Below are 144,179 nucleotides of genomic sequence, written 5' to 3' on the forward strand. Positions count from 1 at the left end.
GTATGATTAGTCTCATGACTTTACACATTTTCTTGTTATTTATTAGGGTAGGTAACCATTTGGTACAAAGTATCATTTTGGTACCCTCTGTTTTCAATAATGCTCATATAGTACCCTGTATTTTAAAATCGAACATATTTGGTACCCTAAACTCAAATTTAATTAATAAAATTTTACTAATTTAATCAAAATGTTGTCAATTATGTAAATTCCGAATTTAAATTTAATTACTTAATTACATATATCTGATGACTATTTAATCATATTGACAAAATTTTATCTATCAAATATGACTCTAGGGTATCAAATATGTATAATTTTAAAATATAGGGTACCATATGAGCATTATTGAAAACAGAGGGTACCAAAATGAAACTTTGCAAAAACATAAGGTACCAAATGAGCAAATTCCCTATTTATTATTTAAGTTATAATTACTGTTAGAATGTGGAAAATAGTCTAGAAGTTGAATGAGGTGCATTGTAAGAAGTATAGAGTTTTATCTCGAAACTAACAGGTGATGAGTGAAGTTGTTGCACGCGTGACTAATTTTTTTTATGCGCGTGGAAAACAACATGTTTGAACCTAGTTTTCGGTATTGTAAACTATTCGAAATTTTCTGAAAATTTGCAGGATGCTCTAAATAGCTACAATATACATGGTCATAAAAAAAAGTCACGCCGAAAACTGTTCACGGGTCGAGAAACACTGGGAGCCCTACCGGTAAGGCTTAAAGTGAAGCCCCTATAAAAGAATTGTTCTAAAATTATATCTCTTCTATATAAAAATGTGTAAATAACGGAAATTTTTAGTTTTAACAGTTTATTTTGTTAATTTTAATACAATATTCTAAATATTTAATGGAATATACATTTATAACTAACTTAAAAATAGATATTTATCAATTATATTAATAAAAATTTAAATATTATAAAATATTATTATTATAATATTAATATAAGACTACTTATATATAATAATTATATTAATATAAATTTAAATTTAAATGTTATAAAATATTATTATTATAATAATATATAATAATATTGACGCCGTTTTTCGTCAACTTAATTTTGAAGAACACTAAACAATATTTCCGAAAGAAGAAAAGAACAGAAGAACTTTTACTTGGTTCAACAGTTAAAATCTACTGAACCAAGACTCGAAATTCGGTTGTAACAAATACAATACTAGATATTTAATAATTATATTAATATACATTTAAATGTTATAAAATATTATTATGATAATCATAATTTTTTACTAATTATATTAATATGAATTCAAATATTATAATTATAATAATATTTAATACAAGACTATAGATATTTAATACTCATATCAATATAAATTTAAATATTTTAAAATATTCTTATAATAATATATAACACATAATTTTAATTTTATTAAAAAAATTATCATTTATATTTAAAAAAGTTATCATATTATATATATTAAAAAAAATCATAAATAATATTTTGTTTAGTTTTTCATTTAATATATTTATGTCATTATTTTATATACAATATTATTTATTTATTTGAAATTTATATAAGAATGCTATAAATTTAATAAATATAATTAATATATTCTATAAATAAAATTAAGCAAACATGCATCGTATTGCTTATATCTAGTATTTAAAAAAATTAAACCTCACTAGTGTGACGCTAGGAATTAATGTTGTAACATGCTTAAGAAAAAAATCAACTCCATTTTGGGTGTTATTTTTGTTTAAAATAATGAATCTCAGTTTCAATAAATGTGATTGATTAGGTTAAACTGACACATTACCTAATATTTTTGTATATATTTTGAGGGGAATATACTCATTTGGTACCTTGTGTTTTTGCAAAGTATTATTTTGGTACCCTCTGTTTTCAATAATGCTCATATGGTACCCTGTATTTTAAAATCGTACATATTTGGTACCCTAAACTCAGATTTGATAGATAAAATTTTGTCAATATAATCAAACTGTCATAAGTTATATGTAATTATATATGTAATTAAATTTAAATTTGTAACTTACATAATTGACAGCAGTTTGATTAAATTGACAAAATTTTATCTATTAAATCTGAGTTTAGGGTACTAAATATGTACAATTTTAAAATACAGGGTACCATATGAGTATTATTGAAAACAGAGGGTACCAAAATGATACTTTGCAAAAACATAGAGTACAAAATAAGTATATTCCTTATTTTGAGCGAAGTTATGAATTGTTATTTATAAATATAAATATTAGTACTACTATCGAATAGAATAGAGTGCCACCGTTCCAAAAACTCGTAATATTATCGTTTTAAAAAGATCAGAAAAAAGAAAAAGAAAAATGGAGGCTTTACGACGTCGTTTGAGAACTACCGGAGCTCCTCCACTCCACAAGGAGGAGCTATCCCGTTTAACCATCCCTAACCGAATCTTCGCGGCGGTTTACGCCTCCGCAGTCGTCACACTACTCTATCACCACGCTGTAACCCTATCATCGCTTCTCCTCCAATCAAAAACTGATATTCCTCCCTTATTCATTTCCACTGCCTTACTCGTATCAGACGTCGTTTTGGCCGTCATGTGGACCACATCACAGTCGTTTCGAATGAGACCGATCTACCGGAAGGAGTTCCCGGAGAAAATCAATATCCTTCTGAATAACAAAGAGTGCGAGGAGGAGTTTCCGGCGATCGACGTGTTCGTGTGTACGGCGGATCCGTACAAGGAGCCGCCTATGAACGTGGTCAACACGGCGCTTTCGGTTATGGCTTACGATTATCCGGCGGGGAAGGTTTCGGTTTATGTTTCCGACGACGGTGGCTCCGCTTTGACTCTCTTTGCTTTCATGGAGGCTGCTAAGTTTGCTGCCCACTGGTTGCCGTTTTGTAGGGAAAACGACGTCGTTGATAGGTGTCCCGAGGCCTATTTTGCTTCTGCCAATCTTTCTTCTTCTTCTTCGGACATTGATAAGATTAAGGTATTATTATTATTATTATTATTATTTTCTTAATTTTCACAATACTATACCATTTTACTATCATATTAATTAAGTTATATTGTCTAGTTCGTTAGTTTTAATTTTAATAAGTAACAAATTTAATCTAAAAAACTACAAAACTATAATAATAATAGTAATAATAATAATAATTTAAAAAAAAAATCATATGATCAATCATGGTTGCAACTTGCATATATGTGTACAACAATTTTTTGTTTGGCAGTAACTCTACCAGAGGCTTTTGTAGATATATTTTTTTTTTTTTTTTTTGAGTAATGATATGTGCACCAAAAATATATACTTAAACATTACACACAGTGACATGTTAGTGTTTTTTAAAACATTGGATCCCAATTTTAATAAATATGATTGACTAGGTCAAACTGCCACATCACTGTGTGTAATGTTTGGGTGTATATTTTAGGTACACATATCATTACTCTTTTTTTAAACATTTTTGTGTTTTTAAAAGTTAAAATTCCACAGTAATATTTTCAGTGTAAATTTTGTATACTAATTAGTTAAAAAGAAAATAAAAATTATTTAAAAAAAATTACATATATATAACTACAAAATTAGATATAAATATATTTTGTATACATATATATATATATATTTTATAATGAAAAATACATAAGAGAGTACTGCATATATAGAAGACAAGTTTTCTTATCATCAATTATCATCTTGGGACATTCAAGTTTATCTGGATTTTTCTAAGTCACATATTTTGTATAGAGTATAGTTTTATTTTAAAATTTAATCTGGAATTATATATATATATATATTTATTCATATTCAATTTTCATTTCATCAAAAGATTATGTATAAGATTTTTCTTGTCCTTCTCAAATAAACTATATGGCTACTTTACTAGTCCATATCTCTCCCCAATAATTGAGTACTTAAATTTATTTTTCACACAAATCACGGGTGTTTTTATATGTTTGGGATCATAAATTAACCAAGTGTAATTAATTAACAAATATTATTATTGTAATAATTTAGTAGATTAATTAAGCAATAGTGGAGTACCAATAAATTGAATCACTAGTCCCTTTCATGTAAGAAAATCCACAATATATTTGAGTTGAATTGTCTTTAATAGTCATAAAATATCCACATATATATCTCATCTATTAGATACAAACAACGTGCAATATGCACGTTTGCTTAATTTTATTTATAGAATTTATTAATTATTTTTATTAAATTTATATTAATGTCATATAAATTTTGAAATAAAAATCTTATTGTAATTAAATAATTTCTTTATTTTTGTTTAAGTTTGTGTTTGTTCTAGATTTTGAATTTGAGAGTGACAACAAGAAATTATACACTATATGTTTAATGTAATATTAAATACAATACGTGTATTTTAAATTTAAGTTTCTTGCTAGTTTTAAAAAAAAAACAATTTGTTGCGAATTCATAGTAGATTTTAATAAGTGAGTTTAAGTTTAATTAAATTTTATTTAAGTTATAAAACATTTGATTTTATTATTTTTAAATAATTTTCATTGTAAAATATCTCAAAAAAATCATATTTTAATTATTTATTATTTTAAAATAATTATCATTGTAAAATATTTGAAAAATATCATATTTTAATTTTTTTTAATTATTTATTATTTTTAAATAATTATTGTTGAAAAATATCTCAAAAATATCATATTTTAATTTTTTTAATTATATATTTTATTTTATTTAAGTTTAAGTGTTTACAAACTATCGTTAAACATAAGAATATTCTGTTAAATATAAGAATATTCTGCTAAAGTTAAGATTAAAAAAATAAAAAACTATTAAAACCAATAATTTCCGTTATCTACACACTTATTATATAGAAGATATATAAAAAATGAAAAAAAATGTGTAGATTTTGTTTTGTTAACTTAAACGGAATATTCTAAATATTTAACGAAATATACTTTTAAAACCAACTGAAAATAGATATTTATTAATTATATTAATATTAATATAAATTCAAATTTAAATATTATAAAATATCGTTATTATAAATATAGTACAATATTAGATATTTAATATTATATAATAGTAATGTATATGCCTAATTTTTTATAAATATATTAATATCAATTTACATATTATAAAATATTATTATTATAATAATAATATATAATACATAATCTTAATTTTTATTACAAAAATTATCATTTATGTTTGAAAATGTTATCATATTATATATATATATATATTTAAATAGAATCATAAACAATGTTTTTGTTTAAAATGCACAATAAAACAAAATGAATTAATGCACAATGTTAATATGTTTATGTTATTCTTTTATATATAATATTTTTATTTATTTAAAATTTATACGAGCATGATACAAATTTAATAAATTTTATAAATAAAACTAAACAAATGTGCAGGTACGTTCTTTGTATCTAGTACATCATTATATATATACACATATACATTAAATTCTTATAACAAATTATAATATTATTACATTTTATATTACATGAATAATAATAAAAATTATTATTATAATTATAATATGGTGCAGACTTTGTATGAAAGCATGAAAGTGAGGGTAGAAAATGTGGTTGAGAAAGGGAAAATTGATGATGGGTACATCACCAAAGAAGATGAATGCCAAGCTTTCGACAAATGGACGGATGGATTCTCGCGCCAGGAGCATCCTACGGTCATTCAGGTCATATATAATTTTATAAATAATATTATTTAATTTTACTTTAAACATAAGTTATTTACTATTTGAGACCGAGGTAGGTTTGTGTAACACAAGTGGTCAAAAGATAAAATTTTCTTTTGAAAGGGACCAAACATACAATTTGTAGAAAGATTAAGAATAATTATATAGTATTTGGAGTGGCCAAGGCCCCTCTCCTATCGACTATGCTCATGTAATTAGAGAGCATAGTACAAAACTTAATCTAATTGTTTAATTAATTAATTTAGCACAAGATACTTGTGTCCCATAGTATAATACAAGGTATCGTTTGGATTAGATAATTTTTATAATGTAAATTTGTTATCAAATTAGATAAGATATTACAAAAATGAATCTAACACCCTAAATAATCTCCCTAAGTCCTCTAAAAAAAATTCCCCTAAGTCGAGACAGTTTAATCCTATTGAAACACTTAGAATAAATTATCTTATTTTATCTTATCCAATCTCCATCTCTATATATTTTCTCGATAAGAAAAAAGAATTGCTACTTTGCATTCAACCTATTTTCTTCAAATTTAGTGTTGACAAATAATGGTTAACTCATTTCTTCTTCTATATTTTTTTTCTTATATTTTTAATCCAATCCAATCCTATCCACTCCCACTATCCAAATGTGACCTAATATTATATAAACGAGAATAACATTAGGCCAATGAAAACACTAATCTGTTGACGCAGTTCTTCGCCAACAGGTAATTAAGAAAAGAAAGAGGAAGGGATTAGTGCTTATATTGAACCGAAATAGATGAATGATCTTGGAAATGGAATGGTGACACAAAACCCATGATCATCATTCATACTATCCGAGAGTAATTAGTAGTAAATTTTGTAAACATTTGTTCCAAAAATAATAAACACATAGATAATTAATTATGTGTGACCATTATTTTATTAATTGAGATACTTATGTATAATTACAGGTTATATTGGATAACAACAAAGACAAAGACATTACAAGTCATGTAATGCCAAACCTTGTTTACATCTCCAGAGAGAAAAGCAAGGCTTCGAACCACAATTTCAAAGCTGGTGCCCTTAATGTCCTTGTAAGTTTTGACCATTTCAAACACACATCATATTATCATATATGAAATTATAGTTCATCAAAATGACTTAAATCTCACAATTTTACCAATATTAAGAGATTGACATTAATTAATTTAATTTAATTTTACGTTATTTAAGATTCGAGTATCAGCCACCATGACCAATGCCCCAATAATCTTGACCTTGGATTGTGACACGTACTCAAATGATCCCCAAACACCGTTACGAGTTTTGTGCTACTTATTAGATCCTAAAGCAGAATCCCAAGTTGGGTATATTCAGATTCCTCAACGATTTCATGGGATCAACAAGAATGACACCTATGCTTGTGAGGTCAAACGATTGTTCTTCATCAATGCAATTGGAATGGATGGGCTTTCAGGCCCAAATTATGTGGGCACTGGATGCTTCTTTAGAAGACGAGTTTTCTTTGGAGGCCCATCCAAGTTGGTATTACCAGAAATGGTTGAACTAGGCCCAGATCATGTTGTGAACAAGCCCATCCAATCTAAACAAGTTCTGGATTTGGCTCACTGTGTTGCAGGTTGCAGTTACGAGAACCAGACCCAATGGGGACACAAGGTTAGTATTTTAATTTGGAAAAATTACACCTAGTGCTGTAAATTTAAAAAAAAAAATTGAAAAATACGGAACTTTACAAAAATCGAATTACAGTTTGTTATGATTCTGTAATCGCCTGTTACAATTTTCTATTTAGTCTGTAAAGTAATAGGTTAGTTACAAGTCACCCATTGTTTACAAATAGTGACTTATAACACTAAATATAAAATTGTAACAGGCGATGATAGAGAATCGTAATAAACTGTTATCTGTATTTTTGTAAGTTCCGTATTTTTAAAATTTACAGTGGTAGATGTAATTTTTAAAACAAATAGTGACCTATTACTAACCTAGAAATTATCATATTTTTCAATAAAGTTATTAAATTTCCATATATAATGAAAATTGTCAATTTTCTTCATCCCTTTTTAGTTTTATCACAAGTCTTACCATCAAACTCAACTCAAGTGAGACTATACATAATCTAACTTTTGATTAGTGATTATATGCATATAACATTACTCTTGATTAACACTATGACCTAAATTTGTAATGAAATGTATTATAGATTGGTGTGAGATATGGATCACTAGTGGAGGACTTTTTCACTGGTTATCGTCTTCAATGTGAGGGTTGGAAGTCCATTTTGTGCAATCCAGTTAAAGCAGCATTTTATGGTGATTCCCCAATAAGCCTTGTTGATGTGTTGAACCAGCAAAAACGATGGGCCATAGGTTTACTTGAAGTTACTTTCTCTAAATATAGCCCATTTACCTTTGGTACTCACAATATGGGCCTCATAATGGGCTTCACTTATGGTCATTATTCTTTGTGGCCCATTTGGTCCATTCCAGTTGCCATATATGCCTTTCTACCTCAACTGGCTCTTCTTAATGGAGTCACTATCTTCCCAAAGGTAATGTGCATAGATTATTCTTTAGATTTTTTTTTTATACTTATCATCAAACTCCCACTTGTTTAAGGTCAAAGAATTTCTGGCCAACACCTTTATCATAAAAGAAAAATTAATCATCATTATACTTATTCTTTATCTAATTGAAAAGTTGTCATGTAAAGTGGTATTTATCATGCAACTACTAAATTTATGATATTCCTTTTGTTCATTCTTCAATTTTGTGATTACTAATCCTAATATGAAAAGATGTGAAAGAATAAACAAAAAATTGAGTTATTCTTTAATATGATTAGAACCCATGATTGATGGTTTTTATTAACTTTCATTTGGATTAATGTCACTTGATTCATTTTGCAGATTTCAGAGCCATGGTTTATTTTGTACCTCTTTCTATTTGTTGGAGCTTATGGCCAAGACCTCTTGGAATTTGTCATAGAAGGAGGAACATTCCAAAGATGGTGGAACGATCAAAGAATGTGGATGATAAGGAGCCTCTCTTGTGGTTTGTTTGGTTCAATTGAGTACTCTTTAAAATCTTTAGGCATTTCCTCGGCGGGTTTCAATTTAACGAGTAAAGTAAACGAAGCCGAACAACGCAAAAGATACGAACAAGGAGTCTTTGAATTTGGTCTTCATTCGCCCATGTTCGTGACCTTAACTATGGTTGCAATAATCAACTTGGCTGCACTAGTCTGGGGGCTCAAACTTGCCCTTTTGGGGAGCAAATATGCTTTCGAACAACGCTTCATGCAAGTGATTTTAACAGTCTTTGTTGTGGTGAATTGTCGTCCTGTTTATGCTGCTATGTTTTTGAAGACTAATAAAGGAGGTATTCCCGCCAAAACTACTTTGATTTCGACATTTTGGGCCATTTCTCTCTTCGTAATTGGTTTTGTTGCATCGAGGAGTTGAAAAATAGCACTAAGGGAGAAATAGAATATTGTACCACACCATACCATAAAATGGTTATATATGAAAGTGTTTTTAATATAGTTATGTTTCTATGGTAGATTATTATTTTTTATTGATAGATGCATTTATATTTGGCCGTTTGGTAAAATTTTTGTTTTTGAATTTTTTAAACACAAAAATAGAAATATTATTTTATTTTTAAAAAATAAAAATATGTTTGGTAACTATTTTTGTTTTCTGTTTTTAAAAACAAAAAATAATAAACGTGTTTAATAATTTTTATTTTTATTTTTTATTTAATAATATAAGGTGTTGATTTGAAGAAGAGAAGAAAAAAAGAAATGAAAAATTGAAAACTGTTTAAAAAAAATTTGAAAGTGAAAAAATTCTATTTTCAGAATTTAATAAATTTTAATTAAAATTTAAAAAAATAATAAATAAAAATAAAGTTACTAAACATATTTTATATTTAATTTTTAAAATTTTAATTAATTAAATAAAAAATTAATTTTTTTAAGTGTTACCAAACATTACCATTATTATTAGCTCATTCAAATTAAAAAATTTGGAGTAAAATTGTACATGGAGGGTTGTAGGTTAATTTTTAGTGATTCGCAACAATATTTTCTCCAATGTTTTGGGCGCATTATCTTCATGTGTAGTTCTAGAAAGGAAAAAAAATGTGAAAATAGAGAAGAATGATAAAAATAAAGATACTTATAGAAAGAAAGATGGCTGAGAACAAAAATGTTTGTGGGCATACTATCTTCATAGGGACATCTTTTTGTGGTAGATCAAAGTTTCATGTCTCTGTTTATTTAATATGTTTATGTCATTCTTTTATATACAATATTATTTATTTATTTAAAATTTATATAAGAATAATGTAAATTTAATAAATATAATTAATATATTTTATAAATAAAATTAAGCAAATATGTATAGTATATTGCTTATATCTAGTATTTAAAAAAATAAAACCTCACCAGTGTAACGTTAGGAATTAATGTTGTAACATGCTTAAGAAAAAAATCAATTCCATTTTGAGTGTTATTGTTTTTTTAAATAATAAATCTCAATTTTAATAAATATAATTAATTAAGTTAAACTGACTTATTACGTAATATTTTATTTTTATATATTTTAAGCGAAAATACGATTATTTATTTATAAATATAAATATTAGTGCTACTATCGAATAGAATAGAGTGCCACCGTTCCAAAAACTCGTAATATTATCGTTTTAAAATGATTAGAAAAAAGAAAAAGAAAAATGGAGGCTTTACGACGTCGTTTGAGAGCTACCGGAGCTCCTCCACTCCACAAGGAGGAGCTCTCCCGTTTAACGATCCCTAACCGAATCTTCGCGGCGGTTTACGCCTCCGCAGTCGTCACACTACTCTATCACCACGCTGTAACCCTATCATCGCTTCTCCTCCAATCAAAAACTGATATTCCTCCCTTGTTCATTTCCACTGCCTTACTCGTATCCGACGTCGTTTTGGCCGTCATGTGGACCACATCAAAGTCGTTTCGAATGAGACCGATCTACCGGAAGGAGTTCCCGGAGAAAATTAATATCCTTCTGAACAACAAAGAGTGCGAGGAGGAGTTTCCGGCGATCGACGTGTTCGTGTGTACGGCGGATCCGTACAAGGAGCCGCCTATGAACGTGGTCAACACGGCGCTTTCGGTTATGGCTTACGATTATCCGGCGGGGAAGGTTTCGGTTTATGTTTCCGACGACGGTGGCTCCGCTTTGACTCTCTTTGCTTTCATGGAGGCTGCTAAGTTTGCTGCCCACTGGTTGCCGTTTTGTAGGGAAAACGACGTCGTTGATAGGTGTCCCGAGGCCTATTTTGCTTCTGCCAATCTTTCTTCTTCTTCTTCTTCGGACATTGATAAGATTAAGGTATTATTATTATTATTATTATTTTCTTAATTTTCACAATACTATACCATTTTGCTATCATATTAATTAAGTTATATTGTCTAGTTCGTTAGTTTTAATTTTAATAAGTAACAAATTCAATCTAAAAAACTACAAAACTATAATAATAATAATAATAATAATAATAATAATAATAATAATAATAATAATAATTTTATTAAAAAAAAAAAATCATATGATCAATCATGGTTGCAACTTGCATATATGTGTACAACAATTTTTTGTTTGGCAGTAACTCTACCAGAGGCTTTTGTAGATTTTTTTTTTTTTGTGAATGAACATAAAATTTAGAGTCACATTATATTATAGTCTGTATTTTTTTTAAAACATTTTTGTGTTTTTAAAAGTTAAAATTCCACAGTAATATTTTAGTGTAAATTTTGTATACTAATTAGTTAAAAACAAAAAACAACTAACAACATTAAAATTATTTTAAAAAAATTATATATATAACTACAAAATTAGATATAAATATATTTTGTATATATATATATATATTTTTTTTTTATAGTGAAAAATACATAAGAGAGTACTGCATATATAGAAGACAAGTTTTCTTATCATCAATTATCATCTTGGGACATTCAAGTTTATCTGGATTTTTCTAAGTTACATATTTTGTATATAGTATAGTTTTATTTTAAAATTTAATTTGGAATTATATATTTATATATATATATTTAGGACAATTATTCTATTGGTGCTTCACTTTAAACCCTACCGGTAGGGCTTTCAGTGTTTCTCGACCCGTGAATAGTTTTCGTCGCGATGTTTTTTATGACCGTGTATATGGTAGCTACTTAGAGCATTCTGCAAATTTTCAGAAAATTCATAATAATTTACAGTACCGAAAATTAGGTTCCAACATGTTGTTTTCCACGCACATAAAAAAAATTAGTCACGTGTGTAACAACATGTTTGAACCTAGTTTTCGGTACTATAAACTATTCGGAATTTTCTAAAAATTTACAGGATGCTCTAAATAACTACAATATACATAGTCATAAAAAAATCACACCGAAAACTATTTACGGATTAAGAACACTAAGAGTCATACCAATAAGACTTAAAGTAAAACCCTATAGAAGAATTCCCCCTTATATTTCTTCATATTCAATTTTCATTCCATCAAAAGATTTTTCTTGTCCTTCTCAAATAAACTATATGGCTACTTTACTAGTCCATATCTCTCTCCAATAATTGAGTACTTCAATTTATTTTTTACACAAATCACGGGTATCTTTATATGTTTGGGATCATAAAGTAACCAAGTGTAATTAATTAATAAATATTATTATTGTAATAATAAGGCTTCATTTAAGCCCTACCAATAGGGCCCTCAGTATTTCTCGACTCGTGAGCAATTTTCAGCACGACTTTTTTTATGACCGTGTATATTGTAGCTATTTAGAGCATCCTGCAAATTTTTAGAAAATTCAGAATAGTTTACTGTACCGAAAACTAAGTTCCAACATGTTGTTTTCCACGCGCATAAAAAAAATTAGTCACGCGTGCAACAATATGTTTGAACCTAGTTTTCGGTACTGTAAACTATTCTAAATTTTCTAAAAATTTGCAGGATGCTCTAAATAACTACAATATACATGATTATAAAAAAATCGCGCCAAAAACTGTTTACGGGTTAAGAACACTGAGAGTCATACCAATAAGACTTAAAGTGAAGAAGCCCTAAAAAAAAAATTCCCCCATATATTTCTTCATATTCAATTTTCATTATTTTTCTTGTCCTTCTCAAATAAACTATATGGCTACTTTACTAGTCCATATCTCTCTCCAATAATTGAGTACTTCAATTTATTTTTTACACAAATCACGGGTATCTTTATATGTTTGGGATCATAAAGTAACCAAGTGTAATTAATTAATAAATATTATTATTGTAATAATAAGGCTTCATTTAAGCCCTACCAATAGGGCCCTCAGTATTTCTCGACTCGTGAGCAATTTTCAGCACGACTTTTTTTATGACCGTGTATATTGTAGCTATTTAGAGCATCCTGCAAATTTTTAGAAAATTCAGAATAGTTTACTGTACCGAAAACTAAGTTCCAACATGTTGTTTTCCACGCGCATAAAAAAAATTAGTCACGCGTGCAACAATATGTTTGAACCTAGTTTTCGGTACTGTAAACTATTCTAAATTTTCTAAAAATTTGCAGGATGCTCTAAATAACTACAATATACATGATTATAAAAAAATCGCGCCGAAAACTGTTTACGGGTTAAGAACACTGAGAGTCATACCAATAAGACTTAAAGTGAAGAAGCCCTAAAAAAAAAATTCCCCCATATATTTCTTCATATTCAATTTTCATTATTTTTCTTGTCCTTCTCAAATAAACTATATGGCTACTTTACTAGTCCATATCTCTCTCCAATAATTGAGTACTTCAATTTATTTTTTACACAAATCACGGGTATCTTTATATGTTTGGGATCATAAAGTAACCAAGTGTAATTAATTAATAAATATTATTATTGTAATAATAAGGCTTCATTTAAGCCCTACCAATAGGGCCCTCAGTATTTCTCGACTCGTGAGCAATTTTCAGCACGACTTTTTTTATGACCGTGTATATTGTAGCTATTTAGAGCATCCTGCAAATTTTTAGAAAATTCAGAATAGTTTACTGTACCGAAAACTAAGTTCCAACATGTTGTTTTCCACGCGCATAAAAAAAATTAGTCACGCGTGCAACAATATGTTTGAACCTAGTTTTCGGTACTGTAAACTATTCTAAATTTTCTAAAAATTTGCAGGATGCTCTAAATAACTACAATATACATGATTATAAAAAAATCGCGCCGAAAACTGTTTACGGGTTAAGAACACTGAGAGTCATACCAATAAGACTTAAAGTGAAGAAGCCCTAAAAAAAAAATTCCCCCATATATTTCTTCATATTCAATTTTCATTATTTTTCTTGTCCTTCTCAAATAAACTATATGGCTACTTTACTAGTCCATATCTCTCTCCAATAATTGAGTACTTCAATTTATTTTTTACACAAATCACGGGTATCTTTATATGTTTGGGATCATAAAGTAACCAAGTGTAATTAATTAATAAATATTATTATTGTAATAATAAGGCTTCATTTAAGCCCTACCAATAGGGCCCTCAGTATTTCTCGACTCGTGAGCAATTTTCAGCACGACTTTTTTTATGACCGTGTATATTGTAGCTATTTAGAGCATCCTGCAAATTTTTAGAAAATTCAGAATAGTTTACTGTACCGAAAACTAAGTTCCAACATGTTGTTTTCCACGCGCATAAAAAAAATTAGTCACGCGTGCAACAATATGTTTGAACCTAGTTTTCGGTACTGTAAACTATTCTAAATTTTCTAAAAATTTGCAGGATGCTCTAAATAACTACAATATACATGATTATAAAAAAATCGCGCCGAAAACTGTTTACGGGTTAAGAACACTGAGAGTCATACCAATAAGACTTAAAGTGAAGAAGCCCTAAAAAAAAAATTCCCCCATATATTTCTTCATATTCAATTTTCATTATTTTTCTTGTCCTTCTCAAATAAACTATATGGCTACTTTACTAGTCCATATCTCTCTCCAATAATTGAGTACTTCAATTTATTTTTTACACAAATCACGGGTATCTTTATATGTTTGGGATCATAAAGTAACCAAGTGTAATTAATTAATAAATATTATTATTGTAATAATAAGGCTTCATTTAAGCCCTACCAATAGGGCCCTCAGTATTTCTCGACTCGTGAGCAATTTTCAGCACGACTTTTTTTATGACCGTGTATATTGTAGCTATTTAGAGCATCCTGCAAATTTTTAGAAAATTCAGAATAGTTTACTGTACCGAAAACTAAGTTCCAACATGTTGTTTTCCACGCGCATAAAAAAAATTAGTCACGCGTGCAACAATATGTTTGAACCTAGTTTTCGGTACTGTAAACTATTCTAAATTTTCTAAAAATTTGCAGGATGCTCTAAATAACTACAATATACATGATTATAAAAAAATCGCGCCGAAAACTGTTTACGGGTTAAGAACACTGAGAGTCATACCAATAAGACTTAAAGTGAAGAAGCCCTAAAAAAAAAATTCCCCCATATATTTCTTCATATTCAATTTTCATTATTTTTCTTGTCCTTCTCAAATAAACTATATGGCTACTTTACTAGTCCATATCTCTCTCCAATAATTGAGTACTTCAATTTATTTTTTACACAAATCACGGGTATCTTTATATGTTTGGGATCATAAAGTAACCAAGTGTAATTAATTAATAAATATTATTATTGTAATAATAAGGCTTCATTTAAGCCCTACCAATAGGGCCCTCAGTATTTCTCGACTCGTGAGCAATTTTCAGCACGACTTTTTTTATGACCGTGTATATTGTAGCTATTTAGAGCATCCTGCAAATTTTTAGAAAATTCAGAATAGTTTACTGTACCGAAAACTAAGTTCCAACATGTTGTTTTCCACGCGCATAAAAAAAATTAGTCACGCGTGCAACAATATGTTTGAACCTAGTTTTCGGTACTGTAAACTATTCTAAATTTTCTAAAAATTTGCAGGATGCTCTAAATAACTACAATATACATGATTATAAAAAAATCGCGCCGAAAACTGTTTACGGGTTAAGAACACTGAGAGTCATACCAATAAGACTTAAAGTGAAGAAGCCCTAAAAAAAAAATTCCCCCATATATTTCTTCATATTCAATTTTCATTATTTTTCTTGTCCTTCTCAAATAAACTATATGGCTACTTTACTAGTCCATATCTCTCTCCAATAATTGAGTACTTCAATTTATTTTTTACACAAATCACGGGTATCTTTATATGTTTGGGATCATAAAGTAACCAAGTGTAATTAATTAATAAATATTATTATTGTAATAATAAGGCTTCATTTAAGCCCTACCAATAGGGCCCTCAGTATTTCTCGACTCGTGAGCAATTTTCAGCACGACTTTTTTTATGACCGTGTATATTGTAGCTATTTAGAGCATCCTGCAAATTTTTAGAAAATTCAGAATAGTTTACTGTACCGAAAACTAAGTTCCAACATGTTGTTTTCCACGCGCATAAAAAAAATTAGTCACGCGTGCAACAATATGTTTGAACCTAGTTTTCGGTACTGTAAACTATTCTAAATTTTCTAAAAATTTGCAGGATGCTCTAAATAACTACAATATACATGATTATAAAAAAATCGCGCCGAAAACTGTTTACGGGTTAAGAACACTGAGAGTCATACCAATAAGACTTAAAGTGAAGAAGCCCTAAAAAAAAAATTCCCCCATATATTTCTTCATATTCAATTTTCATTATTTTTCTTGTCCTTCTCAAATAAACTATATGGCTACTTTACTAGTCCATATCTCTCTCCAATAATTGAGTACTTCAATTTATTTTTTACACAAATCACGGGTATCTTTATATGTTTGGGATCATAAAGTAACCAAGTGTAATTAATTAATAAATATTATTATTGTAATAATAAGGCTTCATTTAAGCCCTACCAATAGGGCCCTCAGTATTTCTCGACTCGTGAGCAATTTTCAGCACGACTTTTTTTATGACCGTGTATATTGTAGCTATTTAGAGCATCCTGCAAATTTTTAGAAAATTCAGAATAGTTTACTGTACCGAAAACTAAGTTCCAACATGTTGTTTTCCACGCGCATAAAAAAAATTAGTCACGCGTGCAACAATATGTTTGAACCTAGTTTTCGGTACTGTAAACTATTCTAAATTTTCTAAAAATTTGCAGGATGCTCTAAATAACTACAATATACATGATTATAAAAAAATCGCGCCGAAAACTGTTTACGGGTTAAGAACACTGAGAGTCATACCAATAAGACTTAAAGTGAAGCCCTAAAAAAAAAATTCCCCCATATATTTCTTCATATTCAATTTTCATTATTTTTCTTGTCCTTCTCAAATAAACTATATGGCTACTTTACTAGTCCATATCTCTCTCCAATAATTGAGTACTTCAATTTATTTTTTACACAAATCACGGGTATTTTTATATGTTTGGGATCATAAAGTAACCAAGTGTAATTAATTAATAAATATTATTATTGTAATAATAAAGTGGATTAATTAAGCAATAGTGGAGTACCAATAAATTGAATCACTTGTCCCTTTCATGTAAGAAAATCCACATTATATTTGAGTTGAATTGTCTTTTATAGTCATAACATATCCACGTATATATCACTTCCACATAAAAAATAAAAAAAATGTGTAAGATTTTATTATATTAACTTTAACAGAATATTTTAAATATTTAATAGAATATAATTTTAAAACTAACTGAAAATAAATATTTATTAATTATATTATTATAAATTTAAATTTAAATATTATAAAATATCATTATTATATATATAATATTGTACATCCTGGTTTTCCCCCGGGTTGATTAGCAGGTCGAGCCTCGGACTAATCATGATTAGTCCGTAAATTCCTCCAGGGCGGAGCTCCTGTTTTCGAGGTCGTACTCTATTAGCTCGAGGTATCCTCAAGGACTCACCAAGGTTGCCCAAGACTGGGGGAGTCTGAAGGTCGAAGGTCGGGTCAGGGGAGAAGCTCGTGATACGAGCTGTTCCTGGATCTCTGACCCTTTGTAAAGTCAACACACGCAAGATAAACGTGCATATATCTGACATCACGTGTCCGATATCTCCCTGACTTTTCGAACACACAGCAGGAACGTGCGCATTCAGACACCCACGGCTGGGTTGGGCCGTGCTGCCTAGGGCTGTACGCGGTGCGGGTTGTGCGGTTTTTGACCATTTTTTCAAACCAACCCGCGCATGCGGTTTTTCTAATTTTCCAAACCGCACCCGCACCGCGAAACTAAAAAATCGCAGAAACCGCACCACAAAAAAATGGTGCAGTGTGGTGCGGTTTGGGTGGTCTAGACTACCGCCAAATAATTAAACTATCATAAATAATCATATTAATATTTCAGCAACACCTAAAGCTTGAAAATAAAAAATAAGAAAACTTTCAACAATACAATAATCTTAATAATGGCTCAACAAAACACCTAAGAAAATACAACAAACTTGAGACTAATAAAGTTACAACAACAACAACTATAAGTCAATAATCTTAATAAAGTTTCAGCAACACAGCTAAAACAACATAGAACAAACTTGAGACTAATTAAATTCCAACATCAATATGAAAGATACAACTAAAATACTAATTGAAACATTTGGGAAGAATATTACTAATTGAAACATTATATATATATATATAGGAACAAATACCATACCTGGAGCGTTCATGGATGAGAGGTGAAATATAGAAGAGAGAAATGGAGAGAGAGAGATGTACAGAACTATGGTGAGAATGAGAGAGAGATGAACATGAACAATTTTTTTTTTTCACAGAGCAAAGAAGAAGAACGAGTGGCAAAGGAGGTCCCTACGGCTGAGTGAAAAAAAAGAGTGTTGCCCTAAAATTAGTGGGCTTTGGGTTGGGCTTTAACATATTAGACTTAAATAAATATAAAAAAAATAGTATTTTTATAATATGCGGTGCGGTTTGAACCGCATTTTAATAATTCAAAACCGCAAACCGCACCGCACCGCGCAGTTTAGTGAAAATTCAAACCGCGACCGCACTGCGAAGAATTTCAAACCACATTTTTTTTGCGGTGTGGTGCGGTGCGGGCGGTTTGGGCGGTTTGATGAACAGCCCTAGTGCGACCCATTATCTTTTTACCTATCGATTTGACCATACTTATGTGTCAGGTTTAGGAATTAATCATGAATGTCACATAGTTGATATGACAAATAAGAAGGTCACGGGATGACCTCCTTACCAACTTCCAGATGTCTTCTCCTATAAATATGGAGACCCTGGGAGTTGATAAGGGTTGGAACAAATAGTCTCTGGAGAGATATACTTTGTAACCAAATACTCAGAATATATCAATAATATTGATAAGTGGAGTAGAAGGATTTTAACCTTTGAACCACTTAAAAACGTGTCTTAAGTCACCAAGTTCATCCTCTAAGATTTCATATCTGTGACGGTTCTACTTTCAGCACTAATCTCTTTCTCTTCTTCTCTTAATTACCTGTTGGCGAAGAACCGCGTCAACAGTTTGGTGCTTTCGTTGAGAGCAAGTTCAATTAGTGCTGCCACAAACATCCAACTATGGTGACCACTCGATCCAGGCATGGCAACGAAACAGAGCAGCAGGAGGGGCAGGAGGCCCACCATATTGCCATCCCTGATGAACAAATTCCTGAAGTCCAACAGAGGCCAGGAAAGCAGCCGGCGGGCCAAGACGACACTGGTAGCTCAGCGCCCCGGCCACCTAATCCGAACCCGTGTTATTATACTGCGGTGGATATGGAGAATGCTCAACTGAGGAGCCAGTTAGCAGCAGCCGGTCGGCAAATCCAGGATATTCTGGCCCGACTACCCCCTCTCACAACCAACGTTAACGTCCAAGGCCTCACAGGAAGAGTGGCAGCACTCAACCGGTTCATTTCCAAGTCGACCGACAAGTGTTTGCCCTTCTACAACCTGCTCCGGGGAAGCAAGAAGTTTGAGTGGACAGTAGAGTGCGAAAGCTCATTCCTCGATCTGAAGACGCATCTGGCTGAACCGCCCGTGCTGTCCAAGCCCAGGGCAGGAGAGCTTCTTTTCCTCTACATGGCAGTCACTGAGGATGCAGCTAGCACCGTGCTGGTATGAGAAGAGGACCAAGTTCAAAAGCCAGTCTACTACATCAGCAAGAGACTCCTCGGAGCAGAATCACGGTACCCACTGATGGAAAAATTGGCGTTTTGCCTAATCACAGCCTCGCGAAAGCTCAGACCGTATTTCCAGTCCGACTTGGTGCACGTCATGACCGATCAGCCTCTAAGGCAGGTTTTGCAAAAGCCTGAAGCATCGGGACGTTTTTTAAAGTGGGCGGTCGAACTCAGTCAGTTCGAGATTTTCTATACGCCACGAACTGCCATAAAAAGTCAGGCATTGGCTGACTTCGTGGCGGAGTGCACGGGATTCCAGGAGGATCCATCAGAAGGCCTACTTCAAGTCGCCTTGCCGCATTCGTCGTGGAAGATCTTCGTTGATGGTTCATCTAACGAGAACGGCTACGGGGCCGGAATCATTCTAATATCCCCCAAGGGACATAGATTCCACTCGGCGCTAAGGTTCGGGTTCAAGGCGTCTAACAACGAGGCAGAGTACGAAGCTTTGTTAGCTGGGCTGAGGGTAGCTAAGGAGTTAAAGGAGAGCTCCGTCCAGTGCTTCAGTGACTCCCAGCTCGTGGTAAACCAGGTTCTGGGCGAATATCAGGCGCGGGGACCCAAGATGGCCGCCTATTTGGCAAAGGTAAAATCCGAGCTATCTGCATTCGAGCGAGGATCGATCGAGCAGATACCTCGAGAACAGAACGCCAACGCAGATGCTCTCGCCAAACTCGCCACCTCGGGAGAGACAGAAACCCTGGGGTTGGTGCCAATAGAATTCTTGAAAGAACCAAGTATAGAAGGAGATCGGGCAGAGGTCGAGATGATTGATGCTAGGCCGACCTGGATGACTACCGTCATTGAGTATCTCACGGAGGGCAAGTTGCCCGAGGGACGTAACGATGCGCGACAAATCTTGTATCAAGCTCCGAGGTATACGCTGGTCGATGGTGTGTTGTACCGACGTGGACATTCCCTCCCTCTCCTCCGGTGCGTTCATCCAGGTGAGGCACAGGCCATCCTGCAGGAAATTCACGAAGGATTCTGCGGAGACCATGCTGGGGGGCAAAGCCTGGCCTTAAAGGTTCTCAGGCAAGGTTATTACTGGCCAACTCTGTCCAAAGACTCGATTTCATATGTTAAAAAGTGCGACAAGTGCCAGCGATTCGCTGTGGTTGCCCGAGCTCCTCCAGTCGAACTGAAAATGTTCTCGGCCCCTTGGCCATTCGCCGTTTGGGGGATAGATTTAGTAGGCGCCCTGCCTACTGGAAAGGGTGGGGTCCGCTACGCCGTGGTGGCCATCGACTACTTTACTAAGTGGGCCGAGGCAGAGCCGTTGGCAACAATAACATCGAAGAAGGTACTCAACTTTGTGGTTAAAAGCATCATCTGTCGATTCGGCCTGCCGAAGAAAATTGTCTCCGACAATGGCACTCAGTTCGACAGCGACCTGTTCACCAAATTCTGTGAAAGACACGGAATTGTGAAAAGCTTCTCCTCTGTGGCCTATCCTCAGGCAAACGGCCAGGTCGAGGCTGTCAACAAGACTCTAAAGGCGAGCCTCAAGAAAAGATTAGATGAGGCAAAGGGGGTCTGGCCAGAGCAGCTCCCCAAGGTCCTTTGGGCATACCGGACCTCGCATCGGACTCCTACGGGTCATACCCCTTTCTCCCTAGCCTTCGGGAGTGAAGCAGTCCTCCCCGTGGAAGTTAAGGTTCTGTCGCATAGAGTTCAGTCCTACGATCAAGATCGGAACCACGAGCTCCTATGCCATTCCCTAGACCTCGTTGATGAAAGGCGAAAGGATTCACAACTCCAGCTCGCCCATTATCAGCAAAAGATCACTCGTTATTTCAACTCTAAAGCCAGAAAACGCGCCTTTAGCGTTGGCGATTTGGTCATAAGGCGAGTTTTCCTGGTCGGGAAAGATCCCAAAGATGGAGTCTTGGGACCGAACTGGGAAGGACCATACCAGGTCATTGAGGTCATCAAGGAAGGAACTTATAAGTTAGCTCGACTTGATGGAGGGGCAGTCCCGCGGGCTTGGAACGCCATCCACTTAAAGAAATATTATCAATGATCCACTTGTAAGGCCTGGAAGGCCACTTTTTATGTATTAATAAAAAATCAAGTTTTTCTTTTTATCTGCAAGTGTAATCTTAAAGTAGCCACGAAAGACCCTTTCCCAGTTACTTGGGGGGCATATGGTACCTGGATATAACCAGGTCTCCTTAACGACTTAGATGTTGATTTTTATCTATGGATCGTTGCTCTTCCTAAAGAGCTCGAGACACGGATAAGGGTTAACGCCAACTAAGTCCTATCCTGGTTTTAACTGGGTCATAAAACTTAGAAGTTAACTTAAATTTATTGATCGTGGTTCTTCTTAAAGAAGCTCGAGATATGGATAAAAGTTGACACGAACTAAGTTTTCAAAATAAGCTCCTGGTTTTAACCGGGTCATAAAACTTAGAAGTTAACTTAAATTTATTGATCGTGGTTCTTCTTAAAGAAGCTCGAGATATGGATAAAAGTTGACATGAACTAAGTTTTCAAAATAAGCTCCTGGTTTTAACCGGGTCATAAAACTTAGAAGTTAACTTAAATATATTGATCGTGGTTCTTCTTAAAGAAGCTCGAGATATGGATAAAAGTTGACACGAACTAAGTTTTCAAAATAAACTCCTGGTTTTAACCGGGTCATAAAACTTAGAAGTTAACTTAAATTTATTGATCGTGGTTCTTCTTAAAGATGCTCGAGATATGGATAAAAGTTGACACGAACTAAGTTTTCAAAATAAGCTCATGGTTTTAACCGGGTCATAAAACTTAGAAGTTAACTAAGTTTATCAAAAAAAAAATATATGTGTATTGTAGCCAAAAGCATGAAGAAATACATAAGTTAAAAGTGCAAGGCAAATTGTCTCGAGGTAAAGATACCTCGTGCTAAGGACTACACAAAATACTTCAAAATAAAAAAGAGAAGAAAAAGCGCCCTAAGCCCCGTCAGTCGGCCCCTTGGAGGTCGCGGTCTCACCCTGCTCCGTCGCGCCAGAGGCTTCCCCAGTCTCCGAGGGCGGCGCCTCTTTGTCAAGGCGGGCTTGGAACTTCACCAACAAGCGCGCCCAGAGACTCGGCGGCATGATAGAGAAGTCAGCCTCCGGGTTGTGGGCCAAGCAACGATAGAACAGTTCCTGCATGGATTGTTCCGAGGTGGTCCGTTCGGCTTCAAGAGCGGCCTGGGCCTCGGTCTTCGCTGCCTCGAGGTCTGTTCGCGAGGTGGCAAGGGATGCCTCAAGCTCTTGGACCTTCGAGCGGGTCCTCTCTAACTCGGCCTTCGAGGTCGCCAGCGCATTTTTCGCCGCCTGAGCCTCTTGAAGAGCGGCCTGGTGCTCAGCCCTCATCTCCTCGAGCTGAGCCCTGGTTCTGGTGATGCCTCGATGTACGGCAGCGATGCCCTGCGAGAAATGAAAGATATATTGGCTAAGTAGAAAAATAAGGCGGTGTGTGAGGGGTAAAGCCTTAAAAGAATGGGGCAGCTTACCGTTAGGGTCATGTCCATCGGAGACTCTATTACGTGGACCGGGCTCATTGTCTCAATAGCCCGGAGCTCCTTCTCTTTGAACTTGTAGAAATAGTTGACGGCGTAGCTCGCCGACTCATACACCGTCCCCCGGAAGGCTTCTGGGATCTTCTCCAGATCCTGGGGGTCGACCGGGATGCGTACGCCGGGGGCCACTACAGCCGGAGTCCCGACCTCCATTCCCACGTCTTGTGTAACGCCCTACTTCCTTAGAGCAATTACTAAGTGAGTTTTAAGACAAAACAGTGTGCAATTAACTCGCTAACCGAGGTTTTGAAACAAAAGTGTGACTAATTAAAAGTTAAGGCTGTAATCTTAGAAAAATGCGTTGTTTCAATAAAACTTCTAGTATTAAACATTTGGGATCCCGAAATAAGGTTTGAAAACTATATATATCTTGAAACAAGTTTACAGTTGATCAGTTATAAAAATCATAGATTATTACAGCCATTTTCGAATAAACCCCCAACCAAAGCAGTCGGGCAGGCCAAACATGTACGCATTGCATCACGCTCTCCGTACTCATGGTTGGTTGACCCAGACCTTGCCCTTACCTGCAACACGGAGCACCCGTGAGCCGAAGCCCAGCAAGAAAACTCATGCAGAACATAACATATGCAAATATACAGTTAATCATATCAGATAGTCCACAGATAAACAAGTCAACCATTAGACTAAGCAAACACGGCCATGCCGCCCCAGAAGCCTTACCGAAGCCTGGGGTATCGGTTCACACCGTAAGGATAACACATGTATCCACCGGGCCCCGCCCTGACTATAGCATAACACATGTATCCACCGGGCCCCGCCCTGACTATAGCATAACACATGTATCCACCGGGCCCCGCCCTGACTATAGCATCCCATGTGCTAGGTGTTACTTCCGGCCCCGCTGCCGTACCCGGCCTACGCCGCTCTCGGCCCTTGCCGTTCATTCCATTATAATCACACATATAATATAACACAACAACATGCAATCAAATATTAATTCATTTAAGTCTGCACCCTAACATGTGATGCAATATAGGGCCGTGCCCTGCAATCATCTCATCATGCAACATGCAACATAGGGCCGCGCCCCGCAATCATACTATGGGCCCATGCCCTATCCTACGGGTGTTATAGTTTTCTTACCTTTCCAATCAATAGCTTAGATCACCTGACTCCTTGAGCACGATCCCACTCGAGCCTTAGTGCACACCTAGGCACAAACATAGGTCAAAGTCAACACCGAACCCCAAGTCCGAATATCTAGACTCGGGACCAATCCCGAGCCCCCCGGGAAGTCCTAGATCCACAAAACAAGGTGACGGAGTCGAACCCCGAACCCTAGGTCAAAATCCCTCACAAATAGCCCAAAAACCCCATTCTGGGCGCAGGGTAGCGCTACAGCGCTCAAAAGAAAGCGCTATAGCGCTACAAGCAGAATCAGCACCACCCCAGAAAGAAGGCCTAGCGCTACAGCGCCCAAAGACTAGCGCTGTAGCGCTAGTTGCAGGCAGGCAACACCAGAAATCGTTTTCTGCGATTTATTTCAACCAAACTCAAACCAAACTTCCCCAAATCTTTACCACACTCAAAACCAAGCTTATACACACCTCACACTCATCCCAAGCATCCCAAGAACTCAAAACCCAATCACATTCAACCCAAATCTCAAAATTCACCATGAACAACCCTAAACCCAGAAATTCAATCAACAACAAAGTTAAAGGCTTAGAATCCTTACCAATGATGCAAATTTCAACCTTGATTCAACCCTAGACCTCCTTAGCTTGTTCATCATCAAAGCTTGGCCTGTTTTCCCCCAAAAGTCCCATCCATTTAGCTCAAAAACACAGCACAAAACCAGTAAAGCCCTAAAACTGAAAACTCTAAAAACTTACCTCCAAAAGTTGATGTGTTCTTGCTAATCCTTCAAGTCTAACCCAAGATCCTTGATGCTCAGCCTATCCTTGCTCTCCACTAAGCTTTGCCCCAAGAAATTTGAAGAGAAGAGGTGCTAGAACCCCAAACCGATCCCTTGGAAAACCCATCAGTTTTCTCTCTTTTCCTTCTTCCTTTTTTTTTTTCCTTTCTTTTTCAGCCTTCCCTCCATTCTACAAAATCCACTAAGTATAAAGCCTCATTTAATCTATCTTTTAAAAGCCAATTGACCAAAATGCCCTCCCTATTAATTCTAAACCCTTTTATCCAAGTAGGGCCATTTTAGTCATTTACCCAATTCCCGCTAATCCTCAAGTGTCTCTAATATTTTCCCGTTGCTTTCCAACACCTGATAAACCACCAAATAAATATTCCCCATCATCAAAATAAATCTCAATCTATTCTCTGAATTCCTGTTCATACCCCCAGGCTCGCCCCGAGCCGGGTATAAATTCCCGTCATGACTTTCCGCTAGCCTGCTCACTGGGATCGCCTCGAGTCACAAATCACAGATACACCCACATACCACTGTGGTCCCAACAATCAACACATATTAATACAATTATGCCCAACATGGCCAAATTACAATTATGCCCTTCTAACACGATCCAGGCCTACATGCATACTAATATACATAGTCATGCATCTCAGATAAACAACTAGTCATATAACATGCTTTAAATCATAATCATGCATTTAACTCATAAAAATCACACATAAATCTCATCATGCCCTCCTGGCACGCTAATCAAGGCCCTTAAGCCTTATTAGCGAAATTGGGTCGTTACATCTTGGGTGGCTGATGGAGATCGCTGGGGAGACGGGGGCATGTGTCCTGCTCCGGCAGCAGAAAGAATTGCCCCCTCGACCTGGGATGATGGGGCTTTTTCCTTCTCCTTTGCCGGAGATTTAGTGGAGCCCCCCGCCGTGCTCTTGGACCCTCGGAGCCTTTTCAATCTTGGCCCTGTTGGGGGATTCCCCCCGAAGTCTATGCCCCGCAGGCTATCCTCGGGCTGAGACATCTCTTCTGCCAAAAACAAAAAACAATGTTATTACAAGTTAGCAATCGGGCAGAAATAAAAGCAAAAGGTTAAAGGCAAAAAGTATGCGAATACTAAGGGAGCCCTACCCCCCGAGCTGGAAGAACCTAAAACGATTATTTCCCGAACAGGCGCAAGTTCTGGGTCCGGTTCTGACTCGGGGCTAGACTCTTCTACATACTGCCTAAGCCCCGGAGCATAGATACCTCTCTGGAGTGATGGCCATGTGCGTAAGTTGGTCCCATACTCCTCAAAATGATCGACCTAAAAGCTAGGGTGTTATCTACTACTACGGTACCCCTAGGCCGGCTCTCTTGGTGATCCAGCACGAGCCGGTCAACACAATGGAGCAGGAGTGTGTTCAGGTCCGGGTCCCTTCGGTGATGATGGACGATCTGCCTAGGATTGAACCTAACCAGTCGGGGGTCCGCAGTGGCCCTATCTACATTCTTAAGCAAATGAGGGTTACCTGGACCGGAAGGACCCGCGGCTGCTCCGGATTGGATCCTCTCCTCGTCCATCCCCTGGGCGACCTCCAAGGCCCTCTTCCTATTCCTCACGAGCGGAACTTCAGCCGCCTCGTCCTCCTCTTCCGCGACCTACTCCACGATGATAGGTCTGTTGGCGTGGGCTGGGGGCGGCCCCCGGGGCCTCTTCAGGTTCAGAGTCTGATTTGGGAAAATCAGTTTGCAGAACACCATCGTCTCGTCCGTCACGAGCACGCGATAGTCCTTTTCACTGGGGGGCAAGCCCGCCAGTGTCTCATATTGACCCCCGAGGGTCACAGACTTTTCGGTCCTCGCGTAGATGGCTGCAAGATTGGCTGGAATCAGAATGGAATACGGGATGAGCTAAAATAAAATAACACTTAAAAGGCGAGCTAAGGTCAGGGTTCACTTACGAGGACGGTTGAAGTAGTGGTGCTCGCAGTTCCGGAACCCAGTTGACATGAAGAACTGGTCCTTGAAGTCATTTGGATGGCTTGGCAGCTCGATGACCGCCGCCATATTAGGAAAACGGGTTAAATAGTAGAACCCGTTGCCACGCCCCCGCTGGTCCGGGCTGGCTTTTAGGCAAAAGAAGTATAAAATATCCGCAGGAGTGAGGACCTCCCACTCCTGCTTCTTGAATAAGTACCTCAACCCTGCCAGCAGACGGTAGGAGTTGGGGGGGGGGGGAGCTGAAATGGGGCCAACCCCACATAGTTCAGGAAATCAGCGAAATACTGATCCAGGGGAAGGAAGGCCCCTGCCTTGAAGTGTTCACCGCTCCAAGCCGTGAACGATTCGTCGAGCGGCGTGCAGCTCCGCTCGCCCTCCGCAGCAGGTCGGGCAATAACGGAGGCTTTCCCCAGTGGAATGTTGTGGGTGAGGAAGAGTTTGTTGATCTTCGCCTGATCGGTTATCTTTGAGACGATTCTCTCCGCCTCAAAAAATACGTCGGGGGCCACCTCGACCTCCTTCTCCACGGCCGGCCCAAAGTGGGGGATCGGCGAGCTGGGCATCACCGCCTTTCCTTTCTCCTGCCGGGAGGCCGAGCTTCCAACGTTCTTCTGAGGGAGGTTCTTTTTTGGAGCCATCTGGTCGCCTAGTGAACACAAGAAAACATTTTAGAAAAGGCGACCCAAGTAGGAGGAAGAATAATTATTATTTGCACGAGCTGAGGTAAGCCTAGCTCGTGGAAGATGGAACCACGCGGCTCAGTGAACACGTGCGTATACTCCCAACAGATCCCAGATTACTCGGAATTCGCGTGTTAGGGGGTTCAGAGTAAAATTTTCCTTGGGAGGAAAGTTTCAGTAGGCACGAATTGCAAAACCGCCCATGAGGCGTGTTCCCTAAGCTACCCGGTTTTGCACTCAAAATTCCCAAAACTCCTACCCAGAAATTGTTCCAGAAAAAGCATCCTGAAACCCATGCTCTAAGGCGATTTCCTACAACAAGTATGTCCTAACCTAAAAAGGGCTGTCACCCTCCATATTCGCACAACCCAGAAAACCCTTGCATGCGGCTACAGCAATTTTTTTTTTACCTAAGCTACAATGGCATGTTTTCAAAGTAAACAGGGTCAGGAAACTTACAGTGTATAGCTGGAAGGTAGACGAGAGTGTTGCGCTGGTAGGAGCTTCGTCGGTGTAGTAGCTTCCAAAGCTTCGGAGAAACTCGTGCGCCTAAGCTTCTTGAACGATGAAAATGGTAGCAACAGAGTCGAGGGTTTCATTCTTCTGAAAGTTAGAGAGGGAAGAAGAAAAGAGATTTGGGAAATTTTGAGTGAAGGGATGGCCCGTGCGTAAGGTGGCCACCCCCTTTTTATATACGTGAAGAATCACGTGTAGAAGGCTCTTGGATGACCCTAGTGAGGGATCCGAGGCCTTCCACTCGAAATACGAAACGACGGTTGGGCATAGACTAGGCCATTAAATGCGGTTTTCGTGAAACGTACCGTCACCACCCACGACGTTCCACGTATCGGACGCCTGCACAAAAAGTGGAATGTGAAGGGTTGTGGGGAAGTCTAAAAGCCCCTACTGTGGTCTTCTATATATGACGTCATATACCACGAGCGGGAGCTTGGGGGGCAGATGTACGCCCTGGTTTTCCCCCGGGCTGATTAGCAGGTCAAGCCTCGGACTAATCATGGTTAGTCCGTAAATTCCCCCAGGCCGGAGCTCCTGTTTTCGAGGTCGTACTCTATTAGCTCGAGGTATCCTCAAGGACTCACCAAGGTTGCCCAAGACTGGGGGAGTCTGAAGGCCGAAGGTCGGGTCAGGGGAGAAGCTCGTGATATGAGCTGCCTGACTTTTCGGACACGCAGCAGGAACGTGCACATTCAGACACCCACGGCTGGGTTGGGCCGTGCGGCCCATTATCTTTTTACTTATCGATTTGACCATACTTATGTGTCAGGTTTAGGAATTAATCATGAATGTCACAGAGTTGATATGACAAATAAGAAAGTCACGGGATGACCTCCTTACCAACTTCCAGGTGCCTTCTCCTATAAATATGGAGACCGTGGGAGTTGATAAGGGTTGGAACAAATAGTCTCTGGAGAGATATACTTTGTAACCAAATACTCAGAATATATCAATAATATTGACTAGTGGAGTAGAAGGATTTTAACCTTTGAACCACTTAAAAACGTGTCTTGAGTCACCAAGTTCATCCTCTAAGATTTCATATCTGTGACGGTTCTACTTTCAGCACTAATCTCTTTCTCTTCTTCTCTTAATTACCTGTTGGCGAAGAACCGCGTCAACAAATACAAAATTAGATATTTAATATTATTTAATAATAATGTATATGCCTAATTTTTTACAAATATATTAATATAAATTTAAATATTATAAAATATTATCATTATAATAATATTTAATACAAGACTAATATTTAATACTTATACTAATATAAATTTAAATATTACAAAAATATTATTATAATAATATATAATATATAATTTTAATTTTTATTAAAAAAATTATCATTTATATTTAAAAAGGTTATCATATTATATATATATATATTTTTTAAAAATCATAAATAATGTTTTTGTTTAAAATGCACAATAAAACAAGATGAATTAATGCACAAGGTTAATATGTTTATGTTATTCTTTTATGTATAATATTATTTATTTATTTGAAATTTATATGACCATGATACAAATTTAATAAAAATTATTAATAAATTTTATAAATAAAACTAAACATATGTGCATGTACGTTATTTGTATCTAGTATATCATTATATATGTACACATATACATTAAATTCTTATTACAAATTATAATATTATTATATTGTATATTACATGAATAATAATAAAAATTATTATTATAATTATAATATGGTGCAGACTTTGTATGAAAGCATGAAAGTGAGGGTAGAAAATGTGGTTGAGAAAGGGAAAATTGATGATGGGTACATCACCAAAGAAGATGAACGCCAAGCTTTTGACAAATGGACGGATGGATTCTCGCGCCAGGTTCATCCTACGGTCATTCAGGTCATATATAATTTTATAAATAATATTATTTAATTTTACTTTAAACATAAGCTATTTACTATTTGAGACTGTTTAACGCCCAAATCGTGACAACCACTAAGCGGTGGTTGTATTATAATCGGGCGGTCGATCCACAATGAGGTAACCTAAACTCAAAAGATTAGTAGAAAATAACACAAAAATTAGTAACTATAAATAAATAAAAAGATGAAAATGAAAAGAGATTTGAGATTTTGATGTTGTCTTTTTGATGAAATGATAAAATGAGATAGGAGAAATAAATGTAAGATGTAATCAAGAGTTTGAGAAGTGGAAATGTTTCAAGAATCATTCATATGCTTGCTTAATTACTTGGTTACTTGATTTACAAAAATACACAAGCAAATAGTTCACATCCCAACATTTACTTGGAAAATCGATCTAACATTAAAGTCCATATTCTTTTATAACAAATGTCCATTTGAGTTATAAAGTTCTTTACTTTAAAAGCACAATGTTAATCTTATGAAAAATCTAAAAATGACAAAATACCCAAGGACAATAATGCAATAAAAGATTAGACATAAAATTATGTATCAATATTACTTTTGCTAATTAGAAGCACATAGAAAGAGTATGAGTAATCATATATACTATTAGCATAAGTAAATAAAGATAACAAAATAAAGATGGAAATGAAAGAACATAAATAACTCAAATATTTTACATTAAGAACATAGTAAATCAAAGTAGCAAAATAACATCACTAGCATATGAAATCATCCCTAATCTCTCTAAGAAGATTATGCCATTATGCTCATGATTTTCACAAAATTCTAAGAAGAAAATATGAGAAGAAAGTGAGAAGAAATTTTACTATAGTTTCTTTACTCTAAAAATTACATATCCCTATTATGAAGAAATAGTCCTTATTTATAGATGGAGAAAATTACTAAAAAGAAATTAAATAACAAAATGAGGTTTACAAAATAAATCTGAAATGTTAATAATAAAATATAATTTTGAAAAATCAAATTTTATTATTAATATTAACCTAGCTATTTTGGTGCAGAGTCAAAATGCTTTTTTTCAAAAACACCAAAAAAGATAAGCTTTAAAGCTCAAAATGGCAAATTTGCAAGACCCAACACCCACAAAATATGGGTTGAAGGTGGCTAATGGTACAATAGGGTTTTGACCCACTCCCAGCCAATGTAAATGTGCCACATGGCACTGGGTTGAAGCAAAGGCTGGCAGAAGGAGGCTATGTTGGATTTGGAGATATTTGGGCCTGCTGGAGTTGTTTACGTTGGGCCTGCTGGGGTCTTTGGCAGAAGCTATTTGGTGAGGCGTGATTGCAAGGTTGGTGAGTACTGAAGGGAAAAGAAGGAAAAGTTGGCCACGTTGGAGTGAAGCTGAAGGAGCTGGAGGATTGGGTTGTTGGGTCACTGCTGAAGAATGGATACGTTGGGCTGGTGGGAAGTGCTGGCTACGTGGACAGGTGGCAGTTGTGGAGTGCACCAGGTGGCGGCTTTGGGTGCAAAGAGGCTGGCGGGCTCGGCCGAACTCTTGGCTTATTTTTTGGGCGTCGCTCATTCAATAATGTCACATTTCCTTTTCCTTCTTCAATTTTATTTATTTCTTTTTTTCTTTGTTTCCAAGTGCCAAAAATATCAATTAAATCCTACAAAATAAAACAAACTAAATTCAAATTAAATATTTTCATTTATAAATTTAATCATATTAATTAAAACTTAATTTATTTTGACTATTAAAATCAATAAATATATATTTTTTGGCACGACCGAGGTAGGTTTGTGTAACACAAGGGGTCAAAAGATAAAATTTTCTTTTGAAAGGGACCAAACATACAATTTGTAGAAAGATTAAGAATAATTATATAGTATTTGGAGTGGCCAAGGCCCCTCTCCTATCTACTATGCTCATGTAATTAGAGAGCATAGTACAAAACTTAATCTAGTTGTTTAATTAATTAATTTAGCACAAGATACTTATGTCCCATAGTATAATATAAGGCAACGTTTGGATTAGATAATTTTTATAATAAAATTTATTATCAAATTAGATAAGATATTACAAAAATGAATCTAACACCCTAAATAATCCCCTAAATCCTCTAAAAAAAAAATCACCCTAAGTTGAGACAGTTTGATCCTATTGAAAAACTTAGAATAACTTATCCTATCCAATCCCCTTCTCCATATATTTTCTCGATAAGAAAACAAAATTGCTACTTTCCATCGAATTTATTTTCTTCAAATTTAGTGTTGACAAATGATTAACCTATTCCTTCTTCTATATTTTTTTCTTATATTTTTAATCCAATCCAATCCTATCTACTCCAACTATCCAAACATGACCTAATATTATATATACGAGGATAACATGATCATAATTCATACTATCTAAGAGTAATTAGTAGTAAATTTTGTTAACATTTGTTCCAAAAATAATAAACACATAACAACTTTATTATTATAGTATATATAATTAATTATGTGTGACCATTTTATTAATTGAGATACTTATGTATAATTACAGGTTATATTGGATAACAACAAAGACAAAGACATTACAGGTCATGTAATGCCAAATCTTGTTTACATCTCGAGAGAAAAGAGCAAGGCTTCGAACCACAATTTCAAAGCTGGTGCCCTCAATGTCCTTGTAAGTTTGACCATTTCAAACACACATCATATTATCATATATGAAATTATAATTGTTCAAAAATTATTTAGGCCATGATTGGTAGTGAATTTAAATTTAATTTTTTTATTTTTAAAACTAAAAAATGGTAAGATTTACATGAATACTTGATTGGTTGTTTGTTTTCAAATTCTCAATCCAAATAATAATTTAATTTTAAGCTACAAAATATAAAACATTATTTTCATGTTTTTTCCTAAAATCTTACAAATATATCACTTTTTTATATTTTCAGATTCTCTAACAATCGTATTTTCAAAAACATATTTTAAGACTATAAATCCAGATTTTGATTTTAGAAACACACTTTTTGAAAATGCAGTTTTCTATCACGAACCAATCAAGCTCTTAAATCTCGTAATTTTACCAATATTAAGAGATTGACATTAATTAATTTTATTTTATTTTATTTAAGATTCGAGTATCAGCCACCATGACCAATGCCCCAATAATCTTGACCTTGGATTGTGACACGTACTCAAATGATCCCCAAACACCATTACGAGTTTTGTGCTACTTATTAGATCTTAAAGCAGAATCCCAAGTTGGGTATATTCAGATTCCTCAACGATTTCATGGGATCAACAAGAATGACACCTATGCTTGTGAGGTCAAACGGTTGTTCTTCATCAATGCAATTGGAATGGATGGGCTTTTAGGCCCAAATTATGTGGGCACTGGATGCTTCTTTAGAAGACGAGTTTTCTTTGGAGGCCCATTAAAGTTGGTACCACCAGTAATGGTTGAACTAGGCCCAGATCATGTTGTGAACAAGCCCATCCAATCTAAACAAGTACTGGATTTGGCTCATTGTGTTGCAGGTTGCAATTACGAGAACCAGACCCAATGGGGACACAAGGTTAGTATTTTAATTTGGAAAAATCACACCTAGTGCTGTAAATTGAAAAATACGAAACTTTACAAAAATTACAAAAACACAGATAATAGTTTGTTACAGTTCTGTAATCACCTGTTACAATTTTCTATTTAGTCTGTAAAGTAATAAGTTAGTTACGGTCACTCATTGTTTACAAATAGTGACTTATAACTAACCAATTACTTTACAGACTAAATAGAAAATTGTAACAGACTATTATAAAACCATGACAAAATGTTATCCGTGTTTTTGTAATTTTTGTAAAGTTCCATATTTTTCAAATTTTTTTTTTTTAAATTTACAGTGCTAGGTGTAATTTTTAAAACAAATAGTGACCTATAACTAACCTAGAAATGATCATATTTTTCAATAAAGTTATTAAATTTCCATATGTAATGAAAATTCTCTATCTTCTACATCTCTTTTTAGTTTTATCTCCAGTCTTACCATCAATCTCAACTCAAGTGACTATACATAATCTAACTTTTGATTAGTGATTATATGCATATACCATTACTCTTGATTAACATTATGAGCTAAATTTGTAATGAAATGTATTATAGATTGGTGTGAGATATGGATCACTAGTGGAGGACTTTTTCACTGGTTATCGTCTTCAATGTGAGGGTTGGAAGTCCATTTTGTGCAATCCAGTTAAAGCAGCATTTTATGGTGATTCCCCAATAAGCCTTGTTGATGTGTTGAACCAGCAAAAAAGATGGGCCATAGGCTTACTTGAAGTTACTTTCTCTAAATATAGCCCATTTACCTTTGGTACTCACAATATGGGCCTTGTAATGGGCTTTACTTATGGTCATTTTTCTTTGCGGCCCATTTGGTCCATTCCAGTTGCCATATATGCCTTTCTACCTCAACTGGCTCTTCTTAATGAAGTCACTATCTTCCCAAAGGTAATGTGCATGGATTATTCTTTAGATTTTTTTTTATACTTATCATCAAAGTCCCACTTGTTTAAGGTCAAAGAATTTCTGGCCAACACCTTTATCATAATTTTTCTTTTTAGTAAAAGAAAAATTAATCATCATTATATACTTATTCTTTGTCCAATTGAAAAGTTGTCATGTAAAGTGGCATTTATCATGCAACTACTAAATTTATGATATTCCTTTTGTTCATTCTTCATTTTTGTGATTACTAATCCTAATATGAAAAGATGTGAAGGAATAAACAAAAAATTGAGTTATTCTTTAATATGATTAGAACCCATGATTGATGGTTTTTACTAACTTTCATTTGGATTAATGTCACTTAATTAATTTTGCAGATTTCAGAGCCATGGTTCATTTTGTACCTTTTTCTTTTCTTTGGTGCTTATGGTCAAGACCTCTTGGAATTTGTCATTGAAGGAGGAACATTTCAAAGATGGTGGAACGATCAAAGAATGTGGATGATAAGGAGCCTCTCTTGTGGTTTGTTTGGTTCATTTGAGTACTCTTTAAAATCTTTAGGCATTTCCTCGACGGGTTTCAATTTAACGAGTAAAGTAAACGAAGCCGAACAACGCAAAAGATACGAACAAGGAGTCTTTGAATTTGGTCTTCATTCGCCCATGTTCGTGACCTTAACTATGGTTGCAATAATCAACTTGGCTGCCCTAGTTTGGGGGCTCAAACTTGGCCTTTTGGGGACCAAATATGCTTTCGAACAACTCTTCATGCAAGTGATTTTAACAGTCTTTGTTGTGGTGAATTGTCGTCCTGTTTATGTTGCCATGTTTTTGAAGACTAATAAAGGAGGAATCCCCGCGAAAACCACTTTGATTTCGACATTGTTGGCCACTTCTCTCTTCGTAATTGGTTTTGTTGCAATGAGGAATTGAAAAATAGCGCTAAGAGAGAAATAGAATATCGTACCTCACCATAAATTGGTTATATATGAAAGAGTTTTTAATAGTTACGTTTCTATGGTAGTTAGTTATTGGTTGATTGTACTTATTATTATTATTGATATATGCATTTATATTATTAGCTCATCCAAATTTAAAAAATTGGTGTAAAATTGTATCATATCATTGAGGGTTGTAACAATATTTTCTCCAATGTTTTGGGCGCACTATCTTCATGCGTATGTGAGTTCTAGAAATGAAAAAAAATGTGAAAATAGAGAAACTTATAGAAAGATGGTTGAGAACAAAAATGTTTGTGGGCATACTATCTTCATAGTGAAATTTTTTTGTGGCAGATCAAAGTTTCATGTCTCTATTTTTCGGTTTGAACTATGTCTCACTGCTTAAAAATTATCATTTTATTTGAAATAATAATGAACTAACTTATATAAAAGGGGTATTATATTTACACCCCAATATTTGATTAGTACACTCCATTTTGTTAAGAAATAATATATATTATATTTTTTTTTTTCAATTTGTGCTTACATTTTTTTATTTTTCATATTCTAAAAAACACATATAAATAATATATATTTTTAAATATTTAAATAAAAAAATATATGATTTTTTTTTTTTAAAAAGAGTTTTTTTCTAAAAAAATTATACACAATTTTTAAAAAATAATGAAAATAATATAAAATAAAATTATTGAAATTAACAAAAAATGAAATTAAAGAATGATAAAAAAAATATTAAGAAAAAGTGTTAGAAATGATTTTAATTTTTTTTTATTAACGGGTGCTTTTATGTATTCTTGGGGTGCCTTATATAAAAATATATTATAATTTTTTATATGACAATTATTTTGTGGTGAGGGAGATGGGAACATGAAAAATAGGTACAAAAGATTTGGATTCGTTTGGGTTAAATATCTAGCTTTGTTTGTTTGGAGCTCTTAATGTGCTCATAGGGACTTATCACTTTATGTTCAATTGTTCATTGACCTCGATAGAGAGGTGGCATCAATCGACATCTATATATGCCATTATTCAAGCCAAATTAAAGGATAAACATAAAGAGTTGTCACGTTTCTTTATTTTTATGTAATTTGAAATCGTATTTTTCTTCTTCTTCGAAATATCAAGTAATGAAGTCAATTAGCTATTTATAAATATGAGTCATTTTCTGAAAATTAATTGTTTCAAATTGAGTTGAGAATGAGTGGTAACAATCAATTTCATTACAAATTTTAATCACACGCATGAGTAATACTTTATTATTTTTCAATTTAATCACTCTCTAATTTTTTTCTTTTACCCTAGTTTTCTATCTCTTATTTATTTTTTTGCCGCCAGCGAAAAAGGGTCCTATATTTAAAAAAAATATTATTTATGATTTTTATCTCCGAACTATTACATATGCATTATCGTGCTCCATGATTTTTTCAGGCTCCCCGATCTATTCATAGTCATTTAAATTAGGACTTCTATCTAATTCCATTCATTTTTTGTAACGGGAGGATGATGTGACATTGTTTTACATGATTTGGAATGACACGTGGAACTCTAAAAATGTGAGTTTGATATTATAGATAAAATAATAAAAAATAAATAAGAATAATTAGTTATAAACCGACTTTTACAACAAACTTAGAACCCTAGTTTCAATTTTCCCCCTTTCTGTCGACTTTGAAGAAAAATTGTTGCTGCCTATTTCTCAATGGATGGTGGTCGAATTTTTGAAGAAGAATGGAGTAAACTCAAATGAAGAAGAATGGGCCCAGAATTTCCAATTTAGACAAGGACAGAATAAGAAATTTAAAGGTCGTCAGCAAAATAGGCAATCTGGATTCCAACAACAGCCACGATGTCAAACTTGTGGAAATAATCATTTCGGGGAGTGCAGGCTTCTAACTAAGAGCTGCTTCAAATGTGGTAAGGGGGATCATTTTATCAAAGATTGTCCATTGATGAAGAACCAACAAAAGAAGGATGAACCTCAAAGGACAAATGCTAGGGTGTTCACAATTACTCAAGCTGATGCTGATACCGATAACTCTGTGGTGTCAGGTGATATTTTTGCATCTGGTATTCTCACTCATGCATTAATAGATTCAGGTGTCACGCATTCATTTGCATCCTTGACATATGTAAAAAGGTTGGGTAGATCGTGTGAAAAATTGTCAGAAGTTTTTAGTACAATGTTACCATCTGGAGAGATTTTGTATTCTACTCATTGGTTGAGGGGGGTTCCTATTTGCATTGATGGTAGGAAATTATATGCTGATCTAATAATGTTAGAGATGCACGATTATGAAGTGATTTTGGGTATGGATTGGCTTCAAAGTATAATGTCACTATTGATTGTAGAAAGAAAACAGTGATATTTAAGCCTTCGAAGGAAGATGAGTTTATGTTTACTGGAACGACATCAAAAAGTTGCATTCCTTTAATTTCTGTTATGAAGGCCAGGCGACTATTGAAAAGTGGATGTATGGGTTATCTCGCCAGTGTGGTTGACACTTATAAGGAGCAAAAGTTAAAACCAGAAGATGTACCGGTAGTTAGAGATTTCTTAGAAGTGTTTCCAGAAGATTTACCGGGATTGCCTCCTGACAGAGAAATTGAATTTGTGATCGAGCTACTTCCTGGTACAGCCCCTGTCTCCAAGGCACCTTATAGAATGGCACCAGCAGAACTAAAGGAATTAAAGATACAGTTACAAGAACTCCTGGATAAAAAGTTTATCAGGCCTAGTTTTTCACCATGGGGAGCTCCAGTGCTATTTGTGAAGAAAAATGATGGGACAATGAGAATGTCTATTGATTATAGAGAACTGAACAAGTTGACAGGCAAGAATAAGTATCCACTTCCTAGAATTGATGATCTTTTTGATCAATTACAAGGAAGAGGAGTATTTTCAAATATTGATTTGAGATCTGGGTATCACCAATTAAAGATTAGAGAAGAGGAAGTACCAAAAACCGCATTTCAAACTTGGTATGGCCATTATGAGTTCCTTGTGATGCCATTTGGATTAACCAATACTCCAGCTGCATTCATGGACTTGATGAACATGGTGTTTAAGGACTACCTTGATAAGTTTGTAATAGTGTTTATTGATGATATCTTGGTGTATTCTCGATCCAAAGAAGAACATGAGGAACATTTGAGGTTGACGTTGGAGAAATTAAAAGAAAAACAACTCTATGCCAAATTTAAGAAATGTGAATTTTTGCTAGAGAAGGTGGCATTTTTGGGCCGTATAGTCTCAAAAGATGGTATTTCATTGGATCCATCAAAGATTGAAGCTGATAGTAAATGGAATAGACCAACAAATGTTTAAGAAGTAAGGAGTTTTCTGGGATTAGCAGGCTATTACCGAAAATTTGTTGAAGGATTTTCCAAGATAGCAATGCCATTGACACAACTGACGAGGAAGAATCATAAGTTTGAATGGACTGAAGCTTGTGAGAAAAGTTTTCAAGTGTTGAAGCAAAGATTGGTTTCTGCTCCAATACTTACTATTCCATCTGGATCAGGAGGACTTGTGATTTATAGTGACGCTTCAAAGCAAGGCTTAGGGTGTGTGTTAATGCAAAATGGCAAAGTCATAGCTTATGCTTCTAGACAATTGAAGGACTATAAACAGAAGTCTCCAACACATGATCTGAGTTGATAGCAGTTGTTTTTGCACTAAGATTTGGAGACATTATCTGTATGGTGAGAAGTGCAAAATATATACCAAGCAAGAAGAGGCTTTTACAATGGAGTTTTCTGGCTATATCTGGACAGAGTCTCTCCCTTTTTTTTTTTTCTCTCTCTCCTTTCCTGTTGTCCTCAGCTCATATTTATAAGCTGAGGGGGTCATCGGGTCTGGGCCACATCCGACCCGGGCCCATCAGAGGAAAGTGTAGAGGGGCCCTTTCTAGTGAAGGCCCAATACAAAAAGATATACAATGCACATAATACAAACCAGCTAAGGCCCAATCTAGTTGACCTGAGACACCAGCCTTCGCCCGACAAAACGGCGCTTGGGCTCTGATCACTTCGAGTCACGAGGCTGATTCAGGAGACAAGACCGACCAGGGTACTTGGCTGCGCAGTCCTGACACATCAGTGGACAATCCCAATGCTGCCTTTTCTGCAGGCGAAAAGTGGGGGGACAATGCCCACACGAACTGAGGCGGTCTCAGGATCCTGGGCGCCCGGCCCTTCAACTGGGGAGGAGGCGATCCAGGTCCGTTTACCTTTGGCCTGCTACATTTACCTCGGGCCCGGATCATTCAAGGCTCCGGGACGGGGAACCGTAAGCCGCGACGCCCCGGGCGCCCCGGACATCCTCGGGACATTCCAAGCTGAAGATGAACCCGGAGGGACATCCCGGACCCTTCCAAACGGGCCCAATCTGGAGTTCCTGGGCCAGGCCCGAATGCCGAGTCGGTCCACTGACCGCGGGCCAGTGCGAAGGCCCAAAGCCCTTCCAGGAAATGGGGATAACACCACCAAAATGCCAAAAATCACATTTTTATTCCCAATATTTTTCACTCAAATATCAATTCACTCTTCCCTATTTTTCTTACCTAAATAAACATTCCTAATTTATTTTTTTTACCCTAGCTTTTCACTAATCTTTTACCCAACCAAACATTTCATCTTTCCAATACTCTTACACTTACTCTATTTATCCTACCACTTCCCAACACAATTAAATTAATCAATTTATTTATTTTAATTTGATTAATTTAATCTCCATATTTTGCCTATAAATAGAGTCTTGTAAGACCATTTGGAGGGCTCTTCTTCATCTTTTCAACATCTTCTACACATATTTTTCTCTCTTATTTTCACTATTTTTTCTCTACCATTTTCATCTTTTGAAGAGCATGTCAAGTATGTTATTTTGTAATTTTTATCTAGTTATGAGTTTCTAATCTTTTTCAAAGATTATTAAGATGATGATAAAGCAAAATGTAACTAGATAGTATTTTTTGTTGTATGTTGATTTCCTATTTGTACAATATTGTTTATGGATTTTTCTATCAAAGATATGCATTTTTCATCTATGTTGATTGTTAAAGCATATTACACTTAGTTCTTCATTATGCAAAAATATGATATTCTTTGATTAAATGTTTTTCATTAAATTGTTTACATCTAATTCTTAGAGCATAAGTATCATATTTTGCCTAAATATAATCTCTTTGATTTTTTGTAGTTTCATTAGGTTGTAACACAACTAATGCTTAGAAATCATATCCTATATAAGTGAAGAAAAATCCTACATTTTTTAAAGTAATTTGTGCTTGAATAGAAAATGTATTTTGAAAAAAGTATAGTGTGATTTATTTCAACTATATCTAAACTTGGGAATCAATACACTTATAAATACTATTGAACTTGCATTTTGTGGATTCTAATATCTTAATAATCTTATTTTACATATCTCATTTTAAAACCATTTTTCTATTTAATCTTAATTTTTTTTATTACTTGTCTTTTATTTTTCTAATACAAAATCTCATCAAATATTTAGAATTAGGTTAGAATATTCTTGTTTTGTTTGAAATAGTTTCTTTTGATGTTAGTCAACTCCCATGGGTTCGACCTCGTACTTACATGAACATTATATTCCGAAACGATTCGTGCACTTGCGAGTTTAAATATTAAAACATACCCGTTTTGGGTCAAACACGTGGCTAAAAGTGGTGGCCGGAAAGTACTCCTGCGTCGTCGGCAACAGTAGCACGCAGAGGAGAGAGAGAGAGAGGCTCGGGTAAAAAGAAAGGCTAAAACCTTTTATTTTATTTTATTTATTTAATTATTTAAATTACACTTGAATCTAAAATACTAAAATTCTTTTCAAATAAGCTCTTTAGCAAAACTTTCTTAATTTTATAAAAATCCCCAATTAAAATTATATGACATTTGGGTCCAATACTTGACTACTCAAGTTTCTCTCTCTTTAATCTCATTAAAAACATAAAATGATATTTTAAACACTATTTTTCCATTACTATTTCTTAAATTTGTAAATTTGTACATTTTATGTATTAAAACTTTGATTTATAATAAAAAATGTATAATGAAAATATTGGATATTAAAGTTTATATATTAATATCATAAAAATGCTAAAAAAATTATTGAGTCCCTAATGCTCACGGCCCGCCACCCTCAGAACTCTCGAGGTCCGCCATTGCATCTCATAGATTTGGTGTTGCTCTAGTTCGGTGGTGTGGTGGCAATGCTTCATATCCATGTCAATAATGTCTCCATTTAGATGGTGGTGGTCATTTTGTGAGCATGGGATGGTAGATGTGCATTTGTATTTTGTATGAAGTTGTTTTGTGGATTTCTAATATTGTGTTGTTTAGTGTATGTTTTCTAATTTGCTTTTTAGGTATTATGTTTTGTCACCTTTGAAAGATTTTTGGTTTGTGACCATATTTGGGATAGTATATCAAAACTCTTTTATGAAGAAAAAGTGAGATTTTTCTCCACCCAACAAGGAAGCTTGATTGATGGAATTTCATTAGGGTTTTAAGCAGAGCTTCTGAAATATTTTTCTATTTAGTAAATGGCCAATGTGATATATATATGTGATTAAAATAAATTTAATTTAAATAAACATTCTAAAAAATGTAAGAAACATTTATGCTAGTAAATAATTAATAAACATTATTGGATAAACAGAAAGAAAAACATGAATAAGAACAACCCTAGCCAATATATACTATATATAACAAGAAAAGTACACTAATACTACTAGTCAATTTTATTTTTGGATGCCTTTGCACAAATTGATTTGATAGATATATTAGTCTATTTTAGCTGCAATTGGACAAATTGATTCGATACAATTCTTTCATAAAACACAATCTATGGAGTGGACTTCCTTTATATATATTATATTATCTTGTATAGTTGTATTAATATATATATTCCTCTCTCTCTCGAACTTTACAAGAGACTATTATCTCCACCATAAAAATATTTAATCTAGTTTCCTACAACAAAATTAAATAATTCATATTTTAAAAATAATAATAATTTTTTGTAATAATTAGAATCCAATGATATGTTACACGTGAGTAATGCTCTGGCACGCTTACAAAAATCAAATCCATTGATGAAAAATCTTAATATATATTAGTACAAGTAGTACCTTATATGTCATTGTTAAATTAGTTGATAAACAAAATGGAGGCTCTACGACGTCGTTTGAAAACCACCGGAGCTCCTCCTCTCCACAAGGCGGAGCTCTCCCGACTCACCATCCCTAACCGAATCTTCGCGGCGGTTTACGCCTCCGCCGTCGTCACATTACTCTATCACCACGCTGTAACACTAGCGTCACTCCTCTTCCATTACTCTACAACCACTAAGATCTCCTCGTTGTTCATTTCCACCGCCTTTCTCGTATCCGACGTCGTTTTGGCCATCGTATGGACCACAACGCAGTCGTTTCGAATGCGTGCGATCCACCGTCAGGAGTTCCCGGAGAATATCAATATTCTTCTCAAAAGCAAAGAGTGCGAGGAGGAAGAGTTTCCGGCGATCGACGTGTTCGTGTGCACGGCGGATCCGTACAAGGAGCCGCCTATGAACGTGGTGAACACGGCGCTCTCGGTCATGGCGTTCGACTACCCGGCGGGGAAGGTTTCGGTTTATATTTCCGACGACGGTGGCTCCGCTTTGACTCTCTTTGCTTTCATGGAGGCTGCTAAGTTTGCTGTTCACTGGTTGCCGTTTTGTAGGGAAAACGACGTCGTTGATAGGTGTCCCGAGGCCTACTTTGCTGCTGCCAACCTTTCTTCTTCTTCTTCTTCTTCAGACATTGAGAGGATTAAGGTATTAAACACACCAAAATCTGCAAAATATTTAATACTCTTTAAAACATTTTTTTTTTTTGCTTTTTAACAAATATACATATAGAGAAATATATTGACTATTTGATACACAAGACTAATTACAATTTACATTATTTTTAAAGAGTGATGATGATGTGTGTACACATAATTTTCACTAAATTCAAATAAGTGTACACATATTACACTTATATTGTAAGTCATTTTAACTAAGATCGTTGTTATTTGGGATTGTTAGCAATATTTTAAATACTTATTAAATTTAAATAATTAGGATTCGATATTAAATTATAACAATAACGATATATTATATTAACTGCTCGTGGGGTAGGTGGGGTAGAACAGTAGTGCTAACTCACAATTCTTTTGACATCTACCTTATATATATATATTAGTTGATTTTTTGTTCATATAAATAGGGTTGTCATTTATATTTTAATTTTAATTTTGAATATATATATTAATAAAAATATATTTTTTAATGTCATAATTTTATTTTTTGTTGTTTTATATTAAAATATTATTAATTTTCTTTAATTAATTTACAAATTTAAAAAAATATTTTTGATAAAGGTAGTGCCTCGAACTTGTTTAAAAGGAGTTGAGACGATATTTTAAATGAATAAAAACCAATATTCATTTTTTTATAGGGTTTATATTATTTTGGACCTTGTATTTTGTTTAAATATTTATTTGGATCCTGTATTTTTTATAAATAACTTTTTAGATTATGTGTTTTAGTAAAATGATTCAAGTAGAATCCTAAATTCGATTTTGGTCAAAGTTTTTTTAGCTAAAATTATCAATAATTCATCAAACTAACAATTTAAAATAAAAACAAAATTATTTTGCCTAATAACTGTATTATTACATTTAATTTTTTCTTTATCAAAAATAAAATTAGAAATATTTAAATTATTTTACAAAACATAAAATTAAAAAAAAAAAGTATTAAAATAAAACTTCTAAAAAGATTATAAGATAAAAGACAAAATCTAAAAAAAAAAAAGTACAATCTTTATTTGGGGCAATGTGAGAAAGAGTGGAGATGAGAAGTAATAATGAGTAGCCAAATAAGTGAAAAATACATATAAGAAAGAGTAGGATTCGTCGTTTGTGGCAGACCAATAGGCATGGGTGAGATTTGTGTCAGCCAATAATTGGAAGTAACGGACACCAAAAGCTGCTCTTTCACCATACATTGTTTTTATTTTCTCTTCAATTTTTCTAGAGAGGGTCAAGCCTTTTTGGACTTTTCTTTCTATTTATTTATCAACTTGGGAATATTTCCCAATTTATTTTTATTTTATCAATAACTTAGTCTACTTGATTATTTAAAATATTAAAAATATGCCCTCACCTACTTTTAGAAAGAAAGATATTATTATTGGTGTATTTTAATATTAGATTACACATACTTTAGTTTGATAAATATTATATCGCTAATTAACTATAAAATATCACATCATGTGATATTAGACAATTATAAAATCATTATAAAAGATAATGAAAAATATAATTCTTAACACTTTCTTATAGATAATTTATTTATCTGAGCATCTCGCCACTCTAGGTTCTTCTAACATTTTTACAAAATAACTATTCAATCGTAAAACAGTGACGTATCAGTGTTTTTTAAAATAATGGGTTTCAGTTTTAATAAATGTGATTTGTTAGGTTAAACTGTAACATCACTGTATGTAATATTTGAGTGTGTATTTTGGGTGCACATATAATTACTTTTTTAGACAATATTATTATAAACCATGTGTTGCAGACCATGTACGAAAGCATGAAAGTGAGAGTTGAAAATGTGGTTGAGAGGGGAAAAGTTGGTGATGAGAACATTACCGGAGAAGATGAACGATTGGCTTTCAACAAATGGACGGATGGATTTACACGACAAGACCATCCTACAGTCATCCAGGTCATATAATATTATTTTCATTTACCAAACAGCACATCATCTAATTTCTAAACATCAATTGGAAGGAAAATAAAAAGTTATAAGATTGTTAATTATTTGAGATTTTGATGAGTAGTACATTTTGATTCAAATTTTTTTTTTAAAATTGCTCTTATAAAAAGTAATCAAAATTAATTTGAATTTGAAGCAACTATTTTAATTTGAATATGTATAAATTAGCAGGTAATATTGCATAACATTAAAGATAAGGATACTTCGGGTCATGCAATGCCAAATCTCATATACGTTGCTCGAGAGAAAAGAAGAACATCAGCTCACCACTTCAAAGCAGGTGCCCTTAATGCCCTAGTAAGTCTCCATTTCAAACACATCAAATATATATATTTTTTATGGAATATTTGCGGTAAAAGTATCCAAATTATTAAGTTTGTAATACTTAAGTATCCAAGTTATTTTTTTGTGGCAAAAATATCTTTCGTCCATGTTTTGTTGTATCCATCAGTTCCAACCGTTAAGTATGTTTGTGACATGATAAAAGTACAAAATTAAATGAATATTTATGGTAAAAGTATCTAATTCAATATATATGTGCAGTCAAAGTACCAAAATGATGAGATATTTGCGGCAAAAGTATTTAAATTATAAGCAAATTTGACATCACGTGGCAAAATAAACAACTGCAGCAAAATATGAACGGAAGATACTTTTGCCGACAAAAAAATAAGTTGGATAGTTAAGTGCTACCCATGTAATAATTTAGATACTTTCGCCGCAAATATTTTTTATTTTAAATTATTTTTCATTTTATTTTTAATGATAAATGAGATAGAAAATGCCTTATCTAATTGTAATTTTTTATTATTATTATTAAATATAGATTCGAGTATCAGCCACCTTGACCAACTCTCCAATAATCCTGACCCTTGATTGTGACACGTACTCCAACGATCCCCAAACCCCTATACGAGTTCTATGTTACTTATTAGACCCAGAAATTGAATCCCAAGTTGGTTACATTCAATTTCCTCAACGATTTCGTGGGATCAACAAGGATGACATTTATGGTTGTGAACATAAAAGATTATACACCATTAATCCACTTGGAATGGATGGGCTTTTAGGCCCAAATTATGTGGGAACTGGATGCTTCTTTAGAAGGCGAGTGTTCTTTGGGGGCCCATCAAATCTTGTGTTACCAGAGATGAATGAGCTAAGCCCAAATACAGTTATCAACAAGCCTAAATGCTCTGAGCAGGCACTAGATTTGGCTCACCATGTTGCTGGTTGTAATTACGAGGACAGAACCCAATGGGGCTACAAGGTTAGTACTTTTTTTTCCTCAATAATTGTTAAGGGGTACTATTTGTCTCCAATATCACAAGAAGATGATATATCATTATTGAGTAATGATATGTGCACAAAAAATATGCACTCAAACATTACAACGTGTCGCTGCTTTTTACAACGAGTAATGATATGTGCACCCAAAATATGCACCCAAACATTACACACAGTGACGTGTCACTGCTTTTTAAAACAGTGGGTCCCAGTTTTAATAAATGTGATTGGCTAGGCCAAACTGCCACATCACTGTGTGTAATGTTTGAGTGTATATTTTGGGTGCACATATCATTACTCTTTTACAACAGTGTCTCAGTTTTAATAAATGTGATTGACTATGGTAAACTGCCACATACTGTGTGTAATGTTTGAGTGTATATTTTGGGTGCACATATCATTACTCATCACTATTAGTGCAATTTAATATCGAGTCTCACATATGTTGTATCGCTAATCAACCATTGAGTGCCACCTTATGTGGTACTGGACACTTAAAATGCCAAATACCAACACTATTTTCTTTTCCTATGTGAATGCATGTGATTTCTCACTAAGTTTTGTACCTATAAAATTTTAAATATAGACTATATGGTTCATAATTATGGGAAGGTAGGGCTAAGAATATAAGATATTCACCCATGTCCTACTATGTAGTTACTAAAAGTTAAAATTACTCTAGTTTAAAATACTAATGGATAGTCTAAAGAAAACTAATGGATAAATATGCTACTTGTGCATATATATATACTTTATTTTCGTCTATATTACCTGATGACATGAGTATATATATAATTTTTTAGAGTAGTATGTGAACATAAATCTTTTTTTGCTCTAATGTTATTTTGTGAAATAATAATATTTTTTTGATAATTCTTTGAAAAGTGCCATTCTTTAAAAAACAAGTTCATTTTGCCAAACCCTTTAAAAGTGTGATAATGGAATAAGTTTATCCTATTACTTAATATCTACACAAAATATCCAAATATGGAATTAAAAGAAGAAGAAGAAAAAGAGATAAGTTAGTTCTTCTCCATGTGTGATTTTTATCGGTTACAAAACTATTTATGGACGAGTAACGACATGTGCACCAAAACATTACACCAACTGACATGTCAGTTTCATTTAACCAATTAAATTTATTTCAGGTGAGACCCACTGTTTTAAAATATAGTATCACGTCAGTTGATGTAATGTTTTGGTGCACATATCATTATTCTTGATGGATACATCGCCCTGTATAGCACAATTTTCATAGATGTGGAGCCCTAATGATCAATGATTATGCATAACATTATTACTCTATTTTAAGCTGTAATGATCAATGCATAGGTGGGTGTAAGATATGGAACAACATCAGAGGACATTTTCACAAGTTATCTTGTACAATGTGAGGGATGGAAAGGCATTTTTTGCAATCCAAACAAGGCAGCATTTTATGGGGATTCCCCAATCAACCTTTTTGATGTGTTGAGCCAGCAAAAACGATGGGCCACAGGCTTACTTGAGATCCTTTTTTGTAAATATTGTCCATTCACATTCGGCACCAAACATATTGGCATTCTCATGAGCTTTACATATGGTCATAATACATTATGGCCTATTTGGTCAATTCCAATTACCATATATGCATTTCTGCCTCAACTTGCTCTCCTCAATGGAATCAATGTCTTTCCAAAGGTAATGTGTCTAAACCATTCTCTGGTGAAAATTTATAATTTTTTTAAGAGAAATTTGTGAAAATGACCTATTTTTTTAAAATGATTTTACACTCTTGTTTATTTTTTTATAATTTTTTATAAAATGACATCTGTCTAAAATTTTCGACTAGCTGTCTAAATTATGAGAGATCATTTTGCAAAGAAGTATTAAAACTAGGCTAAAGTGTAAAATGACTTTAAAATATTGGTCATTTTTTCAAAAGACCATTTTTTTAATGATTCTTACAAAAAGACATTTGTATGGTGTCAAGTAATTTTGACAAGGATGCGACGATGATCAACCTCCTACTTGTTTTGGATCAAAGAATGATTTATTTTTTTTAATAAGTTATTTTGCATTCTAGTCTAGTTTTGATAGCTGATCGAATTTGAAGACAAATGTTAGTTTGTAAAAAAAATATCAAAACTAGGCTACAATGCAAAATCACTTAAAATAATAGTAATGTGTAGTATTACGAAACCACTTATATTATTAGGCACCGCATTAATACAAAGATGGGTCTACATGACAATTAAATATTATGAAACCACTTATATTAATGTGTAGTATTTAACAATAGGAATGCCCTATAGCAACACTCAGTAAACATTATATTTGAATTGTTCATTTGCAAATGAATAAAAAATTGACTTATCTATGTAAAAAAGACTATTTAATCTCAAATAGATAGCAAACACATAAATATATAGATTATAAAGAGAAACATATTTCATCATTTTTTTTTCCATTTATTATGAGTTTCTTTCTTGCCTAAATAACATAACTCCTTCATAATTGATGGCACATAATTTTACAGGTTTCAGAGCCATGGTTTATTTTATACCTATTCCTATTATTTGGAGCATATGGTCAAGACCTCTTGGACTTCATCATATATGGAGGAACATTCCAAAGATGGTGGAACGATCAAAGAATGTGGATGATAAGGGGTCTCTCTTGTTTTCTCTTTGGTTTAGTCGAACACACTGTGAAATCCTTAGGGTTTTCCTCGATGAACTTCAACGTAACAAGCAAAATAATCAACACTGAACAGAGCAAAAGATATGAAAAAGGCGTCTTCGAGTTTGGACATCATTCTCCAATGTTTGTGACACTGATAATGGTTGCAATAATCAACTTGGTTGCTCTAGTTTGGGGTATCAAGCTTGTACTTTTAGGGGGCAAAGTTGTGTTTGAGGAGCTTTTCATGCAAGTGATTATTGCAGCCTTTGCAGTGGTGAATTGCATGCCTATTTATGGTGCCATGTTTTTTAGGTGTAGTGATAAAGGAGGTGTTCCTACTAAAACCACTTTGCTTTCAACATTTTTAGTCTCTTGTCTCTTTGTAATAACTTTAGTTGCTTTGAAGAACTGAAAAGTGACCTCAAGGTAATTGATTTTGAGCGGATAATCACTTTACTCTTTGGATGAATTGAGAATAGAGGAAAGAGTGTTGCTATTTGACAGCTTAAGATGTCCAACACCACATGAGATGACACCCTATGATTGATTAATACTTATTAAATTCAAATAAGTAGGACTCAATATTGGATTGCGTCAATAGCGGTATGTCACCTTCTTGTGGTGTTGGGCATCAAAATGTAGACATCATTTTGTGTTTTGAATTCTCCTTGTAACTTATAAAATATATAATAAGAAAAAGTCTTACATTAAATATTTTTTTGTTTTTGATATATCAAATACTATATTATTATTATACATATTTGTCTTAACATAAACTATGTTTTAAAAAAAATAGTATCTATAAGTTTGTGATTGGAAAAGGCATTTTTTTTCTTTTATATAAATATATATAATTATTTGGCATGTCTTGATTAAGAAGATGGAATTAGTTACTCGTGGTTATTTGAATGTTGCAGTTGATTTTTTTTTTTCTATGTATGTGAGAAAAAAAATATTAGTCTATTTTAGTCATATATATACATATATTTGTATACCTCCTAAAGAGACTAAGTTATTTACCTATTGTATACAGGACTGGCCTGGGTGGTATGAAGTCTTATACAAAATATGCTATTTTTAATAAAATTATATATAAAATGATATTTTTCAAATTTTTGGGAACTTTCGTGTATGTAAAAAAAATGACATTTAAAAAAAAATGTGAGTATCATGTGAGGTATATAGTCAACCTTACCAATATATATTTAAATATAGTGATGAAAAATTTATATTCTATTTGGTTCAAATAAATAAAAAAAATTTGAGTTTTGACAAACCATTAGTTTAACAAAATACTACGTATTAGGTTTCAAGTTTGAAGTTTGAATCTCCACTATAAATCAAGAGGAAATAAATTGGAAATAGAATTATAATTTTTTTTCTTACTATTTGAATATACATGAAGATGATTACATAATTAAATGATAAAAATTATTCAATTCAATATAAATCTTCAACACGAACTTAATATATTATGTCATCTCTCATTTGACACTACTAAAAAACACATTTTTAGGACACATTTTTAGAACACTCACCTAAATGCGAGTCCTAAAAAAGCCTCTTGGACTTTTTAAGACTCATGTTGCGAGTCCTAAAAACTATATGTGTCCTAAAAGTTTGAGTTTTTTTTTAAACAAATAACTCCTGTAAGTTTTAAGTTTGAGTGTGTCCTAAAAGATTGTTTTTAAGACTTGTATTGCGAGTCCTAAAAACTTATGTGTATCCTAAAATTTTAAATTTTAAAAAATTTCAAATTCCCTTCAATTTTTTTAACAAAAGTTTTATTATTATTTATTAAAAAAACAAAAAAATCACTCAGCCCATTTCTCTCTCTCTCTCCTCGATTCCCTCTCTCTCTCCCTCTATCACCTTGCGTCGTCACTGCCAACGCCGAACGACCGCCATCTCGTCTCCGGCCACCGCCACGCACCAGACCAGTGGAAGCGCTGTCCCCCGAAACCCCCGACCCCCGAAGTTGGAGACCTCACGCGCGGCCTAAGGCCCTCAACGGGGCACTTGAAGTTCGGTCGTTCATGGGTTTCTCCCAAACTTTTCGAGCATATTCCCGCCACCACGAGCTGAACCACCACCACCATACTCCTTGCTTCTTGGGCTTTAAAACCCAATAGTTTGTTTTCCGAACCACCACCTTTGAATGGTGGCACTGCCACCGTCGCCTGAGTCCCGCTGCTGGAATCAAAACCCACCAATTGATTTTTTTAAAATAAAAAATAAAACTTTTCAGGAATCTGCGAGTCCTCAAAACATTCTTTTAGGACTCACATTGTTGTTAGGACTCGCAATTTAAGTCATAAAAAATTCCAGTTCTTAAGGCTCTCAAATAGATGATTCGCGCCTCGCAAGTCCTAAAAAGTCTTTTTTTGTAGTAATGTGATATTATTATTATATAGTTTGTAACATAGTTTTCAGTGCAATAGACATTCATTCATAAGATATTAATCTATCTTGTACGTCTCTCTGAATTTCACAATCACAATTCACTACCAGATTGGACCAGTCTCCAAAATAACAAAAAATAAAACCATATATTTCTAAATAAAATACAATAAGATCGACCTTACACGTGTGCAATGCTCTCGCACGCTTACGGAAATCAAATACACCGAGAAATATCTTCTGAATTATTTTGTAAATATATACTCCATCCCCAATCCAAACTTGTAATAATAATATTCTTGTTAAAACAAAAAAAAATGGAGGCTCTACGACGTCGTTTGAGCACAACCGGAGCTCCTCCACTCCACAAGGCGGAGCTCTCCCGACTCACCATCCCTAACCGAATCTTCGCGGCGGTTTACGCCTCCGCCGTCGTCACATTACTCTATCACCACGCTGTAACACTAGCATCACTCCTCTTCCACTACTCTACTTCCACTAAGATCTCCTCCTTGTTCATTTCCACCGCCTTTCTCATATCCGACGTCGTTTTGGCCGTCGTATGGACCACAACGCAGTCGTTTCGGATGCGTCCCATCCACCGTGAGGAGTTCCCGGAGAAAATTAATACCCTTCTGAATGACAAAGAGTGCGAGGAGGAGTTTCCGGCGATTGACGTGTTCGTGTGTACGGCGGATCCGTACAAGGAGCCGCCTATGAACGTGGTCAACACGGTGCTTTCGGTTATGGCTTACGATTATCCGGCGGGGAAGGTTTCGGTTTATGTTTCCGACGACGGTGGCTCCGCTTTGACCCTCTTTGCTTTCGTGGAGGCTGCTAAGTTTGCTGCTCACTGGTTGCCGTTTTGTAGAGAAAACGACGTCGTTGATAGGTGTCCCGAGGCCTACTTTGCTTCTGCTAATCTTTCTTCTTCTTCGGACATTGAGAGAATTAAGGTATTAATTAAATTAAACTCTAAAGTAATTATATTCTTGAAAGTTTTTGTAGATACTTTTCATCATCTTTAGAAGGCAATTAGGTTTAACGAGCCTAATTAATAGAACAATCATTATTAGAATTTGATTAAATATCTCTACATCAAAAAGTGGGTAGAATAATGAAATTTTGTTGTTTTAACGGAATTTTTCATTAACATTAAAGGAATATTTTAAATATTTACCAGAATATATTTTAAAATAAATTAAAAATATATTTATTAATTGAAATTCAAATGTTACAAAATATTATTATAAAGATAATATATAATCCTAATTTTTTTTCTAATTATTTTAATATGAATTTAAATATTATAAAAATATTATTATAATAATATTTAATACAAAATTAGACATTTAATAATTATATTAATATAAATTTTAATATTATAGATATTATTATAATAATAATAATAATATATAACACATAATCTTAATTTTTAATAAAAAAAATTATCATTTATATTTTAAAAAAACATGTTATCATATTATATATAGTTTTTAAAATAAATTATAAATAATATTTTAATTTAATTTTTCTTTTGATCTGTTTATGCAAATTTTTATATGTAATATTGTTAATTAATTTAAAATTTATATGATAATAATCATACAAATTTAATAAAAATAATTAATAAATTTATAAATAAAACTAAACAAACCTATTTGTATCTAATTATTATGTATACCCTTCACTTATTTTCAAACGGCTTGTTTATATGAATAAACATAAAAATAAAATATAAAAAAAACCTATATAGTATGACAAATAACACAAACTTTGGAATTGGAATATGTAAAATGGGTGTTTTTTTTAATGGAAAATGAAAACTATAGAATGTGAGAAGTGTAGAATTCTTGACCATTGAAATAATGGTGAATAGTGATTATAGCTATATCTATTTGATGAGATAATTTTAGTTTTAGAAAAAAAAAATACAAATATATATTATATAAAAAATATATATATAGTGTAGGTCCTCCTTTGTGACAGTCCAATTATTTGGTGAATGTGGGGAAAGAAAGACAAAAAACCTTAGCGCTTTCACAATGGACTATTAATTACTTATTATCCTCTTATTCTTATCACAACATGGATTCTTATCACAACATGGAGATGAGATGGAGATGTGGTTTGAAGATCGAAGTAAAAAATAATGATATGTGCACACGAAATATGTATTAAATTTTACACACAATTATTTGATATTGTTTTTTTTTACAATAATGAGTCTCGTCTTAAATTAATATGATTAGTTGGAAGTAACTCTTACGTAATTATATGTAATGATTTGATGTATATTTTGGATATGATCATGTCATTACTCTTAGGTAATTTTGATTATGTAGTAAGTAGAGAGGGAAATAACATTATTATATAAGATTATACTAGTATTCAGGGTCAATCGTGATATTCTAATATAAACTTATTTTATAGAGCAATTTCGATATGTTTCTAAAAAAAAAATCTTACAAGTAAACTAAATGATATCTTAAACATCATAAAATTAGTAACATTACCAAAAAAATTAATTGTACTAACTTTAATAATAAGTTATATGCTATAGTTTTATACTTTATTGTAACTTATTAGTTTCTTATATATGTTTGAAAGTATCATAAATGTTGCTATAAAAGAATACGTAAAAGTATCTTCAACAACAAGACAATACAATATAACTTAAAAATAAAATCATGGTTTGAAAGATGACTACCGAAAATACATAACCAAAATACATATGAGATAGTGTTATCTTAAAGTGAAGTTTTTTAGTCCATAAAAAAAAACTTTTTTATGAAAAAGTAATTAATTGATATCTTATCAGCATCATAAGATACCAAAATGTAGCTTTTTTAAACTTAGAAAAATAAAAAAAAATTGGGAAGTGAGATTTTCTCATTTTTTCCAATTCTGGTAGTGATTATTTTAGATTTCGGTATATGGTGATAATGTGGCACTAGTATTTGTGTAAATAATTTGGTTAAATGTACTTTTGTAAATACTTTAAATTCTAGGTATTTAAATGTCAACTTCCATAAATTAAACAATTTGTAAATTTTCAAAATTTATTTGAACACACATTCTAAAATTTTGTTAGACAAAAATAGCCATCAGAAAATAATTTAGTTTTAATTATGTTTTACCTAAATAATTTATTATTTAAAAATATTAAATCACTTTGCACTTCTTAATTAAAAATAATAACTTTTAAAAGTTTATTATACATTAATATTGGATGATAATAGAAATAGATATCAAAATTATTATCTTTATCATTATTATTATTCATGTATAAATTTCTTATTTAAAATTTAAATTAAAGCCCTAATTAGAATATATTTAAATTTGGATGGTAGACACTCTTGTCGTTCATATTTTGAAAATAAATCTTCATGATCTTTCAAAATATATTATTTTCACTTTCTAAAAATAAAATTACCCACTTTTAAAAATATTTTTAAAAACTTTATGCTTATTTGTCCGTTATAAGATGATACATTTTAGAGAATTTATTCATTTGGTACCTTATGTTTTTGCAAAGTATCATTTTGGTACCCTCTATTTTCAATAATACTTATATAGTACCGTATATTTTAAAATTATACATATTTGATACCATAGACTCAGATTTTATAGATAAAATTTTGTCAATATGATTAAACTATCATCAGTTATATGTAATTAAGTAATTAAATTTAAATTAAAAATTTACATAATTGACAACAGTTTGATTAAATTGGTAAAATTTTATTAATTAAATTTGAGTTTAGGGTACCAAATATATACGATTTTAAAATACATGGTACTATCTGAGCATTATTGAAAACAGAGGGTATCAAAATGATACTTTACAAAAACACAGAATACCAAATGGTTATCTACCCTAAATTTTAATATAAACACACCAATATAGGATAACAAAAATTCTTTCTAAAACTTATAATAAAAACAAATATAAGCGACATTCATTCATGAATTATCAATCCAGTTTTGAAATAATCACTAAATAGAAAAATCATAACCATATGCAACAAAAGTCACTAATGAAACTCATAATAGACTACCTAAGAATAACAAAATTTCTTCCTAAAAGTGATCTAAATACCAAGTTATATCTCAAGTTGACATAAGAGACAAAGTTTGCTAGTTTGTAGCCACTTAATAATACACTTTTCATGATATTTGTGTGCACAGGGTAATACGACAGCTTCCAAACCAACCAAAACGTCTTCCATACGAATCGAACATAACACTTGATCATCCTTAATACGCATTTTCTCCAATCTTTTAATTGAACTTTCACTTACTGCCACAAAATTAATAGTAGTATCATTCATAGCATAATTGTTGTCGTAATTATTAAACAATTAAGGAAGTAGTTCACCAATCAAAATAGTAATTTTCACTTTTATACTCAGATGAGTGTTTATGTTGTTCCACATCGGTATTTAACTTGTTCGAGTAAGAAACTTATAGTATTTTTAGCATTAATATTGTCTTCCATAATCAATGTCTCGTGTGAAAAATATAGATCATTTGAGAAGATTTCACTAGAAGTACAAATAGAGGAATAACACTTTCTAATCTAATTGGATTTGGCAATAACTCATAAAAAAGATGACTAAATATTCGAGGAGCCATTTAAATGAGATTGAGATTGTGAGGCGGTGCCGCTTAATTCTCATTTTTGAAATATTAAAATTTAAAATGTCTCAAAAGTAATAATTTAAATTTTTAATTGAATGCAATCTTTTGCTTTAAAAAAAATGTACCTTAATATGCGGTAACTTTAATTTTCTATCTTAAGTTTATTATTATTATTATTATTATTATTATTATTATTATGATAGGAGTTAAGAAGTGATAGTTGTGATAATATATATATATATATTTTAATTTTGGATACATATATACATAAAGTCAAGATTATTTATAAAATATATATGCACATAAAATATTTTTTTATGTGGTTAGCTATGATTTTCTTTTTTATATTTCCACTATTGTAAAGTATTATTGTAACTCTCTGCTAATTAGGGTCTATTACCAAGTGTGTTTAAAATTAGGGCTTCCCCAATCAGAGGCTCAGCCTCTCCAAAATACCAAACACGTGTCGCGGCCCAGCCTAAGAGGCGTCGCGGCGTGCCCTCGCGACAGAGCCCTCCTTGGCTACCTTTGGTTCAAGAGGGTCGCAACCCGACCCCTTCGAACCTAGAATTCTGGGTTTTTCCTTTAGCCGAACCCAACTAAATTCAACCCAAACACACTCAAAACTTCAATTCAATCCCCATAACCAGTATAACACTTTTCCAGCAACAAAACCTAGCTAACTACTTGATTAAAAACTCATTAGAAATCCAAAATTTACCCTCCAATCTCAAACATGCAAATACTAAAGCTTCCAACAAAACCACAGAATTATCATGAAGAAATTCAAATTCAAGCCCTTACCTCTGAGATGATAACACCCTTGAGCTAATCCCCAAGTTTCATAAGCTTAACCCTTCAATTTCCTAAGCTTGATTCCTCCAATTCCTCAAAATTCTTAAGCTACCAAGAAGCGGGAGAGAAAAAGTAATTATGTTTTTTATTACTCTGTTTAAGCTTTCCCTCAGCTAAAGAAACATATAGTTAAATCTCTAATTAGGCACAAATGACCTAAATGCCCCCATGCCAATTCAATATCTCCAAAGCCCTTCAAGGGCAATTCCATCAATTGCCACTTCCCGTGAATCCCCGAGTGTTCCTCTAAATCCCCAACTATCTCAAAATAATAATTATTTAATCTCCCATTACCCAATAAATCCCAGCAATGTACTAAATTACCAAAATACCTCTAAGCTCACTCAGAGCCGGGTATTTTACCCCGTTGTGACTTTTCCACTAACTTGCTCACCAGGATCACCACACGTTGAGTAACCCAAATATATCCACATAATAATGTGGTCTCAATCACACAGACGCAAATTTACAATTATACCATCAGCGGGTCAAATTACTAAAATGCTCTTCTTATAAGAAACATGCTCACATACACATTTAATATTTCTAAATAGGCAAGCATAATTATATTATAATATAATTCACATAATGACATGCTCATACTATACTAACACATAATTAAAACAATTATTACCTCCCAGCCCCCTAATCAAAGCACTAAGTCATATTAGAGAATTTGGGATGTTACAATAATTATCTTTAGTGATTAATATTTCTAAGTTATTAGTTTTATTATTATTATAAATAGCATTATTGTAAATCTTATGCATGATTCAGATAATGTATGAAAGCATGAAAGTGAGAGTAGAAAATGTAATTGAAATGGGAAAAGTTGGTGATGAAAACATTATTGGAGAAGAAGAACACCAAGCTTTCAACAAATGGACAGGTGAATTTACGCGACAAGATCATCCCACAGTTATTCAGGTCATATTCTAAGCATTATATATATTTATTAATATAATAGTAATACTAAATTTTAAACATTAAATGAAAAACATTATTTTTATTCAAATTTTAAGACAAATGATATATTTTTTTAGTCATTTTGCACTATAATTTTTCTTATAATTTTTTTTAATGGAAAATGGTTATTGAGACACACTCGACATCCTTTCTAATATATATATATATATATTCACAAATTACTCTAAAAAAATTTAGAGCTTCAAAACATATTATAACATTATATATTAATTGATATATGTGTTGACAGGTTATATTGCACAAAAGTAAAAATAAAGATATCACAGGTCATGTAATGCCGAACCTCATCTATGTAGCGAGAGAGAAGAGAAGAACTTCGATCCACAATTTCAAAGCCGGTGCCCTCAATGCCCTAGTAAGCTCCCATTTTTATCATATTTTATTTTTGGAAAATTCTAGAGTGCACCTTATGTTTTTGGGAGCACCGACGCACCTTTTCTATGTTTTCAGTACTTGAATGATTTTCGGTATAATTTTTTTTTTATGATCGTGTACATTGTAATTATTTTAAGCTTCTTACAAATTTTCAGGAAATTCTGAATAATTTACAATATCGAAAATATGGTTCGAACATGTTATCTTCCACACGCATAAGACTATTTGAACATTGTTTTCGGTACTGTAAACTATTCAGAATTTTCTGAAATTTACAAGATTCTTTAAATAATTATAATATACACGATAATTAAAAAAAATCGTCGAAAAATCATCCTGGGATCAAAAAACGGGAAAGAGTGCCCCGGTATGCCGATTTTTAGAGTTGCACCCTAGAAGTACCCTTTATTTTTAATGAGAAATAAATTGCTTTGTTTGATTTTAATTTTTTTTTTTTCAAATCTTTTTAAATGAAGATTCGAGTATCAGCCACAATGACCAACTCCCCAATAATTTTGACCCTTGATTGTGACACCTACTCTAATGATCCCCAAACCCCTATGAGAGTCCTATGCTACTTTTTAGACCCAAAAATTGAACCCCAAATTGGGTACATTCAATTTCCTCAACGATTTCATGGGATCAACAAGAGTGACACTTATGCTTGTGAGTTCAAAAGATTGTTCACCATCAATCCTTTTGGAATGGATGGGCTTTTGGGCCCAAATTATGTGGGAACTGGATGCTTCTTCAAAAGACGGGCTTTCTTTGGGGGCCCATCAAATTTAGTTTTGCCAGAGATGATTGAAATAGGCCCAGATAATGTTGTCAACAAGTCTATTCAATCTAAACAAGTATTGGATATGGCCCACTTTGTTGCTGGTTGCAATTATGAGTACCAAACCCAATGGGGTTATAAGGTTAGTAACCTTTTCCCTTTTTTTTTTCTTTTAGAAATTTCCCTTACATTCATAATAGTTAAATTTTTAATAACAAAAAAAAAACCTATTTTTGTGTTAAATTTTATTGGGTTTATACCATTTATACCCCTAGCAAACCATACCCTACCAATTTTTTCAATGCGTTACCCAGTTATGAGTAGGTTCTTGTAATAATATTAATATTTTACGTTTAATTAGTTTTATTTAGAAAAATGTTTTAATTTATTTTTATTATTTTTTAATTAATATATAAATTATAAATAAATAAACAGTGTCTTATATTATAAAAGAAAGACATAAACATATTTTAAGAGAAAAAAATTAACCAAAATATTGTCTATATTTTTAAAATAATAAAATAAAAAGATAACTTTTATTTGTCTTTTTTTAAAATAAAAAACAGTTAAACCAAAAATCATTTAAATAAACATTTGTAATATGTAAAGATATGGTAAATTCTAGTTTTAAAATTAAATAATTTTTTTTAGTTTACTTTAAAAAAAAATTACATATAAATTTTAATAAAATATTTAAAAAAAATTATAAATTATAAATTATAAATATGAATTTAAAAAGTTTATTTGATCAAAATTTAATTATTTAATTAAAAAATTTTAAAGCCAACAAAAAGTTATATATAAATATATATTATATAATTAATGGCTGGAACAGTTAAAATAAATAATTTCTACTTAAAAAAAACTAAACAGCAAAATAGGTATATTTATGTCTTATTTCACTATTACTACATATTTGTATAAACAAAACATATTAAATGATAAAATAAATAATTAATAAAAAAAAATTAAGCACGTAAATAATTTTATACAAAAAAGTATATGTTCATGTAAACTTATATATTTATATAATTTCGACATGCTTATTTAAATTCGTGGTTGATACTTCGACCATTAAATTTACATTTACGTGCGTAGATTTTTTTTTTTTTAAAAAAAAAAAGAAAAAGAAAGAATCACTTTGGTCCTTCGCATTTTATGATTTTAGTAGAAGAAAAAAATCAATAAAATATTTTTATCTTTATTTTATTATAATTAATAAAATTTAAACTATATTTAATTTTTTTAATAAAAATCTCACATGACAACTTTTTTAATAATTATTTATTATTGTTCGTATTTTGCGTTTATAATTTTGGAATTTACATTAAAAATAAATGATATTGTCATTGATTTTGAAACAAAAAACAGAAAAATAATTTTGATTTGATTTTTTTTGTTGTTAGTGTGGTATGTTGTTTTTCCATTAAATCTGAAAAATTACCTAAGAGGCATGACATGTGTTCTATTTGAAATAATAGCTACATGCATATACTTTAGTACTTGTATGGATATACCCATTCTTTAGAAAATTCAATAAAGAAATGATACTTTGTAGAATAATAGAATAAAAATATCCCATCATTCTTTAACTATTTTCATTATTAAATACAATAAACAAAGCTAAATGGAGTTTTCACAAAATATCCAAATGGAATTGAATAAGAAACTATTGGTCCTTTCTTGTATTATTTTTATCAATTGCAATAATTTTCAAATTGTGTGATCATACACAACAATTTTCATAAATGTGTACCACTAATGATTAATGATTATGCATATAGTATTGTTACGGGTACTATAGGGTGTCCAATACTATTTGATGTGATATACAGTAAATGATATAGTTTAACAACGAATAAAATACCACTAATTGCAATATAGGATTCGATATTAAATTGCATCAATCGTCGTACCGTATTAGGTGTTGTTAGACACTACCATCGCATCGGTGCCCCATATCGATATTCTTATGCATAATACCATTTATCTAATTTGGCTAGAATTTAAAATTTGTGTGATTTAATGAAAAAAATTCAGGTTGGTGTAAGATATGGATCATTAGTAGAGGACTTCTTCACTAGTTATCATCTACAATGTGAGGGTTGGAAAGGAATTTTCTGCAATCCAAAAAGAGCAGCCTTCTATGGAGATTCCCCTATTACCCTAATTGATGTGCTGACTCAGCATAAACGATGGGCCATAGGCCTACTTGAGGTCCTTTTCTCTAAATATTGTCCCATTATCTTTGGAACAAGGTTTATGGGCCTTATTATGGGCTTCGCATACAGCCATAATTCATTGTGGCCCATTTGGTCCATTCCTGGTGTCATATATGCATTTCTACCTCAACTAGCTCTCATCAATGGAGTCTCTGTTTTCCCAAAGGTAATGTGCCTTAATCATTCTCTATATATTGTATATGATGATCATGAGCATAGCACTTGTTTTGAGCTAAAATAAAAATTTATGGTAAGCCTTATTTTTCTATACACAATATATTCTTATTAGGGTTTATATTTTTTTTGAACCATGTGTTTTGTCTTATTGCTTGTTTGGACTATGTGTTTTGACAAATTACTTTTTGGACCCTATGTTTTGTAATATGGCTAAAATAGAACCATAAACCCAATTTTGATCAATATTTTCTAAACTAAAATCACAAATAATTTACCAAGTTAACAATTCAGAACAAAAATAAAATCATTCTGCTTAAAAACTGTGTTGTTATATTCAATTTTTTCTTCATTAAAATTGAGTTTATGTTTCTATTTTAACTATTTTACAAAACATAGGATCTAAAAAGTAATTTGTCAAAATACAGAATTCAAACAGGTAATGAGACAAAACACAGAGTCCAAAAAAAGATAAACCCTTATATATCTTGAATTGTTTATGTATATGCAAGTTGTAGATGACATTATTTTTTAATTTAGTAAAAGTTGCAAATTTTTACCTTAATTTTTATTGTTGTAAAATTATTGTGTTACAAACTTGTATACAAGATAATTTTTTAAGAAAAGGTAAATGTTTGACGGTTGTCATATACAATTATATTATAAACTAAATACAATGTTCACCAATGATATTTCTATAAGTAACATTTACCCCTTCATTGTCTTCATTACAAATTGAAATATGCTAAAAAGGGGTATAAATGAATGATATAGAGAAACACTTTATTCACTCGATTGATGTCAAGGGCACTTTAAAGTGTCAAATAGTAACACTCGTATTATTTCTCATTTCTTTCACGTTCATTAGTAATCGTTCTAATAAGATTGATACATATTATCTGACACATTATTTTGCAGGTTTCCGAGCCATTGTTTATTTTGTATATATTTCTTTTCATGGGAGCCTATGGTCAAGACCTATTAGACTTTATCATAGATGAAGGAACATTCCAAAGATGGTGGAATGATCAAAGAATGTGGATGATAAAGACTCTCACTTGTTTTCTATTTGGTTCAATTGAATACTCATTGAAATCCTTAGGCATTTCCTCACACAATTTCAATGTCACGAGCAAAGTAATTGATTTTGAACAGAGCAAAAGGTATGAACAAGGAGTCTTTGAGTTTGGGCTCCATTCTCCCATGTTCGTGACCTTAACAATGGCTGCAATGACCAACTTGGTTGCGCTGGTTTGGGGGCTGAAACTTACATTTTTGGGGGACAAAAGTGCCTTTGATGAACTTTTCATGCAAGTGATCATAGCAGCTTTTGTGGTGGTGAATTGCAAACCTATTTATGGTGCCATACTTTTGAGGAGTAGTAGTAAAGGAGGTATTCCTACCAAAACCACTTTGCTTTCCATGCTTTTAGCCTCTTCTTTCTTTCTATTAGCTTTTTTTAGTTTCACAATCTAATAAAAAGTTAGGAGATACTCTGGTGCACCCCCCAAAAAGGGTATGTTGGTGCATCTCTTTGGTGTTTTTGGTTTGGGAAGTATTTTTAGGGAATTTTTTTTATGATTGTATGCATTGTAGTTATTTAGAGTATTCTGTAATTTTCAAAAAATTCTGAATAATTTACTGTGCCGAAAATAAGGTTCAAACAGATTATTTTTCACTCGCATAAAAAAAACAGTAAGGGATGCAACAAACTATTTGAACTTTGTTTTCTATATTGTAAATTATTTAAAATTTCCCAAAAATTTGTAGGATACTCTAAATAACTATAATATACACAGTCATAAAACAATTGCGCCAAAAATACTTTCCAAGCTAAAATCTAGAGAAGGTGCACCGATGTGCTCCTTTTTTGGTATACCAGAGAACTACCCAAAAAGTTATTCTCATGGGAGTGTTACCCATTCTAAAATACCATTTAAGGTTATTGGTTTTCTATTGAATTATAAATATATAAACTTTCTAGAATAGCATGACATGACATGCTTGATGTATAAAAATTAGTTACTTGTATAATTGTAAATTCACGTATTATTATTTTAGCTTTTTTTTTTTTAAGTTTGATTCTATATGGATCAAATAATATTCTTAGTTTTGACCAGTACTTAGTTTAGTGATTACCATATACATTTAGGTCAAGGTAAGGCTTCATATTTTTTCCTCTATTGAAATTTATTTAGTTTAATAAAAATTACCCATCAATAAAAGTAGTATTTTGAAAAAACATTTTCCCCATGCTTACGGCTGTCTCTCCATTATTCAAGTTGTTTTTTTTTGTCTTGTTAAAATGTCAATTTTAAGATATATATATATTTATAGTAGGGAATTTTTGAACAATAATACGTATCTGGTTGGATTTGTTGCACTTAAATGCTTATATAAAAAATTTAGCGATAATAATACCTAGGTTACTCATTTAGTGCACTAGTTGGTTCATGCCGTTTTGTGACAGTTAAGTTTGATTTTGAAGATTACGTGTCAATTTTTAATTTATTGGAAATAATTAAATATGTGAAAAATAAATTAATTGAAAAAAAAAACTATTAGAAAAAGAAAGAAATGCAAACTTATTTTTAAAATATAGAAATATTTCATTTTTAAAAATTTACATTAAAATTATACAAAAAAAAAATGCTGCGCTTTAACATTTATGTCAAGTATTTATTATAAAATATTATCAGAGTTGCTGCAAATAATATCTATAAATTTATATTATCAGAGTCAAATATGAAGTTATTATACATTGAGATTATTTTGGAAAAAAAAAATTAAGTTATAATTGTTATGTTGTTTTTATTCAAATTTTAAATAGAAATATTAGCAAAATGATCATTATGTAATTATGCTTTTGTGTCTTATTAATATAATAAAGTTTAAATTTGTATGTGTAAATTTTCCAAAAAAACAAAGCTAAATACTTTTTTTTTTTTCAAAATTAATTCTAACATATACTATTTATAATAATAATTATTCCTTTTTTGGGATTTTTTAATTTTAATTTTTAAAAAATTACATTATTTTTAATATTCATATTTGATATGAAAAACTTTACTATAAATCTTTTGAATGAAACAAAAATCCTACAAGGAATTTGATTAAGCATTTTCAACTCAATTACAACCAAAATAGTCCACAAGGCTACTTACTCATAATAAACCAGAAAATTAAAATTTAAAACAAACATCTATCAACAAACTCGTCAATGGATGGACAAGAGTAGAAAAAATGCATCGAGTCAATATTCGAGTGCTAAGGAATTCCACAGAATAATCTCATAATTTGGAAAGAAAAGGACCTTCACAAAATAAGTTATAGTCTTTGTCGTTCAAATTATAGAACAAGCGAAGAAAGAGATTGATGAGACCCTGTATTTTGGATATTGTGTTTTGTCTCATTACCTGTTTGGACTTTGTATTTTGAAAAATTATTTTTTGGACTCTATGTTTTGTAAAATAGTTAAAATAGAATCATAAACTCAATTTTGATGAAGAAAAAATTGAATATAACAATACAGTTTTTAAGTAGAATGATTTTATTTTTGTTCTGGATTGTTAGTTTGATAAATTATTTGTGATTTTAGTTGAGAAAATATTGACCAAAATCGAGTTTAGAGTTCTATTTTAACAATTTTACAAAATATAGGGTCCAAAAAATAATTTGTCAAAACACAGAATCCAAACAGGTAATAAGACAAAACACCACAAAATTATAAATCCTTAATAATATTCAATTTAGATATAAAAAAATAACAAATAATAGCATTCACTTTAAAAATCCTATAACACACGAACGTTTTGTATTTTAAAAAACAAATTATGAAAGCCTTTTTTTTACTATTTTTTTTTGTACACGACCGTATAGACTCAAACATATATGATATAATGATATGTGAACATAATTACATAAAATAAAAATAAATAAAAAATCATATGAAATATATTATATTTAGATAAATAAATAATGTAGAATAGACTAAAACATCAATAGTCGATATGTCCGAGTGGTTAAGGAGACAGACTTGAAATCTGTTGGGCTTCGCCCGCGCAGGTTCGAACCCTGCTGTCGACGATATGTCTTTTATTTTATTTCTCTCTTTATACAGAGAAAATATATGTGCATATACATCTATATCCTAATTATTTAAAGCATTTTTCAAATTTTGAATAATTTATTGTTTTGAAAATTAGTTTTAAAACATTTTGTTTTATGAGTGACTAATTTTTGTATGTGTATGAAAAACAACATCATTTAACTTAATTTTCACTATTGTAAATTATTCTAAATGCATTTTTCAAATTTTCTTAAAATTTCGAATAATTTGCTGTTTTGAAAATTAGTTTTAAAACAAATTGTTTTACGCGTGACTAATTTTTGTATGTACATGAAAAACAGTATGATTGAACCTAGTTTTTAGCACTGAAAATTATTCTGAATTTTTTTAAAAATTTACAGGATGCTTTAAATAACTACAATATATATGGTCATGCAAAAAATCGCGCTGAAAACTATTCATGGTCAGAAACACGAAAGAGCCGCACAGGTGGGACAATTTTTCTATCCCCTACCATAAAAACATCCTACATATACATACAATTTTTTGGCTTGGATTTTGATTGAACCTATAACCTATTGGTTCAAAGCAAGAGACCTCCACCGCTAGGCCAAACACATGACTCATTTTATTGTACGTGTATATTTAACAAAGATCCACAATTTTTTAATCAAGCTGTGAAATTATTATAACCTATAAAACAAAGAAGAAATTTTTTTAACAATATTAGAAAAGGCTCTCTTTGTTTAATGTTTTAAGATGATCATCTCAGGCCATCTGATTTTACAAGCAAAAACAATAATCAACGGTACATAATAATCTACAAAACTGTGTGTGCTCCTCCACAAAACCAATATGATATTATTAACTAGTATTTGGCTGTTGTTCATGTATAGATGTACCATGTGTTTGGATATAGATAACAACTGATCCTGAGTCAAAATAACGTTCCATATTGTTATTATTACTATTCTCATTTGTATTTGTAGTAGTAGTAGTAGTGATCCCACTTCTATCAATAATAGGTTGCTCTTCTTGTTGTGGATTGTGTTGTACTTCTAGTGACACTTGAATCACTTGTGGAGGAGGAGTCTGATTGGAAACCGGCTGCGGTGGGAGCGGCTCGGCCGAGGCGGTGGCGGCCGACGGATTAGGGTTGCTGGTGAGTTTGGGAGGTGTGGCGGTGGCCGGAAAGACTGAGCATCTACAAAGTGGGCAAGTTGTGTTTGTGTGGAGCCAGAGATGTATGCAATCTATGTGGAAAACGTGCTTGCATGAAGGGACTTGGAGTAACTCTTCTTTCATTATATAGTCTCCCAAGCAAACACAACATCTGTTCATCAATAAATATACAATATATTATATAATTATATATAGCCTCCAATTTATTTGCTTCTTTGATGAATGTGATGATAATTATTAAATTACAAAAATAAATTATGGATCAAATTTTGTCCCGGGTATTCTGTTCTTTTCACAAATTATCGGATTAATAGCTAGATTGATCGGACGATTGTTAATCATTAGAAGTTTAAGTATATCATTTTATAAATCATCAAATCAATAGCTAGCTAGATTGATCAGACGATTGTTAATCATTAGAAATTTACGTATATTATTTTATAAATCATTAAATCAATAACTGGATTGATCAGACGATTGTTAATCATTAGAAGTTTAAGTATATCATTCTATAAATCATCAAATCGATAGCTGCATTAATCGAACGGTTATTAATTATTAAAAATCTAAGTATATCAAACTTTCTACAAATAAGCATATTAACAGCTAGATTGATCAAAGGACTATAAGAAATTTAAGTATATCAAACTAAATTCAGATTGTATCACATCTTAATTTATATACATAAAATAAAATTCGCACTACAAAATGGGATGTATTCCAATATTTGGAAAATGGATAAAATTCAAAGTGACTATACATATACACTATTTTCTTTCTTAATTATATCCACTTCACTAGTATAGTTGACTAGAAAAGAAAAGAAAAAAAGCACACTATTGAGAGGCATCTTTAAAATTAAGCTCATCCCCACAAATTCATTTCTCTTTCATGATTGTCACATTCCTAGACGTCTATTCTCACCATACAAATATATAACTAATTAAATCCTTATCTTAATTTGTTCTCCTTCTCCATTTTTATATATATAAATTAACTTTATGGTGATACCTAACAAGTTATGCATTGGTTCATACATTTTGTATTTTCCGGGTCGTGAATAATTTTGGGTGTGATTTTTTTATAAACGTGTATATTGTAGTTATTTAGAACATTCTGCAAATTTTCATAAAATTCTGAAGAATTTACATGGCCAAAAATTAAGTTCAAACAGACTATTTTCTACGCACATACAAAAAATTAGTCACACGTGCAACAACCTGTTTGAACCTAGTTTTTCAGCACTATAAATTATTCGGAATTTCCTGAAAATTTGCAGATGCTCTAAATAACTACAATAAACACAGTCATTAAAAAAAATTATACAGAAAACAATTCACGAGCCGGAATCACAATAGATATATGTATATATATATATGAGAATTCTCCTATAGGGGCTTCACTTTAAGCCCTACCAACAGGGCTCTCAGTGTTTACAACCTGTGAATAGTTTTCGGCGTGATTTTTTTTATGACCGTGTATATTGTAGCTATTTAGAGCATCTGCAAATTTTCAGAAAATTTCGAATAATTTACAGTACCGAAAACTAGGTTCAAACATGTTGTTGCACGCGTGATTAATTTTTTTTTATGTGCGTGGAAAACAACATGTTTGAACCTAGTTTTCGGTACTGTAAACTATTCAAAATTTTCTGAAAATTTGTAGGATGCTCTAAATAGCTACAATATATATGGTCATAAAAAAAAAGTTGCGCCGAAAACTGTTCACAGGTCGAGAAACACTAAGAACCCTACCGGTAGGGCTTAAAGTGAAATACCTATAAAAGAATTCTCCTCTCTATATATATATATATATATACTAAATTTCTTCTAGGGCTATTTACTGGTTGCAAAGAATAAGTACTGTACAAAATATTGGACTATTTTCTAGACGTGTTTAAAGAGTCTAAAGGAATATTATTGATGGTGGAAAAGTCTCTCTCTCATCTGGAAACTGGCCTATATTCACCACCTTCCAAGATGTGATATGTTTATTAACACAAAAAAATGTTGAGCACATGGGTGGTGATTGAATATGGACCACACACAAATACAAATGTTTCCAAACCAAAGACCATATAAGAAAAATAATTTTGATAAAATAAAAGATAAAATTAGAGAGAAAAATAATTTCTTACTGAGAATCCTTTTTCCTCAATTCTTCATCAAATAGAATTATTGGAAGGTCATCTTTGAGCTCCACCTTCAAATCCAACCGATGACATGGCTATAACAATGAGCAAATACATGTACAAATTAGTATGAAATGTATATATATACATATGCATATATCAATGTGAATAGTGCTATATATATCAATATATATGTATATATATAGAGAAAGAGAGAGAGATTTACTGAGGAAATATAAGTTTGGTGAGATCTTATTGGACGTGAATGAAGAGGAGAAGGATTAGTATTATTATTGTTGTTGTTATTATTATTGGAAGCTCTTCTTTTGAGATAGAACAAGTAAAACAAGAGAAAGAGTATGATGGAGAAGAGAATAGGGATTGAGAATATGAAGGCTTGATAAAGCTTGAGTTGAAGAGCCTGTGGATAAAGATGAGGTGGGGTTGGAGATTGAGGAACTCCCATCTTGATCTTGATCTTGATCTTGATGATGATGATGATGATGATGATCACTATACTATACTTTTGATCAATATAAGATTTGATTTCTATGGTGATTATGTAGAAAAAATAAAACTAACAAACCTAGCTATATAGATATGTATGTGTATATATATAAGTTTGTGGAGAAAGAGAGAGATGAGTGTTTTGAAAGAGTGAAAGAGAGGAGTTGTTCTTTTTAAAGGGATTGAAGAAATAAACCTTAAATTTTGCCTATGGAGACTATAGGAGAAGGAGAAGAAGAAAAAAAGATATTATATATATAAATATATATATTTATATTTAGTGCTACTTGATTAAAAACTAAAAGTGCAGGTGAGGAAGATTTTTTTTTTAATATAATTTATTACCATAATGGTCTGAAAAGAGGGTGAGAGAGATACTTAATGATTGCTTTTAGATTGGGGAAAGAGCATATGAGTAATAATGTAACTTTGTGCTTATGATAAAAAAGAAGGGATTATACTTTTTTTTTGAATTATTGTTTTGTCTCATTATTTGTTTGGATTCTGTATTTTGATAAATTATTTTTTGGACCCTATATTTTGTAAAATGGTTCAAATAGAACCCTAAATTCGATTTTGATTAAAGTTTTCTCAACTAAAATTACAAATAATTTACCAGACTAACAATTCAGAACAAAAATAAAATCATTCTACTTAAAAACTGTGTTGTTATATTTAATTTTTTCTTCATCAAAATTAAGTTTAAAAGTCTATTTGAACTATTTTACAAAATATAAGATAAAAAAATAAATTTTAAAAAATAAAAAATCTAAATAAATAATAAAAAAATACAAAATTAAAAAAAAGTATAAATCTCGACAAAAAAAATAGAAGCCAAAAACTACAATAATATTATGGTATATATTCTTCTTTTTTTCCAATGATGGGACAAGCCCATCTATCTCCACTCAAATATGGGCCCCTCATAAGCACTGAGCCCATATATCTTCCTTTTCCCTTCTTCAACAATGGGCCCTAACATCATTGCCTTGCCTCAAACTCAATTTTATGAGTTGGGTGATAGATTAATAAACAGTGATAATGAGTCTAAAGCATTTGGTAGAAAATTCCAAACTCACTTCAACTTTTTTTTTATTTTTTTCCAACTGTTGTAATTGTTGCTTTCTAAGGTAGGTAACTACCTCTTGCTTTTAGGCCAATATCAGATTTGATCTTTTTATCAGCTGTTAGATCTAATCCATATATAGTTGGCAAGTCAATAACCTAACAAACAACTTTTAAACAGACACTTGTGAAAGTTTAGCAAAATGGGCATTTCCCAAACTTTAGTATAGACATATCACTAACATGTATGTATACATATATTTCTATATATCTATAACATGTGAGGCCCATCTTCATAATTAGGCAGCATGCTTGTTCAATAATGGTATTAGATATAAAAGATAGGAGGATTCTTCGGTGCACCTCTTAGAGGTACATCAGTATATCCTTTTGGTGTTTTTGGCTTAGGAAGTATTTTCGGCATTTTGTTTTTATGGTCGTGTATATTGTAGTTATTTAGAGCATTTTACAAATTTTTGGGAAATTCTGAATAATTTACAGTGTCAAAAATAAGGTTCAAACATGTTACCTTCCACGTACGTAAAAAAAATAATCACGCATGCAACAAACTATTTGAACTTTGTTTTCTACACTATAAATTATTCGAAATTTCCTGAAAATTTGCAGAATGCTCTAAATAACTACAATATACACGACTATAAAAAAAATTGCTCCAAAAATACTTCTCGAGCAGAATACTAGAGAGGGATGCACCAGTGTCTCTTTTTGGGTGGTGCACCGGAAAACTACCCTAAAAAAAATATTGTTATGGGTATTATACATCATCCCACCACTACCTTAATAGGGTACATAGTGATTGGTTAAATTTAACATTAAATCATACATAAGTATGAATCTAAGAGCCAATACTAAAATTAATTAATCAATGTATACATATTAAGTGATGTAGGGCAGTATAAATATCTCATAGCAATACTATTTTAGATACCTACACTTTCTTCTGAGAAATATATAAAGGCTTTAATTTGGTCCAATCACATCTTGCGTACGTGGTAACACACTTGTTTATTATTCTTTTTCTATATATGTCCAAACAACTACATTGTAGAACCAAACTCTTACATAGTAGTTAATAGTGTTTCAAAACAAGTTTTACTTTTAAGGAGAGTGATTGTACTAAGAAATAATACAAGTAGATTAGTACTTAATAAATCGTAATGAAAAATAAATGAATTCACTCAAGAACACAGAATTTTTACGTGGTTCAGTGATTAAAATTCACCTAGTCCTAGGGGTGAGCACGGTGTGGTTTGGGCGGTTTGAACACTTTTTAATACACCACGCCACAAGTGCGGTTTAGTATCTAGAACACACCATGCGGTGTGATTTGGTTGCACCAAACCGACCAAACTAAACCATTTTTTGCGGTGTGGTTTGGGCGGTTTTCCACGGTTTGTGTTAAAAAATATGTCATAACAAAATTTAAATTTTTTAAAAAATACTAGATCCTTAGTTCATAACAAATCTTTAATAAGTTCTAAACAACATCACAAGTTATCAATTAAGTTCAGTGAAACACAAAAAAAATATACAAGTCTCCCATATTGGGTAACTATAAAAAATGGTATATATGTAAAGTTTATTTTTTTTTAATATATTTGTAAGTATGCGGTGCGGTGCGGTGCAAACCAAAATTTCACACCGCCAAACCGCGCACCGCACCGCACCGCGCGGTTTAGCTAAAATACAAACCATACCGAACCATTACACTTTTGGCACCGCGGTTTGCGGTGTAGTATGGTGCGGTGCGGTCGGTCACCGCGGTATGTCGGTTTAGATGCTCACCCCTACCTAGTCCACGAGTCTATATTATTGCTGTTTCACTCTCTCTATTTTGGTAGAATGTCGGTATTACAGAAAAATTGTCTCATTTCCTGTCCAATATTCTCAATATTTATAAGGGAATTTCATGGATAGATTTGGGTAACTGCGTGAGTCAATCACGCATTTACATAATTATTACATTTAATACAAATAATTCTCATTTATATTGGGATATGATCTGATCACAAAGTAAATGTACTCATAATATGTGGGATATTAAATATGACAGTTTGGTCATAAATATACGTATAAAGGGATCCGAGTCTCTAGGGATACGCGGATATGCAATATAGTAGAACTACCACGAGCTGGATATCTCCTCTAAGCTCGTGCTTCGACAGCTGCTTTAATATTCTGAGCTTGCACTTCACAACCTTCGTGTCCGTAGCTCGGTTAAACCCAAGACCCCTAACAATGTCCACAAGAAACTAGAGTTGTCCACGTGGATAATAAGCAGATATCATTCCCTTGGTTATTTTTCCGTATATTTATTTGTCTACTCAAGCTAAGCAAATGAACTTGGGCTAAAATTAGTGGACAACATAGAGTATATGAGTGAGTGAGTTGAAGATACCAAGTTTTCTCCTTAGTAAATTAATAGCCATGCATATATATACATATATGTGGAAATTCTGTGGAGATAATGTATAGAGTTTAGAGACCTCTCCTTTTTTTCTTTTTCTTTTTTCTCACTAAAATATATAAAGGGAATATATTTTTCATCTGGGCATTACCCAAAAGCAATTTTTTTCTTCTGGGTGCTTTCAACTTTACATCATTACACAACAAGAGATTGAGAAAAGAGCATCAATAGGGCATGTCCACATGGTATTTTGATGGGTTCGACTGTGTTTTATATTAAAAGCACAGTTTCAAAGTAACCCCATTAATCTTTTTATTATTAGCTTAAGTATAATCTGGCTTCAATTATAGTACATAACATAAAGAAAATAAAGGAAAAAAAACTCTTACCCTTGATTATACTTCTTTAGTTTACCAATATTTTCTTACAGTGTTTCTCTAATCTCAATGAGATCAGAATATATAGTCTAATCTAACTGATGATATAATTAATTGGGCCACTTAATTAAGCATGGCAGACACTAATTTTGGTCTACAGAAAATGAGACCAACTTTCATGGTTTCTTGCTTTTTCTGATGCACTTTTTTATGTGTTTCATATATTTATGTTCCAACAAGGTTACATCTTGACCCCATTACCATAAATATATGTATTTATATATATATTCTTCTTACTTTTTCTCTTGGTGTATTTAAATTAAGAAGATCTTTCTATTGTTGGTGGATCACGAAGAAAGCTCTCTTTACTTTTATATCACAGCAGAGTGGGCAACTGGTCATGAGATCATATGTCAATCTTCACCACTCAAAATCAGATTCTCTACCTTAATATATGTATACATATACACAATTTTTATACAGGGCTTAAAGCCCTAAGCTCTACGGGTAGGGCTCTCAGTGTTTCTCGACCTGTGAACAGTTTTCGGCGCGATTTTTTTTTATGATCGTGTATATTGTAACTATTTAGAGCATCCTGCAAATTTTCAGAAAATTCTGAATAATTTACAGTACCGAAAACTAAGTTCAAACATGTTGATTTCTACGAGCATAAAAAAAATTAATCACGCGTACAACATGTTTGAATTAAGTTTTCGTTATCATAAACTATTCGGAATTTTTTGAAAATTACGCTGATGTTCTAAATAGCTACAATATACACGGTCATAAAAAAAATTCGCGCCGAAAACTGTTGAAAAATTGAAAATATTGAGAACCCCACTAATAGAACTTAAAAAGGGATGCACATAAAGAAAAATTCCCTTAAATATATATATAAAATGAGAGACTCATTCCATTTCTTTTATCATACTTTTGTTTTAACTGAGCTAAAGTGATCCCACTTTTATATTCTCAGCAATCTTTTTCACAAAATGACACTGTTCTATATGCGGCGGCTGAGAAATATTAATGGTTGCCAAGTTAGTATGAGGTTGATAAGAACTGAATAAAAGTTTTCATTACAAACAATATTAATGAATAAAGTAACTAAGTATGTGTTATGTTCTTTTGATATGATCAGTAGTGAGTGCTGTCATCAACATCAAATATCAGAAAGTGATTTTTCACCGTTGAGGGTTATATACACAAACATATAAATATATATATATATTTGTATAAATATATATATATTATTAAAATAGAGAAAGATATCAACTTTATATCTCTTTCTTTATCTAATCTTGTTTTTGCAGACTTTTTTAATGGTGGCTGCTTCCTTGCACAAAGTTGGATCATGTGTCATAATGGAGAATGACTACCCTCTTTGTCAGGCAAATTAAAGGAAAAGAGATCAATCATCAAAGACTAGTTTCACTTTCTTTTTTTTCTCTCCTTAAAAAAATTAAAAGGGTTTTTATTTTATTGTCTAAAATTATAGACATGCATGATGATGGAAGCAGCTCCACTTAGTTATATTAAAGTACAAATTTGAAAAATTTATAGTAGTATTTTGTGAAGTTGATAATAGCATTGATGTCACTCTAATTAATACTTGGGAAATATACTCATATATTTTAATTTAAAATATAATATGTGGGACCTAATCTAAATTGTACTAACCAATGTAAAATGGTATTGGTACTTTATAGCCATGATCTTGTATAAACCTTCAAAATGACCACTTCCATAGGGTATGGGATAATATAATTAAAATCAAGTCATCTTGTTATTATTTCAAGAAGTGATTAATTGAAGAATTGACTAAAAAACCCCAAAAAAAAAAAAAGAAGTAAAAAGAGTTTCTTCTTCCAAATTCTCCATATATAAAATTTATGAATAATTTTCTGACCATCTGTAGTCCTTTCACTTCCAACTACTAGAATAACCACCACCTCACATTATCTCTTTCTATCTAGTCCCTTTTCTAGCAGTAGGATGATAAGAAAGGTGACCTAACAAAGGATGAAGATAAGCTTTAGATTTCATTAGTTGTTTTTTTTTACTTGATATGTAGAAAAAATGTGAAAAATAGTGTCTAAAGATGTTTAGAGACTGTTTATAGAGACCTAATACAGTTGGGATGGGACTAGAGTAAAATTCAAGACAAATCAATAGAGAAAGAGATTGATAAGTAGCTCATTATGTACTCACTTGGGCTAAAATCTTGAATGAAATGTTTCTAAGTAGGAACAAGGTAAGGAAAGCCAGTGAATTTGCAACTTTACACAATTACAAATTTGTCCTATTTCATTAGTCCAACCATGTTTACAAAAAAACGAATAGGATCTGAATAACAAGGCATTGGAAATTAGATCAACATGAGCTTATGATGATGATATTACAGAGAAGTATAGAACATTTAATTTCCCTTCCAAAACTTGTTATTTCTCTCTGAAAAAGCTACACAAATGAATTGGAGGACTGTAATTAATATTTCCTCTTCCTTATTTTGAAGCTCATTGATCGGATGACGTCGTCGTCTGTTTTCAGCACCCCTTCAAAAGCTTCAACGGACTCTGGTTTAGTGAAATAGGTAAAGAGGAGATAGATACCATCCAAGTAAGTGTTAGTCTCTCCAGCTTTGTTCTTCCTCTTGATGCCATAGGCTAGTGGAATTACTCCTCTGTTGAAAACCTCAATGTACATGCCACCTCCAGCAACAAGCAACTGAAAAATTCAAATCATCAGCAAATTTCTTAGAAATTATCTTCCAACAGCCTCGTGAAAGTAGGTTCATACCTTCGGTACGCTGCTTTTTGCAAACTCTATTCATAACATACTTTGTAAGCATAAATTACCATGATTAGGCCCTCAAACAACAACAATTCATTATATGACATCTTACTTGACTATTTTGACCATTGTTTTCTGCTTGAGATTATTCTTGGTTGCCATAATTCATGGTGGTAGGGTTATTATCAAAATACGAAATTTATGGTTCAAGAAGACCAAAAACTAGTTTCACACACTAGTTCTCGAGAAGTCAATGATCAAAATAAGAATACTAAATACCCAAGGGCTACGTCAAGTAGTTAGGCCAATAGGTTGCCCCAAGAGGTTTGTGGTAGTTAATGCAAGGACAAGTATCCAATTAAAAAAAAATGCATAATTGAGATGACCTTATGATCAATGGTTCACTATGGTGAACAACACAGTCAACATGTAAATCCTTAAAAAAATTAAGTGAGAAACATAAAGTGTAGAATCCAACTAGATTTTACATCAGTTAATCTTGTTTAGAATGCTTTGCAATAACAAGGAACTCAAGTAGAAATAAGTTTCACATCATTCTTACAACGGTTTACGTCATGAATCCATCTTCAATAAACTATTCTAAAGAATCTTCACCAAGGGCCAATGCTACTGAGAATAGAATACTATTACAAGGAATGTCAACTTGAGACAAGTACATAATGAAAAGACTTCTCCATATAAAAAGGTAACTATGAGAACCCCATTTCTAAGAATGTTCACTGAATTAACTCATGTCCTGAACTCTATACCACAGGAGGTTAACATCAAAGTTGGAACAAGAGAATAACCAAACTAAAATTGCTGCTCATTTCTCACACATTAGCAAACAATGGACCCAATTTGAAGTAAGATACCCTTGTCTCATTTTAAATGCTAAAGTAAGCCACAAATTTCAAGAGTCCACAATCAACTATCAGCATTCTTAAATGTCCCACAGGACATAAGGTACCAAGGCACAGTAACTTTTCCAAGTGAAGAAATTGGGAACATTATAAAGAAACACTAAAGTATAACATCCGAATAAGAACACTTGTGGACTAAAATTAATGGGAAAGGTAAAGTATTTATCCAGCGAAGAAACTTAACAAGAAGACAAACTTTTGATCCCAAAAAGTATATTGTAGAGAAATAGGCTGGACAAATTCGTCACCAAATGGTATCAACACAATAAATTATTCCATCCTTCCTTTACCATTGTCAAATGAAATGAGTACAGATTTGCAGCACATATTCTTACCAGGTAACATTTTCTAATTGCTTATTAATATATCTTGTCCCAACCCAAACATACAAAACCCTATAATATTGTTAGTTCTCACCATGAAAGTAGTTATTTTCAATGTTATATTACAATTGGAGAATAAGATAGGCCACTTGAGCAGTGATCATTTTGGCAAAAATGAACTGATTTGGGTGATCTTTTTTAGGAGAGTTCCACATGAAAGCCTCAGATTTTAGGTGTAAATTTGAACAAAATTGTTCAATTAATAGTTCTTTTGGATTTCACCAAGCACATTTCAGGCCATGGATTGTTTGGTGAGTGTTTTTAACTTGTTAAAAAGCTTAACCAAACAAACTCTAGGACTTCTCTAAAGGAAAAAACTTTCCTCCTTTCTCCTTCAAATACAAGCAAAATGCAGGTAGTGCCTAGGAGTACTATATATTTATAGTGTTATTTTATACTAATCATAATCTACTTCTACTAGGGTCGCTATGCTATCACATAATACAGTTATTTCTTTCCTCTATTTTCCAAATAACCAAACAAAGCCTAATAAAGAAAACGAAAGACAAGAAATTATACTGAAAATTTTACCTCTTCGTACTTCTGGGTAAGCGCAAGTCGCTCGTCTTCGGACATATCGGGCCTCAAAACCGCCATAGTCTCATACTGTCTCAGCCCGGGTGGGCATTGAGGCTCCTCTTTGTCCTCCACGGCGGCCAAGCCTGACCCCGGTGGAGATGACGAGTCATCATCGGATACAATCCCGCCTTCGAAGAACGAACCGGAGAAGTCAAGCGTCTGAACCCGGACGACTAGGCCTGGGGTGGTCTTCGTCGATGAAACAAAAAGATTCGATTTCGAAGAGAAAGGTCTGAAGCTGTGAGTGAAGGAAATGGCGGGTGAAGAAGATGGAAATTGCGAGAGAGATTTGGGTGATTTTGTAAATAATGATGAAGAAGAGGAAGGAGGAGAAGGGGTGAGAGTGGAAGTGAGAGCAGAGGACGCCATTGTTGAGCTCTGTTTTAGAACACTGAACTCGTCGGGAGCTGAGAGTGGATTAGTGGATATAGATAAGGAGGGAGATGTGTAGTGTTGCACTACGCGCCACGGCGTAGGTTAAGAAAACGACGTGTCGTTTTATTTGTTTTCTGAAGTGTACGACGTGTCGTATGATATCTCAACTGTGGTTGTGGTTTTTTAAGATTTATACTTTTTTTTTTTTTTTGGACCAAATTATTTTTGGACATTGTGTTTTATAAAAATAGTTCAAATAGATTTTTAATTTTGATTTTGATGAAAAATAAATTGAATATAATAACACAAATATTAGTTGTTAGTTTAGTAAATTATTTGTGATTTTAGTTAAAAAAAAAAACTTTAATCAAATTTATATTTGAGAATATATTTGAACTATTTTATAAAAATACAATATCTAAAAATTAAATCAAAACATAAGATCCAAACAAATAATAAAATGTAAAAAAGTATATCGTTATTTCTAATAATGGCACCTATAATATTATTCTACTCCTTGAATTTTTAAACTTGCACCTTAGAGTACTTTATATTTTTATTTTGTTGCAAAAATGGTCAATCTATTCAACTCTATATATTTTTAGACAGGAAAAAAATATTAAAATATACGTGTAAGCACATAAATTATCTCCTAAAGATATAAATACATCGCATTATCAGTTTTTTTTTTCTTTCAGAATAGTAACTAGTTACTAATCTGCCAAATTTTGAAAAACAAAACACATAATTGGTTACTAATTCTTCCAATTTTGTAAAGTGGTAACAATTTAGTAGCTTACAACAAAATTAACAAAAAAAATGCTGGAACAACAAGTGCGAGGATCGACGGAAAGCTTAACTTTCCTGCTTTGGTACCAAAATGCGGGAGAGAAAGTGAGAAAGAAATTGTATTGAGAATCGAAACTTTGTGAATACAATAAAAGAGAACTTACAATATATACCTGATTAATTACCTATGGCTAAAGACCAAAACTAACCTACCAGAACGACTTGGTCAACTAACTAACTAAACAAACAAATATTGCAAAAGAAAATAAAGATACATAAATAAACTAAGAATCCTAATAACCCTAATAGCTTAGTTTATAATTAAGTGTTAAAAGCATGCAAAAGATGTTGAACACCATTTCTATGTGAGGTATTTGGAACCTCAAGTCTAAACATCTTGGTTTAGCTTCAAAGGAGATGATTTAGGCGATAGACCAAAAACATGACTATCTTATCTTGGCCAAGACTGATACATCTACCTTAGCATGGCTAACTAAGAAACCAACAACACTATGGATTAGGTCACACTTCATTTTGTAACCAAAATGTGATTTTCTTATGAACAATTTGTGTAATGCATTCAATAAGTCGATACTTCTAACTAGAGAGACCTATAATAGTAATGCTTGAGAGGTTAAATTTTTTTACATGATGAAGAGAATTATAGATAAGAGGAGGTCAAATTTCCCTAAAAGCCATAGAAATTTTGGAAAGAAATAAATAATGGGCTTGGGTATGTAGAATTAAATGGGCTAGTCAGTGGCATTTTCAGTTGGAGTGAGAACCACTTATGAGAAATTTGTGGTTTTACATGAAATATGGTATTTTTCCATCAAGTTTGATCAATATGGGGTTTTCAACTTTGTGTATTTTTTATGGCTTTTTTATATTTTTTTCAAAACATTTTTATGGATTTTTTTTTCCATATTTTGGTAATATTTTTTTTGTTTACCATTACGATAACGAGTTAGATTTTTTTTTGTTAGCTACAATCAAATCATTTTGATCGTTATCGTAACTAGTTAGGTCTGGAAAAGAAAATTAGATTCAAATAAAAAAATCTAAATTAATTGTTATCATAACTGATTACAGAAAAAATGGGAAACTCCTTCGTGGAAAAAGGACACAGAAGAGGAATTTTTAAAATTTCTTTGCAAAATTGTAAATTTTGGTGAAACAATCATGATTAGTTAGTTTGAATTTTGATATGCTTAGAACTCGCAAGAGTAATTAATGTTCCAAACTCAAACATGCTAGTTCATGTTGGAATATTTGCTTGAAGTTTTGGTTTGCTTGTATTTGATCCTAGATTTTTGCAGGTTATGCTGACTGAATTCAGAAGCTTTTGAAGAAACATCAAATGCAGTTCATGAACCAACATTGGCAAGTAACATTTCCAATCAGTTCTATTTCTATGTTTTGCAAGTATTTTTTTTTTTTTAACATTACTTGGTTTTTACTATTTGTAGTTCCCCATTCTACAACTTTTCTCAATATGTGCTACCCTTCATTTTTTTGTTATATTTAGAGATTTGTTTGTAATGGTTCTAGGCTTGGCTATGATAGAAAGTGTAAATGAGGTTGACTATGTGGCTAAATGATGAATTTGATAATTCCGAATTGAAATAAAAATTGGAACGAATTACCGATCAAGTTTCTGGTTGAGTCGTGGACTATGTCGTTCTCTTTAAGACGTTTCGCGGCTCTACCCAAAGTGTAAACGACACTTTATCAACCATGTCGTCCCCAGGATAAAATAGCCTTTGTATATGGTTCCTCTCTGCACCGAAAGGCTTCGGTCTCTTACACCCTCAAGCTCTGAGAAAATTCGATTATATCAGAAGAGAATATTTTTCAGTAAAAAAGATGTGTCTTCCCGTTTATTCTGATCTGACTTATGTAAAGAAGTTGATCTGTATAAAACAGTAAGAAAACGTTTTTCAAACGTGGGAGGAAATATCATGGTCACATGCAGTTAAAACAGATCACGTTTACTGTTTTTTAATAAATCGTTTTAAAAATTAATTAATAAATAAAAATATTTATTTTATTAAATAAAAAAAATTTCAACAAAAAATAAAGTACGACACGACACCACCTGCCAGCTCAGTCGGTGGCGCGCGGTTGAGGTGGTCAAGTGTGTGAGTCATCACTCATGCACACAAAACTGGGTATCCCTTGGGGCACACCTCAATGCATGACACTTGCATCTTATACACACTCTTAAAAGAGTGTTTCAAATCCATGTGCAACTTTTTCCATATCACACACAATTATACTTTTTCAATTTTTAACAATTCATTTTCAAAAAGTTCCAACAGAATTCAATATGAGGTTGTATAGTAAATTACATAAATTTTCTGATGTTAAGGAACAAACTTAGAGTTGAAAATTGTCCCCTCTAAGTTTGAGGGGAGATGTTGAGAATTGGTTACTATCGTACAAAGTTGTATTCTATTATAGAGTTTGTTAAGTCAATTGGTTATGTTTTGTAACAGACTTGTGTATATATACCTTCTGTACATATCTATTCAATTAATAAGAATCAGTAGCTATTCATTTCTCACTTGTGTTCTTGGCTTTTCCTCACAAGACCCAATACTTGGCAACTTTGAATTGTATCCTTGGTGCCCACACACAAGCTTGTTAAACTGTCGTTATCTCAATTTGGCCGCCATGGTGGGGCTTTTGGATTCATTATTGTTAAGCCATCCATGCACTTTAACTCCTTAAAAATGGTTATTGAGTTCTAAAATGGCCTTCTTAGAGCTCCTAATGCTTCTTTACTCCATTTTTTAAAATACATGACAATATAATTTTTTCATTTTATTTTACACTGCATCATACATTAGAGATATTATTAGAAGAATATTGTAGGATGAATAGAAATATGTAGAAAGAAATGTAAAAAAAATTAATTGGAGTATAATTTTTTTTCATTGTAATGATATGTGCACACAAAATATGTATAAAAATATTATATTATATATAGTGACGTGACAATAATTGGTCTCGTGTTAAACAAATGTGATATGATAAAAAAAATTGTCACATATTTTTATGTAATCATATCATTTCCTCTAAACACAATTCCAACATCAAGCATTAATTTTATATTATTGAGCTCAATTCAAGGAGTTATTTCTTGTCCAATTGTCAATTAGCTTAATTCGTGATGTTGATTTGATATTTCTCACACAATTAATGCACACTGAATGACACTCGTAAATTATGGGGATGACTTGATTGTAATTAGAAGATAAATGGAGAGAAAATTAGCATGTCTTGTGAAGATTATTGGACATTGAATGACACTCTTAAATTATGGGGATGACTTGCCTGTAATTAGTAGATAAATGGAGAGAATACTAGCATGTATATGTCTTGTGAATGCTGACCAAGTCAATGGAGAATTTCTATATATTATGCCGTAAATTAATGTATTGATATTGAGTTCTCAACTGTCAAATAATTTTAAGTTCTTGATGAATTTTTAACTTGTCATTTTCTCACTAAATCATTATTGTCCTTTATATTCTTAATCTCACTTCAAAAGTCATCTCTAATTTACAACTTCTGGTACTTTCTTACCATTAAGAAGAAGCAATAAGAGAACTACTAGGGCTAGGAGTTTAGATTGCTTGAAAAGCTAGAAACATAAATAAAAAATAATAATTGCTAAGGGTATTATTGGTGCCCAACACTACAAGAAGATGACATATTGCTATTGGTGTAATTAAATATTAAGTCTCACTTATTTGAATTTAATAAGTATTGTGAGGTATCGCTAACCAATCATGAAATGTTATATGTTGGCCACCTTAAGATGTCAAATAACAACACTAAAAAAAAAAAAAAAAGTAAGTTCTTGTAGGCCATTAAGAAAGAAAAGCAGTACAAAAGCCGTTCTAGTAATTTATGTTAGCAGGTGGGATTTTCAATCTCTACAATAAATTTTAGTGTGGCTTCATAATATAAAGTGACCAGTGGTTGGCTCATAAGAAGGATTGAGCTGCTGCTTAAATGTTTTATCTAACTTCTTTTATGATATACCTATATGAAATTGCAATTAAACTTTTGGCAGGCAAAGTAGCCATCCCCACAATGACTTTATATGATAATTTTTTGTAATTAATTTTTAAGACACCCTTCTTTCCCATCTACTCCTAGAGGTCCCCCCTAGTTGAATAAACACACCAAAACGTGGTTTACACTTGGCTCATACTTATAGGTTCATGATTTTCTCCATTACAGCGAAAGAGACCACCACTAAACAATTTACTTAAAATAATTAGTATAAAACTCGTTACTTTCAAATTATTTGCTTATTATAACAAAATTAATTAGCATAAAACTATTTCCAATGGAGTGTAAAAAAATGATGCATTAATATATTTAACATATTTTAACAAAAGTATCACTTTAATGGTATTTTAAAAAGTGTGTCAAATTTGACACAAGATATAATATAGGTCAAATTTAGTCCAGCAATAAATGTTACTTTTTTATTTACTATATTGTTACTAATTTATTAGTTAACAGTTAATGACTAACCATATTACTTTTTTTACAATGAAATAATTTTATGTACATTATCAATGAATATTAAATGAATTGTTTACTTTTTTATTTTGTTAATTTGCATCTTGTGCATTGAAACACAATTACAAATATTGAACCAAATATAGCAATGACTCATTTTTTTGTGCCAAATTTAATACAAAATTTATATCTTACATTGGAGACAATCTAAAGCTGGCTATTTTATTTCAAACTATTTACTCAAAACAAACTTTTATGGGATAGTTTTCACTTCACCGATTAGTAACCATCTCTCTCTCTCTCTCTCTCTCAAATGTTAGGAAAGACATGTTATAGTAAATTGTCACAATTCTTACTTAAGCTCTGGAGTTGTTAGTTGCTGACTACAGTGTGGAAAAAGAACTCAGATTGCAGTTGAAGACTAATAACAAAAAAAAATCCCAGGTGTGTTCTTTTTATCTAATCATTGTACTGCGGTAGTCTAATCTTTACTTAATTCATTTTATATGTTACAGGGGTCCATTTTGCTGTTTGTTTGAAAACAAAAGCTTAAACATCTTGGTATTATGTGTTTGTTTATTTAATAAAACATATAGACAAGTTACTATCTATTATAAAGTATGAACAATATAAAGAACTATGCTTTTCTTTTAGAAACTGAATCGTAGTCTATAATAGTGTGATTCTATCATTCAACCTTAAACTTGACACTATTTTTTTTTTCCTTTTCAGAATTTATTTTTATAGCCAGGTGGGAACAGAAGGTACCCTTACATGGAGACGATAAGCTCTTCATCTTCGGTTGCTGCACCACAGGCTTCACACCATGATGAACTCTTCATGCAGCAGAGGATGATCTTTTCAGATAGTTTGGATGTGAATTCTAGTTTTTTTATTTGATTGAAAATGCATTTCATGATCACATGTTTTTGAGAAACATTTTACAGAGGAAATAATATGAAAAAACTGAACCTTGTTTATTTTTGGATTAAGGAATTGAAGAATATGAGAAAACAATTGTACTCAGCAGCAGAGTATTTTGAAGTATCTTACAGAAAAGGTGATCAGAAACAAATGTAAGTTGGATTCTATCTTACTGTTTTCTATCACTTTATTATGTATTAGAAGTCTAAATCTAGTTAAGTTTTAATGACCTCTTCCTTTATTTTTTTTTCATCAAACTATAGAGTGGTGGAGACCTTGAAAGATTATACCATTAAAGCATTTATCAACACTGTAGACCACTTGGGTTCTATGGGAGATAAGATCAATAACTTCATGGATGAAAAGAATATTGATGTTTCAGGAGTAGATCTCAAACTATGTTCCATTGAACAGGTAGTCTCAGTTTACAAACCTCTTTGGCTATTATTTCAGGGATTTTTTTTTCCTGTTCCTGCATTTCTTTTCTATACTAATAATTCTAAAACGTACAATGTTCACTCCAATAACTGTCATCCACTTTTCTAATCTTAAAAGAAATTACTTTTTGACTAATATTATTTATCAGAAGATTCTGAGATGGAATTTTGATATTTTTCTCTTCTGATTTTTGTTTAATCTTAGAAAGTAAGAACATGCCAAGATTTCACCGATCGCAGTGGTATTTTCCAACAATCATTGGCCTTAGGTTGTTCAAAGCACCACAAGCGATACATCATTCCAGGCAAATATTTTTTCCTCAGAGCCTTTTTTCATTCATAGAAACACTCTTAAATAAACTTGCTTCTAGAACATGATTGAAAGAAATTATGAGTTCTGACCAAATGACTCACTTTCTTTTAGTTGAAGAAACCACCAATGCAGTTGGCCAGTCTAATATGATTTGTCTCAGTGCTGAAGATGACTCTGTTAAGTTTTATAATGGTATAAAATAAACTGCCATCCTTTATTTATTACAGAATCTTAAACCTCTGTTAGCTTTGAGGATTTTGTAGTATAAGTAGTTATGCAAGCACTTGTATATCTCTTTCAAGTTCCAGTTCTAACTGACCTATTTATTTATGTTCATACTTCTCAAAGTAAAACATAGGGAGACCTCTGCAAAAATAAACAGGTAAATATCAAGCACCTTTCTTTAAACGCTATTATAAACTTAATTATATCATGTCATGCCAAGAACTTTATCAATCTTATACTCATCTTTGTAAATTTCCATTCAGGGAACAAAGATCTATATCAGCACAGACCCCACGTACTGTACTTAAGACCACTCAATTGAAGAGAACTGCATCCATACCAGGTTTGTATAAAAGATGTCAAAATTTGGTGCTGTTTTAATAGGTTTTCTTTCCCTTTCTGTTCTATTATTACTGTTTGATGATTTTATTTAATTAGATATGAAAGAGCTATCATCATACCATTTTCCAGTCAAGCGATCTGGATCTGTTGTGAAGAGATCGATGACCATAAATTCCTCTGCCTCTAAACAGCGTGTAAGCATATGTAGCTGTGCATAAATAATATAAGAGTGAGTCATATGATGAAAACTAACAGTTGATAGCCAAGAAGATATTCACTCATTCCTCCTGTATTTGCAGTATCCCAAAGAGCCATGGAGATCGAGTTCAATGTCTACTCGTCCAGAAAGAGACAGGGCAAAGAGTCCTGAACAGCATTCTGGCTTAAACAAACGCCTTTTGAAGGCGTTGGTCAGCATACGCAAATATAGAAAGGATGCCACTTTACACAAACACTCCAATGAAAACTAACATCCATAAAAAAAACAGAAAACATTTTGTTACAGGCAAAGTTTTGAAGCATACTGTTTCTTCCAAGTGTTTTGGTCTATTTTTATTGGTTCACAAATGCAAAGTTATCGAAATGACACGTACCTGTTTCATCACCAGCACATGTTCCCTCCAAAGATGTTTTACCATGTACTCGAAACGATTTTATGGCTGTCTTCTCATACAAGTTCTTAATGTATCAATTACTTTATAATAATCTCTTTATCCTTTTATACACACTACACATAAACAAAAACATAATTCTACACCATGAGAAACATCATTAGATCAAAGTCAAAATTAAAACACGTTTAAAAATAATATGTAGATGCATAGGAACAAGTTTTCCTTATATTTTTAGCATATGTTTTAATATCAGTCATTAGATATATGAGTCCATTGTATCTGTACATAAAGATATGTGTGTGTTAGGCTTCTTCACTGTGTGACATCAGAAATGTCATAAGCAGCTGTAGAAATCCACTAACTACATTGCTTGATATGGTTAGGTGTCTTGTAATTCCTCTCACAGAGACAGAATAGCCTTTACATTGTTGAGTGTCTTAAGAGTTAAGACAACCTACAAATTCACAGTTGGGATGGATTCCCAATTTCTCGACTTCATCTCTTTCGTCAACAATGTGATCTTCAGAATAAGTGATAAAGAAAATGCTTATAACTTTCCAAGTTTGCTTGATAGGATACTCTTGTAATTTTCTTCCTTGCAGACAAGTACACTACTGATTAGATCATATTGCACTTATATCATTGACCCCTTATTCACAAAAAGGCATCTGCTGTTGTGAGTGTTTAAATTCCAAGATCAAAACTTGGACATTCATCCATATTCCATGCACAAGTAGAATTATCCTCCAAATGATTCTTTTTAGCGTCAATGGGACCACAAGAAGCTGTAGTGGAACATGGCATATCGGAACATATTGCTCCATCACGCCATTTAGAGTTGACTTCCATCTTGTCTGTATTAAGATGCTGGAGAAATAAGTGAGCACTTAATGTTACAATTTTTTTTTCCATGGGTGGCTGAGTAACACTTTACATTATACTCAAAAGCCAAGAAACAGAAATAAGAGTTGTATCAAAAGCCTTGAAAATGTAAGATTAGCACATGTTGTGAACGAGGGTGTTAAGAAAATGCAGCATTAGACTATTCCACAGAACGTTTTTCTTATTCAATTCAAGAATCAGTGTAAAAGTTACACAGTTTTAGGCCAAGTATCATTAATGTTTTTCTGTTATGTTATAAAAGTAAAATGTCCTATTTTGCTGAGCATTAACAAGTAGGACATGAAAATATCTACAATTTTAGATTTATTAAGATAAAACTGAAAATAAACTAAAATAAAAGAAATTAACTTCACTAATCCCTCATAAGATGTAAGTCATTAATGCCTATTCCTACATACATGTATTCAAACAGTTGAGGCAAGGAAACTATAACAGATAAGAGAATTAAGGTCCATACCTGGTGGGAAGTCCCATTATCGTTGTTGCCATTCACTAATTGACTGCCATCGCCGTTGGATATTGCTGCAATGTCTGACATTAGTTGATTTGCTGTTAGATGCTGAAATTAAGTAAAGAAAAGGAACATCGTGGTTAAGTAATGTTTTAAATTTGAAAGTTTTGATTAAACTAGCCTTTGGAAGACATATCAAGTGGTCTCTTAGTGTCCATATTTTCTCTTGATTCCCAAGCATCAACACTTTCATTAGATTGATCATGCGAAACTGATAATTCTGGTGTTTGATCATGTTCAGAAAAATCGATATCTGCAGGGTTTGAAAGTAGAGGCTCCTTTGTAGGGGTCTTGAATTTATAATCTGGAACATTCTGACTTATGGGTTTCTGGAGAAAAGACAAAATTTGACGGGCTGCAGAAACAGATGGAAGTAAATTGTAAGGTTCAGATAAATACAGCATAAAGCATCTCAATAACCAATAGGCATTTCTCAGAAGTGCATTTGCACTCTTAATCTAAATTTTCTTTTATTATAAAATTGTCAAGGAGTTATAAAACACCGAGATATATCTGATACTCCATGGTAAAAAAAAAAAAACAAAATGATAACATGAACATCTGCAGAAGCAAACATTTCACAAGAAAATCTCCAAATTTGAAAAACAAAACCAATATATATAACCAAAATATATGTATACATATAAATATACAAATAGTTCAAAGATAAACAAAATGGAATATTGCCTCGTTTCAATATCGTTGCAAGTAATTTTAAGACAATCATAGACACACCATTCCGTAGAGGCTCGTCTGTAAGGGGTGTCCTGCTAGATTCCTTTGTGTCAATTTTAGCCGATATGCTAATGTCTGATACTGTAGCTTTCCTCAAACAAGCATTGCCGGAAGGTTTGTCTGCCATGCATACCAAAACATTAAGGCCTATATCCCTATACAAGAATGAATCTGAATCTGAAATGTACAACACCCGATCTGTTCTAGTAAAATGAAAAGAACACAGTTTCCCTTGATAACCACGACTTCATTGTCAAAAGCACAAATCTGATCTGCTGGCCTACATGCATGATTCTAACTAATTAACGCCATTATAACTCTTCTAAATATTATAAAGCAACAGCAGAGAACCACAATGTCAAAGCAAGGGTGTGATAATCAAAATTTGCATAAGATACAAAGAATAACGAATGATTTATTAAATAAATAAACCACCAAAAAGGGCAATATTTAAAAGAATAACACACAAACCTTTTAAAAAAGATTTATTAAATGCAAGAGAATTTTGTTGTCTGTGCATTTTCCCTATTTCCTTAACAATCTTACAGCAGTTTTCCTGAGCACTCAAAGCAGCTATTGGTTCACTGTTTCCTTCAGGCTGTCCAATGTCAACCAAATAAGCATCAAATACAAACGATACGCCAGTTCTTATAACTTCATCTCTTCTCAAGAATCCACTATTCAAGACTTTTCTCGTTTCATCATACAGCATTGCCTAACCAAAATAGTGGTGTGTTAGGATCAAACTGAAACAACAAGAACACACGAATGCAAGAAAGTCAATCGTCTATGATGGTTACATAAGTTACTCAACATAGAATGGCTGGATATATTTTTGGGAAATGACCAACTTAAGTCAGTGGTGTAAGGAAGTTCTTAAAGAAATCTAGAACAGAACAAATACCTGCCTCCCACGAGAGCCACTATTTGCAATCCTTAAGAAACCATCGTGATACTTCTTGGACTTTTGAGTCAACTGTGATGTGTACATGACCTGCCACTCTACATGAAAACATATTTAATACACAGAACTAATAATTGGGAAAACCAAACAAGTTGAAAATGTCTTTTGAGTCAACTTTGATGTGTACATGACCTGCCACTCTACATGAAAACATACTTAATAGACAGAAAACTAATAATTGAGAAAACCAAACAAGTTGAAAATGTTAACCTGTTGGACTAGATTGTGTTGTATCTTGACTACTATGAGATGCCCCAGATTTAAATTCACTCTTGGCAAACTCTGGAATGAAGTAAAATATCAGTTTCAGTATGGTACATTATTTCAGCTCCTCTGGAGCAATGAATACAAAAATACAGAAAAACAAATGTATTGAACAGTTATTTCAGAAAATTCATAATTTGAGAAGTTAATGTGACATTTACTTACCTTCTTTAACAGTTTTAAAAGAGTTGTTTCCGTGACCATAGTTTCGCTGTCCATTCATGATTCCTGTTTCTCTTGCAACATTAGAATTACTTCCCCCAAAACTCTTGTGATCTCCATGAGGTTCTCCAATTTGAACTAAATGAGCATCAAAAGAAATTGTTGCTCCAGATTCTATCTTCTCATCCTTCTTTAAAAACTTACTTTCTAGGGTACTTTTGCTTTCATCCAACAGCATGAGCTGAACCGAGACAAAATGGGGGCAGCGTGAGAAATCATTTAGTCATTCAAGGCTTAATTGTAGTGGAAGTGGACAAACACAAGAAAATAAAATAGACCAATGAAAGAAACACATATTTTGATATATCATTCATTCAGATTACACACAAAATAAATGTAGTTAAGAATCAACCTGCCTCCCCATGGATCCACGAATCTCGAGCTGCACAAAACCATCATGAAACTTCTTAGCCTTTTTAGTAATCTGTGTCGTGTACAGGACCTCCCATTCTACATTATAGAGGGTTACTTAGACAAAAACTACAGTATAAAATTACATCAAAGTTCAAACAGAACAAAGAGTACACAAACAACTTGGTAAAATTTATAAAATTGAAACGAAACTGCTGCAAATGACAAAACTACAGTTACAAATCTCAATTTTCAAGCAAAGCTCTTAAACTCCTACAAATCTCAATTTTCAAGCAAAGCTCTTAAACTCCTACAAATCTCAATTTAGACAATACATTTTGTCCTCTTTCTCACTTAAAATTACATGATTCTTCTTTCATCATAAAATAAAGGAGTTTCGAGTTGATAAAAACGCTACCTGTAATGCTAGACTTTGTTATATCCGGAGTTCTGCTCTGTATTGATTCATACTTGCGTACTTCTCTCTTCTTAAAATCTGAGAAAATTTTCACCATTACATGAATGTTCATATATCCAAGCAGTATAAACATCTATCAATGTTAATCTCTCACTACTACTAACCTCTTATAATCTTCTGCGACGGACTCAAACTCTGCCGCTGCTGCGATTTGCTTTTCTCATCTCTCCGACTATTTGTCGAATTCAAACTAGATCGAACTTCGTGATCTCCCTCGGCAGCGTCGACGTCGATAAGGAAAGAATTGAATGTGAGAGTTTCGCCACTGCTAACGACTTCATCTTTCTTCAAAACCCTACATTCCAAGAGATTCTCGCTATCGTCGTACAGCGAAAGCTGCATCGAAGAAGAAACAACAAACATTGTTTAGGCTCCGAAAATAAAAAGTAAATTCTCCATAGAAATTACAGTAGATGGAGACCTTGTTGGTTGAGGTATTGTGTACTAGAAAACCGTCTTGATAAACCTTGCGCTTCTGCTTCATGTGCTTCGTGTAGGTGACGCTCCATCTCTTCACATCCTCCATTGATACGAAACTGAGCAGAGGATTATCGAAACCTAATAAATAGTTTTTGAATGACGAAGATTACTGGAGAAAGATTTTGAATGGCGGGAATCCAATTATTCGTGGTAAAACACATATTTATAGTATTATTTTTTTCTAATTTTTTGTCGTTTTATTTTAATAATGTCGTTTTTTGTGAAGTTGTCGTTTTTACAAATGATGTCGTTTTTTTGAAACAGTGTCGGTTTTACTGAATGCTGTCGTTTTTTACGAATGATGTCATTTTCCAACATTGTGTCGTTTTCCTTAAAATATGTCGTTTCCCCTCTCATTCTCTCTGCTCTTAAAACGCTGAAACCAAATTCAGTTCTTCTCATTCTCTCGACTCTTCTCCTCTCCACCAGCAGACGATCTCTCTTCCGGCAACGGCGACTCCAACTCGCCGCCCCTCCTAACCGCACGTCTGGCCAATTGCAACTCCAGATCTACTCTCCTCTGTCGTTAGCCAGGTATAACTAAAATTTACTCTGAATATATATGTAAAATCTACTCTTGTGTGTTTGATCTGCTTTCATTTGAAACCAAAAAAAAAAAGAAATCATTTAGATGGTGAGTTTCTGTGTGAATATTTCATAAGCTAGAGCATTTAGATGACCAAAAATGAAGGCTTCAATTTTCCCTGTAATGAGTTTGATAGTTTGGATATGTCTGATTTGGGATTTTTTTTTTTACAGTTGGAACCACCATAATAAAGCTAGAGCAGTATGTCAAACTCATATGATTATATGAAATGAATTTGAAACTGTATATAATAATAAAAGAAGAAGACAAAATGTGCTAATCTTATAGAACAAAATATGTCAAAACATTGCATAAATCTAGAGCATGATAATGATATATATATATATATATTATATGCGTGTGTGTGTGTGAAAGAGAGTGAAAGAAGAAGAAGACATTGAAGATTGATGTGTGTGGCAGTAAAGCCACCTCAGTGATTTGGGGATTAGTTCATTTGGTGAACTCTTTACAACAATTCATTAAAGAGATTGCAGTTGTAGGGATATAAAATTAGAGAAATTAGACCAATATCTATATTGTTATATACATATACGGACTAGCTATATTCAATTTAGGTTTTATTTTTAGAGCTTTGACAAGAATAAATTTTTGAATTTAAATTACTGATGGATTTTAGGATATAATTGCATGTTTCCAAAGAAACTTTGTCTTTCTTTCGTATTGTTGTAATCGACAATGTAAAGAGATAGTTGAGAAAAAAGAAAATTGAAGTGAATAAGAAAAATATTATATGAGGTTTACCCCAATTCGGCTAAAGGATTAATGAAAGCTTTCTATTGTAAGTTAATGACTTAGCTTAGCACTAATAAACTCTTTTGAGCTAGGCATGAGAGATTCTCTGTTCTTTTATTCGTAAACCAAAGTTGAGAGGTTTGATTTAGTTTTGGGACAATAGCTTAATAATATATACATACATATATATCATATTTTGATGAATTCCACACTTGCAATTTTGTGCTCACAGACTCAATAATGGGTCTAGTTTTGGGGCTATCGTTTGAAAATATATATACATATATTTATTGATGAAATCCAAATCTTTCTCCACGCTTATGTATTGACAATCATGATGAGTTTTGATTGTAACTTGTAGTCTGGAATTTGGATTTATGATAGCAGATTTCATGAACTGGTCATTGTGAATTGCTACTATATATGTGTAACCATTAGGATCCTTTTTCTTGAAGTTAACATAATATTGTTGGATCCAAGTGTCTGCCTTGATATATTTTGGAACCGTTCCTGGGGATCCATGATGAAATTTGAAAAAAAAAGTGTTGCCTTATCAATGCCTTGACGAATTCTCTTGTAAAACCCTATTAGAAATTTGGAAGCAATGCTGCAATGTTATTTGTCATTTTAAGTGTATTCTTTGCATGCTAATTAATTCTCTGTACAATCTGGAGGAGTTCAGTGGATGAAGGGTCAAGTTGGTTGGGTGCTGGCTGGTTGATTGTCTGTTTTGTTGTTGTTGTGTCGTATTAGTCTATCTTTAATTTTATTGTTATCTTATAAGCATTCATAATATAAATGAAAGAATGGGCAAAGAATCATAGATACATGTGGTTTAGTTTTAACAATAAAGTTTAATTGACTGAAAACAAATATTATGAGTTTTAATTTAAAACTTTTGAACTTATATTAAAATTTAAAACTATTTATTTTTTACTTTTTATTAAAGTAAATTTTTTTAAAAATTCAGTTCAACTAATCCGATATTCTATTTTTTGTTATATTTTCAGATTCAACCAATCTAACAATCAACTGGGCAAGAGCGTTTTCTCTACAGTTGCTCACAATTATACGCGTTATTCCATTTTGTTTATTGGGATCTCGTTTGCTATTCACATTTTCACTGCAGATCTCATCAAGAAAGTCTAGAAATGGTAATGGCGATTTCTTTTTTTTTTTTTTAAATTATCAATTATTTTAGTTGATTTGAATTATGGGATTTTCTTTGATTGCCTGTTTGAATTCACTGGTATTTGGTGTTTCAGTCTGCGCTTTTCAATTTTCATTCGTTTTTGACGGTGGTGCTATTGGTGATTTGCACTTGCACTTTCTTGAAGATGCAGTTTCCTGCCATTCTCGAGCAAAAAACTGGGTTTGTTCTTACTCTTTTTTTTTCTCTATAGTGGGCTTTTCTTATTTTTTGGACCGTGTTTTGTGTATCATTGCTTGTAATTTGTTTTGCCAATTTTTATGACTTGAGTATGTTCCCACTAGTAATTAGATGCTTATGGAACGTTGTATAACATTTAGGATGCACAATTCAGAGATAAGCTGTGCTAGTATTTTTATAGATTACATTTCAATGTCCGAACTAGGAACTGGCCACGTTCATACATAAAAAAAAAAAAAAAAATTGAAAAAATGAGATAGAGGTCGAAAGACCTCCTCTTAATAACATACATACATAAAATTATCAACATATTGTCCAATTCTATATTGTGTATTGTTGCCAAATGTAAGTTTTGGGACCAAATCCGATCTGGCTGTATATAAGCATAGCTTGCAGTAATCAGTGATAGTGATATGAAGAACTTGTGCAGTTTATATATACATCAGTAAAGGATTAGAGTTGGAACTTAGGGATGAGAGTTGTAATATTCAAATGTGTTTCCTTGTGTCAAATTTTATATGGACTGAGGATTTTTAGAATCGGCTGATTCAGGATTTTCCTTCTCCTATGCAATCGTAAGTACATCTTTATAGGAGGGAGTTACAAACTGTTTTATTTTAGGCTATTCTATTAGAATGGTTTCTGATTGGGGAATAGGAGATGAGGAAGCAATGATATTATGCTTAATTCGAGTGTTGAAAGTTGAAAGTGATTGCCTCCATTACATATTGATTCAATTCCTTACTTTTCCTACCTATTGAATAATTACAAATCTGCCTTGGCCTTAGTTTTGTTGCTATGTCAGTTAACTGCAGTTAAAGGTATCCAAAAACTTTTATTCTATTTTTGGTGTGGAGAGGGGGTTTGATGTGGTGTTATTGGGTGTGCAACGTGGTTTAAAGATTAATTTTGAGCCTATTAAATGGTGATTTTTAAATTTATTTAAAGGCCATTTATATTTTGCACTCCAAGTGTCTCGTTTATCTTCTATTTATTTTCGTTCTTTTTTGCAAGTATTAGCAGATGTTGTTTTGCAAGCTCATGGTTTGCTTGCATTAGATTTGGGGTCTGATTCTTAGGAGAACCTAGCTAGTACTATGCTTTTGTGTCTTGTCTTCCAAAGTAGTAGGTTTAGTGTGATGCTAGTTTTTCACTGGAATTTGCATAACTGGTTTGAGGGATTTCCACGATATGTTGGGGGACGGGTTGACATGGTTTAAAAGATAGTAATAACTAAATTTTCTGATTTCTTTCTTGTGTAATATGGTGTAAACTTTTGAATTATTATTTCAATCCTGCTGTGTTCTTATCAACTTGTCTTTTTGGCAGGTTCCGGGGATTCTTTTGGAAAGCAGCTAGAATAGGTGGGTAATAATAAGTATTTTGACCTCAAAATAATCTTTGTTGTCTAAAATGCTTTGAAGAATGTGGGAAGCATTTGTGAGTAGAAAGATAGTTAGATTATATGATATAACATCCGGGACTCGTTTCCAATTATAAGGCAGCCCGAAGCCATAAGCAAGTCTGCTTGGCTAACAAACTCTGTGCGATTTGGATGTTGATTAGTTTCCTTTCTGTAGTTTGAAATTTGCTTCCTTGTTGATTTTCCTAATGAAGTATTAATGGCTGAATATTAAGAATTAGCTAATGGCAGCTGATTAGTACGTGATCAGATCGAACTTGGAAAATTTGTTTAGATATTAAGTGTGTCAATCTTTGTCTATTTTTTTTCTGATGCAGGTGAACGCTTGAGCCCTTGGGTTGCTGTTGGATGTTTTACAATGGGTGTTTCGATCATATTTTTCTAGGTCGCGATCGCCTTTCTACGTTTCAACCATTCTCGCAATCGAATGTGAAGCTACTGATAATACTTGTCCTGAGTCACTGATTGAACCGTGTGAAAGATTTTTATACTGTGGTAATGAAAAAGTTGTTTAACTATTCTATTTATATGAGTTAAAGTATTTCATCTTCTTTATTTTCCATTCCTTCCAGAAATAGAGCTATAATCAGTTTCAGAGTAGTTGAGTGTATTCATAGATTCATTTGGTTTCTCATCTCTTTGGAGATTTAGGACAACTTTTACATAAATGTAAATCAAGTTGGTCACATTCTTTGTGTGTTGCTTGAAATGTTGAAAATTTGCTTTGTGTTTTTAATGGGACCATTTCTGCATATAATAATCATACATCAAGAACCCAAGTTTTAATTTTATTATTGGTTTATTGTTTATCAAATTGGTATGAAACTCCCAATACCTTTGGAGTATTAGAGAACAATTATTAATACTAATTAGGGATTATATATTTTTGGACCATATGTTTTGTCTTATTATCTGTTTGGATCATGTGTTTTGATAAATTATTTTTTGGACTTCATATTTTGTAAAATAATTCAAATAAAACCCAAAACCCAATTTTGGTAAAAAAAAAAAATCAATTGAAATCACAAATAATTTACCAAACTAACAATTCAGAATAAAAATAAAATTATTTTGTTTGAAAACTGTGTTGTTATATTCAACTTTTTATTTATCAAAATTGAGTTTATGAGTCTATTTGAACTATTTTAGAAAATATAGTTTAAAAATAAATTTTTTAAAATAAATGGTCCAAATAAATAATCCGAAAAAATACGGGATCCAAAAAAGTATAATCCCTACGTAGCTTTGGACCCATCCATTTCTCTCATATTTATTTATAAACATTTATTGAATAAATATTTGGAAGAAAACAAAATAAAATAAAAGACATCAAATAAATATGATTACTTGTATTAATAGTTGACTTTAATTTTCTGGGTTTTATTTTAAGTGTGTTTTCAATGTCATGATAGAAGGGGAAGAAATACTATACTTTCAAAATAAACTAATATTTCATATTTTTAATTAGTTTAATGTTCAACATCAACTTCTTGAAAAAGTTTCCTTATTTTATAACTTTGGACATATACATTGTACAAGTGTCTTTGCTCTGAGTCACTAATGGTATGTCACAAATCACCAACAAAATAAAATATAAATAAATATAAGTAAGTTTATTAATGTAAATAAAAAATAAATAAAATTGAAAGTGACTTGGCTTTTGTTTATTAATGGAAATTGGATGTTTTTCCATTTCAGTGACATAGGATAGGAGTATCAAGTGGAACAATATTTAAGTCTATTATTAATAATAAATACAAATACAAGGTTGTGTTTTTTGTGTATCTATGAACTAGTGGTGGTACACCTCACCTCAGTTCACAATTCACTTCCCATGAAAAACTTTTTCATTGTTCTAATTAATTGGCCAAAATTTGGATTGTTCAACAAAGATCAACAACCCCCATTTAATACTTTTTTTTTATTTAAATACAAAAAGTATAATATTATGGTGTATCAAATCAGATTTTTCTTCATTGTAGATTGATTGGGATTCCTTTGCATTGTCTTGTATGGCTCTAGTTTTTCTTTTATTTTGTTTTTTTTATTTAAGGATAAGTTGCTTTTTAATCCTTTCAATTAAGATTAGATTTATTCAATTATTCTTATCTTAATTAATTTAATCAAATAAAAAAAAAAACATTTGTTGTATATAGATCATAGATATCAGTATGGGAGAAGTTAATCGTTGAAATGATAATTGATCGAAAAAGTTCCAGGAGTTGCAAATAAAACTTTAGGCTCATATTGGTCACGGGTTGAGAAAGGGAATTGAAATTTTTGAGATCTAACCTCCCAATAATAATAGAGTTGAAACTATTTACATTATCACTCCATTAATATTTTTATTTTTTATGACTTTATATTTGGTAAGTATTTTAAAATTTGGTGTGTTTGAAAATTAAAATTTTCACTATTCCCCTTGGATCACGCGTTTGGGGTTTTTAATATGGTTTTTTGTTTCAAAAATAAGAGTTGAGTATTACAATTGAGCTACTGTATATACGATTTGTATATAACACGAAATAAATATTTTTGTTTATTTCTCTTATTTTTTTAACTGAGTTTTATACGTATATTTATTTGTTGTTGAATCTCTAACCATATACATTAAAACAGATTTGTTTATTATACAATAAATCTTATTATAATGTTTTAAATTTTGAAGAATATGTATATTTAACATGCTTAACTTAATAGGATTTATACTTTTTTTTGGACCCTGTGCTTTTTCTCATTATTTGTTTGGACCATGTGTTTTGACAAATTACTTTTTAGACTTTATATTTTGTAAAATTGTTAAAATAGAACCCTAAACCCGATTTTGGTCAATGTTTTTTTAACTAAAATCACAAATAATTTACCAAACTAACAATTCAAAACAAAAATAAAATCATTCTGCTTAAAAACTGTGTTGTTATATTCAATTTTTTCTTCATCAAAATTGAGTTTATGGTTCTATTTTAACTATTTTACAAAACATTGGGTCCAAAAAGTAATTTGTCAAAATACAGGGTCCAAACAGATAATGAAAAAATACACAAAATCCAGAAAGGTATAAACCCAACTTAATATAATGAACCAAATTAATTACTTTATGAAATTGTGCTTATTTGATCAGGTTTAATATTGTAGTTAAACTATAATATTATTGTTAATTTTTTATATTTTAAAAATATACAAACAAGTTTAATTTAATCGTCAAATTTAACACTCTTGATTATTTTGATTTTTTCATAAGGTCCTCAAAAATTTCAGTTATATATTAATTGAAACTAATTTATTTATTATAGTTTCATTCTTTCATTACTCGATCATTTAAACCACTAAATAAACTTATTTTTTTTAGTTTAAATTGTATCGTCATTTAAATAAATTGTGCAGTTTAATCATGTTGCGCCTAATAAATAAACACTTATGTTTATTTTGTTTCAAAAATTACGTTCAATATATTTTGTTTGTGAACGTTAGAGTCCAAATATCTATTTCAGACAATTTTTACATGATTCAACTCTCTAAAAATATAAACACAATTTTGCCTCAGTTTCACAAATCTAATTCTCACGAGGAACATAGATATTAGACGAGTAACAAAATCGGTAAAAAAATATACATTAGTAATATGAGACCATCCATTGTTGTGAAAAATAGTGAAAAATAGTTTATTCATCAATACTAACTTCCCATTACACTTTTTTTATGGATTTCAATACATTGAAAACATACTAGAATCAAAATATACTTTTTCGTTTTCTAACACCTGATCGAAAAACTTCAACTTCAAACTCGGGCAGCCACTTTATTCTTCATTTTTTTGGTGATATTTTGCTGCAAAAATATTCAAAATTTGAATTTTGGGTGGACTAACGTCTCATAGTAAATATTGGTCATTATTTACTTTTTTGAGTGTTTATTTTTCTACAATATATGTTTCTTAATGCTTTTTTTTAGAGCAGTCAAATATAAAAAGAAATTTGTATATGACTTTCATCAATACAATTCTAATTGTTCTATGTTTTGGTATATGTTTTGTATTATTATTATAATAAATATAGGCAATATTATTTATGTATATCATATTAAAAACTTGCACCCTACTAAAAAAAATTCTTGTATATATGGAAGCTATAATTCTCTTAATTTCTTTATAAACTATTTCAAACTAAAGTGAACTCATGTGGTGTGATAATAAGATTTGTGTACTTAGATTTTGAATAATATGATCGTCTTTAAAAGAATATGAGCTCCTTTCACTATGCTTTTGTGGATCATTATATTCCTTTTCTTTGCTCATGCCATTGTTTGTTTTGGTCAATTGGATTAACAAAAAGGAATTATATGCGATCTTAAAATATATTTTTTTCTAAAAAAATGTGATATAATATTTTTAAATTTTTTTTATAAAATATTAGAAAATTTTAAACAAATTAAATAAATAGATGGTATTATTATCTGTTTATTTTAAAATAATTCATGTACTCTATTATTATTGAAATTATAAGAATATATGTTCTTTTAGTTTAGTTAGCGAATGCATTTCGTTTTTCTCAAACTTAAATTTATCCAACATTTATTAATTATTAAAAGTCCAAATACATCAAAGCAAATATTGAGAATTTACTTATTTGATACTCGGTATTTTTACAAAATATCATTTTGAATCTCTTTTTTTTTCACTAAGTATTTTTAAATCATTCATATTTGGTATTTTAGACTGAGATTTGATAAATAAAATTTTATCAATATGATAAAACTATCATAAGTTATATATAATTAAGTAATTAAATTTGAATTTAGAACTCTTATAATTGAGAGCAGTTTGAATAATTTGATAAAATTTTATTAATTAAATTTGAGTTTAAAGTATAAAATATGTACGATTTCAAAATATATAGGGTACCGAATATGTATAATTTCAAAATACAAAGTAACAAATGAGTATTATTGTAAACGCATGGTACCAAAACGATGCACAAAAACACAAGATAACAAATAATTACCTGCCCTATAAAAATATTAAATACACGAAACAAAACTCAATATACAACAATAAACTAAATTATATTTTTTTATTTTTAAATGGGTCAAAATACAAAGGCTAAGAATATATATATACATAATATTTAAACAAAATACTTAAGTATAATATAGTATTTTAAAAATATATATGCAAGTATTTATAACAAAACCCAAATAAATAACAATAACAGTAGCAATGTCAACAACAACAACAATATAACAGTAACTAACTAACAATACTAAGCTCCTTTTCAAAAAAAGAAAAACTAAGCTCTGTCAACAGGCGAATTCAGCCATGGCTGACTCTTTTCGGTCTTCATGTGAGTTTTTCTTATTAAATCACTCCTATTCGCTTATGGTCTGAGTTTGAATGGATTTCGTTTATTAGCCAGCTTTGTTTATTTCGCTGGTGATCTGTTTTGCTATGTTTGCCTTGAATTTCCTTTTCTGAATCGAAAATGACTAGAGTGATTGTTCAAGAAACTGGTATGAACCAAAGAAAATGATGGTTTGTGCTAAAATAGTCTCTAATTTTTGGGTTTCTCACCTAAATGGCGCTGCTTGATTGTTAAAATAGTTGCTGCAATTATATAATTTGTTGTAGTTTTTCTAGGTCACATATTTCAGCAACGAACAAGGTAAAGTTTAGGCATTGGGTTATGCCAAATTGAGCTCCCTTTCTTTCATTTCCAAAATTTATTTGGAAAGATTTGAATTCCATCTTGGAACTGAATATTTTGTTTCTTGTCTAACTTGAGAGTTTTTGAGCAACTGTCTCAGCACTAGGTTCACTCATTTGTTCTGAAATATCACAAAATACAGGCAATTCTAATTCAGTAGCAGAAAGCCCAGCTGGGAACGAGGAGAGCATATCAGTTACCTCACCAAATGGGCATCATTGGATAAAAGAGAGGTTGACTCAAGCACTTGGGTATTTGAAGGATTCAATTGATCAGCATGTCCTGGCTCAGGTTTGGGTACCAGTAAAGAATGGGAATCGGTATGTACTTACAACTTCAGGGCAACCCTTTGTTCTTGATCCAGATAGTAATGGACTCCATCAGTATAGAATGGTATCTCTGATGTATATGTTTTCTGTGGATGGGGAGACCAATGGAGTTCTTGGGCTTCCTGGTCGTGTTTTCCAACAAAAATTGCCTGAGTGGACTCCAAATGTGCAGTACTACTCCATCTGTGAGTACCCTCGTCTAGACCATGCTCAGCATTACAACGTGCGAGGTAGTTTGGCTTTGCCTGTGTTTGAACCTTCTGGACAGGCTTGTGTTGGTGTACTTGAGCTTGTAATGACTTCGGAGAAGATCAACTATGCACCTGAGTTTGATAAAGTCTGCAAAGCACTTGAGGTTGAATAACTCAACATTATATTTTGGTGCCTGCAAAAAGCAGTATGCCCTTTCTGAGTTTTGTATAAATAAAATTTGATGCTTATATGATTGTTGAGTCCTGTATTTGAAAAATCCCTATAGACACCACCTATCTCCACATTGGTATGATATTGTCCACTTTGGGCCAAGGCCCTCATGGCTTTGATTTCAGTCTCTAACAAAAATCTCTCATTGGTAAGATGTGTCTATACTTATTAATCCCATTTGTTCTCCACTTCTAATCCATATGGAACTTTGTTTGAATTCCCAACAATCAATTTTATTCAAACCTGTTTAATTCTGATAATCACATAGCTTTGCTTCTCTCGCAGGCAGTAAACTTGAGAAGTTCAGAGATATTACATCATACTAATTCACAGGTGAGTTGCAACTATAATGTATATTCTCTTTCTCCTCTACTTTCCCAGATTGAAATAATTGGCAATTCTTGTTAACCAGATTTGTAATGAAGGTCGTCAATGCGCAATAGCTGAAATTTTAGAGATATTGACAGCAGCCTGTGAAACACACAAGTTACCAATGGCTCAGACCTGGGTTCCATGCTTGCATTGCAATGTTCTTGCTTGTGGAGGTGGCCTAAAGGAAAACTGTACTAGTTTTGATGGTAGTTGTATGGGACAAGTCTGTTTGTCCACAGCTGAAGTAGCATTCTACGTTGTAGATGCTCGAATGTGGGGTTTTCGAGAGGCATGTCTCGAGCATCACTTGCAAAAGGGACAAGGGGTTGCTGGCAGGGCTTTCGATTCTCGCAACTTATGCTTCAGCAGTGACATTACTCAGTTTTGCAAAAATGAGTACCCTTTGGTACACTATGCACGTATGTTCGAATTAACTAGCTGTTTTGCTGTCTGCTTACAGAGCAGCCACACTGGAAATGATAACTATGTGCTAGAATTTTTTCTGCCTCCAAACACAAATCCTTCTGAACAACATACTTTGTTGGGATCCCTATTGGCAACAATGAAGAAGCATTTGCAGAGTTTCAAAGTTGCTTCTGGAGCTGGACTCAAGGAAGAAGAAGGGCTTGTCGAAGTTGTTAAAGTTTCTGCAACTGGGGGACTTGAGTCAAATCTTGAATGTATTCCAATACCCCAGATTGCAGATTCACCCCCCAAGACCTAGTGCCTTACAAAATGGAGGAGACAATTTCGTTTAAGGATCAATTTTTGAGCCTTTTCACTGTTGCTAAGTGTTGATTTTGCACAATCTATTACTAACTCAATCCATGTGGAGACTATATTACTTGTTTTGTATTTGTATACACTTGCACATACTGTATATAAATTGTTGCTAGTTTACTTCAAGCACTGCATCCAATGATGATATATAGATACTGAAACAAGCATTACCTTTAAACGGTGATACTTTCTTTTTATAGGTCAGTAGTATTTTTCACTCCAATCATTGCAAAAGGCTGCTAAATAGCATTGACTAACAAACTCAGTGCAGGGGCAGCTTGATAAAAGTCTCTTAAAGTTCATTTATGAATTGGATGGTGATTAGTTTCCTTTCTGCACTTTGAAATTTGGCTCCTTTTTCGGTTTGCCTAATGAAGTATTAATGGCTGAGATTCACTTTTTTATATTTCTCCATAACATGAAGACATCACTAAAATTTGAGCTTAGAATATTTAGAATTAGCTGATGGCACCTGGTTAGTATGTGATCAGATCCAACTAGAAAAACTTGTTTAGATATTAAGTGTGTCAAGCTTTGTCGATTGAAGTGTTGAGTTTTGCATCACATTGTGGTCTTTCTTCACACAGGTTAGTATATATCAGGGCAGATTATGCTAATAGTGTACCTGCACCATATTGAATATGCCAGCTGCCCGTATATATGCAGGGCAATTATTCCCCACCCCAGTCATTTCCCCGCTTAGAATGGTTTTTTCACGCCTCATTTGGATCGAATAATCATGAGTAACCGTAGCCATGGGTAATATTGTCATCCCTAGTCTTGAGTCACTATTGAACCGATTAGAAGATTTTATGTTTGTGTAATGAGAAGTTGTTTAACTATTCATACGAGTTAAGAGTGTATCGTTCATTCTGTTTTTTTTCCTATCCTTCCCACGAGGTGGAAAAAAATAGATCTATAGTCAGTTTTAGAGTAGTTGAATGTATTCATAGATTCATTTGATTTTACAAGAGTGTGATTCTATGTGAGTAATCAATACATTTTACTCATTCCTAATTGGTTTTGATATAAAATTCCAAGAGTCTTATCACACCCTTAATTCTATGATTACTAAGGATACTAATGGTGCCTAATATCACCTTACATGTTTATTGTTTCAATCAGATTTCATATATTTTAATTTTAAATAAAATATGTGAAACTGCCTAATCAACCTAAAATGATGTTGTCATGCTACACTATAGCAATACACTCTGATTCTATATTATGTAGCATTCTATATAGTCTATTTTCAAAAGTATCATACATCAAATAATTATCTACTCGTTATCAATTGGATTTAAAATAGAACATTCTAAACCATATATTTCTATCTCTTATTCTTATCTTTTTTGCGCATAACAATGCTAGCAACTGACACAACCAATCGAACAAATAAACTTAGCTACAAAACGCGGCAGTTCGATGCATGGCCACACCACCATTCATTGACGTAGGCCCTCGAAGTTATTGATGCTAAACATTTAATGTACAAATTTGGCTTTGTATTGGCAAACACATCTCAAAACCTAGCCACATATATATATATATATATATATGTGTGTATGTGGGGGGTGTGGGGGCTCTCATTGGTTGGCATTCGTGGCTAGCAAATCTCAACACGACTCCAGCTTGTTTGGTACTCCCAATGGGTCCATCCATGCCTGCATATCCATAATATCCACATACGTAACTGGGACACACCCATTTACAATCAAAACAAGTTTTTTTTCTTTGTCACAACCACAGTTTGGTATCTGAAAATGAAACTGTTTTTATCGTCAATTTAATTCCTCTTGAGAGCATGCTATGGTCTCTGTGTCTTTTTCAATTCTTATCAACTTTACTTTGACAATTCCATTGTTTGTTTCTTTCTTCTCTATTGGTCTTTGTAGTTTTTTTTTGGTGCATATTAACTTTTCTTTTTAGAGTGATTTGTGATTGAAAAAGAATGCATCACAAAGATTACCGATGTAATCGGGGGAGAAATCTCAACCAACCAAATAAGTCTTTTGTCTAATCTAAGGGTATGTTTGGTCAGACTATAGGCCGCATTAAAATTAAGTAGTGTACTTATTTTAGGTTATCATCTCTATTTTGTAATCATATTTTGAATTTTTTTTCATTTTATAACCAGTATTTTAGTTATTATTTTTGTTATATTTTTTTTCTATTCAAATACTCACAACACAATGTACATTTTAAGTTGTACTATAAGAAATATGATTTACAAATAAGTAATATTAAACTAAATGTATTTAGTGACTATTTTTGGTTAATTAATCTTAGAAGTAGAGTGGGTATTTTTCAAGTTATCTCTTAAAAGAGTGACTAACATAAAACAAAGTTGTCCGAAAATTTAGACAATAAAATTAAGGGTGTTTTGGCAAAATGACTTATTTTTTAAAGTCATTTTGTACTCTAGCCTAGTTTTAATATTTTTTTTGCAAAATAACATCTCATAATTTAGATAGCTAATCGAAAATTTAGACAGCTAGTCGAAAAATTGAAAAAGTCAATAAAAAATTTTAGACAGCTAATCGAAAAATATAAACAACTAGTGAGGCAATTTTGCAAAAAATTATCAAAAGTAAACTATAGCACAAAATTACTTAAAAAAAAATAAGTCATTTTCACCGATTTCTCAAAATGTAATATATCACCAAATAAAATGCCCAACTAATTAGCATTATAGCATAACAAATCTTGTTATTGACCGCCATTACTAAGAAAAGAGAGTACGAGCAACCAACTTGAACATGGAGTTATCATGAATAAGCCCAATTTAATCCAATTTACAATTTTTAATACTAATTGCAGTATTACTTTCACATTAAGTAACAACACTCGACAATATATAATATAGTCAACTAACACAAACTTCAATTTGTTCTAGTCATCTAAATCCAAACTTTCTTCTTTCGTTTATTAAAAATAAAAACAAGAAGAAAATTAAAAAAAAAAAAGTCAGAACTCTCATGTTGTAATCATTACCATAATCTTCTAAGGAAATGCTCCTTTTAGCTTTAATTACAAGAAAAAAGAAGAACCCAAGTTTTTATTTTCATTATTATTTTTGGTATATTGTATATCAAATTGGTATGAAACTCCCAATACTTTTGGAGTAGTAGAGAACGATAATCTATACTAATACGTAGCTTTGGCAACGTGTTCTCATCAATGGATTCCAACAATGACTCCTCCATATTTTTATGTATTTATTTATAAATATCTCCTTTTTTTTTTTTTTTAAATGATATAAAATATATTAAATAAAAAAAAACACCAAAATATGATTACTTTGATGGACTAAGAAAAAGTATTAAGCATTATCTTTTGGCTGCGGCCGACCTTTATTTAAAATATAGTAAAGCTAACATTTTTACCTATACTAATATTATTTGTGTTTATACTTTTTTGGACTATATATTTTTTCTCAGTATCTGTTTGGACCCTGTATTTTGATAAATTATTTTTTGGACCCTATGTTTTGTAAAATAGTTAAAATAGAACCCTAAACCCGATTTTGATCAATGTTTTCTCAACTAAAATCACAAATAATTTACCAAACTAACAATTCAGAACAAAAATAAAATTATTCTGCTTAAAAACTGTGTTGTTATATTCAATTTTTTCTTCATAAAAATTGAGTTTAGGGTTCTATTTTAACCATTGTACAAAACATAGGGTTCAAAAAGTAATTTGTCAAAACACAGGATCCAAATAGGTAATGGGAAAAAACACAGGGTCCAAAAAAATATAAACCCTTATACATTTTTAGATTTTGTATTTTGTCTCATACTTATTTGGACTCTGTATTTTGATAAATTATTTTTTAGACCTTATATTTTGTAAAATAGTTAAAATAGAACCCTAAAATCGATTTTGGTCAATGTTTTCTCAACTAAAATCACAAATAATTTACCAAACTAACAATTTAGAACAAAAATAAAATCATTCTGCTTTAAAACTGTATTGTTATATTCAATTTTTTCTTCATCAAAATTGAGTTTAGGGTTCTATTTTAACCATTTTTATAAAACATATAGTCCAAAAAGTAATTTGTCAAAACACAAAATCCAAACAAGTAATGAGATAAAACTCAGAGTCCAAAAAGACATAAACTCATAGTATTTGTTTGTGATTAGGAGGAGAACTTGGTTTTCAATACTATAATTTCACTTTCTCTAATTAAACAAGACAACATTTAAAAAAATTTAATTAAATAAATTAATTAATGAATAATAATAGCAATATGGTTTATTGTAGTAGTTGACTTCAATTTTTTTGAATTTATTTTAATTTAAATTTTTAGATTGAAGTTTCTCAATTCTGACTTGGCCAAGCTTGTAACTTTAATTAAATATACATTTGTACAATTGTCTTTGCACTCTAAGTCACTAACTTAATGGTATGTCACATATTACCAACAAAATAAAATATAAATATAAGTATTTTTAATTATGTAAATGAATAAATAAAAATAAAGTGAAAGTGACTTGGCTTTTGTTTATGTCTTGCTAAAATTTTCAGAAAATCAATTATATAATATTTAGTTTGGATTTATGTCCATTTTTGTGACATAGGAATATGAAGTGGGTTGATATTGTGGAACAATAGTTAAGTTTATTATTATTAATAATAAATTTAAATACAAAGTTTTTTTTATTATTATTATTATTTTATTTTTTGGTCTAGTGGTGGTACACCTCAGTTGCCAATTCACTTCCCATGAAAACTTTTTCATTGTTCTAATTGATTGGGCAATTTTTGGATTGTTCAACAAAGACCAACAACCCCCACATTTAAAAAAATAATAACTATTATATATATAATTTAGAAAATTTTATTTAAATACAAAAAGTATTAATGAAATAGAATATTTTGGTCTACCAAATCAGATTCTTCTCCATTGTAGATTGATTGGGATTCCTTTGCTTAGTCTTCTATGGCTCTAATTTTTTTTTCTTTTATTTTTTTATTTAAAGATAAGTTGCCTTTTAATCCTTCCAATTAAGATTAGGTTCATTTCTATTATTCTTATCTTAATTAATTTAATCAAATAAAAAAAAGTATTTGTCAGCTAATTATCTTAATTTCTTATAAATTATTCCAAATTAAAGTGAACTCCAATTAATTTGTGTAGTGTGATACTAAAATATTTCACTAATTGATTTCCAATAATATATATTTTCGTTTTGTCAAAGAATTTGGGCTCCTTTATTATCATGTTTCTTGGTGGGTATAAATATATGGTACAATACAATGGAATATTTCATCCCATTATAAGAATAATCTCCTGATTTTTTATTGTAATTATATCATTGGAATTAATTTAGTTTGTGATTTAATATAAATTATAATTTTTTTAACAATTATATATGTAAATCCTATAAAACGGAATTTCAATATATATAAAAAATTGATATATGTATGCATATTTAAAATTATATTGCAAATTCGCAACAAATTCATTTAACATAATTATTGAGAATTTGTTACAAATTTATTAAATCAATTTCTAAACTTATGAACTTAATTGTTAAAAAAAAAGAGAGGATTATTTTGTAAATCTAGATAAATTTAAGGGACAACTAATGCTATAAAATGATGAAAATATAGTATTTTTTTTTATATATTTTTGTATTTGTCATAAAATTAAATTTAATGAATAATTTAGAATTTAGAATTAATTATTATAATAGTATTCTTGAAGCTAATTATAAGTGGTAATAATTTTTTTTAATATTCAAATAAGTAAACTAATTGACCTTTAGATCACGATACAATATAAAAACAAATCATATTTTGAAAAATTATTGGAATGTAACAAAAGAGGTACTTTTTCAATAATTTCTATAATTTGGGAGAAGATTTTCTTGGTACAAAAAATTCGGAAAGTAAAACCCTAAAACGGTCATAGTTCGAGAAGAAAAATACTATTTGTATTAATTTTTTTTACATTCAAATAAGTAAACTAATTGACCATTATATCATGATACAATATAAAAACAAATCATTTCATATAGTAATTAATTTTTAATCATATTAATAAGGGTGGATTCTTATTGGTATCCATGAGTTGTTTTAAGGCAATAGAGAAAGACAATAAGATGTGGTACAAACACAAGTGGTCTAGTTGGTGGATTTTGAAAACCTTCTCATATTCATTTACTACTAAAAAATAAAATAAATAAAAAAAGAATATAATTTAATTATCGAATTTGTTATGTTCTGTCTTCTCTTCTCTTCTCTTCTTTTCTTTTATTGGATTTTTATAACTGGAAAATATATTTAATTTTGGCCGTTGAAGTACCTCTCAAATGATTTGCAAATAAAATAGTAAAAGGACATCTACACAGTACATCCCTAACAGATATTCCATGCTTCATCTCCAAAAAAAAAAAGATATTCCATGATCTTTATTAATCAAATATTTTATAAATAAAAATAATATAAAATAGTAATATTTATTAAATAATAATAAAGTTTGTACTTGCTACTATTTCTTATTTATGTTTTAATTTAAACAAATAAATATGGTCGTAAGCATAGTTTAACGATGCTACACGCTTATTCTGACAAAAAGAAATCTCAAGTTCGAATCACTCTTTCAATAACAAAAAAAAATTTAAAATAAATAAATATTAGTATATATATATTAATAACTACTTAAATAAATACAACAAGTAATATTATTTGCTAGTTTTTTTTCTTTTCAAAATATGCATTAAATCAAATTTTTCTCAAAATTTTGTATTTTTTTAAACTATTCTTGAAAACACTACAAAATGCTATTTTCTTAAATTTATCTTTTAAAATTATTCTCTTAAACACTACTAAATACTTTTTAAGAATTTCCCTCAAATATTGCAATGTATAAATTACAATATATGTGGAGAACATATTCAATCATGATATATGCAATATATAATGTGTATATAGTATTATTATTATTACTTAAATTATTATTATCCTCAAATTAGGATCATTATCCTCAAATTATTTTCTTACATTAATAAACATTCATTGGTTACTAAATTAATGAATTATTTCTTTATGAGATAAAATATTTTTCCAAATAATAATCTTTCTTATCCAAAAATATTATGTTGTCTAAGTTTACTATATATAAATATATATTTGGAGCTTTTACAACATAACTCAGTTGAAGATCTACTTGAGTGAGCTTTTTAGTACATGCATATAGTTGTAACCACAATTTTTTATATGACAATGTAAATTGTACTTATAAATGACATTTCACAAGTTTTCAAAAAATTCTAAACAATTTAAGGTACCGAAATTGTTATTTAAACAACTTGTTTCACATACGTATAAAAAGCAAGCTGACACACCTGAAATAGACTATCTGAATCTTGATTTTGATACCTTAAATTATCCATAATTTTCCAAAACTTTATGAGAAATCGCTTATAACTACAATGTACATCATCATATAGAAAAAAATTTGAAGTATAACTAATCCATGTACCAATATTAGAAAAAGTTCCTGCTGAGATAATGAAAAAAACAAATCCTACAGAATGAGAAATATATATATCTTCTATATAAAAAGTGTGTAGATAGCGAATTATTTTTATTTTAACAGTTTGTTTTATTAACTTTAACAGAATATTCTAAATATTTAACGGAATATACTTTTTAAACTAATTAAAAATAAAATTTTATTAATTATATTAATATAAATTCAAATATTATAAAATATCATTAGATATTTATTAATTATATTAATTATAAATTTAGATGTTATAAAATATCATTATTATAATAATATTTAATACTAGACTAGATATTTATTAATTATATCCATATAAATTCAAATGTTATAAAATATTATTATAATAATAATATATAACATATAATATATAATCCTAATTTTTATAAAATTTTGCTAAAATAAATATTTACTAATAATTATATTAGTATAAATTCAAATATTATAAAATATGGGAGCGACTACAACGTGTTCATTTTTTTTACAACATCGGTGCATCCTTTTTCTATTTTCGACACTTGGATAGATATAATCCAAAAAAATTTATATGACAATATACATTGTAGTTATTTCGAACATCTAACAAATTTTCAAGAAATTCATAATATTTTACGAAGCCAAAAACAAGGTTCAAACTGTCAAATTTTACACGTGTACACAAAAAAAAACAAGCATGCGTGCAACAAACAGTTTAAACCTTTTTTTCGGTACCATAATTTATTCAGATTTTCTTGAAAATTTGTAGGATGTTCTAGATAGCTACAATGTGCATCGTCATATAAAAAACATTTGATTATATCTATATAGGTGCCGAAAATAGAAAAATGATGCATCAATGTTGTAAAAAAAGTAGATGTGTTATAATCGCTCCCATTTATATTATTATTATAATAATATTTAATAAAAACACTAGATATTTAATAATTATATTAATATAAATTCACATGTTATAAAATATTATTATTACAATAATATATAATACATAATAAATACATTATATAAGTTTCGTGTGTACAAATAATATGACTCTGTAACTAAATAGGAAATTAGAATAACATTTATCTTCTATCAAAAATAAAAAGTTTATTCTCCAATCATTGAGGTGTGATTTGAATAATACCATGAATGTTTTATACCTTAAATAGAGTAGTTTGTGATCTAAAATATTATCGTATTATTTTAAAAATATATATATAAACAATGTTATGGTTTAATTTTCTATATAATATTTTATTAAAATATGACAATAATATTATTTTTTTTATTAAAAATTTATACGGCAGTCATAAAAACATAATAAATAATTAATAAATATTCTAAATAAAATTAAGAAAACGTACATTTCAAGTTTCTTACACTATATATATATAGGTGCACTATTAATGATTATTACTCATGGATGGCTACTTTCATGTTAATCATTGGATTAAGATCAATGATAAATATTTATGTTGTTAATTAATATTTTTTAAAATAAATTTTGATTTTTTTCAAATTTTTTAAAAGGTTAGCTAATGAAAAGCGTGTATTTATTATGAAAATATAATATTATAAACTTTTCATTTTTTAAATGCATGTCAATTTCTAAATATAATTAGTGTTTGTTATTAGTTGGAAACACAATTAATTATTGAAAAAAAAAATTAAATTCAAAATTAATGTAGGAAATAAATATTTACCTGATGATTTGCTATATCAATTATTATATTGTCACATCATCATAATTGTTATAATTGTTAGTATTTGATAATAACTTCCTAAATATATATATATATATATATATATTTATGGATGCGAGAGTTGGTGGTTGTAATGTACAACACTTTAGTAGTGAGTGTGAAACGTTAATAGGTTGTTTTGTCTACCCAAAAGTTTGTCTCTTTCAATATATACACATAGGAATATATCATTTTTTAGGTGAAAGCTTACTAGACTCATGCAATTTTCTCACTACACTATAATAGAGACTAATGAATAATTATATTGGGACAGTTTGTTGTATAATATGAGCCGCGCATTTATATTAAGGGATTTTAGCATAAATATTTTTAAATTTTATTTTGTTTGGCAATTTAGGTTCTAAGAAAAAGAAGAAAAAAAAAATTATCAAGTTCTTGAGTTTTATAAATTGTTACAATAAAGATTGTATTGTTTATTTTTTATAAAATTCTTAGTTTTTAAATATATATATTTTTATAATATGATGTGTACAAAATTTCAGAGGTATATAATATTAAAAAATATCAAAATTATTTATAAAAATTTAGAATCTTGTTAATTTTTTTAAATTAAACTGGTTTAATTATTATTGTTTTTAAAACTCGTGAACTTAATTAATAAAATAAATTACTAGGAATTAAATTGTCAAACAATGAAAAACTTAAAAGACTTTTATGGTAAAAATTATATTAATTATGATAGTTAATATTATATGTGTGGAAGAGGCGCAACGATTGGGTATGGCAGAATAAAAGGGGCTCGTGTTATGGTAGTTTGCATCTGGCTGAACATTCGTTGACATCATGGAAGAAGGCTCAAGACCGTGACATTGCTCCCCTGCCTCATTTCTTGTTGCCTGAAGATGGGCGTGAAAAATGGAGCAAACCTCCGCTGGGATCCCTGAAGATAAATGCTGATGCAGCAAATTTCATTGAGGCCTCGAAGTACAGCTTTGCTGGAATTATCAGAGACCACGATGGAGTCCTTTTGGAAGCTTTCTCTGTTTGCAGATCTGGTTATGTGGCTCCGGAGTTGGGAGAGGCGTTGGGGGTGCGCGAGGCTTTGAGCTGGCTAAAGGGAAGGAATTGGATGCAGGCGGTGATTGAAACTGACAGTGTTCTTGTAGTTCAAGCCTTGAGAAGCAACATTACCATGGATTCATATTTTGGGTGTGTTATAGAAGATTGTAAAGTCCTGTGGAAGGACCTCAGTTATGTTTCAATTTTGTTTGTGAAACGCTCTGCTAATGGGGCAGCCCATGCTTTGGCAAAGGAGTCTTCCTTTGTGGCCGAGCGTAGTTTGATTAAGGAGACTATCTCCTCTTTTGTGTTGAATGTAATTTTACAAGATTGTTGCTAATAAAGTCCACACTTTTTAAAAAAATAAATAAATTATAGGGCCAATTGGAATGGATAAATCGAAGTTATTTTATTCATAAGAAGAATGAACTATGATTGTGTAGAAATTTATATAATTGTACTTGGTTTAGAGATATGAATTTTATATATGATTTATGTTAATATAAAAAAAAGTGTTTAGTTTTACAATGGAATAGCATTTAAATATTTTTACAAAGTATGATATATACATATTAATAATTACTGTTTAGCTTGTAAATATATTATAAAAATTATAGTTTTTTTGGTGTATAGGATTATGAATAAGATAATGATTATTTGTCTTTATATATATATTTGTACTAAATGTATACTAAAATTCAAAACTACACTAATATCGAAGAAATCCAAGAAAAATTGCCTTGTCTTTTCTTTTTATATATATAATTAAAATAGCTAAAAAATGAGTTATTTTATTTTTCTATTTATTATCACTCTATTGGACAATCTCTCCAAAAGTAAAGAGCCTCATTAAATAAATATTATTTTATTATTTTTATTAACAACATAATATGGAGTAAAAAATAGTTAATTAGGTAGAAGTAAATAAAAAACATTAAAATGGCATATAATTGGCTAAATTTTAGGGTGATTGGAGTAGATCACACTAAAGTTAATACTTTTTTTATTTAAAAAAAAACAAATTATTATTTTTTTGTTGAGAAAATTCCCATATTTATATTTATTTGTTCGAGAAATCCAATAATTTTGGATAATAGTGTATTTACACGTGAGTGCTCTTAGCCTTGTCTACCACTATATATCACAATTTGCATGTGTTTGGCTATTGTGTAAAATATGCTTCCTTTCTCAACCAATTAAATTCCCTTTCATGTATCTATAATGAAAACTCTTATTTATCTTATTTGGTCCTTTTGTTTTTTCTGAACACGCAATCAGTTACTATATTTTTTTAAATAATATTTGGACCTTGTGTTTTATAAAATGGATCAAAATAGTACTATAGTTTCGATTTTGGTTAATATATTTTTAAATATAATATTTCATTCTTAGCTTTTCGACCACCTTTTCCGTTTCTATGAACTCATCACATCTCTAATGACTCAGTAATTGATCTTATAATTGAAAATATTTTAACAAAAAATCAGGTATAATGTATTATTTTGATACATTTTGTAAAACATATGGTCTGAACTATCATTTAATAAAGCATAGAGGTCAATCACGTATTCGAAAAAAAACACATGGATCAAAATAGTATTTTACATTTTTAAAATATCGTATATGTCAATGTATGTTTAAGGTTAAAATAAAAATAATTAGCTAATGATAAATCTTAATGTCATAATACTAAGAATAATGATATGTGCACCAAAACATTAACCCAACTTCCCGTTTGAAATAAATTTAATTGGTTAAATGAAAGTGGCACGTTAATTTGTGTAATATTTTGGTGCATAATTTAAGTGTACATATCATTATACTCTAATACGTACTAATACTAACGTTATCACACATTTTTAACAATGATGTGTACAAAAATTATTGGATGATATGGACAAAGATTGGTTGGTCGTAACCAAAGAGCATGAAGATTGTTCGACAAGAATAAGAGAATATTGTTCGTTTTGTTGAGAATATTGTTCGTTTAAGATATTTATGTTTAAATGGGACATTACTACAAAAATAAAAGAAAAACAAGCCTAGTCCTATGTACATTGAATTTGAATTATAATTTGAATATTTTGTTTATTTGAATTACAATGTTCAATGTATGTAATTTTTTATATACTTTCAAAAATAGAACTTCAAATAGGGAGTCCAATTTCTCCAATTCTTTGATATTTCAAAATTAATAAAAGTGTTTAACGTATGCCATTTTTTTAGGGCCAAATCACATAAAAACTTGTTGTTTATTAAGTTTAATTTTTTTAATAAAAAAATTCATGTTGTTTCATAGTTTAGTTATTGTTTTGTCTAATTTTTGTCAAAATCCAATTATAATAGATACATTCTTCATTATATATTTTTTTTGGGTGTGACTTGCAAGATAAATGTAATTTTTTACTAAACCCCAATCTCATAACTAATAGCAAATTATGTTTGAAAATTGGATTAACCCTAATCTCACAACTAAAAACAAATTATGTTTGGAAATTGGATTTTGTCAATACAAATTTTTGTGAGAAAAAAAAATAAAAAAAAAGTAAATGTTTTTATAAAATTTTACAAAAGACTTTTTTAATTAATTTTTAAAATATATTTTATAATTACACTAAATTATACTATTTAGTTTTTTTTCGTTTAAATCTAAATAAGAGAACATAAAAAATTTTAAATTAATTTTTTTTTCTTCTTAAAATCCAAATTCCAAACATATAATTAGTAATTCTCAAAACAAAAATGACATTTTGAGCATGAGTTGTATATGTTTCTATAATTTTTATTTTTCCTTTTTTATGAGTATCGGAAAATAATAGATTCAAATTCTAGACTATCTTATAGCGAAAAAAAGTAGTGTACTACTAGACTATATCTATGATCGAAACTCTCACTACTCAATTATTTAAAATTAAAATGCATAAAACAATGCACATGTATATCTATTATAGAATGAGAATGAGTTGACACTATCTTGGCACAACCCTTTTTTTTTCTTTTCAAAATAATAATAATAATAATAATAATTGATATGTTTCTGATTATTAACGTAAAGAAAAATAGTGATTGTAAAAATAATTTTTTTTATATAAAAAAAAATCATTGGTGTTTAATTATTTATTTTTGAGGGTCCTTTCAACAAGAGGATCCTTATCTATACAAAGTCTTCATCGATACAATCAATTTGTCAATGTCGTTAATGGGTCCAATACTTCCAAAAAATATATAACACTATTTTATTAGATACCCCAAAATAAATATTTTTTCTATTAGCAAAAAAAAAAATATATTTTATACTAAATAAATATTTTTTTTACTACTACTACTTGTTTCAAACTCCCCAATATTATTAACTTATTCATTATCAATTAAAAAATAAATAAATTAAAATAACTCTCCATTTCGTAGTTTTCAACTTACAGATATTTTGCTCTTATTATATACAAAAAAATAAAAATTCAAATTCAATTTTTGGTATCACATTGACGAAAGAGATCCAAAGACCTCTCATTGATGTCTTTTTCAAGTTTGCCTTGTTTCATTAAAATTAATTAAAACCCAAAATTTATTTTTGTTTAAAAAATTATTGTGTTATGAATGCTTACTATTATCATTATCAAATAATTTTATTTTTACAGGTACTAACAATATAGCAACTTTTTACAACTACCCACATGATTATTATTTTTTTAAAAGAAAACAAATCATTATACTTAGTAGTGCCCCTACAAAAGATACTGTAAGTAGGTTTATATTAAACTAATGTTATGTATTTTAAGCTAATCATTATATATAGTTTTTAAAGTTAACAAGTTGCAATAATAAATTATACTTAACAGACCCACTAATCAATTTGGTTGCTTTTTTGTCACATTTTGTCATATACTTTTTTTCAAAACCAAACAAAAATAGTGACGCAGCCACAAGTTAGTGGAATCAACAAATAATTTAGCAAAAATAAAAAATAAAAAGAGTAGCTTTTGATTTTTATTAATGTTAGGTTATTCACAATTACAATTATTTAGTAAAATTTTACAATAAGGGTACTAGTTTAGCTCCTTTCGGTAGAATATTTTTGTTTTCGGTATGTAGATAAATCATAACCTAAATTTTTTTAATATGAGAATGTATATTATATTTATAGTAAACACCTTACCAGTTTTCAAAAAATTCTAAATACTTTATAATATCGAAAATTAGAGTTCAAAATAGTTAGTTGCACGGATATATAAAAAAAATATGCGTGCAATTGATTGTTTGAATTTTGTTTTTTACATCGTAAATTATTCGAAATTTTCTAAAAATTGGTAAGAAAAATTGGTGGGATGTATACTATAATTACAATGTAAATCGTGATATAAAAAAATTAGGGTATAATTTCTCTTCATACCGAAAATAGAAACATTCCTACCAGTAGGGGCTTTATTAGACCAAAACATATGTTTAGCTATATTTATTAAAATATTTATTTATTTTAACAAAATGTCATTTTGAGAGTAAATTTATATCTTTTTTCAATTTTTGATAAATCATTTTGTTAATTAATTAATTTGTTCGTATCCAATGGGGAGACCACTTACTACCAGTACTACTTTCTTGAAAGAGAATATATGGCTGTAATCACTATTGACCATAATAAGAACATTTTTATTTTTATTTTCCAAATCTTGAGATTTTAACATAAAGTTTTGAGGACCACACAACTCCCCATACTTCCTCAGATTTCAACCAATCATTTTTTTTAGAAAAATAAATATTTTCAACCAAAATAAATAAATGGGAAAAATAAAAAAAATTATTACAAAGAAGATTCCATGGAATTTTATTTTCTTTAAGTGGAGTTTCCATTCCATATCCAAGTTTGAAACCATTACTATAAAATAATGCTAATAATGATTTGTGTTTTTAGATACTCAAAACGTGTATTACATGTTTAAGGGTTAATTAAATATTTTTTTTAAAATATATAATTTCTAATCAACTTGACAACTCTTTTAAAATTTGGAAATTATATTAAAAGTTAATTTGTATTAAAAAACTAAATAAAATATTTAAAAGGCAACCATAGATATATTTTTTTGGAACTAATTTTCAAGTTTTGTATTACTTAGTTATTAGTTTTTTTTAGTCTATATTATTATTACATGTATAAGTTTTTAAGATGATAAAATTGGTATTAAATTTCAAAAAATAATGTGAGCCAAAATTATACAAACAAGTAAAATACATGTATAAAAATGTAGGACAATTTGTCTATAGGGGGCTTCACTTTAAGTCTTACTGGTAGAACTTTCAGGATTTCTCAACCAGTGAATAGTTTTCGGCGCGACTTTTTTTATGACCGTGTATATTGTAGCTATTTAGAGCATTCTGCAAATTTTCAGAAAATTCTGAATAGTTTTCAGTACCGAAAACTAGGTTCAAACGTGTTGTTTTCCACGTGCATAAAAAAAATTAGTCACGCGTGCAACAACATGTTTGAACCTAGTTTTCGGTACTGTAAACTATTTGGAATTTTCTGAAAATTTGTAAGATGTTCTAAATAGCTACAATATACACAGTCATAACAAAAATCGCGCCGAAAACTGTTCACGGGTTGTAAACACTGAGAGCCCTACCAGTAGGGCTTAAAGTGAAGCCCCTATAGGAGAATTCTCCTAAAAATGTATTTAAATTAATATCTAATTATACTTTACTTAAATGGATTGAAAATCAGAGGCAAGTGAATTCATTCCACGATACTCAATTAATTGATTTTTTTTACTAATTAATGGGTTTTTTTTAAATTCATAATGTGATAATTCCAATGAGTTGTTACTTTATTTTATTTATTTTTGAGTATGAACAAATTTGTTGAGAAACACATGGACAAAAAACAATGCTTCCAAGAAGCCAACAGACAATTTGTTGTGAAAATATTATTCAATTCACCAGATGTGCCACCTTCACCAAATTATTTTTAATTTTAACAAAAAATTAATAAAATTTTCACAAATGTTCTATTTTCATAGGGTGTTGAAGATTCAACATTGTCCAACTTTTAATAACTTATAATTTTGATCCTTTTCTTACATCTCAAACACCATACGTAAGTGATTCAGATATGTTTAATTTTTTTTTGAAATGTTGACTTTATTTTAATGACCATTTAAACTAATTATTCGGAAAAAAAAGGAAAAACCCAATATTATTTGCATTAATAATTTTTTATTTTATTTTGACTTAGAAAGGAGGACTTCAACTTGGGATCTTTTTGGCAAAAATCACAAAAGAAAATATAATCATTATAAAGTATATAGTTATAATTATCTTAGAATTTGTGATTTGTTCTTTATCTAAATGTTGGAAGATTTAAATCTATAAGAAAACAACTAAAAATTTACTAAAGAAAAATAATTAAATTAATTCTCTATATAAAAAGAGTAATTGGCGGTAAAACCTCATAATTTTTACATTTCTATACACTTAACCTCCGATTTTTATTTTTGGTGATAAACTTCTCAAACTACTATTCTGTTGGCAAATTCGCAATTCCATCCAGTACATGTCGATATTTGCTAGCGATGACATACATGTCCATAATTTATTGGGCCACATGTTAAATACTTAATTATTTGTTTTAAAAAACTAGTTTAAAAATAAATTTAATTGATTAAAAAAAGTTTTGAATTTGATTCATCCAACACAAACCTAGATTTGAATATTCCTAAATTTAGATAAAGTAAAAAAAAAAAAAAACAAAGATCATCATTAAACAAATATGGAATTTAGAACCCTGATGTCGAGAAACCCGATCTAGCTTCCTTGCCGATGTCGAGATGAAGAAGAAGACGAATTATGTCAACCCAAGAAGATTTGAGATTTGAGACCAAGCATCAGGCGACAGATCCTGAAGTTCAGACATATATCTCATTGCCATCTCTATTCGGTGCCATCTTTGACCAAAGCTAAAGAAGAAGATGAGGAAGGGGAAGAAGAAGAAGACAAGGGGAAGAGGGAGGAAGAGAAGAATAAAATTGGTCTAATTAAAAAGAAAAAAGTAGGGTTTTGACCTAATAAGATATTTTTTTTTGTTTTAATGCATTTTTATTTTTTTAAAATTTAATTAATCTATTATAAATTAATTAAAATAATATTTTTTAAAAATTTAAAATAATTAATGAATTATGACGTGACATTGATTTTAAATAGTCATGTGGCTATATGCTGACAAAAAACATAATTGAACTAATGAGATTATGAATTTGTCGATAAAACATTGGGTTGAGAGATTCACCTACTAAAAGTAAAGATGGAGGAGGTTAAATTTATAATAATGTAAAGATTGATGGTTTTTGGGCCAATTATTTATAATAAATAATCTTATGAGAACAACACCAAATAATAAAAAAAATACAAAAAAAAATTACCATAAAGATCTTATTCTTCAAGAGAGAGAAGAAAAAAAAGTTTAAAGAATAGAAGGAAGATATTCCAACATAGATCTACAATTTGAAATGCCTTTTTATAAACCAAAATGCACCTATATCTATAAATAAAATAATTTTCTAGAACCATAATTGCATAATGGAGCTCACAACAATAATTTAGAAATTTCATTTAAACAAAAATGAAGACAAAAAAATAAATAAATAAAAAAAGACCTTTCCTTTAACATATATTAAAAGTTGGAACAATATATTTTTATTTTATTTGAAGAGAATAAGGAAAAAAAAAAGGAAAAGAATATAAGAAATTTCTTTGGTAGGGCCTTCAAAAAGAGCCCTATCGGTGGGGCTTTTTTGTGTTCTTAACCTGTGAACAGTTTTTAGCGCGATTTTTTTTTATGACCGTGTATATTGTAGTTATTTAGAGCATCCTGCAAATTTTCAGAAAATTCCGAATAATTTACAGTGCCGAAAACTAAGTTCAAACATGCTATTTTCCATGCGTATAAAAAAATTAGTCATGCGTGCAACAACCTGTTTTTATACTAGTTTTCGGCATTGTAAATTATTCAGAATTTTCTGAAAATTTGCAGGATGTTCTAAATAACTACAATATACATGGACATAAAATAAAATCGTACCGAAAACTATTTACGGGTTGAGAACACAAAAAAACTCTACCGGTAAAACTATAGAATTATCCAAGAAGATAAACTCAAAAGAACTATTTGTCCAAAAAAAAAAAAAAAAAAACCTCAAAAGATCTAAAAATAAATGTTGACGCCGTTTTTCGTCAACAGATAAAAGAAGAGAGCACGTAAACAATTAAAGACAATGGCTAGAACAAACAAACGAATCAGACACACGGTTTTTACGTGGTTCAGCAGTTAAATCTGCCTAGTCCACGAGTCTCTGTTATTAATCTCAAGATTATCTCTGAACAATTCTTTAGCATGAATTCTCCAGAGTTTTCTCTCAAGAATCAGAAATTCGGTCTTTTACAATGGTGCATGACTTCTCTATTTATAGAGAAGGATGCAGAATACTATCCCACATATTTTGGGTAGTTACTCTTTTGTGAATAAAAATAAATGGCCTTAAATGCCAATAATCAGATATAAAAGGAAACGTTCCCCAAAGATCAGGAAACGCATAACTGACTAAATAATATCCCACGATTTTTGGGGATTTACATCAATAAATGAGGATCATATCCCATATCTACAACACTTGTAGATATTCAAGGTAATCATTGCGTATCTCCAAGGCTTCAGCATCTAAGGTTTCACGTCATTGTGCGAGCCACTGACACTTCCCGAGCTGACATTTCTTTCGAGATGGCATATCGAGCTCGAGATCCCTGCTCCGAAGTTGTTCCTGAAGATGAGGGGCTCACAGAGCTATCCTTCGAGATCGAGATCATTTCGAGGTCACCATATTCGAGGTCTGTACCATACTTTGCAGGCTCCGATTTACAATCGTAGAGCATACCCTAACCCTCACAAGACCATTTAATGCGAACTCAGCTTTCGAGGTCATATTTGCTATGGCTCGAAATCTGGGTATAACATTTTGCCCCCTCAAAAGTATTTGTTCGAATCCTAAGAGAAGGAAACTTTTGAACTACTCTTTTCGGGAACCATACCGTCACACTCTTAAAAACGGACACGTGCCAGATGGGTATTGCTCACTTTAGGTACTTGAGTACCTTGGGAACATGCCCACGATCGTTCGTCTGACAGCTTTTCGGCGCTATCTTATCATCGACTCCCCTCCATTCGATCTGTTGAGGATTTCAATCAACGCTCCTGATTAATTCAGTTTTCCCACCTATTTATACAAGACTCCCTCTTCGTCTTCTTCACATTTGCTCATCACAGACCAGAAAAAAGAAACACTCCCTAAACCTCTTACCACAGTTTATGCTCATTGCATGTTTTCCAGGCCGAAGAAACAAAAGAATCCTAGTTTGTACGAGTCAGTGAGTTCTTCCCTGCAACCTCTTCTCCACTCGACGATTTCGCTGCACTCCCCATTACTGTGTAAGTACGCCATTTTTGTTGTTCCTTTTATACTGTGCTTGCTGTGTATGTTAGTTTACGTTCTTAGCATGATGCGATAGGAGGGTTTGAACCGATAGGTTTTTAGGCTTTCTGGATTTTCACTCTGGAAGTTCGTCTCTGGTTTATATCCAGATTCAACGTTTGAATGTGGTTTCAACTTTCTGGGTTTTGAAAATTTTAGGCTATGTTTCTTGTACACCAAGTTTTCGGGTAAAAACCCTTATTCTTGACAATTACACGAAACCCGAAAAAGCCCTTTCCTGGCTAACCGCCACCTTTCTTTTCCTTGAACTTCGGGATTTTCAAAAAATCATCCACGTTCTTTTTCTTCCTTGTGGAACACGCGCTCTGGCCCCTTAGCGAGCGTCTAAATTCTTAATTTCTTGCCCTTAAATCTCCGAGCTCATTCTGTCGAGCTCGTGATCCTTGCATGCATGGCCCTCACCATTTTTTCTTTCTCGTTAGATGTCACAGAATCCGGAAAGACGGTGGGGGTCACTACGAGCAATTCCTTACGAGCCCAAATCTCCGAGCCCGGAATCGATCTTTGCCCGGAACCAGCATCGGATTAAAGAATACGAGATCGCACGGGAGCAAGAAGACATTCGAGCCCACTATCGTCGCCAGATAGACGAGGTCATCGAAAAGAAGAGAAGGGTTCTTCGAGAAGCCATCTATCCGGAGCCGAACCCCGGACCTAGGCCAGTTCCCCTCGACCCCGCGTTAAAAGTCACGGTAGCATACCATCCGGGGGAACTTCAGTTTTCCTTAATGGCGGAGCCTTCATCTTCGCAGCCTAGGAGGGGGATGTTTGAAGCCGAATTCTACCAGAGCTCGGTTATCACCTCCGACCAGATAACTGACATCCTGGCCATTCATGGCCTTAGCTCGTTGGACACACTGAAGTGTCGAGCTCCGACAAGGCATGAACGGAGCTGCTTCGCTCCTGGGGGCCGCGATTCCAGTGTGAAATACGCGGCCTGGAGCCAGGAACACCTAAAGGCAGGAGCTTTGCTGCCCCTTAAGTCCTTTTTCAGGGACTTTATCAATTTCGTTGGGTTGGCTCCATTCCAACTCAACACTAATTCATACAGGGTGTTGTCTGCCCTGAGGTCCTTGTTTCACGAGCAGGGGTGGACAGGACCCTCACCCCAAGAGATTTTATATCTCTTTTGCTTGAAGAGTAATCCCTCCCGAGCTCGGGGAGGAGATGGTTTCTACTATCTTTCGAGCTATCCCAAAGAGACAAAAATTTTTGAAGACCTTCCGAACCATCCCCCTGACTTCAAGAGGGCTTTTTTCTGGACAGATGGTCTATTCCCGTCTCGACATCGTTCGTTTAGGCGAATTCGTAAGTATTCTCGTTACTTTCTATTTTTGAGCTCGAATCTTTAGCCCTTGAATCCATGTTTAGTTGAAGTGTATCTCGCCTTTCAGCTAACTTTCAGCGTCCCACCCCCGACGAGACAATGAAGGAGCACAGAGAGAGCCTGCTCCGACTCCCTTATGGCAGGAGGTCTTTCTCATTTCTGCTACATGAGGACAAGCTTCGAGCTTGTGGCTTGTTGGGACAGGGCCAGTCAACCTCTGACTGGTCCAGTAAAAAATACGAACGCTGGGAGGAAGTGCCTCTGCCCACAGGCATCCTTCCTCCGAGGAGGGAAAAGAGAGCATCTCTCCCAATTCGCTCGAGAAGTCCGCGGTCGGGAAATGAGGCCAATGACGAAGCCTCGAGCTCGGACTCCGATGGAGGTAAAACCCTTCCTACTTCGCGAATGTGGTCCCCCACTTTATTAAAACACAGGCCCAATAGACTAGTCTCGTGCCCACAGGATAGATACCACTTCTACATATGGAGTTGGGTAGATGACTGTGTCCATAGGTTTGATAGTGGGCTCGGGAAATACGACACTATGTATACCACGGACGAGATGTGGAATGGGATAGCTGTGCAGTATGGGACCAATGACTATAGGGACCTTTCGAGGTTATCACCAACTTATAGGGAAGGCCCTCCCCCCGCCTCTTCTGAAGACGGGGGAATTTCATGGTCCCCAAGCTCAAGCTCGGGGGAAAGTTCCAGTTAGGTTTTTTCTTTCACCACTCTATATATAGTGTTGAAGTAACTTGTATTTCTTTTACTGACTCTGTGATGACTTGTGCAGGCAATATGGACTCCGACCTCGACGCCCTCATCGAAAATGCGGGTGCCAAGAGGAGCAAGCGCCCCAGGGCAAGGGGACTGACAACCAGTCAGCCTGGGAAAAGCTCCAAGAGATCTAGGAAAACGCCTCCTCCTCCCCCGCCGGCTTCGAGCTCTGCTGCTGCGTCGACTGGCCAGACTAACGCCCCCACGACGATACCACCCTCGCAGGCCGTCGTCTCTGTGGTGGCGCCGGCCTCGCAGACTGGTATCGCTGCCGTGGTCGAATCCCAACCTCCTGTGGCGGGTCAAATGCCTTCTACCCAGCTCGTCAAAAGCCTTCTGCTTCCCGAGCTCAGAAGCTAACCATTTCCACCCATATGGATTCGTATGTGGTGGATAATGCTGCCGGTCCTCACGGGTCTACGCTGATCTCGGATGTAATGTCCCGGATTGGCCAGAGCTACGGCAATTTCGAGGCTCCTCAGTGGCAGTGTCTAACTGGCACTCGGGACCGCACTGTCCTGTACGAGAAGAGTATCGAGCACACTGCCGCGGTAAGTATCCTATATTCCCTCTGCTTACATTCATACTGTCTCGAGACTAATGATGGTTTCTTCCTTTTTTCAGGCTCTTGCTTTCACTGCCCAGCTCAATTACGAGCTGAATAACGAGGTCCATTCGAGCAGGACCCTTGCCCAAGAGGAGAGGGACCTCCACCTTAGAGCGAATGATGACCTGAAGGCGGCGAACATTAAGCTCGAGGCAGTGGTTAAGGAGCGTGAGGAAATGGCCAAGGAGCTTGGGAAGCTGAAAAATGAACTCGAGGAGCAAAAGAGAGATAACATCCAGCTTCGGGAGACCAATAAGAAGCTCGAGGAAGACAAGGCTGTCACCCTCGACCTCATGGAGGATATCAAAACCCGCCTTACTGCCGAGTTCAAAGAAAAGAAGGAAACGGGGGTCGATTCAGCCATGTACCGGATGTGGGCCTATAACGAAGAACTGGACACCAGTTTTTTGGGTCCCCTCGAGGCGTCCTTCCTCGAACGATGGAATGCTCGGCTCGAGAAGGAAGAAGCTGAGCAGCTTGAGAAGGATAAAGCTGCTCCGAGTACCGTTTCGGAGGGAGCTCAGGAGGATAGTCATGCTATTCGTCCTGAGGGGTCCGGTGCCACTGATGCTGAGAAGGCCAAGGAGACTCCTCTTCTTTGAATCTGACCTCGGGGAGATCAGTTTTCGGGGCTGCGTCCCATTATTTCTGTAATTATTTTAACTTATGCCCACAGGGCTGACACAATTCCCTTTATTATTCTTTTATATGCTTACATTTCTTGGCTCGAAATATTTTGCATATTTTTATAATTGATGGACCGGTTATGTTTATTTATGCATACAAACACAGTTTGGATTTAGGCTCGAAATTCGATGCATTCATGCATAGTTTATTCGAATTATCCGCTTCCGACCTCGTTACTTATCAAGGTCGGATATTACTTTAACCATGAACTCGAAAATACTTATATGGTATGTAATATGAATGATTTGGTTATCTTTTTAGTCACTTTTCCTCATCCTTAGTATCTTAGCTCCGAGGTTATGAGTTCGAAACTATTTTTCTTTAAGATGTTCCAGCCTCGATCTTGACATATTTCGTGATGGGTTTAGGCTCCCATTTTTCATCGATCGATAATTTGGCTGGTTTGTTCCAAACCTGTTATGCTTGCACATCTGGTTAACTCCAAACGTTTTTGGTAGTTCGGTAATGTCCGAACTATCTAAGCCCGCGTACTTGGTTATTTCCAAATACTTAATGTTTTTTGATAACTCGGTTGAGTCCGAACTATCTAAGCTCGCTCGGTTAAGTCTGAACTATCTAAGCTCGCGTATTTGGTTATATCCAAATACTTTTTATATTTTTTATTTTTTAAGCTGGAGGTATGTATACCAATGATGCCCCCTTAATATCCTATGAGTGTGACCATAGGTTATTAAATTAAGAGAGATTGCAAAAATAAAAATAAACTACATGCGAAACAAAGTAGACATTTTATTTGATGAAATTCAAAAGCAAACTAACGTGGATAGAAAATCATGGTTACAGGCAACACTTTTCCTATACTATTGATAATAAGGTCTAAGGTGTTCGCCATTCCATGCTCGTGGTATGAGGCTCCCATCTAATCTTGCAAGTTTGTATACGTCAGGGCGGATGACTGATTCTATCTGGTATGGTCCTTCCCAGTTTGGTCCGAGTACTCCTGCTGCTGGATCTCGGGTTGCTAAGAATACTCGTCTCAAAATCAGGTCTCCCACTCCAAACTTTCGGTCTCGAACCCTCTTATTGAAGTATCTCGTGGTCCGTTGCTGGTAAGCAGCATTTTTCAGCTGAGCCTATTCTCTTTTTTCTTCGATCAAGTCTAAGGTTTCTTCGAGCTGAGTATGATTGGTACTTTGGTCGTAAATCTGAGTTCGAATCGTTGGAATCTCGACCTCAATGGGCAACATTGCCTCGCAGCCGTATGCTAGAGAAAATGGGGTATGTCCAGTTGATGTCCGAGCTGTAGTTCTATATCCCCAAAGGACTTGGGGTAATTCCTCAGGCCACCGTCCCTTTGCTTCTTCCAACTTTTTCTTCAAGGAACTCTTGAGAGTTTTATTAACGGCTTCGACCTGTCCGTTCGCCTGAGGGTGAGCCACTGACGAAAAGCTCTTGATTATACCGTTCTTGTTACAAAAGTTGGTAAATAAGTCGCAGTCAAACTGAGTTCCGTTGTCAGACACAATCTTTCTTGGCACTCCATATCGGCATACGATGTTCTTTACCACGAAATCTAGGATCTTCTTTGAAGTTATGGTCGCTAGTGGTTCAGCCTCTGTCCATTTTGTGAAGTAATCAACCGCGACCACAGCATACTTTACTCCTCCTTTGCCAGTTGGGAGTGAGCCTATGAGGTCGATGCCCCATACCGCAAAAGGCCATGGGGACGTCAACATGGTTAGTTCGGAAGGTGGAGCTCGGGGTATCGTGGCGAATCTCTGGCACTTGTCGCATTTTTTCACGAACTCGAAAGAATCCGTTTTAATGGTTGGCCAGAAATATCCTTGGCGTATAATTTTCTTGGATAGGCTATGCCCCCCGGTATGATCTCCGCAAAACCCTTCATGAACTTCTCTAATAATCTTCTTTGCCTCGGGGGGAGTCACGCATCTGAGCAATGGCATGGAATACCCTCTTCTATATAGCCTTCCATCCAGGATGGTGTATCGAGGAAGTTGATACATTAGTTTCCGAGCCTGACTTCGATCTTTTGGAAGAATTCCATTTTCGAGGTATTCAACGATCGGGCTCATCCAGGTCGGTTCTGTCTCGATCATGCACACATCTTCCTTGTCTGACTCAGTAATGCTGGGTGCTGACAAATGTTCTATGGGTACAACATTCAGCTCCTCATTTTCAGTGGAAGTGGCGAGCCGAGCTAAGGCATCTGCATTTGAGTTTTGTTCTCGGGGAACCTGTTCGATTGCATAAAACTCAAAAAACTCCAATGCGTACTTTGCCTTCTCCAGATAAGCTGCCATTTTTGTGCCACGAGCCTGGTACTCTCCCAAGATTTGATTAACTACGAGCTGAGAGTCGCTGTAGCAATGTATAGCTCTGGCCTTGAGTTCCTTTGCTATTCGTAGTCCCGCCAGTAAAGCCTCGTACTCAGCTTCATTATTAGATGCTTTAAAGCCGAACCTTAATGCAGAGTGAAATTTGCTCCCTGCAGGAGTGATCAGAATAACTCCTGCCCCCGCTCCATTTTCATTTGACGACCCGTCGACGTAGAGTTTCCACAGCTCGTGGGCCGTGGTTGTTACCTCGTCGTCGGCTGTACCGGTGCACTCCACTATAAAATCTGCCAACGCTTGTGCCTTAATGGTTGTTCTCGGATGGTAGGTGATCTCGAATTGTCCGAGCTCAACAGCCCACTTAAGGAGTCGACCAGATGCCTCTGGTTTGGACAAGACTTGCCTTAATGGTTGATCTGTCAGTACATGGATAGGATGTGCCTGAAAGTAAGGGCGGAGCTTTCGAGATGAGTGGATCAGACTGAGGGCGAGTTTCTCCATCAGTGGATACCTTGACTCTGCCCCCAGTAATCTTTTACTGATGTAGTAGATGGGTTTCTGTATTCTCTCTTCCTCTCGGACGAGCACCGCGTTTATCGCGTGTTCAGTTGTTGAGAGATATAAGAACAGTACTTCTCCCATCTCAGGTTTCGATAGGATGGGTGGTTCGGCTAAGTGCCTTTTGAGCTCTTGAAAGGCTAGCTCGCACTCGTCTGTCCATTCGAACTTTTTACTTCCTTTTAATAAGTTGAAGAATGGGAGACCGCGGTCCGTTGACTTCGAAATGAACCTGCCCAGAGCTGCCATCCTGCCAGTCAAGCTTTGAACATCTTTATGCTTCCGAGGTGAAGGCATATCGATCAGGGCCTTTATTTTATCGGGATTAGCCTCGATTCCACGAGAGTTGACAATGAAACCCAGAAATTTCCCTGAAGACACCCCAAAAGTGCACTTCTGAGGATTCAACTTCATGTTGTACTTTCTGAGCACGCCAAAGCACTCTTCGAGGTCATCAACATGGTTCTTATTAAGTTGAGACTTTACAAGCATGTCGTCAACATAAACTTCCATGTTGTTCCCTATTTGCTCTGAGAACATCATGTTTACGAGCCGCTGGTACGTGGCTCCGGCATTCTTGAGTCCGAATGGCATGACATTGTAGCAGTAGAGCCCTTTATCCGTAATGAAGCTCGTATGCTCTTGGTCGGGGGCATGCATGGGAATCTGGTTATATCCAGAATAGGCATCCATGAACGACATCAGACCATGCCCCGCCGTGGCATCCACGAGCTGATCAATTCTCGGTGGGGGAAAACAGTCTTTCGGGCAGGCCTTGTTGAGGTCTGAGTAGTCAATGCACGTCCTCCATGTCCCATTGGGTTTCGGGACCAACACTGGATTGGCCACCCAATCAGGGTAAAAAGCGTCCCTTATAAAATTATTTGCTTTCAGCCTGTCCACCTCCTCCTTTAGTGCTTTCTTTCTGTCTTCATCCAGCTGCCTTCGCTTTTGCTGCTTCGGGGGAAAGCTTTTGTCTATATTCAATGCGTGGCTCGCTACATTAGGGCTTATTCCCACCATGTCAGAGTGGGACCACGCGAAGACATCCTGGTTTTTCTTCAGAAAGCAAATTAATTGCTATTTTGATTCGTCTAGGAGGTGTTTCCCGACCTTCACCTTTTTCGAGGGATCAGATTCATCGAGCTGAACCTCTTTGAGCTCCTCCAAAGGTTGGAGGTCAATCTTCTCTTCAATCCTTGGATCGATCTCCTCATCAATTTCTAAAACTGTCCCATCTTTATACTGTATGACAGCAAGTGCTTGCGCGCTTGTTTGTTTCTTTCCCCTTAAGGAAATGCTGTAGCACTCCCTTCCTGCCAATTGATCTCCTTTCAATGTTCCGACCCCGCTTGGAGTTGGGAACTTAAGGGCTAGATGCCTTACAGATGAAACTGCCCCCAGCCCGACCAGGGCGGGTCTTCCGAGCAATACATTGTAGGCAGATGGTAACTCTACTACCACGAACTCCATCATCTTGGTCACCGAGACTGGATAATCTCCCAAGGTCACAGGGAGTTCAATGGACCCCATACAGGCGGTTCCTTCTCCAGAAAAGCCGTACAAAGTGGTTGCACAAGCCCTCAGGTCGCGAAGGGAGAGTCCCATTTTTTCTAGGGTTGCTTTATAAAGAATGTTAACTGAGCTCCCATTATCTATGAGTACTCGGCGCACTCTTTTGTTGGCAAGCTGTAGGGTGATGACGAGTGGATCATGATGAGGGAACTGGACGTGAGAGGCATCCTCCTCGGTGAAGGTTATAGGCTGAGTCTCAACCCTTTGGCTTTTTGGTGCCCTTGGTTCGGGTTCATATGGAGACCCGTCCCTTGTTTTCAGCTCATTCACATATCGTTTTTGAGCATTTCTGCCCCCTCCTGCGAGATGAGGACCTCCCGAGATGGTTATTACGTCCTCTCCATCTATCGGCGGAGGCCTATCCTCATCCCGAGATCGGGAGTTATTATTCTGTGTTGCCGGAAGCGCGGCTACTCTCTGGCTGGCAGTAGCCTGTCCAATATTCTGGTTTTTGACATACTGCCGGAAATAACCTCTCGAGATCAATCCTTCGATCTCGTCCTTCAGCTGTCGGCACTCATCAGTTGTGTGGCCGGTGTCCCTATGAAATCGACAATACTTGCTGGAGTCCCTCTTGGACTTTTGATTCCTCATAGGATCCGGACGCCTGAAGGGGACCTGGTTTTCATTAGCCAGGTATATGTTTTCCCGAGACTCGTTGAGCTCGGTATGCACTTTATATACGGAGAAATATCTTTCTCCTTTTTTCTTCTTTCCTCCATTAGCCTCGGGATTATTTCCCTCGCTTTTTTTTCTCTTGGAAGGATTCTCCGAGGTAGGCTGTGTAACTAGAGGGTCAACCGAGGTTGAGGCGGAGTTAATGTTTATCGTTGTAGTTTCGGTCTGCGAGGTCGCTTTGAGTGTTGACCTTGCTTCCTCTACATTGACAAATTTCTGCGCCCGTCTGTTAAACTCGGTTATCGACCTCACCGGTTTCCCTTGTATGTCATCCCAAAGGGCACTCCCGGGTAAAACACCAGCTCGGATGGCCATCAAGTGCCCGCTGTCATCCACGTCACGAGCTCGGGCGACCTCTAGATTAAATCTTGTCAGGTAGCTCTTTAGTGTTTCGCCTGGTTGTTGTCGGACGTTAGTCAAAGTGGATGCTTCGGGTCTGACTCCCACCATAGCCCGGAACTGCTTCTTGAAGTCTCTAGACAATTGATCCCACGAAGTTATAGAATGTCTCTTGTACTTCTCGAACCAACTCTTGGCAGGCCCGGCCAATGATGTTGGAAACAGCATACATCTGAGCTCGTAACCCACGTTACTAGCTCTCATGATAGTGTTGAATGTACTCAAATGGCTGCATGGGTCGGTTTTTCCTTCAAACACTGGGACGTGAGGAATCCGGAACCCTTGGGGGAACTGAGTGTTAGAAATATTGGGAGCAAACGGCTCGAGCTCCTCATCAGAGTCCTCATATCGACCGTTTCCTCGCTCATTCTTCAAAAGCCTAAAGGCTTTTTCGAGCTGATCGATCCTTTCTTGTACTGGGTCCTTAGGCGGTGTTTGGAATTGATAGTCATTAATCGCGATCCCAGGCTCGCGTCTCCGTGAGGGATCTCTACGCCCATTCAGATGATTCCTAAGATCCGGGTTTGTCTGATCTCCCTTTCCCCTGCTCTGATTCAGGTGATTGCGCAGGTCGGGATGGCTCTTGTGATTCCCAGTATTTTTACGACCCCGGTCGTGTTTACTGACAGACCTTGTTTCTCCGGACTCATCGCTAGTGAAACTCATCGATCGGTCATTTCGTGGTGGATCCTTTCTACGTCGCCTCGTCACTGCAGTGCGAGATCGGGACGTCTGACTTCTCTCGGATGGCGCGCCTTTCCGCCCCTGGAACGTCTCCCTGTCTCCTTGTCTCTCCCCTGTACGCCCTTGATCCTGATCTCGACCAGGTTGAGCGTTCCTGCGGGGAGGTGAAGGATATCTTATGGGAGACGGAGGAAACCGTATAGGTGACGGTGGTTGCCGTCCTTGCCTCGGCCTGGAAGGTCCAGAATTTGCCCGAGATGGGCCGGTTGCGTTTGGTGCGCTACCAGGAACCTGAGTCTGAGCCTCGACAGGAGCTCGGTTGTTCTCAGTTCCTGCAGGCACTTCCACAGGTGGATTAGGCGGGACCCGAGCTCGGGTACTCCTCTGAGGCCTAGAAGGAGCAGATGGCTCTGTTGGTGCTGGAGGTTGCGCTGGCCTCCTTGTGTTAGCATTTTTTCGTGGACGCCCACGGGGCCTCCGGGGAGGAACGTGCACGTCCCTTGGAGGAGGGACTTGGTCTTCGCACGGAGGTGGGGGCTGAGCCACCTGCGCCTCCGCGGCTATCCTAGTCAACTCCTCGTTACGTTTGTTGGCATCTGCCAGCAGTTGTTTCAGCTGCCGATTCTCCAATTCTACAATAGGGACATAACGCTCAGGGTTATAATACATGTCCTCATCCCTTGGTTGTGGAGGTGGTCCCCGGGAATCAGAGGATCCACTCCTTTCTTCAGCGTCTGGGTTCTCCATCGGTTGTTTTCCAGGACGCCTTGGGTAATTTTCTTCAGGAGTGTTCTGATTGTTTGTAGCCATGAATCTTTCTGGGATGGATGCTTAAGGCTCTCAATGAAAGCACCAAACTGTTGACGCCGTTTTTCGTCAACAGATAAAAGAAGAGAGCACGTAAACAATTAAAGACAATGGCTAGAACAAACAAACGAATCAGACACACGGTTTTTACGTGGTTCAGCAGTTAAATCTGCCTAGTCCACGAGTCTCTGTTATTAATCTCAAGATTATCTCTGAACAATTCTTTAGCATGAATTCTCCAGAGTTTTCTCTCAAGAATCAGAAATTCGGTCTTTTACAATGGTGCATGACTTCTCTATTTATAGAGAAGGATGCAGAATACTATCCCACATATTTTGGGTAGTTACTCTTTTGTGAATAAAAATAAATGGCCTTAAATGCCAATAATCAGATATAAAAGGAAACGTTCCCCAAAGATCAGGAAACGCATAACTGACTAAATAATATCCCACGATTTTTGGGGATTTACATCAATAAATGAGGATCATATCCCATATATACAACACTTGTAGATATTCAAGGTAATCATTGCGTATCTCCAAGGCTTCAGCATCTAAGGTTTCACGTCATTGTGCGAGCCACTGACACTTCCCGAGCTGACATTTCTTTCGAGATGGCATATCGAGCTCGAGATCCCTGCTCCGAAGTTGTTCCTGAAGATGAGGGGCTCACAGAGCTATCCTTCGAGATCGAGATCATTTCGAGGTCACCATATTCGAGGTCTGTACCATACTTTGCAGGCTCCGATTTACAATCGTAGAGCATACCCTAACCCTCACGAGACCATTTAATGCGAACTCAGCTTTCGAGGTCATATTTGCTATGGCTCGAAATATGGGTATAACAATAAATAAATAAAAAAGTTGTTTTTGTAAAGTAAAGGAGGGTATTATTTCCCAGCTGGGTAATCGTGGTCCTGCGTAGCAGAGAATCACTACTCCGTATTTTATCCACATGCAGATATCTCGAAGCAAGTTGTGAAAAAACAACACTGTTTGATTCCACATGGAATCGCTCTGTTCATTTTACCACACCACCCACTTTCTCTCTCTTCTTTCTTTCTCTCATCTTTTCCTGATAGAGAGCGGATTTTCTCGCATACCAATCACCACTTCTTACACAAAAGAAGATTAAGATTATGTCCGAATCCGAAGAAGAAGCTGCTACTTCCTTCCCGCCAAGGTCTTCTAAGGAGGTTCTCATGGATTTCGACCTCGACCTCGATAATCCATGGCCGATGGATCAGATCGCTTTCGTCTCTAATCCCATGTCTCCTCTGCTATTCTCTTCTTCCTCTACTGACCACCCTTTCTCTCCTCTTTGGGCTTTTACCGATGCAGAAAACGAGGAAAATACTACTACTACTACTACGAATAATAATAATAATAGTAATAATAATAATAATAACAATAACTGTAGCAATACCAACAGTACTAACAATATTAACAATACTATTAAGCTCGGTCGACTTGCGAACTCAGCGGTGGCTGACTCTTCTCGGTTTTCCTGTGAGTTTTTCTTATTGAATCGCTCTTGTTCGTTTGTGGTCTGCGTTTGACTCGATTTCGTTTATTAACCAGATTTGTTTGTTTATCTGGTGATCTGTTTTGCTGTGGTTGCCTTGAATTTCTTTTTCTGAATCGAAAATGTCATAATTGTTCAACATACTTGGTATGAAGCAAAGAAAATAATAATTCGTGCGAAAATAGTTTCTAATTTGTTGGGTTTCTTACCTAAATGGTGCTTAATTGTCCAAATACTTGTTGCAATTATATGCACACACTCTGAAATAGTTGCTTTGGTCACTTGCTCGGATAGAACTTTGAAGATTGATTTTTTCTAAATTGGGTTTGCCAAATTCAGTGCCCTTTCTTTCATTTATTTCCAAAATTTATTTGAAAAGAGTTGGAAGTTGTTCTTGGAATTTAAGATTTTGTTTAACTTTAGAGTTCTTGAGTAAGTGTCGGAGTACTAGGTTCACTCATTTGTTCTTTTCGCTTTGAAATATCACAAGTACAGGTAATTCTAATTCAGTAGCAGAAAGGCCAGCTGGGAACGAGGAGAACAGATCACTTCCCTCCCCATTTTCGGGACTGGTACCAGTGGACAGTCCAAATGGGTACTATTGGATAAAAGAGAGGATGACTCAAGCACTTCGGTATTTGAAGGATTCAACTGACCAGCATGTTCTGGCTCAAGTTTGGGCACCAGTGAAGAATGGGTCTCGGTATGTACTTACAACTTCAGGGCAGCCCTTTGTTCTTGATCCAGATAGTAATGGACTCCATCAGTATAGAATGGTATCTCTGATGTATTCGTTTTCTGTGGATGGAGAGACCAATGGAGTTCTTGGGCTTCCTGGTCGTGTTTTCCGACAAAAATTGCCTGAATGGACTCCAAATGTGCAGTACTACTCCATCACAGAGTACCCTCGTCTCGATCATGCTCAGCATTACAACGTGCGAGGAAGTTTGGCTTTGCCTGTGTTTGAACCTTCTGGACAGTCTTGTGTTGGTGTACTTGAGCTTATAATGACTTCGGAGAAGATCAATTATGCACCTGAGGTTGATAAAGTCTGCAAAGCACTTGAGGTTGGATTCTTTTTTCCCTTGCCAAGTATATAAACTACTACTTACTCAACATTATATTTTGCACTATACCCCTTCTGGGTGTTGTAAATCAAATTTGATGCCCATATGATTATTGAGTCCTGTATGATAATCTTCATCAAAGCAGTCAATTATATTCAAACCTGGTGAATTATGATATTCACATAACTTTGGTTCTCCTGCAGGCAGTAAACTTGAGAAGTGCAGAGATATTAGATCACACTGATACGCAGGTGAGTTGCAACTATAATGTATATTCCAATTAGGCTTCCTTTTGGAAACAAGAAGATAAGTCTGGATTTTCTTTTCTTTTTTTTCATTTCTTCTCCCTCTACTCTCCCAGATTGAAATACTTGGCAATTCTTGTAAACCAGATTTGTAACGAAGGTCGTCAAAGCGCGTTGACTGAAATTTTGGAGATATTGACAGCAGCTTGTGAAACACACAAATTACCGATGGCTCAGACCTGGGTTCCATGCATGCATCGCAATGTTCTTGCTTATGGAGGTGGCCTGAAGAAAAACTGTACTAGTATTGATGGTAGTTGCATGGGACAAGTCTGTATGTCCACAACCGAAGTAGCGTTCTACATTGTAGATGCTCGGATGTGGGGTTTTCGAGAGGCATGTCTTGAGCATCACTTGCAAAAGGGACAAGGGGTTGCTGGGAGGGCTTTCTATTCTCGCAACTTATGCTTCAGCAGTGACATTACTCAGTTCTGCAAAAATGAGTACCCTTTGGTACACTATGCACGTATGTTCGAATTAACTAGCTGCTTTGCAGTCTGCTTACAGAGCAGTCACACTGGAAATGATAATTATGTGCTAGAATTTTTTCTGCCTCCTAACACAAATCCTTCTGAACAACATACTGTATTGGGATCCCTGTTGGCAACAATTAAGAAGCATTTCCAGAGTCTCAAGATTGCTTCTGGAATTGGACTTGAGGAAGAAGGGTTTGTTGAAGTTGTTAAAGTTTCTGCAACTGGGGGACTTGAATCGAACTTTGAATGTATTCGGATACCCCAAATTGCAGAATCACCCCCAGGACCTTGTTCCTTACCCAATGGAGGAGACATGGTGCAGCGAGATTTGTTGAAGCCGCAATTGACAGTAGGACATGATGCTGGAAATGGTGGACAAGACGCTGTTCATGATGGGGGAAACATGAATCATGTATCTGTTTCTGATAATAAAGAAACAAAGAAATCAGAAAGAAAGCGTGGGAAAACTGAAAAATCAATTAGTTTAGAGGTTCTTCAACAATACTTTGCTGGGAGTCTTAAAGATGCTGCAAAAAGCCTTGGTGGTATGGCTTTTTTCTTTTCCTTTCTAAAATGCTATTTAATGTTGCTAAAACCTTTACAAACCAGAGTCGGTTTGTTATTAAGATGATTTTTTCTTTGCAGTTTGCCCAACTACAATGAAGCGCATTTGCAGGCAGCATGGTATCTCGCGATGGCCTTCTCGCAAAATCAATAAGGTTAACCGTTCCCTCTCTAAGCTAAAACGTGTAATTGAATCTGTGCAAGGTGCTGAAGGAGCATTTGGATTAACTCCTCTAGCCACAAGTCCTCTTCCCGTTGCTGTTACCTCCGTTCCACGGCCTTCTACTTCAAATGGAACTATTCAGCAAAATTCACCGTGTCATGTACCCTGTGACCTCCCTTTGGAAAGGAAAGACTCACCAACAAATTCTTCATCTAGAAGAGAAGGGCATGCCGAAATTGAAGATCAATTGCAGGGAGGGGGGATATCAATTCAGAAAGACCTTATTCATGAAAACAGTGGATTTTATTTGCCTGAGAATAATAGAGGCTCAAACCACTCCAAAACGGGAAGTGGCTCAAGGGAAGTGAGTGGGGGGACCCCAACTTCTCATGGCTCATGCCAAGGTAGTCCTGCAAATGGAAGTATGATGCTAAAGGATCCATTTGCTTATTCCATTCATGAGCAATGCATTAAAGTAGAAGGCTCTCCCGAGTCAGCGCTCCAACCAACAGATGGTTACATTTTTTCAGTACCCGATGCTCTTGTGACAACTGAATCTCAAGAACCATTTGGAGGAATGCTAGTTGAGGATGCTGGTAGTTCAAAAGATTTGAGAAACCTGTGTCATGCAACAGATGCTATATTAGACGAGTCAGTTCCCGAGTATTGTTGGATGAACCCTCCTCCTCCTCCTCCTCCACCATGCTCTGAGTTCGCTCCCAATGACACAACCACAGATATCATTATTACTCAGACTCAACCAAATGTTAAAGTTAGTCAAGAGATGAGGAGTGTGACTATAAAAGCAACATACAGAGAAGATATCATAAGATTTCGATTATCTCTAAGTTGCAACATTGTTGAGCTCAGAGAGGAAGTAGCAAAAAGATTAAAATTGGAGGTGGGTACTTTTGATATCAAATATATGGATGATGACCAGGAGTGGGTACTGATAGCTTGTGATGCAGACCTACAAGAGTGCATGGATGTTTGTAGATCATCAGGCAGTAATATGATTAGACTCCTAATTCATGATATAATGCCTAATCTTGGTAGCTCATGTGAGAGCACTGAGGAGTGAAGATTAGCTTGTATATATAATCAATTTCATGTAACATTTTTTTTGTAGGTGCTGGGAAAGTAAAAGCTGTATATTTGGTTCTTAGAGCTTGCTTTCATTTAGGAATTTTTTTCAGTGAAATTGTAGAAAGCTCAGTTGTCTGTAATTCCCCCCTTTTTATATTAATTGTCTAATATATTTACAATGGCAAATGAATAATTTTGTTGGAATTATTCACTTTTGTGAACTATTTTGAAACCTAAGGTCTTCTACTAGCAATTTTTACAGCTGAACATAATATAGTATTCTTACATGTAACACTAATCACTTAAACTAATGGCTATAATTGTTTTTGTACTAATCTATAAAGCTTGCAATTTCAAACTAGTTTTCTTCTTAGTCATCATTCTTGAAGTATTCAATAGAAGATGGATGTGGGTTGATAAAGCAACAAAAACATTTTAAAGAGAAATCATTTTATCTTATTTTATTGGGTTTATGTCTTTTTAGACTGTGTTTTGGCTCATTATTTGTTTGGACAACGTGTTTTAATAAATTACTTTTTGGACCCTATATTTTATAAAATAGTTCAAATAGACTCCTAAATCCGATTTTGATCAAAGTTTTTTGAACTAATATCACAAATAATTCATCAAACTAAAAACTCAGAGCAAAAATACAGTTATTATGCCTAAGAACTGTGTTGTTATATTCAATTTTTTGTTCATCAAAATCAGGTTTAGGGGCCTATTTGAATTATTTTACAAAATACAGGGTCTAAAAAATAATTTGTCAAAACATATGATCCAAACAGATAATGAGGCAAAACACAAAGTCTAAAAAAGTATAAGCACTATTTTATTTTATTTTATTTTATTTTATTTACCACTACACAAAATAGTGTGATATAAAATTTAGTGTTTGTGTATGTAGCCCTTTCTGAAAATGTACCACTTCATGGGAAATACATCTAGCTCTTGAAGTTTTTCCCTCAATTATCATCTGTAATATTCTAAAAGGATAAAAATGGTTTAAAGATCCTAATAAAGTATAATGAAATGTATATTGTAAGAAAAAAGTAACATGGTCATAACACAATTTTATTGATTAAAAAAACTATTTTATTAAAACAAAATTAGTCTATATTTTAAGAAAATACTACAATAGTATTAAAAAATTATATATATTTTTTAATACTAAGAATTTAATGTCTAACACGCTTTATAGCAATGTTCTACTATTTAATCCATATAAATAAAATAAACAAATAATAGTAAATGATCACTGCTTTTAAGGTCTTAAAAAGGCCCAATAGTTAGCAAAAGTACACTAATTTTAAGGTCTAGTTCTATTAAAGTTTCAAAGTTCAAACAAAGTAGTCCCATTCAAAAACACAATACTTTAGGACTTTACTATATAATCTTTTTACTTAGCTTTTGAAAGATATATATATATTTTTTTTGGGGAGAGCACAAAGTTGGGATCTTCAAACAATAAGTTTTTTATATATATATATATATATATGACAATTTTTTTTTATAGGGGTTTCACTTTAAGTCCTACCGGTAGTTTTCTCAGTATTTCTTGACCCTGAATAGTTTTCGGCGTGATTTTTTTTTATGACTGTGTATATTGTAGCTACTTGGAGCATTCTTCACATTTTCAAAAAATTCCGAATAGTTTACAGTACCGAAAATTAGGTTAAAACATGTTGTCCACTCGCATAAAAAAAATTAGTCACGCATGCAACATGTTTGAATCTAGTTTTCGGTACTGTAAACTATTCTGAATTTTAAAAAAAATTCGAATAGTTTACAGTACAAAAAACTAGGTTCAAATATGTTGTTTTCCACGCGCATAAAAAAAATTAGTCACACGTGCAACAACATATTTGAATCTAGTTTTCAGTACTGTAAACTATTCAGAATTTTTTGAAAATTTGCAGGATGCTCAAAATAACTACAATATACACAGTCATAAAAAAATTGCGTCGAAAACTGTTCACGGGGTGTAAACACTAAGAGCCCTTTGAGTAAGGCTTAAAATAATAGGAGAATTTATATATATATATATATATATATATAGAAGTGAGAAGAAAATATAAATTAGATTCCATATTCCAAGACATGTTGATGATGAGAAAATTCTTAAGCTGCAATGATGACCTTTTCTTTCCAAATCTTTCTATCTTAATAATAATAGCTATAACTTTGAATTTTCTCTCCTTTTTTGGTTCTCAAAATAAGAGGTAAAATTCCAGTTGAGAGAAAGGGATTGATCATCAGAATCAAAAGTGACACTACATAATGGCACAAATTTTGGTTGAGTTGAGTCACAATTAATCTAGACACAAAGCCACAAAATAGGCATATAGTATATAATCTATATTGATAGAAAGATTAGTGACACCATGAAAATTTGACAACCCTTTATATTTTGCTTTTGCATTTAAAATGTGTTCACTAAAAACCCATATGATGTCTTTGCATATTTTCTGATTATATATATATATATATAAAGTCATATATACAATTATGATACAAAGGGTTGAGTCCTTATAATAGAGACAAGATCTACACCATGTAGGATTTGAGAAAGAAATTTGATAAATTATGGTATAAATGCATGATAAAAAAAAATCCTCTTAAAAGATTAAAGAAAATTCTGGAAATTACAAACAAATATCTAAAAGAATAATTATTACAAATGTCTATAATAGAAAGTAATTTTGATTTCCCCAATTTGGATCTTTGAACCTTTAATATCTTTATCACAACAAATCTTTCATTTAAAGAAGAAAGAAAAAATATGAACCCCCATTCCCCATAACCATCACTAGAACTCTAATTTCACATTTCACAAGCATATGCACATGTCAAACTTTGCTATATTTCAAATATAAGTTTGAAAATATTTATGGGAAAATATATACTTTACATCGATTAGAATTGCAGTGATATATTTAATTAATATTTTCATGAAATTAATATGATTTAATTTATAAATAAAAATATTTAATTTTAATTAAATTTATTTTATTTTGTAGGATTTAATTGATATTTTTTGCACTTGAAAACAAAGAAAAAAGAAAGAAAGAAAGAAGAAATAAACAAATAAATAAAATTGAAGAAACAAAGAAAATTTAATTCTTAAAAAATATGGCTTTTATACTATTAATATGTAAAAATATGAGAGTTATACTTTTCTTAATTTGTATGGGAAATTTATTAAAGAAAAAGTTAAAGTATGGGAAACACAATTAGTAGCTAACTAAAATATAAAAATGTTACATTTTTTTATCATAGTTATGTTTTCTTTGATTTTGAAAGTAATTTTATTTTTATTTTTTTCCTTCTTTTTTCTTCCATTTTTTCCTTTTTCTTTTTTTTTTCTACCAATTTTTTTTTCTTCATTTTTTCATTCATTTATCTATTTTTTTTCTTTCATTTGTATATATATTTTTTTCATATTTTTTCAGTTTTTTTTTTCATTCTATTTTTTCTTCATTTTTGTATTTATTATTTTCTCCTTCCATTTTTTTTTCTTTTTTCATACATATGAGCTTTTTTTTCTTCTTCCATTTTTTAAAATTTTTTTCTACCAATTTTTTCATTCATTTTTTTTCTTATCATTTTTCCATTATTTTTCTTCTTCTTCTTCTTCTTCTTCTTTTCATTTTTATTTATTCATCTATTTTTTTTTCATTCATGATTTCTTTTGTTTTTTTTTTCATTTTTGTACTTATTTTTTTTCTCATTCTATTTCTTTTTTTTCACACATATATTTTAACATTACAAAATTATTCTACTATTTTTTTATTTATTATCTTTTATTATTGTAGTTTTTTTTATAGTTTTTTCCACTATATATAAAAAAAATTCAAATCAATTTTTTCAACATTTTCTTTTTACTGTTACATTTATAGGAATACCAAAATTTGGAAAGAAAACTAATAAAAATATGAAAAACGTGAATGGGTAACTGGTTACCTTCACATTCTTTGTATGTATATTTCTGAGGGTAACTGGTTACTTTCACGTTTTGGTGTGTGTATATTTATGGTTTCTTTATGGTAACTAGTTACTTATGTTACTAAAATCATAGTTACTTCTTCTTCCTTTTTTAATGAAGTGTTCTTCCATTTTTTTCCTTCAAATTTGATGTTTATTTTCATATTTAATATGATTAACTCGTCACCCCTTTTAGGTAACTGGTTACCCCTCTTATGGCAAAAAGTTACTCATCTCATGATAACTGGTTACCCCTCCTGGTGAATGTTATTTAACCTAACTCTAGGATTTTTTTTAAGATCAAGAAAGTAACTGGTTACCCTACCCAGGATTTGAAAAAAAAAAAGTTGTACAATCTTAAAAATTACATGTTTATAATAAATAAATAATAATTTTAAAAACAATTCATATTACAAAAAAAAATTTGCAAAACAACCAAAGAAAAATTTAATATAAAATTAGTAATATAAAAACAATATAAAAAAATAAATAACCTAAAAAAATAATAATCAAATGACAAACATACCCTTCCAAATTTGATTAAGAGTAAAACTATGGCATAAACCAACTTTTATAAAAAAATATGGGAAAATAAACCCATAAAAGTAAAAATTCTTAAAAAAAACCATAGATTAACTTTTTTTTTGAAAAAAAGCCATAATTTTGCACATTCTATTAAAAATCCCATATAAAATGTAATTTCCTCCAAAGAAAATGCGTCATTTTTGGAGCCAAAAGGCCCAACCCATGCTTCTTCCTCCTCTCTCTTTCCCACAACGCGCCACCTGGCAAGCCCCTGCTGCGCCACCTGTCTGCGCCATTGCATCCTCCAGCAGCCATCAACCCGCATGTGACCCAGAGACCCGCCCAGCAACCTGCTTCGTGACCCGACTCAGACTCGCGAGCCACCCAGTCAGCTCCGGCCTAAACCACCAGCAGCAGTCCAGCCCACGTTGACCTGGTCAAACAAGGCATTTCCACCATTTTTAAGCGTCCACATGGCATGCCTCTATTGGCTGCGAATTGGTCAAAACCCACGAGCTGCTATAATGTTTCCATCCCATTTTGTGCT

The 144,179-nt window shown here is 32.7% G+C and overlaps 12 protein-coding genes and 1 non-coding gene across 16 annotated transcripts; 10 read left to right on the plus strand and 3 right to left on the minus strand.

The window, feature by feature from the left end:
* Positions 1-2,274: 2,274 nt before the first annotated feature.
* Positions 2,275-9,255, plus strand: LOC133778634 (cellulose synthase-like protein G3). Its single transcript, XM_062218621.1, has 6 exons — positions 2,275-2,974; positions 5,532-5,681; positions 6,643-6,768; positions 6,908-7,351; positions 7,899-8,246; positions 8,604-9,255. The coding sequence occupies exons 1-6, from the start codon at positions 2,339-2,341 to the stop codon at positions 9,156-9,158; spliced, it is 2,259 nt and encodes a 752-aa protein (XP_062074605.1). The 5' UTR covers positions 2,275-2,338; the 3' UTR covers positions 9,159-9,255.
* A 28,307-nt stretch (positions 9,256-37,562) lies between these two features.
* On the plus strand, positions 37,563-39,517 carry LOC133780193 (uncharacterized). Its single transcript, XM_062220063.1, has 4 exons — positions 37,563-38,134; positions 38,209-38,489; positions 39,081-39,155; positions 39,237-39,517. Exons 1-4 carry the CDS (start codon positions 37,563-37,565, stop codon positions 39,515-39,517), a joined length of 1,209 nt encoding a protein of 402 aa, XP_062076047.1.
* A 3,410-nt stretch (positions 39,518-42,927) lies between these two features.
* On the plus strand, positions 42,928-50,348 carry LOC133778635 (cellulose synthase-like protein G3). Its single transcript, XM_062218622.1, has 6 exons — positions 42,928-43,690; positions 45,485-45,634; positions 45,857-45,982; positions 46,512-46,955; positions 48,305-48,652; positions 49,491-50,348. Exons 1-6 carry the CDS (start codon positions 43,040-43,042, stop codon positions 50,046-50,048), a joined length of 2,277 nt encoding a protein of 758 aa, XP_062074606.1. The 5' UTR covers positions 42,928-43,039; the 3' UTR covers positions 50,049-50,348.
* A 1,983-nt stretch (positions 50,349-52,331) lies between these two features.
* On the plus strand, positions 52,332-63,795 carry LOC133778636 (cellulose synthase-like protein G3). Of its 2 annotated transcripts, XM_062218623.1 has the most exons (6): positions 52,332-52,992; positions 58,313-58,462; positions 58,752-58,877; positions 59,374-59,817; positions 61,716-62,063; positions 62,990-63,795. In XM_062218623.1, the coding sequence occupies exons 1-6, from the start codon at positions 52,354-52,356 to the stop codon at positions 63,545-63,547; spliced, it is 2,265 nt and encodes a 754-aa protein (XP_062074607.1). In that variant the 5' UTR covers positions 52,332-52,353; the 3' UTR covers positions 63,548-63,795. The 2 variants fall into 2 exon arrangements, with proteins under 2 accessions (XP_062074607.1, XP_062074608.1); XM_062218624.1 differs by lacking the exon at positions 59,374-59,817.
* A 2,280-nt stretch (positions 63,796-66,075) lies between these two features.
* TRNAS-UGA (transfer RNA serine (anticodon UGA)) lies at positions 66,076-66,157 on the plus strand. The gene has a single exon. It is a non-coding gene; the product is annotated as a tRNA-Ser (tRNA).
* Positions 66,158-66,975: 818 nt separating this feature from the next.
* LOC133778637 (probable E3 ubiquitin-protein ligase RHA4A) lies at positions 66,976-70,202 on the minus strand. The gene is made up of 3 exons (XM_062218625.1): positions 69,680-70,202; positions 69,460-69,548; positions 66,976-67,473 (listed from the first exon to the last, which is right to left on the minus strand). Exons 1-3 carry the CDS (start codon positions 69,917-69,919, stop codon positions 67,005-67,007), a joined length of 798 nt encoding a protein of 265 aa, XP_062074609.1. The 5' UTR covers positions 69,920-70,202; the 3' UTR covers positions 66,976-67,004.
* Positions 70,203-76,085: 5,883 nt separating this feature from the next.
* On the minus strand, positions 76,086-78,921 carry LOC133778639 (small ribosomal subunit protein bS6c). The gene is made up of 2 exons (XM_062218626.1): positions 78,461-78,921; positions 76,086-76,557 (listed from the first exon to the last, which is right to left on the minus strand). The coding sequence occupies exons 1-2, from the start codon at positions 78,875-78,877 to the stop codon at positions 76,318-76,320; spliced, it is 657 nt and encodes a 218-aa protein (XP_062074610.1). The 5' UTR covers positions 78,878-78,921; the 3' UTR covers positions 76,086-76,317.
* Positions 78,922-84,404: 5,483 nt separating this feature from the next.
* LOC133778641 (protein ABIL2-like) lies at positions 84,405-87,160 on the plus strand. Of its 2 annotated transcripts, none has more exons than XM_062218630.1 (10): positions 84,405-84,658; positions 84,947-85,090; positions 85,217-85,290; positions 85,402-85,552; positions 85,781-85,880; positions 86,000-86,080; positions 86,237-86,270; positions 86,377-86,456; positions 86,552-86,649; positions 86,755-87,160. In XM_062218630.1, exons 2-10 carry the CDS (start codon positions 84,989-84,991, stop codon positions 86,923-86,925), a joined length of 891 nt encoding a protein of 296 aa, XP_062074614.1. In that variant the 5' UTR covers positions 84,405-84,658; positions 84,947-84,988; the 3' UTR covers positions 86,926-87,160. The 2 variants fall into 2 exon arrangements, with proteins under 2 accessions (XP_062074614.1, XP_062074612.1); XM_062218628.1 differs by having other exon boundaries at positions 84,410-84,658; positions 85,208-85,290.
* Positions 87,161-87,278: 118 nt separating this feature from the next.
* Positions 87,279-92,086, minus strand: LOC133778640 (uncharacterized). The gene is made up of 12 exons (XM_062218627.1): positions 91,919-92,086; positions 91,602-91,833; positions 91,438-91,515; positions 91,021-91,118; positions 90,612-90,849; positions 90,393-90,464; positions 90,123-90,220; positions 89,690-89,933; positions 89,219-89,338; positions 88,605-88,838; positions 88,430-88,503; positions 87,279-87,936 (listed from the first exon to the last, which is right to left on the minus strand). Exons 1-12 carry the CDS (start codon positions 92,021-92,023, stop codon positions 87,754-87,756), a joined length of 1,776 nt encoding a protein of 591 aa, XP_062074611.1. The 5' UTR covers positions 92,024-92,086; the 3' UTR covers positions 87,279-87,753.
* A 268-nt stretch (positions 92,087-92,354) lies between these two features.
* Positions 92,355-96,920, plus strand: LOC133778642 (uncharacterized). Its single transcript, XM_062218631.1, has 5 exons — positions 92,355-92,511; positions 94,327-94,470; positions 94,582-94,688; positions 96,036-96,070; positions 96,447-96,920. Exons 2-5 carry the CDS (start codon positions 94,468-94,470, stop codon positions 96,512-96,514), a joined length of 213 nt encoding a protein of 70 aa, XP_062074615.1. The 5' UTR covers positions 92,355-92,511; positions 94,327-94,467; the 3' UTR covers positions 96,515-96,920.
* Positions 96,921-101,339: 4,419 nt separating this feature from the next.
* LOC133778643 (protein NLP6-like) lies at positions 101,340-103,858 on the plus strand. Its single transcript, XM_062218632.1, has 4 exons — positions 101,340-101,468; positions 101,971-102,512; positions 102,866-102,913; positions 102,993-103,858. The coding sequence occupies exons 1-4, from the start codon at positions 101,444-101,446 to the stop codon at positions 103,674-103,676; spliced, it is 1,299 nt and encodes a 432-aa protein (XP_062074616.1). The 5' UTR covers positions 101,340-101,443; the 3' UTR covers positions 103,677-103,858.
* Positions 103,859-113,221: 9,363 nt separating this feature from the next.
* On the plus strand, positions 113,222-114,329 carry LOC133780194 (uncharacterized). Its single transcript, XM_062220064.1, has 2 exons — positions 113,222-113,242; positions 113,694-114,329. The coding sequence occupies exons 1-2, from the start codon at positions 113,222-113,224 to the stop codon at positions 114,327-114,329; spliced, it is 657 nt and encodes a 218-aa protein (XP_062076048.1).
* A 20,600-nt stretch (positions 114,330-134,929) lies between these two features.
* Positions 134,930-139,330, plus strand: LOC133778644 (protein NLP6-like). 2 transcript variants are annotated; one of them, XM_062218633.1, is made up of 5 exons: positions 134,930-135,446; positions 135,958-136,529; positions 136,733-136,780; positions 136,922-137,855; positions 137,956-139,330. In XM_062218633.1, exons 1-5 carry the CDS (start codon positions 135,077-135,079, stop codon positions 139,116-139,118), a joined length of 3,087 nt encoding a protein of 1,028 aa, XP_062074617.1. In that variant the 5' UTR covers positions 134,930-135,076; the 3' UTR covers positions 139,119-139,330. The 2 variants fall into 2 exon arrangements, with proteins under 2 accessions (XP_062074617.1, XP_062074618.1); XM_062218634.1 differs by having other exon boundaries at positions 135,307-135,446; positions 135,953-136,529.
* The last annotated feature ends 4,849 nt before the right edge of the window (positions 139,331-144,179 follow it).

Source organism: Humulus lupulus, chromosome 5 (assembly GCF_963169125.1).
Source record: "Humulus lupulus chromosome 5, drHumLupu1.1, whole genome shotgun sequence".
Classification (NCBI taxonomy): domain Eukaryota; kingdom Viridiplantae; phylum Streptophyta; class Magnoliopsida; order Rosales; family Cannabaceae; genus Humulus; species Humulus lupulus.

Bases quoted from the DNA above. Each gene is read 5' to 3' on its own strand.
- LOC133778634 (XM_062218621.1), top strand. From the start codon at position 2,339: ATGGAGGCTTTACGACGTCGTTTGAGAACTACCGGAGCTCCTCCACTC. The intron at 2,975-5,531 runs GTATTATTATTA...AATATGGTGCAG, and splicing joins CGGACATTGATAAGATTAAG to ACTTTGTATGAAAGCATGAA. The intron at 8,247-8,603 runs GTAATGTGCATA...TTCATTTTGCAG, and splicing joins GAGTCACTATCTTCCCAAAG to ATTTCAGAGCCATGGTTTAT.
- LOC133778642 (XM_062218631.1), top strand. The intron at 94,689-96,035 runs GTTTGTTCTTAC...TCTTTTTGGCAG, and splicing joins ATTCTCGAGCAAAAAACTGG to GTTCCGGGGATTCTTTTGGA. The intron at 96,071-96,446 runs GTGGGTAATAAT...TTTCTGATGCAG, and splicing joins TTGGAAAGCAGCTAGAATAG to GTGAACGCTTGAGCCCTTGG.
- LOC133780194 (XM_062220064.1), top strand. From the start codon at position 113,222: ATGAATAATTATATTGGGACA. The intron at 113,243-113,693 runs GTTTGTTGTATA...TATGTGTGGAAG, and splicing joins TGAATAATTATATTGGGACA to AGGCGCAACGATTGGGTATG.
- LOC133780193 (XM_062220063.1), top strand. From the start codon at position 37,563: ATGGTGGTCGAATTTTTGAAGAAGAATGGAGTAAACTCAAATGAAGAA. The intron at 38,135-38,208 runs GTTAGAGATGCA...TATTGATTGTAG, and splicing joins TTATATGCTGATCTAATAAT to AAAGAAAACAGTGATATTTA. The intron at 39,156-39,236 runs GTAAATGGAATA...AATTTGTTGAAG, and splicing joins ATCAAAGATTGAAGCTGATA to GATTTTCCAAGATAGCAATG.
- LOC133778635 (XM_062218622.1), top strand. From the start codon at position 43,040: ATGGAGGCTCTACGACGTCGTTTGAAAACCACCGGAGCTCCTCCTCTC. The intron at 45,635-45,856 runs GTCATATAATAT...ATAAATTAGCAG, and splicing joins ACCATCCTACAGTCATCCAG to GTAATATTGCATAACATTAA. The intron at 48,653-49,490 runs GTAATGTGTCTA...ATAATTTTACAG, and splicing joins GAATCAATGTCTTTCCAAAG to GTTTCAGAGCCATGGTTTAT.
- LOC133778641 (XM_062218628.1), top strand. From the start codon at position 84,989: ATGGAGACGATAAGCTCTTCATCTTCGGTTGCTGCACCACAGGCTTCA. The intron at 85,091-85,207 runs GTGAATTCTAGT...TTTTGGATTAAG, and splicing joins TCTTTTCAGATAGTTTGGAT to GAATTGAAGAATATGAGAAA. The intron at 86,271-86,376 runs GTAAATATCAAG...ATTTCCATTCAG, and splicing joins ACCTCTGCAAAAATAAACAG to GGAACAAAGATCTATATCAG.
- LOC133778644 (XM_062218633.1), top strand. From the start codon at position 135,077: ATGTCCGAATCCGAAGAAGAAGCTGCTACTTCCTTCCCGCCAAGGTCT. The intron at 135,447-135,957 runs GTGAGTTTTTCT...TCACAAGTACAG, and splicing joins TGACTCTTCTCGGTTTTCCT to GTAATTCTAATTCAGTAGCA. The intron at 137,856-137,955 runs GTATGGCTTTTT...TTTTCTTTGCAG, and splicing joins TGCTGCAAAAAGCCTTGGTG to TTTGCCCAACTACAATGAAG.
- LOC133778640 (XM_062218627.1), bottom strand. From the start codon at position 92,023: ATGGAGGATGTGAAGAGATGGAGCGTCACCTACACGAAGCACATGAAG. The intron at 89,934-90,122 runs GTATTTGTTCTG...TATTTTGGTTAG, and splicing joins GTGGCTCTCGTGGGAGGCAG to GCAATGCTGTATGATGAAAC. The intron at 88,504-88,604 runs GCTAGTTTAATC...AACTAATGTCAG, and splicing joins ACTTGATATGTCTTCCAAAG to ACATTGCAGCAATATCCAAC.
- LOC133778639 (XM_062218626.1), bottom strand. From the start codon at position 78,877: ATGGCGTCCTCTGCTCTCACTTCCACTCTCACCCCTTCTCCTCCTTCC. The intron at 76,558-78,460 runs GTAAAATTTTCA...TGAATTTTTCAG, and splicing joins TTACCCAGAAGTACGAAGAG to TTGCTTGTTGCTGGAGGTGG.
- LOC133778637 (XM_062218625.1), bottom strand. From the start codon at position 69,919: ATGGGAGTTCCTCAATCTCCAACCCCACCTCATCTTTATCCACAGGCT. The intron at 69,549-69,679 runs GTAAATCTCTCT...TCATTGTTATAG, and splicing joins ACCAAACTTATATTTCCTCA to CCATGTCATCGGTTGGATTT. The intron at 67,474-69,459 runs GTAAGAAATTAT...ATTGATGAACAG, and splicing joins TTGAGGAAAAAGGATTCTCA to ATGTTGTGTTTGCTTGGGAG.
- LOC133778643 (XM_062218632.1), top strand. From the start codon at position 101,444: ATGGCTGACTCTTTTCGGTCTTCAT. The intron at 101,469-101,970 runs GTGAGTTTTTCT...CACAAAATACAG, and splicing joins TGACTCTTTTCGGTCTTCAT to GCAATTCTAATTCAGTAGCA. The intron at 102,513-102,865 runs GTTGAATAACTC...CTTCTCTCGCAG, and splicing joins AAGTCTGCAAAGCACTTGAG to GCAGTAAACTTGAGAAGTTC.
- LOC133778636 (XM_062218623.1), top strand. From the start codon at position 52,354: ATGGAGGCTCTACGACGTCGTTTGAGCACAACCGGAGCTCCTCCACTC. The intron at 52,993-58,312 runs GTATTAATTAAA...TGCATGATTCAG, and splicing joins CGGACATTGAGAGAATTAAG to ATAATGTATGAAAGCATGAA. The intron at 59,818-61,715 runs GTTAGTAACCTT...AAAAAAATTCAG, and splicing joins AAACCCAATGGGGTTATAAG to GTTGGTGTAAGATATGGATC.